Here is a 119,282-nt window from a genome sequence, read left to right on the forward strand (position 1 = left end):
TCAGTTTGCCAGAGAGGGAAAGTTTTGTTTTGTTTTGTTTTGTTGTGAATGAAGGTCCCTGAGCTTCCTCACCACCCTCCCCACTGCCCAGAAAGAAAAAAATCATATGTAAAGAGCAACTTAATTATACTTCATTTTTTGGAGAAGTAAACATAAAATGTTTCATGTACCCATTTAAACAATAAATACAGGGAACCAAAAACTCTACTCAGGAACTACAAGGAATAGTAAAAAACAAACTTCAGCTCCAGCTTTCTGGCCCATCAAGAGGGAGAAACTATGCCTGTATTTGATTTTAAGGTTCCCCTATATTCGTGAATCTCAAGGTGATGCCATTGCCTAAAATCCATATTCAACTTGCTATGAATGTTGGGTGATGAGTTACTGGCCTCACCTTTGCTCATGTTGCTTCAAGAAAGAACCAGCTGTTCCCTCTCTGGGTGGAGTGAGAAAAGCTGGCCTTTATGCAGCCAGCTGGGTCTAGTAGTATCAGGGCTGGGCCCAGACTGTTCCAGGATCGCAGAGCTCAGTCCTGAGAGCAGCGTGGCCTGGCTTTGCTCCACCCTGGCTGCACATTCCAATCACCTGGTGGGAGCTTTAGCAATGCCTGTGCTGGGCCCCACTCCAGACCCGCCCATTCAGAGTCTCTGAAGGTGCAGCCCAGCCCTCAGTAGTCTTAAAGCTTCTCCAGAATATTCTACTTTGCGCAGCAGGCCCTGGTTAAGAAGCCCTGGTCCAGGGGAAGATGCTACATGTTTGTGTTAATACCAGATTCACGTTCCTCCCTTTCCTGTGTCTGGGGTATGTTACTTACCCTCTTTGAGCCTTCCTTATCTGTAAAACGGAGGTGTAACAATATTAAAATCTCAAGGTTATTCAAAGTCAAGGGTCTAGCAAAAGCCCTCGTTCCCGAACAGTTAATGTTGGCCTTTCTTCCCTGCTGTCTCCGAAGGCACTTCCCTTTGATCCACATTTTCCATTCAGTCCCACAATAGCTTGTCAGTTTATTCTGCTGTCTGGTGTAAACATGTGTAACCATGTCAGGGTTATTTATTCCTAGGTTGTGAACGCTGAGTCCTTGTGAGGATTAAAGGAGAATGTCTGGCATACATTGAGTGCTTGGGAAAAAATTACACTACCAAGGGCGGCATCTCTGGTGCAGAAGAAAAGAGCTCAGGGCTTATGGGGATCAGAAGGCCTGGGCTGGAATCTCAGCCCCTATGATCTAAAACTGTGATTTGTCACATGACTCCTCTGAACCTCACTTTATTCTGCAAAACAGGTTGGTGATGCCCCGTCACAGGGTTTGTTGAGAGGATTAGACTGAAGTTACATAAGTGAAAACATGACCGTATTCTCCTTTCTTGTCCATTTTGTGTATTCAGAAGAGAAATGGTCCCCATCCATCAAGAATATTCTCTGAGTCAAGTACTTGGTGTAAGCCCTCTGCATGTACTGGCTTGCTCTGGCCTTATATGATTCTATGAGATGGGTGTTCTTAGCAGTGTTTTGGGGATGAGAAAACTCAGGGAAGATAACCAGGTTGCCTTAGATCACACGGCTGCTAAGAGATCGAATTAGGAAGCAAAGCCAGGAAGCCTGACTTCGAAATATATACTCTGACAATTCCACACAGCTCCAGCGCATGAGGGATGTTTGCTAGGTTTCTACTGAATGAAGTAAAGGGTGGAGGACTAAGAGGGCCAGTCTTGGGTTGATATGATTGCCTTGTTATAGAATACTGAGCAAGCTCTCTTCATTCAGGTCCCAACTGCTCCCCAGGGGCAATGTTATGGTAAAACAAAGAACTTTTTCACGATGGTGATAATAACTTGATCATAACAATAGAGATCTATATATTTTTTAGGGCTGCCATAACGAAGTAGCACAGAAAGTAATTTTCCCAGTTCCAGAGGCTGGGAAGCCCATAATCCAGGTGTCGGCAGGGTTGGTTTCTTCTGAGACGTCTCCTTAACTTGTAGACAGTCTTCTCACTGTGTCCTTACATGGTCCTCCCTCTGGATATGTACATCCCTGGTGTCTCTGTGTGTCCACTTTTCCTCTTATAACGATACCAGTCAGTTTGGATGAGGGCCCACCCTAACGGCCTCATTTTAACTTAATCACCCCTTTAAAGGCCCCACCTCCAATACTGTCACATTCTCAGGTACGGGGGTTAGGACTTCAGCATATGAATTTGGGGGCGAACACAGTTCAGCCCATAACAATATCACGAAGGCACAATGAGTTAATGCAAGATGCTTTGGCTGAAAGTAACAGAATATCTGCTGACACACCAAAGATGTGCATTTACCTCAGACATCAAGTCACCTAGGGCTCCTGGCGGGCTCAGAAGCTCATTTGGGTCATCTCACCAGGCTCCCACCTCCCACACTGTCATCCTCAGAGGGTTGGCTTCTCATTCTTGGGCTTGTTCAGTTTTGCTTATGAATGATTGCCTTCCCTCCAGGAATCATGTCCTTGCACAATAACTACAAAAGTAAGGAGATAAGATGGGGACGAAGCAGGCATTTTCTTTTTCCAGCTTTCTCTCTTTTTGTGCTAGAGACAACTCTTTCCCATAATCCCCTGAGCAGATTTTTCTCTTAGTCTCATTGGCTGAACTGTGTCACGTGACCCCCCCCCCCACAGGCCAATCCCTGGCAAGGAGGAACAGGAGTGCCCTGATTTCCTTAAACCCATCATGAGTCACCCCTGGGGAGCACGTTGCTACCTGAATCATATCAGGATATCATTAGCAAGGAAAAAGGAGGGAATGTCTTGGGATAGGCAACCTACAGTGTCGTCTGCAGGCAGTACAACGTTCATGCATCCTCACATTCATTCACGCAACATATATTTCCTCAGCACCTACTATGTGCTGGAAATACAGCTGTGAGCAAAACAGGAAAACAATTCTGTGCCTTCTCAGAAATTACACCAACTACATGCCAAATTCTGAGGATATAGTAGTGATTAATGAGAGTCAGTCCCTGCCTTCTTGGGCTCTCATGATGTTCTTTCTGTTTGGGGGGTGAGTCTGCATATCCTAAAATACATGCATTTCCCAAGGCAGTTAGAGGCAGTGCAGGGGTTCACAGGACTGCCTTCATGTCAAACCTCCATCCTCCCTCCTTATAAACAAAAATAACAAGCAGCAGCTGTTCTTTCCCAGGAAGCTCTGGCATCGCTCTGGAACCATGAAAGCCTGACCCCTGCTTTCCATGTCTTTGCTAATACGGGAAGAGTGACTTGTCGCCAGTAGGAGCTGTCTCCTGGCCTGTCCTCCAGCCTCTGATAAACACCATTCACTGGATGCTTGACACGTGCCAAGTAGCATGCTAAGTGTCTTATTAGCTGTCTTTTAGTTCATCTCTGTGAGGGAGTCATTAGCAATCTTATTTTTACAGCCTCAGAGACGTGGAGGAATTTGATCAAAGTCAACAGCTAGTCAGCGCATGTTCTCCCCCCACTAGCCAGTAATGCTGCCCACATTTTGAAGCTGATAGTTGAGAACAGAGGAGATATGGGAGCAAAAGTAGATGTTCCACAATTTCTAAAATGCATGTGCTGCCTTAAAATGGGACGAAAACTGGCCAGTGCACAAGAAAACAGGGCAACGGTAATGTGAAGGGAAGTAGCTCTTCATACACAAGAGTTTTGGTCATTTTTTGCTGTGTAACAAACCACTCTAAGACTTAGTGTCTTCAACATACAGATGGCCAAAAAGCACATGAAAAGATGCTTAACATCACTAATTATTAGAGAAATGCAAATGAAAACTACAGTGAGATATCACCTCACACTGGTCAGAATGGCCATCATCGAAAAGTCTACAAACAATAAATGCTGGAGGGGGTGTGGAGAAAGGGGAGCCCTCCTACACTATTGGTGGGAATGTAAAGTGGTACAGCCACTATTGAGAACAGTATGGAGGTTCCTTAAAAAACTAAAAATAGAGCTACCATATGATCCAGCAATCCCACTCCTGGGCATATATCTGGAGAAAACCATAATTCAAAAAGATGCATGCACCCCAATGTTCATTGCAGCACTATTCACAATAGCCAAGACATGGAAGCAACCTAAATACCCATCAATAGAGGAATGGATAAAGAAGATGTGATACATATATACAATGGAATATTACTCAGCCATAAAAAAGAATGAAATAATGCCATTTGCAGCAACATGGATGGACCCAGAGATTATCACACTAAGTGAAGTAAGTCAGACAAGACAAATATCATACAATATCACTTATATGTGGAATCTAAAAAAATGATACAAATGAACTTATTTACAAAACAGAAATAGACTCACAGACTTAGAAAACAAAGTTATGGTTACCAAAGGGGTAAGATGGGAGGGAGGGATAAATTAGGGGTTTGGGATTAACATATATACACTACTATATATAAAATAGATAATCAACAAGGACCTACTGTATAGCACAGGAAACTCTACTCAATATTCTGTAACAACCTATATGGGAAAAGAATCTGAAAAAGAATGGATACATGTATATGTATAACCGAACCAGTTTGCTGTACACCTGAAGCTAGCACAACATTGTGAAACAACTATACCCCAATATAAAATAAAAATTAAATTTAAAAAAACACTGTTAAACAAACAAACAGAAAGACTTACTGGCTTCAAACAACAACCATTTGATCACGGCTGTGGGTTCTGTGGGCTCAGCTCTGTGGGTTGACAGTGCTCTGTGGGCCAGTTCTTCTGCTTTCACAGTGTGGGGTTCCTGGCGTGGCTGTGAGTCAGCTGGCAGTTGACTGGGACACTAGGAGGGCGGGGCTTGGGCCTCTCTCCCTCTCCATGTGGTTTCAGGGCCTTCCTTGACCCTCTCCCTGAGATCTCTCTAACAGGATAGCCAGACTTCTTCCATGGCAGCAAAAGCCCCCAAAAGTGAGTATTTCAAGAGAGAGGAAGCAGAAGCTGCCAGGCTCCTTTAAGGCTGAACCTAGGACTGGCACAGTTTCATTTCCCCTGACTGGTTAGCATGAATCACGGGGCAAGGAGGGGCCACACCAGGGTGTGAATATGGGCCTGAGCTGTGTGGTCCCTTGGGGCCACCTTTGGAGACTCGCAACCTCAACAGACCCATTTCCATTAGAGCCTCAGCTCTTCCACCTGCTAGCTGAGTGCTGAGCTTTTGGCTTAAATCTCAGAACCTCAGTCTCCTGATCTCTAAAATAGGAATTATAATATCTGCCTCACAGGTGTCTGCAAAGTTTAAATTAAACATTGTAAACTCTAATCATGTGTGTCATGGTGCTTAGAATATGGTAGGAGCTCATAGCATGTTCCTTTCCTATCGTTTCTTGGAAAAGAGAGAAAATTTGGAAAGGTCAGCCAGTATGATAAGCAGAAATATTAATTTTTTGGAGCAGCTACAATGTATACAACTCTGGTCTGTCCCTGGAAGGAAAGTAGACCCTCATGACCCAGTACAGGATTTTCAGTTTCTTCTCGTTTGGCTGTGAAGACACGTACACAGTAAGTAATAGCTAGTTCCCTATTATACCTGCTCTAGAAGAGGCACAGATAAGAAATATCATGGGAGTTCTGAGGAGGGAAATCTTGCTCAGGCTGGGGAGGGTTAAGAAAGAAGGCTTCCTGGAGGACGAGGTGCACAGCCGAGCCCTTGAGGGTGGGAAGCAGTTGGATGGGCAAAGAGGAGGCAGGTGGGAGGGCCAGAGTGGACAATGGCGTGGAGCTGGACGATTCTAGCAGGCGGACAGGGAGGAAGCAGAGCCGGCGCCACCAGGGACTTAGTGACAGATAATGACAATTGTAGGTGCCATTTATTGAGAGCTTCCTACGTACTGGGCTTTCTTCTAAGCCTTTTGTACACGTGATCATGTACTCCTCACAATCACCCTAAGTACAGGTGTTTAGCCCCATTTTACAGACAAGGAGAGTGAGGCACAGAGGAGCTAAGTAACTTGCCCAACACCACAGAGCTAGGCTTCGAACCCAGGCAGCCTAGCTCCAGAGCTGTACTTGCAACCACTGTTCATTTCCACTGCCTCCGGGATGGAGGTAGTGGAAATGAACAGTGCACAATCTAATCCCTGTTTAGGGATTGGACTGTGCAGGATTGTAAGAATTTGGGCTTTACGCTGTAGGCAATGGTGTCCTAAGTCAAGAGGCCAGGTCCAGGAAGGCATTTCTGCGGGAATTTTGCTCTGCTGCCCAACACAGTAGCTGCTAGTAGCATGTGGCTATTTAAACTTAAATATAAATTAATTGCAATGAAACTAAATTCCTTATCCACACTAGCCACATTTCAAGGGCTCTGTAGACACATGTGGCTGGTGGCTGCCATCTTGGCCAGTGCAAATCCTCATGGAAAGTTCTATTGACAGTGCTGAGTTATCAGGAGAGCTGCCAAGATTTGTATGTGGCTCAGGTGGACAGAAGCAGTTATGACTGCACAACAAGCCAGTTTAGAGAGTACAATTGTCAGAGAAGCCCATGGTTGTCAATAGTAAAAATGTGAATAGCCCACACATTCATTCATTCATTCATTCAGCTGTTCCACAAATACGGAGGGCCACCCGTCCGGGGTGGGGTTGCAGTGGCACAGAAGAGGTGACAAAGAGGCATGAGTGAGAAATCCTCCAGGGCAGGGAGAGGGGTTTTCCAGAAGGCCTCCTGAAAGGGGCAATGCCGAGCCAAGAGCTGAAGGACGGCTGGGAGCTGGCCACATGGAGAAGCTGGGAAGAGCGGTCCAAAAGGGCAACAGCTTGTGCGGACATTCAGAGGCATCACAGCTTGGCCACACCACCTCATTCCAGATTTTTGAAGGGGTGGGTGTGCAGGAGAGGGGAGCAGGGGCCAGGGGAAATGGCAGGCAGGAGAGAGGGGGGCTGGGGGAAGAGGAAAATTGTTCAGACTTGAGGCACTGGAGGCTGGGTTGCTGAGAGGGAGGCAGGAAGAAGACTGGGGTTCGAGGAGGTGTTAACTGGCAAGGCCCTTCTCTGAGTTGGGTTGAGTATCCCCTGGGCCTCCTCCCAAGTCACATACGTTTGCACAAGTTGGCTATGTTGCTTCCAGCAGTGATCCAGAGACTGTGGAAGAGGACTCCCTTCCAGAGGGTGGAAGGCATGGTACAGAACCACACACAGTCTGCCCTCTGGAGGATCTGAGAGGCTCTCAGGGTGAGCAGGAAGGCTTGGTCTCCTCCCTTGGGGAGGGAGAAGGATGGGGGTTCCCAGATGTGTGCCCCTGCTCTGTAGTTTGGGTATCTTCTTATCGTGACACAGACCCAGCAGGTACTATTACTATTCCCTCTTCATGGAGGAAGCAATTGAAGCTTTTGAGGTGGTACCCCTGGACCAGAAATCACACAACACGTGGCAGGGGTGGGAGATTGAACGTGGAATCCTCTTACCTTGTAATCTGGGGAAGGATGCAGGAAGAGGAGGCTACCCTTCCCCAAGGCCACTTTTTCCATGGAATGTGCTACATCCATAAAGCAGTCTCGAGATGAAGAAGTAAAGCTGAATTCAAAAGGAAAAGTTTTTGGTGCTATAAAAACAACGGCCTTATTTTGCAATTCTGTATCTTCTACTAACGAAGTTATAGCCTAAAGTGAGTTAATATTTCCCTTTTGGAGATAATGTTATCATACCTAAATTACTTTGCGGTTTTCCCATTAAGTTAGCTTTTAAATGGTGCCTCTAATTAGCCAGTGTGATAAGCTGAGCAGGATAATGTGGAAATCTCGGATAGCAGGGTTCAAGGTAACAGGCAAAGTGCCAGCAAAGGTGGCAGCTGCCTCCCCGAGGGACAAGCATTGGTGGTGAGCTCCAGAACACAGGATGTAGGGAGTGGTGGGAGAGCCTCCCCAAGACTCCCGGAGTGAACACTTCACCACTAAACAAAGACCATAAATTATGCCATTAACATTTAAGAGGATTCGTAATTTCCTCAAAGTTCTACTAAACAGCAGAGACTGGTGTCATATAGGGTATTTCAGACAGAAAAATGGGAAATCATAGCTCCTGACCTCAATGAGCTCAGAGTCTAACAAGGGAGAAAGGAATGCAAATAATAATAATAATCATGCAGAGGTGCTGTGTATTATCATTTATATAATACTAATTTGCCACACTTGGGAGAATTGACAAGACTGAAATACAGCGGACATCACTGGTAGAAAAAGAAGGGCCTTCTAACGCCTGAGTTGGAACGGTTCAATTTTTTTTTTCCACCATGTACTTCAGGGCCCAGTCAGTGAGGCTGGACAAAAATTCAATTTAAATAATAACCACTGAGTTATAGTCTGGACGATGTCTGACATTTCTACCTCCTAAATAATCTTTCACACTGCACCTCTCACCTCCAGCCCCCCAGCTACTATCCTCACTATTTTTGACCTCTTAGGCGCAGCTTCCTCATGGGCCCCAGTCCCACCCCCTCCAATCTACCTTCCCTGCTGCCACCAGGTGACCTGGCTGAAATTCAAAGCTGACCACATCACTCTCCTATTTAAAATCCGGAGATTAGCACAGTGCCCGGCACATAGTAGGTCTCAAGAGATACTGAATGAATGAATGGCACGTGGCCTCATTGGGCTACATCGTCATTGTACTAGTTTGCTAGGGCTGTCATGACAAAATGCCACAAACTTGGTGGCTTAAACAACAGAAATTTATTCTCTCATGGTTTTAGAGGCCAGGCATCTGAAGCCAAGGTGACAGTAGAGCCATGATCCTTCTGAAGTCTTGAGGGCAGACTCTTCCAGCTTCCGGTATTGCTAACAATCTGTGATGTCCCTTAACTTGTGGCTACGTCACTTCAACCTCTGCCTCGGTTGTCATATGGCCTTCTTGCCTCTGTGTCTGTGTGTCTCTCTGTTCAGAGCTCCCTCTGCTTATAAGGACACCAGTCATTGCGTTAGGGCTCCCCTTAGCCAGCACGACCTCTTCTTAACTTGACCACATCTTCAAAGGCCTTGTTTCCAAATAAGGTCACATTCACAGGTACCAAGGGTTAGAATTTCAATGTATCTTTTTGGAAGTTACAACTGAACCCACAATAGTCATTAAGCAAAACAACTCAAAAGTGGAAACTACAAAGGCTGTAAGTGGATTTATTTTTACACCTAAGTTCTTGTAGTTTCTCTCTTGTTCTCTTTTATAAATACATATATATATTTTTTTTCTTGTTCTCCTTTTTTTTTTTTAATTTTATTTATTTATTTATTTTTGGCTGTGCTGGGTCTTCGTTTCTGTGTGAGGGCTTTCTCTAGTTGCGGCAAGTGGGGCCACTCTTCATCGCGGTGCGCGGGCCTCTCGTTATCGCGGCCTCTTGTCGCGGAGAACGGGCTGCAGACGCGCAGGCTCAGTAATTGTGGCTCACGGGCCTAGTTGCTCCGTGGCATGTGGGATCTTCCCAGACCAGCGCTCGAACCCGTGTCCCCTGCATTGGCAGGCAGACTCTCAACCACTGCGCCACCAGGGAAGCCCCTCTTGTTCTTTTTAAGGCTGAAAACTTAAGCAATGCTAAAATGGAAGTAGATTAAACTGCTACAAGGGCATGGATTAAGCGGCAATTAACTCGTGCAGAGGCTGAGAAGGCTTCAAAGAAAAGGTTTATAGTTGAGTTATTCTTGAAAAAGGGTGTAAGTGTGCAAGCGTATAAGAGAAGACATTCTCAGTGGAGAAACCGCATGTGCAAACATGTGGAGGTGTGGCCTGCCGTGGCAGACCACCCAGGGGAGATAATGTAGGGTTTTGTGGTTTATGTTGGTTCTGGGGTACTGACACGAAATAGGGACTTAACATTCTGGGGCCTCTCTCTGAGAACCCCTTTCTACTAGCTTTGCCCCCACCCCTACCTCCACCTCACCCCTCTCTTCCTGACTAGTCCTTTAAGATCCAGGTTACCAGGCACCCTATAGAAGCAAACAACAAGGCATACATGAGCAAACTTGGAAGCCTCACCTACATACATGTTTAAAAAACCAAGAGAACACAACCCACCATTCTAATGACTCAGGTCGTTATCAGTTGCTCAGAGCTGGTCCCCAGGTATAGAACTGAAACCATCAGAAAAATGTGCAGGACATGACTCAGCTGTGTGAGTGTGTTTCCCAGAATTTGATCTGGCAGCCTGAGCCTTCAAGTGGGATCAGCAACATGAACAACAGAGAGATTGTTAATTTGGTTTAAACAGCGCTGAGTCCATAGCAAGAATCACAAAGATGTTCATGCCCTGTGGGCAGGCATCCCAGTCCCAAGGATAGACTTGTCTGAGCTTGGCTCTCCCAGAAGCAGACCCAAAAACAAAGATCCCCGTGCAAATGGTTTATTTGGGAGGTGAACCCAGGAGTGGAGAAGTGAAACAGGGAGGGTAGACATTAACAGTACATTATCAAGGTCATTACCATCTCAGGAAACTGAGGCTCAGTCTGGTGGGAGACTCTGCAGATGGTGTGAACATGCCTTAGAGTAATCTTTAGAGAGCTGGTGGATTGACCCAGCAACTTTGGTCAGTAGGGTGAGAGTTTCTTCCGAGAGGCTCTAACTCCCAGGCATTTCCATTCTGTTCCTTGTGTGCAGAGGGAGGCAAAGAGCCATGGGTGCCTGCATTTAGAAGCCTTACATGGTAAGTGTGGGGTTAAGGCGGGGCATTGACAGTGTCTGCTATAACCCTCAAGAGATAACTCAGCCCAGGCTAAAGGGTAAGTGCAAGAAGATGTTCATAGAAGTGTTGACTAGGATAGCAAAAGTGAACAGATCACAAACAGGTGACGAAAACCACAGAAAACATGTAGCAAAATGGGAATGGTGTAGTCAGTGTCCATTCATTGAAAGGAGACTCAGCCACCGCCATGCGGATTTCAAAGCCCTTTAGCAACATGGAAAAGGCTTGCTATCTAATGCTAAGTGGGAAATGCAGGATGTAATATGAGCTAGTTATACGTACACTACGACTGTGCCTGGGTAAACATCTATCTTCAAGAAAAGAAGCATTTGAAGAAACCACAAAGAAATGAGAATGTATTAGGGTGACGGGACCACGCAAATTCTTTTGTCATGTTGTCGTTTTGATCGAATGGAAGGCAAAGATTCAATATGACTAACAAAAACACCAGTTCATATAGAATTACACCCCCTCCCAAATAAGTGGCTTGCACTTGAATTCTTGTCTCAGCTTCTGAGGGGACCCAAACTAAAATGGGTCTATTCCCAGGACTGGGATGTCTGGGCCACAGGGCGTGAATAGCTTTATGGTTCTTTTTATGAACTCAGTGCCCTATTTAAACCAAACTTGCTCTCTTTCTGTTTTCATTTGCTGATCCTGCAATGCAGGATTTGGAGGCTTAGGCAGCTGGATGGGATCCTTGGAATCAGGCTCACATGGGTCCAGCCATGTCCTGCTTCCTTTCTTCACATACACAGAGGTTAAGGCACATTGGGAGCTGGCATCACCAAGATGAATTCTGTGCCCAGGAGTCTGCAATTTATCAGAATATAAAGAATGTGGAAATGGAATTCAGCCTGCAGATTTGTGTTCCTTATCGAATGTCTCCAAGCATGTTCCATGAGGGACATAAATTAAGCCTTTATCCAGGAGATAAATTATCTCTGCGTGTGGCCTTCCACATAGTTTTCTAATGAAAGTCATTAGATGCTTGGCCCCTGGAGATAAGAGACCGGTTCTGCCCAGCCAGTGTTCCAGCCTGTGAGTCAGCGATGACATCAAATTCTACCCAGGGCTCTGCCTGGCACGGCTACACCAGGGGTCTTGGAAGGGTTTCTGGGAAAGGGAGGGGGGGTTAAGTGTCAGCCCCAGGGACCTGGGAGATGGGGCCAGGCTGGCAAATGCTCATTGAGTCCTACTGTGTGCCAGCCAAGGGATAGACAGAGGTTAAGAGACATTATTCCTTCCCCCCAAGAAATTCACAGAATAAAATAATCCAGATGTCCATCAACAGAAAAAAGAATAAGCAAAATGTGGTCTGTCTGTACAATGGGATATTATTCCTCAATAAAAGGAATGAAGTACGGATACATGCTCCAATATGGATGAAACTTGAAAAAATATGCTAGGCACAAAGGTACACATATTGTATGATTCCATTTGTATGAAATGTTCAGAACAGTTAAGTCCATAGAGATAGAAAGTCGTGGTTGCCAGGGGCTGGGGGAGAGAGGGGTGGAAGCGAAAAACAAAATAATGGTAACTTAGGTCAGAGCAAGCTAACAGCTTAAAACCAGACATTAGACAACTGTGTTCTCTAAAGCCTTTGTCCACCCTGCCACAAGGAATGGTTTATCTGACACCTTTTTTGAATGTTCCAGAGTCCCACCACATTGCATGGCTCCCTTCTCCAACCTCAAATTACTAATTTCTTATGAAGACCGTCTCTTGTTGTAATGGTACAAACCAGGCCCTTGGTGTCATCCCTATCACAACCCAAATGGCCTAATAGGTATTTTTCTAAAGAAAAAGTTCCAAGAGGAACTCTGGCATTAGTAGTTAAAACAATTTTTCCCACCACTAAAGTATCATAGTAATTTTGGCAAATTTAATTAATCTTGAAAGTTATCATGAACAACAAACATTACTAAGGAAGGCAAACAAATAGCTAAGGTGGGGCTATATTAGTTCTGAAAAACCCTTCATTGAACATTTATTCTATAAACTTTTATGGAGTGCCAAAAAAAAAGGAATGAAGCATTAATACCTGCTGCAAGATGGATGAACTTTGAAGACACTCTGCTAAAGTGAAAAAAGCCAGTCACAAAAGGCCACAGAGTGTAGGATTATACGAAATTTCCAGAATAAGCAAATCCCTAGAGACAGAAAGTAAATTAGTGGTTGTCAGAGCTGGGGGAGGGAGGAACGGGGTGTGAATGCTAGTCAGAATATGGTTTCTTCGGGAGTGATGAAAATGTTCTAAAATTGATCGTGCTGATGGTTGCGTAACCTTGTGTATATACTAAAAACTGTTGATATATATTTTAAATGGATGAATTGTATGGAAAGTGAATTATATCTTAATAAAGCTTTTGTTATAAAAAAAGAAAAAAGAAACTCAGAGGAGAGAGGCATACTATTTGAGGCAAGTTCTACAAGGTTCATTAAGGAAGTGCTGTTTGAGCTAATCGGGGATCAGCGTGAGGGTGATCACAGACGGACTAAGGAGAAAGGGGTTCCTGCAAAAGGAAGAGCAGACAAATGCACAGAGACATGAAGGAAGGTCACCAGCAATGAATTATGATAGGATGATCTGTGACTTTGAGCTTCTGGGGGAATGATGGGCTCATGAGAATTTATAATTTTTGAACAGGTAATGCATTCACGTAGTACAAAATGGAAAAGTCTCAAAAAAGGCGGCCAATGAAACAAAATTCTCGCTCCTGTGCCTGTCTCCCACTCACCTAGTCCCCGCTCCCCGCACTGGGCAATCACTATTGCTAGTCTCTTGTATGTCCCTTATGAGATATATTACACATGTATACAAATAAGTATTCATATGGGTTTTGTGTAAATGGGATTGGAACCTCATCCATGTCTCATACTTTGCTTTTAATATTAGCCAAAATCTTAGAGATCCTCCCGAATTTGTATACAAAGAATATGTTCGTGTTTTAGTGGCTATTTAGGATGTACCACGTTTTATTAACCAGTTTTCTTTAGGACGTTTAGGTTGTTTCCCATCTTTCCTTCTTACAAAATTCTGCAATAAATAACCTTATATATATATATATATATATATATATATATATATATATATATGACATGTCACATATGTATGAATTCATCTGTAGGTAAAGTTCCTAGAAGTGGAATTGCTCCATTACAGAGCTTGTACTTTTTAAAATGTTGATAGGTATTTGATAGATATTGTCACACTACCCACAACAGAGGTTGTACCAATTTATACTTGCATCAGCAATTGGTGAGAGAGCATGTTTCCCCACATTCTGGGGGTGTGTTTGGAAACATTGTCAGAGATCATTTCATATAGGGCCTTGAATACAAAGCCAGGAGGTTTGAACTTGATCCATTGACCATGGACACCTGTTGGAGGGTTTAGGCAGTAGGTGAGGATGGGCAGGTTTGAAGTTTTAAAAGCTTATTTTCATGATGACATCGAATAAATTTTGTAGGAAATTTTTATTCTCAAACAGGCATGAGTGGTAATGTGATGAGTCAGAGAGCAGAAAAAATCTCCATTAGGATTGAAGCCATGTTGGGGAGAATGTGATTGTCATCTGGGCACAGTGGCCACTGCAGACAATGGGGTTGGATATGAGCACAACTTGGTTTCTTTACCATCCATAACTATAGCTTTCCTGCCAGTTTTCTTTTATCGCATACTTTCCACAAGCTGATGGCTCCTCGTGAAACATTTAGCCCTGAAGGGTAATGACATAAAAACCAATAACAAGGAATTTTTATCGGAAGCTAATGGTTGACCCAATGACAAGCAGACAAGTGATAAAGCAACTTTATCTTTCTCTACAAGACCTTTTTGCAAATTAATTGGATTTGGAACTGCATGGAACAAAGAGCTGGGGGAAGCAAAAATGCAGACACATTCATTCTGAGTCTTTTGTCTCTTAAACAAGAAGTTAGTCACGATTATGTGATACAACAAGAGAAGGAAAGATGGATGGCAGTCAGTTGTGAAGGCACGAGCATATGAAGGACCTGAGAGCCAGGCCCATCCAGATGCTCCAGCTGTGGTTCAAGGATGAACACCTTGGCCTTGGTACTCTTGGGGCTTGCTCTGGGGTTTAGGGCCATTACGGCTAAGCCAGAGGATGGTAGCTTTTGCCCTAAGACCCAAGTGGCTTTCAGAGATGCTTGTTATGAATTTGTGCCTCTCGGCCGCACCTTCTATGGTGCCCAGAGCTGGTGCGAGGAGCAAGGAGGCCATTTGGTTTTTATTCATGGAGAAGGCACCCAGCTATTTCTGCAGAAGCACCTCATCCAGGACAGGGAATGGTGGATTGGACTCACAGGGAACTTGGCTTGGAATGGAACTACAGAAGGTAGGTGCCGTGATAATTATGTTTTATGGGGAGCTTGTGGCTGTGATTCTCACCATAGCTTCTTACCCAGAACTCCATGGAACAAATTAGTATGTCCCAATTCTCATGGTAAGGAGACCCTCCTTTTTGGTTGTTTTGTGGATCAAATAAAATAATTCTTGTGCAGTACCTAGCACAGAATCCAGCTTGTAGCTGACATGCTAGAAATGTCCCTTTCTTTGCTTGTGTCTAAGACTAGCTATGGCTTCTTCAGTTCTTGCTAGAATAGTGCCTGGCACTGTCCTGAGTGCTTCACGTCCATTTTCACAGTGAATCCTTATCATAACCGATGAGACAGTTACGATTGTTGTCCCTATTTTACAGATGGGAAAACAGAGTCTCAGGAAATAATGACTAAGCTATTTTCAAAGCACTTCCACATGTCCTTCCCCGACTTGTTATGAGGCTGAAGTGGGTTAAGTGCTTAGCACAGCTCAATTCACATTAGACAGTCTCATGGTAACAGTCGTCCTGGAAACGCTACCTTATCCTTCTCTCGGTGAGGACCCCTTCCTCCACCCCCCGCACGTTCAGGTGAGTCCTCCTCTTTGCACCTGTAGGATCTTGTCCACACATTTAGGAGAGCACTTTTGGCATGACTTCAGTTTTTAGGTGTCTCCCCCCCCCAGACTATGAGCTCTTCAAGGGACGGAACCATTCTTCTGGCCGTTTTTGTTTTCCCAGTGCCCGTACACAACAAAAAATGGATGTCCGTATTTAAGCCTTACCCCTGCCCCATGAGGCAAGCACTGCTACTCTTATTTTATGAATGAGGAAAGTAAGTCCAGAGGGATGAAATGACTTGTTCAAGATGACAGCGTCCTGCTACCTCCCATTGCCCAGTAGAAGCTGCTGGGTTTTAGAAATGAGTAGCTTGGTCTGGGGTGAACACCTGTAGAAATGTACCAGCGTGGATGGAAATACTTTAATAAAGGAGGAGCCGGGGAAGCTCATTTTAGGAAACTCACAGCCAAGGGATTTGAATTCTAAAATGCATCTTCAGGCAACATCTGTTGAATGGTTTCTTGCTTTGTAGATGCAGAAATTGTGGATTTCTGTATATCGGACAGGCGCATTCACATTCAGTTAAAGGAGCGTGTCTATTTAAAATCTCCAAGGGATACTGCATGGCTGGTACAGAAAATGGGGTAGATCTGAGTAGGCTGATACGTCCTAACCTCCATCGCTCAGTGTTATTTAAGAAGCAAGGAACTGTCCTGGCTGTGTGCGATATGATGGCATTTGTGTAACTAGATTTCAGGCATTCATAAATGTTGATGTATGGATACAATTCATCCTGGAACAATTTTCAAGAAACATAACAATAATGGGAGTAGCCATAGGTTGAAAGAGGGAAGATGTTTTCACTTTATACCCTTTTGTGTTCTTTGAATTTTTTTAACCATATGTATGAATTTCTTTTCCTTAAAAAAATGATAAATGTATTTCTGAGTCTTCACAGTAAATAGTTTATATCCAGTGTTTTCTAGATCTCTGGTGCACCTCTGTATTACACATACACACACACACACACACACACACACACACACACTTATTCAGCAATCATGTTGGTGTATTCAAGGCTCTGAAGAGTACCAAAATCATGAAAATTGCTTCCACTTTAACTCAGTGCTGCCCAGGTATATTTGACAAGGGCCCCTGCTTCTCTCTGGAATATCTCTTGCCATCCCGAGGCACACTTCTGTGCTCTTTTTTATTTTATTTTTTAAATTAAAAAAAATTTTTTTAAACCTTAAAAAAATTATTTTAAATTTATTATTATTTTTTTGGCTGCATTGGGTCTTTGTTGCTGCGCATGGGCTTTCTCTAGTTGCGGTGAGCGGGGGCTACTCTTTGTTGCGGTGGGCGGGCTTCTCGTTGCAGTGGCTTCTCTTGTTATGGAGCACGGTCTCTAGGCGTGTGGGCTTCAGTAGTTGCAGCATGCGGGCTCAGTAGCTGAGGCACCTGGGCCCTAGAGCTCGTGGGCTTCAGCAGTTGTGGCTCACGGGCTTCAGTAGTAGAGGCTTGCGGGCTCTAGAGCACAGGCTCAGTAGTTGTGGTGCACGGGCTTAGTTGCTCCGCAGCATGTGGGATCTTCCCAGACCAGGGATCGAACCTGTGTCCCCTGCATTGGTAGGCAGATTCTTAACCACTGTGCCACCAAGGAAGTCCTGTGCTCTATTTTAAATTGTGGTTAGACATTATTGGAAGCATCATCTATTTAATCAAACCTCTTTGTATGGGCTCTTGGGCTCGGCACGCCGGTTTGTAGGCTGAGACCTTATCTTGGAAGAGAGTGGCTAGGTGATGCCCCTTCACTGGCATGGGACAGAGAGGCCTGCAGCCTGTCAGCACTGCCTGAGCACCCACTGCACACAAGGAGTGGAGCTGGGGCAAGCTCTGTACACACCAGGATCAGGAGGACCCTTCCAAGTCCTGGTGGTCATATTCCCATCCCAGGGCCCAGGACCTGGCTGGACACCTCAAATGTGAGCTACAGCCACTGGCGCCGAGGGTAGGATGCTTCTGTAACCAACCCCTGCGGCTACATTGGGAGAGACCCTTCCTTTGGGTGGTCGTCCTCGGAAAACTGCACGCAGGAGTTCGCCTTCATCTGCGAGTTTGCTGAGCTGGCCTGTGCTGTGGGGTCTCCCTCCTTCTTTCTTTTTCTGTCTCTCTCTCTTTGTCTCTATCTCTCTGCATCTCTTTCTGTCTTGCTCTGTCTCTCTTTTTCTGTCTCTCTCTGTCTCTGTCTCTCTGTCTCTATCTCTCTAAATGCCCACAACCTCCGGCTGTGTGATGCTCCGTGTCTCACTTCATCTCTCCAGCTCATGTCCCGCTCTCTCCCTGTCCACTCACCTGCCTACATGCCCTCTAGTCTCACTTGTCTGTCTTCTCCCTCATAACCCACATTAGAGGGAAATGCTCAGCCCTATTTCCTCTCCTTTTCCAGTCTTCCCATGAAGAGAGATGTGGTCCCAGGAGGCTGTTCTCACTCACCCTTGACTCCTGCTCCCTGGTCAGCCTGGCTTTGAGCCCCTCACCCCCGCACCCCACTCCCAACTCCCAAATCCCCCCACGCTCTGCTCTTGTGCCCTTTCCAGCTGCTGCCTGTGGTAGGCCCCTTTTGTGGGCCCTGGGAACCCCTTCCTGGGGACCGTGTGTGCGAGTCCCCGCAGGAGTGGCCCGAGACCCACACTGGGTCCTGCCTGACATGGGGGGCCTGGTCTTGGAGCTGAGCTACCTCGTGGTCCCCTGACCCTCAAGCCAGCCTTGACAGAAGGTTCTGGGCTTCCGGGCCCAGGCCCTTCCCTGGTTCTAAGCCCCTCATTGGAGACTCTGGCGTCCAGGCCCCAGTCTGGGTTCAGACACTTACTGGGACCCCTGCTCTATTTCCCCCATGCTCAGCTTTATAGATGCCATGCAAGCTTAACTTTCCTGCCTGGCCAATTCTGAAAACTCAAAAGCTTTGTGGACCTGTGGGTTATGCAACTTCCTCACTTCTTACCAAAGCTCCCACTCAAGCCCCATCCCCTTCCCCACCCCCACTGCAAGCCTGTCTCAGCACCGTCAGCCCCCAGGGTCTTGCAGCCCCTGGCACGAGGTCACACTAGGAAGTGCTAACATACATCCAGCAGGAGTTCCAGGCACTGAGCTGTACATGCCTCTGTGCACTTATTCATCACACAGTAGAAATACCTCTATCATTCTGTCGCAGGCCCATGGTAAAGCTAAGAAAAGTGATGCTCAGAAAGGGTAAGTTCCTTGCCCAAGGCCACACAGCTGGGAGGTTACAGGGATGAGACGTGAAGATCAGAGAGAGAGACTGGGAGACACTGTGCTGCTGGCTTTGAAGGTGAAGGAAGGGGCAGCCTCTAGAAGCTGGAAAAGGCAAGGGAATAGCTTCTCCCCTAGAGGCTCCAGAAGGAACCAGCCCTGCCCACACCTTGATATTAGCCCAGTAAAGCCCATTTTGAACTTCTGACCATAACTGTAAGAAGATAAATTTGTGCTGTTTAAGCCACTAAGTTTGTGGTCGTTTGTTACAGCAGCCATTAGGAAATGAACACAGATTCTGATCTCAACCCCTGCCCTGTGGCGGTCCCACCAGGCAGACGGGCCTGAGTCTGAAGCCAGTGTTTCCCACTTTCTGCTGTGCACATCTGAGCCAGGCCATTCTTTATCAACAAATGTTTACTGAGCATAGACCACATGCCAGGAGCTGGGCTGGAGTGGGGTCTCAGCACAGTGACCCCACAGAGCCCGATGTTACCACAGGGGAGGATAATAGTGCAGCTCACAGGACTGGTATGAAGACTCAATGAAATCACTCATGCATTCAACAATTGCTTGTTTAGCATCTATGATGTACCGGGCATTGTTTTCAGTTAAGTCTCAGGGAAGGCACTCGAAACAGGTGGAATGATAGTTGCCACCTTTACAGCCCTGACCCTACACGTACAGACTCATTTGATCCTCCTAACGACTCTATGGGGTGTGATATTGGCTCCCCCCCAATAAAGAGGAGGCACGGAGAAGCTGAATAACTTGCAGAAGACCACACAGTCCGAGTGTGGCTGGGCTGGCCCTGACCCTGGGCAGTCTGGGCCCAGAGCCATGCTCTTGCCCATCACATTGTTTCTCACCCCTGCTGAGTCAGCTCCCACTGTGTCCTTGCATCTCACAGTCCTGACCCCTGAGACCCCTCTGCTTCCCATCACCTGGCCACTTGCCCATCTGTGACCACGAGCCCTCCTAAGGTGTCACCTTACCTTTGCCACAGGTGTCGGCCAGAGTCTGGCCTGCGAGAGCCTCAATGCCACCATGCACCGTGGCTCAGGGGAGGTGATCCAGATCCAGGATGCTTTCTATGGGCGCCAGACTCCTCATTATTGCATCCAGGACGCCGGGGACCCCTCAGACCTGGAGGAGGAATGCAGCTGGGTCAGTGTCAAGGATGAAGTGGCAGGTAGGGCCCAAGGGCTCTGTAGCTCTGGCTGCAAGTGCAGGGCACTTCCTGGTGTCCTGTGCCCAGCAAAGGGGTCTGGAAGGATTGAACAATCTTCATATCTGACCTTGGGCCTCCATCATATAGCAAAACTGGCCAGTCTGCCCACAGCACCAAGCAGGGGAGTAAGGGGGCCGTGGCTCACCCTTCACCTGACATCAAACCCACCCGACGGGTCAGGTGGACATTTTGCTCCCCACCCCAACTGGGTGCAAAAATGTTGCTTTCTTTTTTTTTAATTTAAATTTTTAAAATTTCGAAATACTTCAAACGCACAGACAAGAATGAAAAAAATTTCAATGAAGTCCCCTGGACCCACTACCCAACTTTGTCAAATCTTAGCATTATGCCATATTTGCTTAAGATTCCTCATTACAGAAATGAATAAAACATTAGATTCGTATCATCTGTCTTGATACATGTTGTACTAGTTTGTTTCATTTATGATGTAACTATATCATAGTTTGTCTTTTCCTCTATTGAGAGATGTGCGGATTGTTGCTTAATCCTTGCTATTATGAATAGTCCTGAAACAAACAAACGTTCCAGGTGGTATCTCTCCTGTTCTGGATGGTATCTCTCCTTCACGTGGGAGAGTTTCTCTAGGGTCTTAGTTTTCTAAATCAGATTAAATCTGCCTCTGAGCCACGTTTGTCTGGTGACAAGGATTCTCCCTTGGAAAGAAACTTGCACCTCTCCCCGCCACGTCTGACCCACATCACCCCTGCTCCCCTCAGAGCAGGCATGGGGGAAAGAAATGCCGAAATCAGCCAGTTGGTTCTCTTCGGCTCGCCTTGTTGCCCCAGCATTCCTGAGGCTGTGGCCCCCCAAGGAGGAAAGGCCTGGGCTGGACGGGCCGATGGGTGTGCCTCCCTCACAGATGGAGCTCAGTGGGCTATTTCCTCAAAGGCCCAGATGCAAGCTTCCAAACCTTGTAGCCACACCCAGAAGGCACATTGGATGGGAGCCCTGCATCCTCTTGGGGAGGGTTGGAGGAGATCTGGGCAGAGCCCCAGGGGGTCTGTTTGTACCTAAGCGTCACCATCACTCATTCATTCAGTCAGTTTGCTGATAGACGTTTACTGAGCACCAAAATTGTGCCATGCACTATCTTGGGCTCTTTGGATGCAGGGATGAATCAAACACAATCTGTTCTTCGAAGAGGTCACAGTCTAATGGGGAGACAGATACAAATACAGGCAATTACCTAGCACTGTGCTCAATGTCACACAGAAGGGAGAAAAGGTGCTGTTTAGTTACTCATGCAAGACTCATTTTGTACCTGCTATGTATCAGGTACTGTTCTGTGTGCTGGAGATAGAGCAGTGAACAAAAACAAAGCAAAACAAAACATTCCCTCTCTCTTGGAGATTGTAGTCTAGTGCTGTGGATGCACCTAGTAGGGTACAGATCTCACACTGAGGGGTATAGCAAACTGGGTCCCAGCAGGAAAACAGAAATCATGCTAGGTCTTCCAACAGAGGGAATTTAATGCAGGGAATTGGTTACCCAAGTCATGGAAGTGCTGAGAAGCCAAATAGGGGATGATGATCCAACCCTGAGATTAGAGGAGCAGAAAGCCGCTACCACCCCAAAGGGCTGGAGGGACAACCACGGGGGAATGTCACACCAAAACCAGAAGTCAGGGCCACCCGGCAGGTGCTAGAACCATGATCTGCCCTGTGGGAGCAAGGACCACGGAGGGAGGGACTGGCCAGAGGGAGCTGGAGCTGTGGAGGAGATGTGGTGAGAGAGAGGGCAAAAAGCACCCTGCCCTGTACCTCTTCCCATCTGGCGCAGGCAGACTTTGAACCCCCAAATTCCCACCCTAATCCCTGGAACTGCGGGTATGATGAGATGCCATGCCCATGAATATGTTAACGTACGTGGCAAAAGGGTCTTTGTACATGTAATTATGGTTGATAATCTTAAAATAGGGAGATTATCCTGGATTATCCAAGTGGGTACAATCTAATCACCTGAGCCCCTCAAAGCAGAGAATTCTCTCTGGCTAGAAGCATACGAGAGGTGTGGCAGTTGGAGAAGTCAGTGAGATTCAAGTATGAGACAGATCTGATGCCTCACTGCCAGCTCTGAGAGACAGGGGGTCACATGGGAGGACTGGAGAGAGGCCTCTAAGAGCTTAGGATGGTCCCAGCTGATAGCCAGCAAGGAAATGGGACCTCAGTCCTACAGTCCCAAGAAACTGAATTCAGCCAACAAGAAGAATGAGACTGGGAGTAGATTCCTCCCCAGAGCCTCTGTGACACCTTGATTTCAGCCCTGTGATACCCTGAGCAGAGCCCAGCTGAGCCCACCCAGACCTCTGACCTCCAGAAAGGTGAGGTAATAAATGTGCTTTTATGCCACTACGTTTTTGTAGTTTGTTACAGCAGCCATTGGAAGTTAATACGTCATCTTCAGTCTTCCATCAGTTCCTGCCAGTGTACAGGGCAGTTTGGGAAATGTAGTTCCCTGCAATGTGGAACCAAGTGGGGTGAGGGTGGATCTGTGGGCCAACGGTCAAGGGGCTGGCCACCTTCCCAGAGGAGGTGAGACCTGAAGATATGATAGGAGTCACGCAGGAAAAGGACAGCTGGGTGAATGGGGACGAGTGTTCTGGGGAGAGGGAAGAACCCATGCAAGTCCAAGGAAGAGCACGGTAGGTGCAGAGAACTGCAAAGCACTCAGCACGGGGGGAGGTGGGGCACTAGTGCCTGAGGAACCCAGACCCTAGCCCCAGGATGTTGGGGAGGCACTGGAGGGCTTTGAGCAGGGGAAGATCACGGCCAGGTGTATTTTAAAGCTGCCCACAGGCTGCTGTGAGTCCAAACAAGGGAGGCTGATGCCAGAAACCCAGGTGAGAGAGGCTGGAGGCTGGAGGGCAATGCAGATGGAGAGAAATGGACAGATTCCAGAAACAGAAGTAAGTACTGACAAGACTTGTCAATGATGGGAGTCCAGGATGACCCTGGCATTGAGAGGAGAGGCTGGGGGAGGAGCAGCTGGTGGCAAAGGTGGAGGAGGCAGATTGTATTCATGTCCTAGGGCTGCCTTACCAAGTACCACAAACTGGGTGTCTTAAAACAACAGAAACACATTCTCTTGCAGTCTGGAGGCTGAGTCCAAAATCAAGGTGTCAGCTGGACTTCTCTACCTCCGAAACCTGCAGGGGAGAGCCCTTCCTTTCCTCTTCTAGCATCCGGTATATGTCGGCAATGCTTGGCCACAAACCCTTGTAGGTGCGTCTCTCTAGTCTCTGCTTCCAACTTCACATGCCCTGTCTCTGTGTCCAAAGGACAGCAGTCATACTGGATTAAGGGCTCACCCTAATGACCTCATCTTAACTTGATTATGTTTGCAAAGACCCTGTTTCCAAATAAGCTCACATTCACAGGTACCAAAGGTTAGGACTTCAAGACACCTTTTAGAGGGGACACACTTCAACCCAAATCAGAGATCAAGACCTCATTTCAGGATATGAGAAGCCTGGGGTGCCCTGTGACGTCCAAGTGGAGATGCTGTGTAGACAATTGGACATACAGGATAGGAACTCAAGAGAGAGCTAAACAAGAGACATAGATCAAGGAGTCATCGGCCCATGGCTAAAAACCGGGTGAGGGGGGCACAAAACCGTAACAGCTGGGGAGGAACCAGGGCCAGGAGAGCATCTGAGGAGGGGGTGGGGCTTGCCTGACTAAGCAACCGGACAGGAAAAGAGCATTTAAGTATGCCAAAGCCTGGAGCAAGCATGGGTCTCTAAGATGCGAAAGAGAACAAGGAAAGCGATGCAGTGCAGGGCAGAGCCATAGGATGCTCTCAAGCCAAGGAGGGAACCAGGGCCACAGCATCTGCCTGTCCCTTCTCCAGGCCTCTCTGTAGGCATCTATTACGTCTACATGGGCAGAGGGAACGGGTGTTGGGATGACCCTGAAGCTTCTGGCCTGGGGTCTCCACACTCCTCCCTCCTGTGGGCACCTGGTGCCCCTGGCAGACACAGGGTTCCTAATCTTGTGCCCTCTTTGCCAGTTCTCAGGGTGTAGGTTTCTACCTTAGACCATCTGAGTAGATGCCACTGGACCAGTGGTTCTCAAACTGGGGTCCCTGGGCCAGCAGCATCGACATCGCCTGGAAGCTTGTTAGAAAAGCAAATTCTCAAGCTGCCCTCCAAATCTACTGAATCAGAATCAGGGTCTGGAAATTTGTGTCTTCACAAGCCCTCCAGGGGATTCTGGTATTCCGAAGTTTGGGAACCATTGTGCTGGACCCTGAGATATCCTACTTGTTTCTCCCTCAGCACCAGGCTCAGTGCCCCGTCTTCGGTAGATACCAGCAGGTACCTGTTGGGGGGATGGTGGGTGAATGAACGAATGCGAGGTCACTCATATCTGTCTGACCCTATCCCTTAATGTCCTTCACACGGTTTCTGCTTCCACTGGGATGTGGGTGCCTCCCAGGCCAGTGCCAGGGGCTGCAGGCCTGCCAGGTGGCAGCAGATGGAACCTACTTTGGAGACCTGTGCCCCAGCCGGGGCAGTTACCTGTGGGTGCAGTACCAGTGCCGGGAAGGTGAGTCCCCAACTCGCCTGGGTGTAGGAATTCCCTGCTTGTCTCTAGCCCTCCTTGGAGCCGAGGGAGCAGCTATCCATGGGGGTGGATCTGCTCAGCACTAAGAGAGCTCCTCTCCCAAAACTGCTGCCCTGTGGCTTGCCCTCCCCACCTGGCTTAGCCGCAGGGTAAAGCATTGGAGGTTCAGTTGCAAAACAAGCCATCAAGCCAGAAGTTGAAAAAAAAAACTGTTTTAACCCCAGGACCCTTCAAATTAAATCTCATGGGGTGACCCAATAAACACAACAGACAAAACCAAGATTACTTGATTGGAAGGATTCCCACATGCCACACCCACTCAACCACCACCCTCCCTGTAGACTGCCATTTTAGAATGCACAGGGGCTTTTACAAATCTAAAAAACCATAAAAATAACCCATATTACCAGAATTTATAAAAGCTTTATAAATCAAGAAGGAAGAATCCCTCCCTTCAATTCTACAATTCTATTCCTCATAAAGAAACTACTCTTAATTGTTTAGAATAAATTCTTCCCTGCTTTTTAAAGTGTTTTCATAGACATGGCTGTGTGTGAATGTATAGATGTATATGTCTACAACTCAATTTTTTTCACTTAATAATATAACCTGGACATCTCTCCAAGTCACTACCTTATTCTTTTAATGACTGCATAGTATCCCATCATAAGATTATGTCAAAATTTATTTAACCCGTTCCCCTCTTGATGGACATTTTGGTTGCTTCTGAGTTTTTGTTGTTATGGATCACTCTGCAGTGCTCTCTTGTGCGTTCTTGTGCATATATCTTGACATGCGCCTGGGATTATTTTTAGAGGAGAGATCCCTAGTAGCAGAAATGCTGGGTCACAGAGTACGTGCATTTTAAATGTTAGTAGACATTGCCACATTACCCTCCAAGATGGCTGTATCGAGTTCATTCCTGTAACAGTGTGAGTGCAAATTTCCCCTCAAGCTGGGACACCACATTATGCCATTGTCCAACCAATTAATTGGTCAGAACGGCAAACTCTACCGAGTCCGTGAGTAATGGTTCAAGGAGCTCTGAAGGGGAAAGATGAGTCAGGGAAGGTTGGGGTCCCCAGGGGCCATCCAGGAGAGCGGGGTCCTTGGGGACAGGAGGAGGAGGGCTGCACGGAGGAGAGGGTGCAGGAAGGGGGGGTGGCACTAGTTTGCAGAACACACTTGGGTGGAATAAGAGTGAGCAGGGTGTCTTGTTCTATTTTCTGGGAAGAGAGGCCACATGGTTTGGCAGCTCTTTCCATTTGGTGGTTTTGCTCCTGGACAAAGGGTGCCCTTGGAGATCTGCCAGTTGCAGCCTTGCTGTCATCAGACAGACGGGTAGCTTAGGGCTATGGGGTGAGTTGGGTCTGGCTACCACATGGACCAGATTTTCTGTCCTGACTTTGATTTCAAATATCTTGTCCCTTGTGAATCAGTGTGTTCTGATCACCATCAGTTTCTGATTTCTGAAGGGAAGGACTTCATCCAGCAGTATCCCCTGCCCCCAACCTCCTGCCTCTGTGCCCAGAAGGGCCTGCTGCATCCTGAGTTTCCTCGGATGATCATGAATCAGTACCAATCAGAACCACAATGGCTTTCGGACTATCTCAAGAAAGTCCTTTTCATTTGCATTCAGCTTCTTACATATTTTCCCTTCTCATTTAAGTCAGAAACCAAAAGACTGTGCTGCACCAATCAGCCCATGGCTGGGTGAACCACCACAAATTCTACTCCTCACCCCATCCTCCAGGCCAACTTGTGAAGCTCAAATTTGTAAAATTTAATGTGCACTAAATTGCTAACAATGATTCATCAGCCACCCTAGCCAAGGAGATTTTCCTAAAGGTGCTTTGCCTTTTGCCTTTTTAAACATTATAAAATACATTTAGACAATCAATGGATCCTGGTTAAATAAATTAGGGTACACTGTGCAGCTATTGAAGAGTATAAGGCAGCTCTAACTGAATTCATATAGAACATCTCCAAAATATACTAAGTGAAAAAAATGGAAGGTGCCAAATAGTGAACAGAGCACCATTTGTATAAATAGAAAAGTATGTACATGCTTGTGAGTGTGTAGGTATCTCTGGAAGGAAACCCAGGAGACTGGTAACAATGGCTGCCTCTGGGGAGCAGAACTGGGGAACTGAGGGGTAGCAGTGGGGGAGGGCTTTCTTTTCACTGTAGACCCTTTTGTACATTTCAAATTCTGTATCTGGGTCATGTATTACCTAGGAATGAAAAATAAAATTCAAAGGAACTTTAAAAAGTAAAAATAAAATTTTTAAAACTTTAAAAGCCCCACTGAAGATAAAGGTCAGGTAGATAGAAGAGAGTAGGTTTTAAACAGAAACATCTGCTTTGCAACAGTAAATGGTATTTTGAGTTTTGATCTGCAGGCCTGAAGCTGACAGTGTCCAATGAGAGTTTCATCTTTGACAATGTCACCATCTCCCTTACATGGTTCCTCTCTCCCTACATTGGAAACCTGTCCTGTATAATTAATATGGGGGATGGCCACACTTTCTATCCCTACTACCCCACAAGGTAAGAGGAATTTCTGAGCCTTGAGTAAAAATGTATCAGTCAGTTTCTGCTGCATAACAAAACACCCCAAAACTTAGTGACTTACAATAATAGTTATAATTTTTCATGGTTCTTTGGATCAGCTAGGTGTCTTTTCTTGCCTGGACTAACTCAGCTGGATGGCCTAGGAAGGCCTCATTCTTTTGTCTGGCAGTTAGCTGGATGTCAGCTAGTGGCATGTGTCACTCATCACGCAACAGGCTAGCCTGGGCTCATCTGCATGGTGGCAGAAGAGTTTCCAGCAGGGAGTGAAAGCAAGGCCCAACGTGCAAGCATTTTTCAAATCACTACTTGTGTCACATTTTCTAACGTCCCATTGACCAAAGCAAGTTCCATGGCTAAGCCCAGATTGAACAGGTGGAGAAATAGTCTCCACCTGTTGGTGGAAGGAGAGGCAGAGTCACAGTACAAAGGGGCATACATACGGAAATGGGAGGAATGGTGCTCACAGGTTTTCTCAATGGAGAAGGTCACTCAAATAGTCATGGAGAGCTGGGTCCTTTTAGCTCGGCTCTGCGGAATCTCCCCTGAGTCACTGTCCAAGGAGTCAGTAACGGGGTGAAGAAGACTCTCACCTGGGTGTACGAATGTTTTTTGTTGATAAGGATAATAAAAATAATAGTAGCAATATTAATAACAGTCCAGCTAAGCAGCTTTCACACCCAATCTCACTTAATCCTCACAACAACCCCACGAGCAGGACCTATGCTGTCCTGAATAACAGCCACTCACCATGTGAGCTACTGGGCCCTTGGAATACAACTGCTCTCAACTGAGATGTGCTGTAAATGTAAATGCACGTGGGATATTGAAGATGTAGCTCCCTTCCCGTGAAAGAATGGAAAATATCTCACTAAGTGATGTTTTGATACTGATTATACATTGAAATGATAGTATTTTGGATCTATTGGGGTTAAGGAAATAATTTTTTTTAATTAATTTCACCTGCTCCTTCTCACTTTTTTCAGTGTGACCATTAGAAAGTTTACAATGACACACGTGGCTCACACAGTTTCTGCTGGACAGTGCTGAACTACATAATCATCTTGTTTTACGGACAAAGCTATTGAGGCGCAAAGAGGTCCAGTAGCGTTGCCCAAGCCATGCAGCTGGTGAGTGACAGCATAGCCAGGCAAGCCAGGACTGCCTGGAATCAAAGCTCAGGCTCTTAGGCTCTTAGGCCCTGGTGGAGAACACAGCACGCAGCAACGGGGCCCAAGGGCACCAGACGCTGCATCCTCTAGGGAAGAGTAGCTCCCCAAGCTGATGGCAGCTGAACACAATTCATAACATTTCAAAGTCCTACCTGGGCCTGGAGTAAGCTCCATTCTACCCTGCTGGGTGCCCCAGCTGAAGGGGTGCCCCATCAGTTCCAGATCCTCCTTGGCATCTGGCTCATTTCAGGGAAATCAAGGATCCCCAGGGAAATCAGGGAGGCCCATAAGCACCTCTCCTAACCCTGAAACACCTCTGGTTCTACTCTGTGTGGGCTACAGGTTCTGAATCCAGCCCTGTGGGTGCCTGCCATTCCCAGAAGGCCTGGGTGGGCTGGGGCAACCCGGGGGCCAACCCGGTCCACAGTCCAAATCTGATCCAGTGAGTGCGGGTCTCAAACTCAGAAGTCCTCTGGGGTCTCAGGCGTTGCGCTATGCCGCAAAATAAAATGTGTCCAGAGGCTGGGGTTCTTATCCCAGATATGATGTGAGACCCAGAGACAATCTCTGGGTTTCCATTTCCTTCCCTATCACATTTATATTGATGGCGATCTTAACTGTTTCACAGAATAAAATGAGAAATTATATATGAAGTTGCTTTGGAGAAAAAAAAGGTTTAAGTGATAGAAATACCCATGGCATTATTCTGCAGGTTTCTTCCCGTTTGCTACCATTTCATCAATAAAACAAGAAATGCTAAGTTACACAATCTTTCAGCCCCCAAATTTTATACAGATTGCATTTGGCATAAGTCAAAATTGACTGACTGTAGCCCTGCTAAGTTCTTTAGTTACACAAGGACATTTCAGTAATATACAAATGTAGTTAAAAACTGGAGCAAATGGGACAACATGCAAATATTTGTCCACTCTGGATGGTGAGTCCAAGGTTGTTTATCATATTACTCTCTGGAATTCTCTGTGTGATTAAATGTTTTCATAATCTAAGAGAAACAGCAATAAACAATGCTTTACATTTGCAAACCCTCTGGGCCATTTGCTGTAAGTGAAAGCTACTGCATTTTTTTTTCTCTTTCGAAAGAAATAGATGGTGATACCCTCCACCATCACTCCAAGCCAATAACCCAATTTTGTCTACTTTAAAGATCTGTTAGACCTTGAAACTACCCACTCACCTTCTGCTATCATTTTTATCCACATTGGGAGATATATTTCTGATGCTTTCTTATCAGCACTAGCGGCCTCAGAACTCAGTTTACAATGTGAGAAATGGCATGAATTTTAAGTATACAGAAGTCACATACTTCGTGCAAACGTCACTATGCTTTTTTAAAATGTGTTTGTATGGATGCCTACTTTTGCTTAACTCCTCATTAGGCTAAGAGGTGGATTTTTCAAATCAGACTCCGTCTCCATCCTAGATAAATCACATGAGCTAATGGATAGGATTCAATCTCAAATAGAAACAGCGTAAGAAGTCAAAGGATTTCTGGATTTTCTGGACAGAGCTGAGTCTGGGGGACCTCCCATTAAATTGTATCACATTCATGTCAAGTATCAAAGCAGTGTATACAAATCAGTAAGTGATGGAATTTTGAACTAATTTTTAAACTTTTTATTGAGGCATAAGATATGTATAGAAAACTGCACAAAAAGATACAGCTCAATTAATTTTTATACAATAAACACATCCATGTAACTGGCACCTACATCAAGAAACAAAACATGACCCAGTACCCAGAAATCCTCCACGGGCCGCACACCCACAAGGATACTGATTTCTAACATCATCGATTACTGTGACCTGTGTTTGAAAATTATATAAATAGAATCGTAAAGTATATTTTCTCTTGTGTCTTACTTCTGCTCAGTAAGCATGTTTTTGAGATTCATGCATATTGCTGTGTATAACTGTGATTTCTTTTTTCTCACTGCTGTATAACATTCTGTTGTATGAATATTCCTCAACTTATCCATTCTAGTGTTGATACGCATTGGGGTGGTTTCCCATTTGTACTATTACAACTTGTGCAGCTGTGAACATTCTAGTACATGTCTTTTCATGCACATATGTACACATTTCTGTTGGGTTTATACCCAGGAGTGGAATTCCTGGGTCATAGGATCATTAAATTTAAGTTGTTGTCTCCATTGCTTTCTACTCCAAGCACAGCTTCTCTTTGTTGGCAGCAGTTACTAAACCACTTTGCACTCTTCTCTCTTGGGTGAGATCACTGGGAGACAAATCAAGAAAAATCCATTTCTCTGCTTTTTAGTCCTGGGCAATTTCACTTGGCACCAGAGTTTAGAGAATGGAATAAATTGCTTCTTCCAGACAGATTGCTGAAAAACAGGTAGGATTCAAGGCCATCTTCACATTTCTACCGTTAGTTTTCTTGTTCTGAAATCTACATGGTTTGATATTAATAATGGCCACTCCAACATTCTTTTGATTAGCGTTTGCTGTTACATCTTTCTTCCATCCTTTTACTTTTTTGTTGTTGTTGTTAACTGCTATTGTTTTCTCAAAGTGATTATTTTTAAAAAATTTTTTATTGGAGTATAGTTGCTTTACAATGTTGTATTAGTTTCTACTGTACAGCAAAGTGAATCAGCTATACATATATGTATATCCCCTCTTTTTTGGGTTTCCTTCCCATTTAGGTCATCACAGAGCACTGAGTAGAGTCCCCTGTGCTATACAACCAACCTTTTACTTTTAACCTATCTATATTGTCATATTTAAAGTGGGCATCTTATAGACAGCATACAGTTGAGTCTTGGTTTTTTAAAATCTCATCTGGCATAATAATTGGTATGTTTAGACTGTTTACAATTAATGTAATTATTGATATAGTTAGATTTAGGTCTACTATTTTGTTGTGTTCTGTTTGCACCCTCTGTTTATTTTCCCCCTGTTCCTCTCCTTTCTTCTCCTCTTTTGGATTATTTGCATATTTTCAGCATTCTATTTTAGCTTATCTATTGCCTTTTTTGGTTATTTTTCTTTGTATTACTTTTGAAATAGTTGCCTTGGGGATTACAATATACATATCTAACTTTTCACAGTCTACTTAGAGTTAATATTTTCCACTTCAGGTAAAATGTTACGTGAACTTTTTTACCTAAAAAAAAAAATGTTACGGCCTTACCAGCATATAGTTTCCTTTGCCTGCCATCTTTTATGTTATAATTGTCAATTGTAGGACGTTTACATACATTGAAAAGCCCTTTCAACAGTCATACATTTATTAAAGAACTTAAGAGGAGAAAAATAGGCTACATTTACCAAGATATTTACCTTGTCTTGCACTCTCCCTTCATTCCTGAAGTTTCGAGTTTCCCTCTGATATCATTTCCCTTCAGCTGGAAAAACTTCCTTCAGATTTCCTTTTTCATTTTTTTAAAAAATAAATTTATTGGGCTTCCCTGGTGGCGCAGTGGTTAAGAATCTGCCTGCCAATGCAGGGGACACGGGTTCGAGCCCTGGTCTGGGAAGATCCCACATGCCACGGAGCAACTGAGCCCGTGAGCCACAGCTACTGAGCCTGCGCCTCTGGAGCCTGTGCTCCGCAACAAGAGAGGCCGCGATAGTGAGAGGCCCACGCACTGCGATGAAGAGTGGCCCCCACTTGCCACAACTAGAGAAAGCCCTTGCACAGAAACGAAGACCCAACGCAGCCAAAAATAAATAGATAAATATTTTAAAATTTTTATTTATTTACTTATTTATTTTTGGCTGCGTTGGGTCTTTGTAGCTGTGCACGGGCTTTCTCTAGTTGTGGCGAGCGGGGGCTACTCTTCGTTGCAGTGCACGGGCTTCTCATTGCGGTGGCTTCTCTTGTTGTGGAGCACGGGCTCTAGGCGCATGGGCTTCAGTAGTTGTGGCGTGCAGGCTCAGTAGTTGTGGCTCATGGGCTCTAGAGCACAGGCTCAGTAGTTGTGTCACACGGGCTTAGTTGCTCCACGGCATGTGGGATCTTCCTGGACCAGGGCTCGAACTGCATTGGCAGGCAGATTCTTAACCATTGAGCCACCGGGGAAGCCCAAGCATTTCTTTTAAAGTAGATTTTACAGCAACAAAGTCTCTTACAGAATTTCTTTATTCCTGAGAATGTCTTTATTTTGCTTTAATTCTTGGAAGATATTTTTGCTGGCTATAGAATTATGTGTTGACAGCTCTTTTCTTTCAACACTTTGAAGATGTCATTCACTGTCTCTGACCTCCAGTTTCCAAAGAAATCTACAGTCATTCATATCACTGTTTTCTCTACATGTAGTGTATCATTTTTTTTTCAGACTGATCCCAAGATTTTTTTAATCTTCAATTTTCAGCACTTCACTATATGTGTGGGCAAGGTTTTCTTTCAGGTTTTTTTTGTTTTGTTTTTGTTTGTTTGTTTTTTACATTTGGGGTTTCACAGAACTTCTTGAATCTTTAAATTTATGTGCTTTGTCAAATCTGGAAAGTTTTCAGCCATTATTTCTTCAAATATATTTTTCTACAGCAACCTCTTTCTTCTCTCTGGTGCTCCAATAACACAAATGTTTTACTTTTAGATATTGTTACACAGATTGCTGACATTCTGCTCATTTTTAAATTTTTAATATTTTTTTCTCTATGTTCTTTAGATTGGATAATTTCTCTTGCTCTGTATTCAAGCTCACTGACTTTTTCCTCTGCCATCTCAATTCTGCTATTGCATCCAACCAATGAATCTTTTATTTCAGACGTTGTGTTATTCATTTCTAAAATTTCCATTTGGCTCTTTTTAATAGTTTCTGTTTCTCTGCTGAGAATGTCTAGCTTTCCATTCATTTCAAGAGGGTTTCCTTTTACTTCATGGAGCATAGTTGTAATAGTTGGGTTAAAGTCTTTGATATTTTAATATCTGAGTCACCTCAGGGCTGACATCTACTGATTATGTTTTCCCTTGAAATTTGGCCACATTTTCCTGGTTCTTTGTGTATCAGGCAATTTTGGATTATATTCTGAACATTTTAGGTAGTAGGTTCTGACACTCTGTGTCCTTTTAAAAATACTCTGGAAAATGTTAATTTTTTCTTGTCTGTTTGTTTTGTTTTAGCAGGCAACCAACTGAGTTAGGTTCAGACCACACATTCAGACTTGCCTTCTGTGAGCAGTGGTTCCCATGCCAGTTCAGTTTCCAAAGCCGTCAGGGTCTGTTCCACTCATGTGCCACTCGGGGTGCTGGTTTATGTTGTACTTTAGTCCATGAGGCCTTTGCTATATTTCTTTGGGTCTGTTCTGCACATGCACAATTTCTGGGTGAACTCATGATTCGTGCTGGGCCATACACAGAATTAGGGAATCATCTTCTCTGCATCTCGCCTTTTCAGGACTTTCCCCACAATCTCCAGCTCCCACAGGTCCCTTTCCATGGATCCTCTGGATAGAAAGATCAGTTTTCTCTTAGGGATTTTGGGGTCTGTTTCACCCCACACAGTCTGTGAGGCTCCAAGAGACAGAACAGCCTGGGGTAGGTACACGAGAGAAAAAAAAAACCAACACAAAACAAAAATGGGTATTTCCTCTGTAGTCTCAGACTCACTGGGGCCCTTTTTCTGGTTCTCTGGCTAAACAGAGGTTGTTTCTCTTGGGGATTTTGTTTTCTTTTTCTTTTCTTTAAAAATTAATTAATTTATTTATTTTTGGCTGTGTTGGGTCTTTGTTCCTGTGCAAGGGCTTTCTCTAGTTGCAGCGAGCGGGGGCCACTCTTCATCGCGGTGCGCGGGCCTCTCACTATCGCGGCCTCTCTTGCTGCGGAGCACAGGCTCCAGACGCGCAGGCTCAGTAGTTGTGGCACACAGGCTTAGGTGCTCTGTGGCATGTGGTATCTTCCCGGACCAGGGCTCGAACCCATGTCCCCTGCATTGGCAGGCAGATTCTCAACCACTGTGCCACCAGGGAAGCCCCCGATTTTGTTTTCTTTACTCACTGTACAGTACCATGACCCAGACTACCCTCGGGACAAAGTCAAGAGATAAAGGAGATTAAACAAACAAACAAACAAAACCACACACACACAAAAAAACCCAGAAAGAAAACAGGAAACTCCCGTCTTTATGGATGATTCTTAAAGTTTTGACTTTCACCCGCAATCTGCCTACTGTTTTTTACTTTTCAGAGTCCTTGGTTAGTTTCTTTTTGTGTTCTGCCCAGGTTTCTAGTTGTAATTAATGGAAGAAATAGGCTATAGTGGGCTAACTCCATCTTGGCCGGCACCAAGAATCAGGTTACTGTTCTCCAAGCTTTTTCATGACTGTATCCATTGGTAAACTATTCCTTAATCCCTCACTATGTGCTAGGCTCTGTGCTAGATGCCAGGTATAAAGGGAGAACTAGACAGACACTGTCTGCGCTGACAGCCCCACATGGAAGAATGACAGTGAATAAGCGAGCACAAAAGGGGTGAGTGTCACCTAGGAGAAGCAGCAAAGCTATGGCGGTTATAAAGGGAATCTAAGAAGCTGCCCCTGAGGAGGTAAGGTTTAAGCTGAGAACTGAAGGGAGAGCGAGAGTATGAGCAAAGGGATGGGCAAGAGGCTTCCCTGTAAAGAGCGCACACTTACGGGCCTTGGGGTGGGGAAGGAGTGATATGTTCTATGGACTGGAGAGAGGTCTGAGCTACCGGTATGGTTACAGAAGGGGAGTGTGGCAGGAGCTGAGGAGGAGGACAGGAGGGGAGGTCACATGAATCTTTTGGGGCCATTTGAGAGATTTTAAATTAGTCCCCTCGGGAAAATGAGAAGCAAAACATACTCACAATTTTGATATGTTTGGACTCATCCCATTTTACAAATGGGGAAAACAAGGCTCAGAAAGGTAGGCTGGGGCATAGTATTTTACAGATGAAGCAAGAAGGCCCAGAGAGGGGGTGTATATGAGCCACAGAGGGAGAAAATGGCAGACAACGGACTTGCAGCCAAGTATTCGACTCCCTAGTTAGTCAGAGCTATTTCTTCCATTTCTCACCTGCTCCAGGAGTCTCAGTGTAACCTTCACAAACACGGAGAGCGTGGCTTGGTCGTGTACCATCTTTTTCTTCATTGTTTTTTACCTTTGCAGAGCGGGGGAGATGTGTGCACACATGTGAATGCGCGTGTGTGAGCCCAACACTGGTAACGTTTCTGACCGTTGTTGGCAGTTTGTCCAGCAGTGTTTTCCACCAGTTCACAGCCCCTGGGGAATTCACTGTGTTTGTCTAGTGTACAACCAGTGAGTGGAACGTGATAGCTCAGAAGCAAGTGACGATGTGGGACAAGATGGAGATGCTCTGTGAGACTGGGTGTTCTGGCCTCTCCACATCAGGAACCAGCCCCCTCTGCTGGGCAGTCTTCAGGGACCCTCTGCGGATTCAGGTGGAGCTTGATGGAGGTGAGTCTGCAGAAATGGTCAAGGTCAAGGCAACCTTGATTTGCCCCCGATCTATCCATCCAGCTCCCAGGCTTCAATAAATACTAACAGCAATCACTTACGGAGTTAGTTTCTTAGCCCTTCATTTATTTAGCACCTAGTGTATACCAGGAACTGGTCTAAGTGCTTTATATAGTAGCCCACCCAATACATTTTATGGAGGAAGAAATGGAAGGAAGGTTGAGAAATTTGGCCGAAGTCACAAGGCTAGTAAGCTAGTGAGAGCAACCAGCCTTCTGAAGACCATTTGCACGCCCCTAGTCCCATCACAAGACTTGGACTTCCAAGCCATTCCCTGCTGGGGGAATGTGAATCTCAGCACAGCCAGCACTGACCAGCTTGACACAATCACGTTGCCCCCAGTTAGGGCTGATAATCAACTGCAGCAGCTGCTATGGCTGGTGTCCATGCTGATTGCTCACAGTTTCTCTTCTGATTGGTCACAGAGGCCCTTCTGATTGGCCATCATGTCCATTTTGATTGGTCAAGGTATCCATTCTGCTTTGTCATGGCATCTATTCTGATTGGTCATAGCAATATTTCTCACTGGTCACAACGTCCATTCTAATTGGTCACAGCATCCATTCGGATTGGTCACAGTGTCCATTCTGATTTATCAGAACATCATTCTACTTAGCTGGTGCCCATGCAGTTTCAGTTGTTAAATATTTTGAATATCACCCCTTCTGTCAATAGAGACTCTCCCATCCTCACCGAAGGCAGTATCTTTCCTCAAGGCACAGGTCCAGTCTGAGATCTGGACAGAGGCCTGTTGATATAAACTGAGTGGCACAGAGCTGTGGAGGTGAGGACATGTCTCAGTCCAACCTCTTACCACCCGGAGCCTCTCTCAGAGTGGTAACTTCATGGATCTATAACGGGACTTTAAACACAGTGCTTGGGGCTCCTTTCTGTTCTGGTGTGCTTGTTGGCTGAAGATGGCTTGCTAGGTGCACCTGGAAAAACTTAAGATAATCTTTTTTCATTCTACAAATACAACTGAGTGACTACTCTTTGTCAGGTATGGGGGGAGGCAGCAATAAACGTGCAAGTCAGGGCTCCTGTTCTCAGAGGGCTTACATCAACACCATCAGCAGCAACAGGATCACTCAAACAGGAAATATACTAGCTTGGTTTCTATTGGAAAGAATCTTAATTTAGTGGTTTAAATCATATTTTTTAAGAGTCAACCACAATATTTAGCATCCAGTTAGGATAACCAGCCCCAGTCTGTAAGGGAGCCCCATCTTAATGTGAACAGGCTGAGCTCTCTCGTTGGGCAGGGTTTCAGGCAGTTAGCCGTGGAGATGGAAAGGGCTTCACTGCTTCGGCTTAAGACAAGACTGGAGGCTAATTCTCATGCATAAAAACCAGCCACACCCTTAAGAGATGCTACCTTTTGAGCCTTCCTTGCCACAAGGATATCTCTAGCAACAAAATGTTCTGATGTTTTTACTACAAACTTTTAAGTTTATGGTAACACATGCATAGTATAAATAATTAGAGGGACTTCCCTGGTGTCCAGTGGTTAAGACTCCGTGCTCCCTAGCAGGGGGCCCGGGTTTGATCCCTCATCAGGGAACTAGATCCTGCATGCTGCAACTAAGAACCCGCACGTGGCAATGAAGATCCTGTGTGCTGCAATTAAGACCCGGCGCAGCCAAATAAATAAAATTAAAATTAAATAAAATAATTAGAATATGCAGGTGAGCAGAGAGGGCCCTGAAAGAAAAATCACTCATGAACCCAATACTCAGAGATAATCCGTTTTAATATTTGGGTGGGGAGGATATATCCTTACATATGTCTTTATATCCATATCTATGTCTATACGTGGACTCTGACTTCACAACTGGAGTCTGAACTATCTCAGTATCATCTACTGCATGACTGACATTCTTAAATGCGTCTTACTCCACCTAGGAGCAGGGGTGACTTACACTGTGCTGTGAGGTAACACACGCCTGGCTGAGTTCACCACGCAGAGGGGCCCGCTCCCCTACAGGCTGACCCTGGATGGAGCAGCCCAGCAACGGATGGGCCCAGGGCTGCACCACTTGGAGATCCGAGCCACCAGCAACACCACCACCTCTGCCCCCTCCAGAAACATCACCATCCACTTCGTGGAGCTCCTGTCAGGCCTGCAGGCCTCCTGGGCTTCTGGCAACTTGGAGCTTGGACAGGACCTACTGGTCAATGTCTCGGCGGCTCACGGCATCCCAGAGAGGCTGACCTTTGAGGTGGCAGGACTCAATGCAACCTTCTCCCATGAGAAAGAGAGCCTTGGGGGGCCAATTTGGACTTACCACGTGGCAGTTCCGCTTGAAGGTACTTGGAGTTTGCGGCTCCCCTTCCAAACCTCCCTCCTCTTCCCTTCCTGACTTGGTGTCCAGGGTTCTGCCAGCCAGTTTTTCAGTGTGTCCTAGACAAAAAGATGGTTCACAGCATCCAGCCTGGGTCACAAAATAAGGAAGAGACAGATATTACCTGCAGTTATAGAACTTATGGTCATAGGGATTCTCAGCTTTGGCACTTCTGACATTTGGGACCAGATAACTCTTTGCTGCGGGGACCGTCCTGTCCTCTGTAGGATGTTTAGCAGCATCCCTGGCCTCGACCCGCTAGGTGCCAGTAGCCCCAGCCCCCACGTCATGACAACTACAGATGTCTCCAGACGTTGCCAACTGTGCCCTGGGGAGCAAAATCACCCCCACTGAGAATCACTGGAGGAGAGCAGGAGTACTTGGATTTCTTCCATCATTTCTAGAGGAGGATGTGTTTCGGGAAGCTGCAGTCCACGCCCTGCGGGGGAGAGGTAGGTAAAAACTAAGGGGTGGGAGAGAGAGGAACAAGAGAGGAGGTGTCAGGAGGCCGGCTGGAATAGAGACAGGGCAGCAGACTGGCTGGCACCAGCCAGGGCAGGAGGCCACAGCTGACGTGCATTTAATCTGGAAAGAACAGAGCGTCTCTGAGGGCAGTGGGGTGAGGTCAGCGGGCAGGAATGTGATGAAGGTGGCAGAGTCTCCAGCCCACCCAGGTCCGCTACCCTGGACCTCAGAGGTGTGTGAGAAAGGGGGTAATGATGTGCAGGTATGGGCTACCATGCCCTCAGCAAGGGATGTGGCAAAAGAGATGGCAGAAGGAACGACAGAGTCAAGAAGAGAAACACTGCAATTTTGCCAGGTACCAAAGGTACAGTTTGGAACAGGAAGAATCTGGAAATGAAATGGAATGACAATGGAAAATATAATACAGAGGCTGTAATTCAAATGCAAATTAATTTTTGTCTCCTATAAAAGCTACTTGGTAGGAGATAAGAGATAAAATCTCCATACACCCTGTGACTTTGGGGCTCACTCTTAGATGATAAGCAGTCTTCTCCTCCCCATGAGAAAAACAGACTGGATGCCTCCGGGGATGAAGGGAGTGAGGGGAGAAGGAACGGGATCCAGGTAGGACAGGAAGGTCCTCACTTGGTGGCGCTGGCCTTGCTCTCACCGCCCAGCAGACGTTTGCAGCCGCCTCTCGTAGGAGCTTCTATGGGCTCTTGAGGTTCCCTGCTGGGCCCCTGGGACCACAGCTCCTGGGGTGGGGGTGGTGCCTCTCCTTAGAGGCCACGTCGGCTCAGCTGGTGCTTCTCCTGTCACCAACAGGGTCCCTTTCTCTGTTCTCCTCATCCTTTCTACCCTCTGCAGCACCTCCCCTCTCCAAGGCTAACATCTGGTCCATAGAAAATTCTCACCCAGTCCTCGGCTGCTTCCGGCCGAATGTAGTCATTTCCCAAATGCAGAAATGCTGCCTTTCCTCTCTCCCCTTCCCTTTCCCTCCATCCGTCATAGATCATTCCTAGGGCATGAGGAAGGAACCTGTCCACGGGGGTTCCCAGAGAACACACACCCAGCTCACCAAGGGCCCTCTCTGAAGACCTTCCCTCCAGGCTGGAGAAGAGAAGAAGGTAGCACCCGCCACCTCTGCCCCATGGGGGAGGCAGGGGCGCGGGGATACTCACGTAGCAGCGGCTCTCTCCAAGTCTTCTGACAAACCCTCCTCTCCCCTCCCACTCTCTCAACCCTGTTAAAACCATGTCGTGGGCCTCCTCCTGCTGGAATCTCCTCTCTCATTGGGCAAATGAGCACCTGCTCATCCTCTGAACTTCAGCTCTAGCCCCTGCCCCACCTCATTAACCATTTCTTTCTCCCCCAGGGTAGAAGCAGACCCCCAACCCCATGCCCACACTGCCTCCCATGCCGATTCCCACCTTGCAGTGTCCCACACGCCTACTAGACCATAAGGCTTTGAGGACAAGGACCATGCTTCATTCATCTCTGTGTCCCCAGAGCCTTGCACCGTGCCTGGCACACATCAGGGATACATTACATTCTTCGATGATCAAAGAGTCAGATACTGCCATCAGAGGACTGGAGAAGCACAGCCTGGGAGAACTGTCTCAGAGCAAGTTAAACAATTTATTACAATGCCCATAGTTCTCCACCCTCTGCATTGCAGGCACCTTTCTGGTCACTGTGCTGGTGAGGAACACCTTCTCAAACTTGAGTTTGAAAATTGGAAGCATCACTGTCACAGGTAAGAATTTTCTGCAAGGGGGTATAAAACTTGTGACCAGGAGTTTAGGGCATTGCACTTCCTCGGGAATCTAGTGAGGGGCCCCTCAAAAGAGAGCTTTGAATACTTATTTTGTTCTACAGATATTAAGAATTCTCTGGTTACTCTAAATAGGCAATAATGTAAGCAGTATAACATCCAACCATTGATACAGAATTCTAAAACATTCGAATTTGTATTAGTTACACTGCTTTAGGCTTCAAATAATAGAAAGCCCAACATAAGTGGCTTTAAGTTCAAGTCTTATTATCTTATATAACTAAGAAGTTAGTTCCAGGGTTGGTTCAGTGGCTCAGTGTCACCAGCGAGGACCCAGGCTCAGTCTGTCATTCTGTTCTGCCATCCTCAGAGCTTTCGCTTGGTCCTTAGGCTTGTGTCTCATGCAATCAAGATGGCTGCCGCAGTTCCAGACATCACATGTCAACCCAGCATTATCCAGCAGCAGCAGAAACCCATTTCCCCCTGTGCATCTCTTTTTATTAGGGAAAAAAATCTTTCCCACTAGGCCCCAGCAATCTTCCCTTCAGATACCATTGGCCGAAGTAGGGTCAGGTGCCCAGCTGTAACGGATGCTTTTTAGGCTCTGTGGGAGAAGATGGATTCTGACAGCCAAGAGGAAGAGCAGGGTATTGGCTGTTGGTAGGCAGCCAATAGTAGATGTCACTGTCTTAAAATTCACCTTGACTGTGTTTGCCAGGACTTTTGAGTAGCAAGAGAAAGAAAAGCAGTTCAAAATGGCTCAAGCCAAAGGAAATTTTATCAACTCAGAAAATAAAAGTCCAGGGTTTAGGCACAGCAGGACCCAGCCACTCAATGTCTTCAGAAGTCTGCCTCTCTCCATCTCTTGGTTCTATGTTGGCTTCAGTCCGACTCCCTCTTCCCAAGTAGTAGCAAGATGGCCGCAGGCTTCAGTCCTTAACCCCAGAGGAGAAAGAGCATCTCTGGGTTGATATTTTCAGAACAAGTCCTGAGGCTGCCTCTCACTTGTCTAAGCTTGGTTCACGGTCCCTCCTAGACCTGTTGCTGAGACCAGAGGGAAGTGGTACTCAGGGCAGACCAGGATCACACGTCCACCCCGGAACATAATGTAGGATCAGATTCATCCAAAGGACTAAGGGTGGGGAGGGATGGTCCCCCAGGGAAAATATCATCTGTAAGTGCCATTAGCAAAAGAAGGGGACATGGATGCCCGGACGGGGGAAGAAAATATGAGATGTCCATTCTACTTACTGTCCACAGTCCTCCTAGGAGTTTCCACGTATAGAATTTGAGGTCCAGGGAGGTTAATTGACTTTGCAAAAGTCACTCAGCTAATTCATGGCAGGATCAGGGTAGCAACAATTTCTCTGGATTTCTTCATTCAGGGTTATTGGACCATCTTCCTTCTTACGGTTAAGAAAGATCTCTGTGTCTGGCATTTTAGCTTTGTTTTGTATAATGTTACAGACCTTCAAACTTATCATTGTGAGAATAAGAATTCACTGAGAGGGAATTTTTTAAAGATCAGTAATACCCTGATCTTAAAACACCCAAGTCACCAGGGCCTAGCGAATCACATGGAATGACCAACCCTAAGTGCTTAGCTTAATTACTACACTTTAATTAGACATAATCAAACTCACATTTCAATATCTTCAGAGCGTATCAGCTGAGAGTACCTTTTCCATGTTTTTTAACTTGACACACTAATATTCTTTACAGAGAATAGATGACAAAGCAATAATATATACAGCACAGCATTCAGTCCTCCTGGAGTTTTGAGAAATAAGGGTTGCCTTCAGCCTTCTTTACAGATGAGGCACCTAAGACTCAGAAAGAGTAACTAACCTGCTGAGGTTCGCACGGCCATTAAGAGGCCAATGAATGGATCCAGAAACACACCATGGTGTGCTGAGTCCAGCTCCTACCAGCCTGCCAGAGCTGGTTGTGCCCATCTCTTCCCACTATGCATTCAGTGAGGTCAACTTGGTATCCTGAAATCTGCCTTTATGGGAACAGTTGCACCACAGAAAATAGCATATGAGATGAGGGCTCCCCACCCTCACCCTTCGGCTGGCAGGTAAACATTAATGGCGAACAGCTGCAAGTCTGACCTTAATCTTGTTCTACCTGCCATTGGCAGCTGCCTGCCTCTTTCTTATCTGCCAAAGAAGTGTCTATAGCCCAGCGGTGAACATGACGGTTTTGCTTTTGACCCATTTCTTACAATCTGAATATTCTCTGTGTGTCCCTAAACAATTTCCAAAGACAGGCAGATACTCCCAGGGCAGCCTCAGCGTACCCTCTGACTCTGCCCTTTGGTGACCTTATAAACACCACCAACGTCTGACACCCATCCCCACTGTGTTCATAGCTCCTTCCAGCCTCCAAGAACCACCTGGAACAAAGGCTCAGGAAAAGAATGTATTTTTTTTTAAAACACTTAACCTCACAAGAAAAAGATGTCTAAATACTCTGTTTTAGCTTTGAATTTGGGCTTTTTGGTGCTAACAGCCAGAGCACTAGCAATCACTGAGGCTTCTTCTGTTTAAAAAGAAACCCAGGGCTTCCCTGGTGGCGCAGTGGTTGAGAATCTGCCTGCCAATGCAGGGGACACGGGTTCGAGCCCTGGTCTGGGAAGATCCCACATGCCGTGGAGCAACTAGGCCCGTGAGCCACAACTACTGAGCCCACGCGTCTGGAGCCTGTGCTCCGCAACAAGAGAGGCCGCAATAGTGAGAGGCCCACGCACCACGATGAAGAGTGGCCCCCGCTTGCCACAACTAGAGAAAGCCTTCTCATAGAAACGAAGACCCAACACAGCCATAAATAAATAAATAAATAAATAAATAAATAAATAAATAAATAAACTTAAAGTCCAAATTTATTAAAAAAAAAAAAAGAAACCCAGAAGGATTGAAATCAAATGAAGCATGCCCTCTAACCACAACAGCATCATGTTATAAATCAATAATAAGTTATCTAGGATATGTAGATATCTCTCAGACATCTCGGAACTTAAACAGCACACTTCTTAAAAAAAAGATCAATGGGTCAAAGGAAAAAAACACAAGGATATTTTAAAATATTTTAAGTGATAATGACAATACAACTTATCCAAATTTATGGGATACAGCTAAGGCAGTGCTCAGATGGAAATTCATGGCTTTTAATGCTTATATTAGAAAAAAGGCCCAGGTCTTTTGGTATTTATAGCAAGACCAAGTCTTTGACTCCTTGCTGTTGACATTGCTCATGCATGCATTTATTCAATAACAGGATTTATTGTGCCTCTACAATGTTCAAGGGTTGGTATTAGGGGCTGGGGAAACAATGGTGAATAAACAGATGTGGTCCCTGCCTTCATGAAGCTTAATGGGTGAGACTAACTAACAAATTAGCATATAATTAATAATTGTGATGCGTCTAACTAGAACCAATACAGCACAGAGACAGCAACTAACAGAGGGTGGACTAGCAAATGTGATCGGACACGGGCTCCTGAGAGGCAACATTCAAGTGGGGACCTGGAGATAGGACAGTCAGCCATCCTGGAAAGCAGAACCAGAGCTGTCTACGTATGTAGATGAGAAGGCCCTGAGGCCTGTTGTTGGAGGCCGGGAGGATGCAGGAGATTATAGAGATGGACAGAGGCCAAATCACACGGGGTCTCAGGTGCCAAGGCAAGGGGGTTGAGTTTTATTCTCAAACCGTAGAGACCCCTGGGGACTGAGTTCTGCCACAGCCTCCTGTTATTCCCAGGACAAGCCCTCTGGGCCTGAGCTGTTTAACAGGTCTAACCGGAACTGATCCTGGAACACACCACATGCCTGCCAACCCCTTTCCTTGAATCCATGTGCTCTCCATTGTTGCCCCAGCTCGCCCTCACTCCTCCTCCTTCCCCGTCTCGATGGCCCTGGGGTCCTGTCCTCTGGGAAGCTTGCCCTGACACCAGCTGTCTGCTGTGTAGAGGTAATAGCTCGGCGCTGTCCTCTGCTCCAGATGCAAGAGGAAGCGCGTCACTCGTTTTTCTCATCTGATCCACAGCAGCCCCAGGAGTCAGACACTGTCAAACCCTTAGGCGGAACAGATGTTCTTAACCTACTTCCTCCCTCATCTATTATCACCATCCCCTGAGCCCTCTCTACTGCAGCAGTTAGCACTCTGAGTTTTAATTGTTGGTTTCCTTGTCTGTCACACTAGATATAAGGGGTCGGGGTGGGGGGGCAGGGGGCTGGGTCTCTATTCCTGTATCTCCAGGCCTCAAGCACAGGGCCTGGCCCTGAGCAGGCTCTGTTAATGCAGCTGAACACGTGATGAACCCTGGGCACCCAGCCCGCACTCGGCCGAGTCACTTACCCAGTGATCCATCCCCTGCAGGCCAGGGGGATCAGACAGGCCTGTCTCCACTCCACGCCTCACGCTGTGGCCACCCCCGGCACAGACTGCTCTGGGGCACAAGGTGGGGTGCCAACTGTGGAGGGCGTCTCACCAGCCAGCTGCTTCTTCTGCAGAGAGATAGAGGGGACGTGGAGCTGTGCGTGGAAACTGCTCAGTACTTGGATCCTTTCACAACAGTGACTCTGGGCTGGCCAGACAGTAACAAGGACTTTCGCTTCCAGGGGGCATGTGGTAGGTGACCTTAGAACTCTGAACCGTGCTATCTCACCACGGAGTGATGGACAGCGGTCAGCTTTTGCTGCTCTTTTTCTTAACCTTCACACCAGGATTACTCATGCGTGACATTTTGTGTGCCTTGTATGTGCCAGCGATTGTGAATTCCATGGAAATGGGAGGTGGGGGGAAGCAGTGGCAAACCACGATGCGGGTGGCCCTGAAGGCAGGCAACCAGGAGAGGCGCTATCTGTAGAGAATTTAGGAACAACAGTTAAACCCTAAAACTCAGCCTGCTTTTTTATTATCACCACAAACAACGTTAGTGGTAAAATACTCCTCTCCTCTTGGACTGAACCCCTCTTTTAACCTCCACGCTCTTGGTATGCCCCTGAGAAGATAGTTTAGAAGGAGGAAGTGATGAGGCCTTTTCTGACAAACCAAGATGGTAGCACTAGCATTTATTTTTAAGAAATGGTTGCTCTGGGCTTCCCTGGTGGTGCAGTGGTTGAGAATCTGCCTGCCAATGCAGGGGACACGGGTTCGAGCCCTGGTTTGGGAAGATCCCACATGCCGCGGAGCGACTAGGCCCGTGAGCCACAAATGCTGAGCCTGCGCGTCTGGAGCCTGTGCTCCGCAACAAGAGAGGCCGCGATAGTGAGAAGCCCGCGCACCGCGATGAAGAGTGGCCCCCACTTGCCGCAACTACAGAAAGCCCTCGCACAGAAACGAAGACCCAACACAGCCATAAATAAATTAATTAATTAAATAAATAAATATTTAAAAAAAAAAAAAAAAGAAATGGTTGCTCTCCTTTTTATAGGGATATATCCTAGCTACGCACACACTCTTTTAGAAATAAAATGAATGCCATTCATACTGTACATATTGCTTTGGTTACCCTTTTTTTTCACTGAACAATATATCCCACATATTTTCATGTCTTGGTATCTTCTTCTCCATCTTGATTTTCATAATAACTGCATACAAGACTGTCAAGTTGCTGTATGATCATTTATTTACCAGTGCCCTCTTTTTAGACATTGAGGTTGTTTCAAATTATTTGCCCTTATAAACAACGCTGTAATGAACATCCTTACAGTTCAATCTTTATTTGCGACTGTGGTTACTTTCATAAACAAGTTCCCAGAAATGGAATAACTGGGTCAAAATCATGCAACATTTGAAGTCTTTTGATATTAATTGGTAAGTGCTCAGGACATCCTTCAGCATGTTAGTTCTTGTTATCTGAATTAATAGAGGATACAAATATAGGCTTTAGGTCACTGAGCTGATGACCTGCCCAGGCATATCCTGTGAATAACTACACATCAGGGGTAGTTGGGGTAGTGGATACACATTAATCAACAGAGTTGAAGGGCAAGGGACGCAGAGACTTACTGAGTTGGTACAAAGCAGGAGATGACATGCAGCCTCCCAGATAGAGATACAGCCTCCCAGGTCCCCAATGTACCGCACAGAGACAAACAGCTGTGGACAATCACTTACACCAGGGACAAGAAGGTGCCTTCTCCCAGGCAGGGCTGTATATCCTCTGGGCGCCTCTCCTGCTCTGTGCTGGCCTGCTCACCAGTGCAAGTCACTGATGCAAAACAAGCCAACATATCCTGCAGGTTTGCTCAGAGTCTGGGTGAAGCGGGGGTCATTTTCCCAGAAACATTCTTCCGTGGCACAATTCCTTCAACCTGAAAGTAAAATTAAAAAAAAAAAAATCTCGGGCTTCCCTGGTGGCGCAGTGGTTGAGAGTCTGCCTGCCAATGCAGGGGACACGGGTTCAAGCCCTGGTCTGGGAAGATCCCACGTGCCGCGGAGCAACTGGGTCCGTGAGCCACAATTACTGAGCCTGCGCATCTGGAGCCTGTGCTCCGAAACAAGAAAGGCCACGATAGTGAGAGGCCTGCGCACTGTGATGAAGAGTGGCCCCCACTTGCCACAACTAGAGAAAGACCTCGCACAGAAACGAAGACCCAACACAGCCATAAATAAGTAAATTAAAAAAAAACAAACAAACAAACCACCATTTCATTAAAAAAAAAAAAAAAATCTCTATTTGGAACCAATTTTCTTATCCATGACCCATTTCTTCTAAAAACCCCAAACCAGAAGGTAGCCACATGTGTCAAGTTCAAGGTTCCTGGATGGATCACAGTGTTGGCCCACCTCTCTCTCTCAGGGCACTGCTGGGCTCAGTGGAGAGACTGCGTTGAGAGGCAGCTGCTCCGCACAGACCAGAGGGAGCTGGGTGCCACCGTCCTGCCTGCCGACGCCTGACTCTGCTGTTACCCTGCGCCTGGCAGTCTGGAGAGGCCGGGGGCTGGAGAACCTGGAGGAGCAGTGCCTCTATGTGTCTGCCCCCCTGGAACTCAGGCTGCGAGTCAGGTGGGAGCACAAGAGCAAACTCCTGCAGGGCTGCCATTCGGCCAACACGTACTGAGTGCCAGCTCTGGCTACACTGACTAAGGGGCAGGGCGTACAGTGGTGGGTAAAACCAGACCTAGTCTCAGTTCTCACTGGGGTTACTTGGTGAGCAGCAGTGGTTCACACAAATGAATGGAAGGAGAGAGCGCGCCTCTATGACAACTTCCTCGACTCGGGGTCAGGGAAGGCTGCCCTCAGCAGAGATGTGAAGACAGAAGGGGAATTAACTTGGCCAGGAAAAGGGAGGGCGGGAGAGAGAACAGACAGTCAAGGGAGGGAGCATACAATAATCCGCAAGTGAAAGAGGCTGGTGTGGCTGGAGCATGGAGGAAGAGCAGGCAGGGCCTGGCTCCGGCAGGGCCTTGAGGGTTATGTCAGACACATGATTTCGGTCTTTATCCTAAGAGTTCTGGAAAGCCACCCAAGACTTTTAAGCAGGCTGGGAACATGATCACGTGTTGCTTCCAAACGCTCTGGTAGCAGGGTGGAGAAGTGGCTGGGGCGGGGTCGGGGGACAGCGAGAGAGGACTCAGGGAGGTTGCTTAGGCACTTGCAGGAATCAAGGTGAGAGTTCAAGGTAGCGCGGCTATCAGTTGGGTCCCTGAAGGAAGCAGATGGCTCACTCAAATTGGGAACGGAGGGGAGTTGGATAAAGGGTCTATTTACAGACAAGGGCAGGGATAAGGGGATCAACCAGGGATGACAATGCAGGACTACAACAGGAGGAAGCCTTTGTCCCTCGTAGGCCTGCAGGGGTAAGAGAAGGGGATGGCATCACTGGAACCCCCTTGGGAGCTGCAGCTGTGGGAGAGGTGCCCCTGGCATGAGCTGTGGCCTTGGCCAGAGGAACACGGCCTCTGCCAACTGCAGTCCATTTGGTAAGGAGCAGGGAAAGTGGTGAATAACTATCCCAAACCTCTCTCCTCTCAATGCTCCCCATTGGCTGGGCCCATTGGCTGGTGTGGAGACTTGGTGATGCAGTCTATGGAGATCAGTCCCTGGCGCACAGAGCCACAGAGCTGATGGCACGTGGGCTGCAGGGGCAAATGGAGAATGTCTGGCTCACTTGCACTAGGGTAGACGTGAAGACAGAAGTGGGGAGATTCGAGAGCTATTATAAAGCTAATACTGAAAGGACTGGGGATGGGTTGGACACAGCAGGAGTCAGTGATCTCTCACTGGCTCACGTGAGGGAATATGACATTACACAGAAGGCCCAGGACTCGGGTCCAGACGTGTGGGCCCATGTTCCATCCCCCACTCAGGAGTTGTGTCACTGGGACTAATCACACAGCTCTCTGAGCTCACTTTGTTCGTCTGTGATATGGGGATTCTGATAGGGTTGTGGTCAGCACTGGCTAAGCTGATAACAATGGGATGTGGCATGTGTGCTGTAAAATCACAGGATTCACTGATCATTATTAGCACTAGAAAGAATCATGGAAATTGACTGCTCTTATCCCCTCACTTTACAGGTGAGGAAACTGAGGCTCAGAGAGGTTAAGTGACTTGTGCGAAGCGGTCACTCACAAGTGGCAGGGGCAGGATTGGAGCCTAGGGTCCTCTCTCAGCCTCACGCACTCTCCGTGTCGTTCTCCTATGCAGTGAATGAAATGGGAATTCAGGTAGGAACGAATCGCTCCATCTTTGTGACCTGGTTTTGGTTGGGGCAGAAGTTGTTTTTATTCCATCTTTCTCTTGACAAAGCCATTTCCTACCTTCTCAAAGGACTTGAGAAGAACTGGACGAAAGACCAGGCGGGCGGCCACAACGTCTGAGGGAGCATCCCTGCACCATTCTCTGTCTCCCTTTCAGCTGTGAGGAGAACTGCAGGCCAGTGAATGCCAGCAGGGACGTTATGCTCAAGGTCACCATGGGGGACAAGTCTGCAGCAGCCGTGTTCAGCTGGTATTTAGATGACACCCCGCTGGAGAAGGTGAGGACACCGGCAGCCTCTCAAAAACAGAAACGTCTTCCCACTTTGATTGACCAGACCTGAGTCACATGCCCAGGACTGAGCTGGGGGTTGGTCAACTCCACTCAGAGCCCGAGCAGTAGGAGTCGGGGGCTGGGGAGCATTGGTCAGAAGACAGAACGGATGCAGCGGAGCAGAAACAATAGGGAAACGTCGCAGCAGATGCTGTGGGTGCCCCAGCCCATCCTTACCAGGCTGATGCAGGCATCCCCCAGCTGCAATGGGGCGGCTGCTGGCCAATAACTGTGGGGTCTAACAGCCCAGCCCCCTGGGCTCTGAGTGAGACAATTTCTGTGGTGCAGCTTATGCTCCAGAGCTCCCCATGGGATCAGGCTGAATGAAGCTGGATGCCTCCCGAAACCACTTCTTTGTCTTGTTCCATTCTCCACCCCATTTGGCTTCCCTCCCTGCTCTCCTGGTTTTGCCTGGGAGCCCTCCCTCGTAAATGCCCTGCACACAAATCCTCGTCTCAGGCTCTGCTTCCAGGGAACCTGGCCAAGGACAAACACCCTAACACGGCTGGAGATGGGCTATTTGGGCTGACCTCAGGAAAGCAGGTGATACTGCCGTCCATCCATTGGAGACAAATCCGAAAGGCCTCCCAGGGTCAGAAGCCACTGCCCTGCTGAGTCCTGTAGTCTGGCTGCAGCCTCAGGGGCCCTGGGCTGTGCTCTCTTTCAGGCCGAGCCCCTCCTGGTGGCCTGCAGACTCCAAGGATTCTGGCCGCATTCTTTAATCCTCCTTCAGAGCGACACCGCCACCCTGCTGCTGAACAGCTCCTTCCTGAGGACCCGCAGCCAGGCCACCGGAATCAGAGTCAGAGGTGGGAAGGCCTCCTTCAGTCTCTTGTCACGGATCCTGTCTCCTGCAGACGGTGAACAAGACAAACCCAGGAGCGCTGAAACAGGGGACATCAGTGCAGGGTGGGGGCCATACACAGGCTCCGGTGTCAATCCCACCACCGCCACCTTCTAACTGGAAGACTTCAGGCATCGGATTCAAGCTCTCTGTGCCTCAGTTTCCTCTCATGCAAACGGCACAACAGAAACACCCGCCTCTGAACTGTATGATGCAGGATAGATGACACACCACCAGTGGTAAAAGCAGATCGTCCTGGGGTGTGCAGCCTGTGCGTCCTGCCAGGCGATTCAGCGCTTCTCACTTAAAATAAGCCCAGAGCAGCAGGAAAAGCAGACTCTCAAAAAGATAAATAATGGGGTGATTATTCTTTTTCAGACGCATTCCTTTGATTCAGCATTTCTCAAAGTGGCCCATAGACCACCCGCCCAGGATGACCTGGGGTACTAGTTTAAAATGCACACTCCTGGGTTCACCCCAAACCTTCTGAATTAAGTGTAGGCCAGGGAATTCATTTTAATTGACTAAAATTCTCTATGCCCAGCTCTTCCAGGTGTGCACTCCTTTTGAAAAACCAGGTGATTACAACAGGTGGTGTGGGGTATTGGCGCAGGTTAGCTGGGGGCTCTTCATGGTGCTATGGGAGCCCATGGCTTTGGGTGAGTTCTGCATGTTTCCAGATCCTGGCTGTGGTCCGTCCTAACTCGGTCTCTTGAGCAAGTCTTGTTTCCCGATATACTCCCTCCTCACTAAAGCCCTGGGAGGAAGCTATTATTATTAGCCCCATTTTACAGGTGAGAAACTGATTCTTAAAAAGGTCAAAGCCAAGGTCACATGGATAGTAAATGGCAGGACTGGGACTCTATCTCTGCCCAGTTTCTCAGAGTGAGACCCTGGAGCGCCCTGCATCAAGGGGGTGAGGTGGTGGGTGTGGGAGTTGTTAGATATGCAGATTTCTGGGCCCCACCCCAGAATCTACAGAGGTCTGAGGCCCTGGAGAGAGGCCTGGGAACCTGCATGCTGAACAAGCTCCCAGGAGATCGTGAACCATGGTGGAGTTTGTGCGCCTCACACAGCCCCCCAAGCACCCTCTGTCTCCTCTCCCCAGCGGTGACCAGGCGCGCCTACGGGGAGGGCACCTACGTGATCAGCTCCCTGCCCCTCCCGGAGGTGCCCACCTGCACCACTGCCCCGGAGGAGGGCACTGTTCTGACGAGCTTTGCCATCTCCTGCAACGCTTCCGCCGCCCTGGGGCCCCTGGGGTACTGCTTCTGCCTGGAGTCAGGTACCGGCTCAGGACTAGCTCTCCGCTCAGCTCCCGGGCTCATCCTCTCCAAGAATAGGTGCCCGTCTCTCTCTGGGAGCTGCAAAGAATATGTTCCATGTGTGAGAGAGGTTTGCAGGATGACCCTGAAGCCCCGCCCCCAGGCACACGGATCCTGCCACACACCTCAGCGAGGTGAGAAGCAGTAACTCCCTATCTCCTCCGCAACTGTGGAGGCCAAAACGACCTCTATTGTGGCATGAGGGACGTGGAACGGGCTAAACGGAGGAGGATATGCAAAAGTGTGACCACGTGGGGCCGCTACCAGGATACCACTCCTCAGTGCACACTCAGAGTAGCCCCGACCCCTGGAGCTATTCAGGACAGGGATAGCCTGGTTCACAGAACCGTCCACGATGTTACTGACCCCACTTTGCGGGGGGCAGCCGGGAATGGGTGATGTCACAGAGCACGCTGAGCTGAGACGAGACCTGTTTGCACAGGTTTACAGAAGAGGACGGAGCATGCCGATGCCCGTCGGCACTGCAATGCCCCAGCTGGTGTCCTGTCACCACAACCCACACCCACGACAGCAGCAGGGCATCAGCAGGAGAGACGGGGCGAGCGCCCACATTGCCTCTGCTCTTCCGGTTTGGGGGTGATTGGTCCTTGGCGGGCCCATTTGAGTCCTTGTCTCCTCCCAATGGCCTTTGGCATCCTGTGACCCTCACAAGAGCTCTGAAAATGTGCCAGTCAGATTGGGACCTTCCTGCAAACCTAGGCTCCAGGAGTGTTGCAGGGGTGCTCCCCAGTGTCCGACATTAAACACCACAAGGACATAAACTGAACCCCTTGGCTAGGCAAAGGTGGAGGGGTCCCATCCTCAGACCCAAGGGAGTGTGGTTTTCATGGAGTGCCCGTCAGATGGACATGGAATGCAGGGCTGTTCAGAGGGCCGTGACTGGGTCTGAGCCTGGAAGGGACCAATTCAAGGATGGTAAGTAGATTTCATTTCAAACCTGCATCCCCCAAAATGGAGATGCCAGGCTAGCTGCTCCAGTAAGGGGCAGGGAAGTGTGACCATATAAAAATGAATTGTCAATTACAATTCAAGAACGTCATGATTGTCCGCACACTACAATGAAGTGATTCCAATGATAGGCAGGTCCCCTTTAAGGATACGAAGGATATTCATTCATTCATTCACTCTTACAGCAGACGTATTGAACGTCAGGCTCTGTTCTAGGTCCTAGATATACAGCAGTGAACAAAAGAGAGGAAGTCTCTGATCTCACTGTATTTATAATTAGTGGTAGAGATAGCTGGTAAACAAAGACACAGGACAGGGGCGCTGTTTTAGATAGAGCAGCCTGGGAAGGCCTTTGTACAGGAAGTGACATTTGAGGGAGTTTGGATACGTCTTGAACCAATTGTTAAGATCTTCTTTTCCTCCTCTTCCTCTTTCTCTTTCTTTTTGTAATTTGGTTTATTTTACCACCTTGAATTTTTCTAAAAAGCCTGTAAATGGGGGATTCTTTTTCTGAAAACTTTCATGGATTTTAGTAAAATTCTTCCAAAGTCACAGCAGCATGTGATTACTTAGAGAGGGCAGTGAATCGGCATAAATGGCCATCTTCTCCCAGGAAGTATGGAGTCCACGAGTGCCTGCCGTGACTTCACGAGCTGTGGCTTTTGTGTCCTTGTCATCAGGCTCTACCTTGGTGGGTTTACAGTCTCCTTGGGGCCTGGAGATGCCCCCCTAATTGTCCAATGTCCATTTGCCAGGTTCCTGTCTACACTGTGGCCCTCAACCTGCCCTCCCATCAGTTTACTTGCCACTTGGAACAGAAAACAATGACTTCATGCTGACAGTGGTCATTTCTGTCTGCAATCACGCGGGTGACAGACAGCAGACCCAGGCAGCAGTTAAGGTGGGTGGCAGCCACTGTTTCTCTACTGAGACAACTTCTTGACTTGTCTAAACCTCAACAAAAGGGTGGCCGGGTTGAAGGGAGCCGAGGGTATGACCGGATGTGTGGTTGATTCATTCATTCCTTCAATATGTATTTACAGAGCACCTACTATATGCCCAGTCCTGGGGATACAGCCATGGACAAAACAGATGTGGCCTCTACCTTTGTAGATTTTATGACTAGTGGCCAGTATAGGGGAAGGGCCTGGGGGACTTGGGGTGGGGGACCTGAGGGAGATGGGGGCAGAAGTATCCAGAGATGAGTTAGGCCAAGCGCCTTCAGAGTCCAGAGGAAGGAGGACCAAGATCAGCCAACAGGTCTATAAGGCAGAGGCTAGAGAAAATCTCAAGTGAATTTCAAGGGTCAGAGCGTGGTGGAGTGGAAGGGCCTGAGAGCACAATGAGGAGGGCAGTGAGGCGAGAAGTAGTGACCTGCCTGAGACTTGCTTTTCGTGGCCGCTGGCTGCTGGCACAAGTGGGTCCACTGCCCTCCAGCCTCGGGAGAGCCCCCATGCCAGGTGCCAAGCCGTCCAGCCCTGCTCTGCTTTACCACGTGCAGACCAGGAACTTCAGGCTCCAGGTTCTGGAACAAAAACCGATGGGCTGAGATCCTCCTGCTCTGAGCATGTCTCTGGTCTCCCGTTAGGAGGGACGTGGAGGCACCCGTGTGGAGGACGAGGCATTTCAGGCCGCAGTGTGGGACAATGTCACTGCCACTCTGCAGGGCGGGTATGGCCCTGAGCAGCTCTTCCAGCTGGTCAGGTCTGTGTCATCCGTGCTGGACCAGCAGTGCCAGGGGCCGGGCTCCGGGCAGCCGCTGAGAGTGGACTCCAGACAGAAGGTGCTCCCGATGGACTCCTCTGTCCCTTTGCTGGGGCCCTGGGGTCTGTAAGCAGCCATTCGGGGTGGGCAGTGGGGTCCACGGATCTGTGGAGAAGTCTTTGGTGCCTCCCGAGCTGTTGATGTCACCTCCCTCTTCTGGTCCTTCCGGTGAGTGACACAGGATGAAGGAAGCCTGCTTTCTCTGCTCAGCCTCACGGAGCCACAGGTTTCCAGGGCGGGAGCGAATTTAGAGGGTACCACTCCAGTCTCTTCCTACTAAAGAGGATGAAACCGAGGCCCAGAGGAGGAAAGGGACCCCATCTTGGTCATATGGTTAATGGTTTGATGTTGTCCCAGCTCTGTCATTTACCATCTCTATTGTCACAGGCCTGAATCTCTCTAAGCCTCAGTTTCCCCACCTGGAAAACAGGGACAATAATAGTATTTTCCTCATAAGGTTGTGGTGAATGTTAAGAATTATATTCACTGTAGCTGTGGGTCAAATTGCCAACATTCAACCAGTTTTAATCCACAAAAATGGCCATTCCATGTGTTACAACCTAGCACTAGAAACAACTCTGGCAAAAGGTATGATTACTTCCACTCCCAGTGTGTGCTCCCAGGCATGCTACCTGTGTCACCACACACAGCATCACACCTGCTGGGCACGGAGGACAGAAGACAGGCTCCTCTGGTTCCCGAAGGGTTTGCCTGAAAGTCCTCAGCACGGTGCAGAGAATGTGAGCAGCTTTCCCGGGTCCACATTTCCAGTAGGTGGTGAAGACAGGAGCAAACCCAGGTTCGCCCTTCCCCCGCCCACCTCCAGCCCTCTCACCGCAGCCCCTTCCTTCACCTAGTTCCCCCACTCCCATCCCCCGCCGCACACCCCACCTGGCTCTCATTCACCCCGAGCATAACTTACAGCAAACTTCCCTTTGGATGCCCTGGGGTCCTAAGCACACAGACTGCACAGCCTGACGCAAGGTCTTCTCATGAAACACCAGAGTCCTGTCGGGAGACAGATGTCAAGCTCTAACTGGGCAATGGAGAAGATTTTAAGAAGGGCTCTGTTGAGAAAACTGGGGGCAAGGTTTCAGAAACAAACGAGAGAGAACACAGGACCCCAGGGGCTCACCCTGAAGTGACCAGCATCCTCAAGGGGCAGCTACGCGTGGAGGGGGCTCCCTGGTAGGAGCGGTGGCTTTGAAGGATGAGGCAGGCAACCCCGGCAGGGAGGGCGCCGGGAGCAAAGCTTCCAGCTCTCTCTCCTCCTGCCCTCTCGTCTCCCGCTGAGTGAATCCATGGGCCAGAGGCTCAGCAGCCAGTGACATCTCCATGCAGGCAGCCTCCAGGACGGCGACCAAGGATGGGGAAGAGCTGCAGAGGCAAACATGAGATTATCCATTACCTGACTTTCCTTCCAGAACGTTCTGACAGGAGTGCCCTCATAGACAGGGCTATTCTTTCCTCCATCCAAGCCGCACCCTGAATGGAAGCCTGGCTGCACCCTGAGCTGCTGGCAGACATGCTCAAACTCTGCAGCTGCTGTGAACGACTGTTAGATGGTTAGAAGAGTTGTGAGTAGCAAGCAGGACGGGAGGGTAAGAGGGATTACTCACCTCTGTCTGTGTTCTTCCAGATTGTTGCCATGAGCCATGTCTGGCCATGTACATTTAAATTAAAATGAATTTTAATGAAATAAAGTTAAAAATTCAATTCTCTGGCTGCACTAGCCACATTTCAAGGGCTTAATATGTAGTCACATTTGGCAAGTGGCTATGTTACTGGACAAAACAGGGACAGAACATTTCTATAAACGCAGAAAGTTCGATGGGGTGGTGTTAAAATTATTTTCTTAGGTTTTTCTCTGCCTCAGCCAAAGCCAGCCCCTCTCATTAGGGCTTAGCGGCTTAGAAAGCATGTTCCCCGGAAGCCCCAGGAGGTCTGGCTTAAGGCTGGAGTTGGGGGATGGCTGGAGGGATCCTCGTCCCCATTGCCCCAAAGGCACACAGGGACCCAAGTCTGCAGCAAGACCTCCCATCCACACTGGGCCAACAAAGTAATCCAATTTTGGAATTTCATGCCATTTTAGTCACAGTGAGACCCTGAGACACCATTTGTTTTTAAATAATGCCAGATTTTACAGATTTTTTTTTTTTGGCCATGCCATGTGGCACATGGGATTTTAGTTCCCTGACCAGGGATCAAACTCAGGCCCTTGGCAGTGAGAGTGCGGAGTCCTAACCACTGGACCGCCAGGGAATTCCCCAGATATTACAGATTTGATTTTGAGATTTGGAGAAAGCTTGAGACATCCTGTATTAGTTTCCTCCTGCTGCTATAACAAATAACCATTAACTTTATGACTTAAAACAACACAAATTTATTATCTTACATTTCTGGAGGTCAGAAGTTTGCAATGAGTCTCACTGGGCTAAAACCGAAACGGTGGCGGGGCTGTGAACTGTCTGGAGGCTCTAGAGGAGAATCCACCCATTGGCTTTTCCAGCTTCTAGAAGCTGCTCACATTCCCTGCTCCATTTTCAACACCAGCATCTTCAAATCCCGACCCCTCTCCCTCTGTCCCTCTCTCCCCATCTCCATCTCCCTCTCCCTCTCCGCCACCTCTGCCTCCATCATCACATCTTCTCTGACTCTGACCCTCTTACCTCCCTCTAGTAAAGACCCCTGTGATTACATTGGTCCCAACTGGTTAATACAGGATACTCTCCCCATTTCAGAATCCTTAACTTAATCAAATCTCCAAAGCGATTCTGCCGCAGTGCCTTTTGCCATGTGAGTAACAAATCCATAGATTTCAGGGATTAGGATGTAGCTATCTTTGGGAGGCTATGATTCTGCCTATCACACATCCTAGGAGACAAGAAGAGGTCTACCGGCTTTGGAAAACCCCACATGAGCCTGGTCACTTTCTCAGACGCCAAATCTTTCTGAAACAGCTTCATCAAGCCACTGGAATTACATTTCCTCTCCCCACCTTCCTATGTCTATGCCAAGGTCAGAGAGCATATCCTCTCTGTCTGCGGGGTCACTGCCTGCGGTCAACGCCACCTTGGGGGACATGCAGAAGGTGCAGGAGCCGGCCGAGGTACTGACAGAGGTGACCCACCGCAGTGAGGAGCTCACGCCCTTGGCCCAGGTGAGTGGTTCCCACCCGCTGAGCCAGGCAATAGGATGTGCACCTCTGCGGTGGGTGGCTGACAACAGACCCCAACCCAGGTCACAGGTCCCTCAGTCACAGGGCCCCCAAGACTTCTGCCTTCTTGTTTCCAAGGCTCCCACATGGGCGATGCCAAGGGAGGGGAGGTGCCCCTCTCACAGCCCTGTGTCTCCCGCTGCTTGTGATGGCCTGTGTGCTCACACTCCTCACTCCCCGGCCAGCCGGTGCGCACCTGACTCTAACTAATCATTGGGTGGTCAAGGGTGTGTCCAGATGCTGCTGCTGACCCGACCATGGCCCCCACTTGAGTGCACTGTGATGTCCAGCTGCCAGCTCTTGCCTTTCTTTGCCTGGGGGCCTTCTCTGGCCTCCCCTCCAGAGTCCACTCTGCCTGCCCACATGGCAGGTTGGACATGTCAGGGGGTCAATGCAGTTCTCAGTGACTAATGGGCTGGGGTACAGATACCCCATCTCCCCCGTTCCTCTTGGTGGAGACCTCCCAAGTAGGACTGAGCCCCAGGTAAGTGGCTTGATCACACCCCCTGGACTGGCTTCCTACCCTTCCCTGTCTCACTTCCCCATTCTGCTTCCAGTGTTTCCTGGGATTATCTCCAAATAAATGACTGTTTGTCAAATTCTTGCCTTAGGGCCTGCTTCTTGGAGAACTCAAATTGAATCACCACGTTCCCAACGTTGTGGCAGCCAAATGTCAATAAAGAAGCCATAAGCAGTAAAGGGGAGAGCTGTCTTGGCTCTGCCCCACCCACTCTGTCAGGAGGTTGTCCCCCTCACATTCCTGGTCCTGGAGCCTGCTATGCTGACCTTTATTTCTGGGACCCTGATCACCCTAATATCATACTTCCCACTTACACATCCATTTGCTCATGCATCCCTTCTATGCACATACGTCTATACACGTACATATACATCCGTCTCTCCACCCTTCCACTCATTTATCCATGCATTACTTTTTTCATTCATTCAACAAGTGTTCCCCAGATGCCTAGTATGTGCAACTCATTGAAAATTCATCAGCAAATCACAGAGACATGGCCTCTGCCTTCATGGCACTTTTAGACAACTGGGCCCGCCAGTTACTAAACCATTTCACAAATACATATATAATTACAAAATCGGAATAAGTGCTATGTCCATCCAGCCAGCCAGCCAGCCGGCTATCTCCAGTCAGTGAATGTTTACTGAATGCCTACTATGTGCTGGGCATTGTGCAAGGCACTCTGGGAAAGATCCAGAGATGCATGAGGCTAGGGTCCTGAAGGAACTTAGCACGTGATAGGGAAGGAACACCTGGCCTCAAGTCAGCGACACAGGCAGCTTGTGTGACGGGCCCAGCCCAGATTTTCCCTGGCTTGAGCCCCCACCTTGCTCCCCTCCACTGCAGCGCTGGTCCCTGGAATGGCCCAGGGGCTGGTCTAACCCAGGCCGGGGCGCATGCTGTTCTTCCTCCTCCTCGGGGTGAGCCCAGCGGAAGGCCAGCAGGGCTCTGCAGCACGCCAGTGAGGCCCTGTTGGCAGTGAGTGCCGAGGCCCATCCTGAGGACCAGAGGCGCCAGGCGGCCACCGGGAACCTGTTCCAGGCTGTGGGCAGCGTGCTGGAAGCTTCCCCGAGGGACAGACCAGAAGAGCCTGCAGAGGCCAATGGCAGCCAGGTAGGTGTCCCAGCCCAGACGCAGACGTCACGCTTACCGCGTGCCCAGCTCACACCAGCACTTCTAGGTGGATCTTTCTCCACATCTTGCAGATGAGGAAACTGAGGGACTGAGGTTAAAGTCCTTTCTAGGAGCTGAAAGAAAGGCTCCAGAGACCAGAGCTTCTGGCAGGCAGTGTGGTGCAGCAGGCCAAGCGCAGCCTTCAAAAGAGGCGGCCTGAGTTTGAACCCTGACCTTGTCACTCACAAGCCTTGTGACTTGGGCCAGTGACACAACTTCCTGCAGCCTCATCTCCTCATCTGTAGTAGGTTGACAAGCTCTGCCTCACCCTGGAGAGGCCACCCGTTGGAGAGATCGTAGGTTCACCCTTGCAAGTTTGAATCCAACTCCTGGCTCACTTAGCCAAGGATACGGAACGTCTTTAGAAGAGAGGCAGCCCCCAGGGTAAGAAGAGCTGCAGCACAGCCTCACGCGGCCGCAGCACCCAGGACATCATCATGACGGAGCCACAGAACCCACTACCTGCTGCTCCACAGCCCTTTACCGTGCGGGGCCATCACTGCATTCAACAAGAACTCACACACGCATTCTCGCACGTGGCCACACAAACACACTCAAACACATATCCACACACACACATTCAATCACACACACTCACACATTCACGCACACTTCTAGGCACTCATTTATGCTCTCACATACATCGGGAAGCCCACACTCCAGCACACACTCACACAGATGCACATTTACACTCATATCTTCACACAGGGCCACAGAGTCACACAAACACACAGACTCTCATACATGGTTGCAGTCACACACAAAACCACATACGCACACTCATTCATGCTCAGATACTTATACTTCCACACCCTCAAACCACGTTCACTCAGACACACATTCACACACTTACACTCACACACACCCACTCACACACTCAAATACTTACATTCACACACAGTCCTCCTCAATACACACATAAACACTCACATTCACGCACGTACAGTCGCACACCCGTCAGACGTAACACATACACGCACGCACATCTGTGCACTGATAGGAACTCTGCACAAACGTCCAGCCCTCCTGCCCCTCACGCCTGCCTTGGCTTTAGCGAGGCCACATCTTCACCCAAGGGTTTGGGTTGCATGGGGAGTGGAGTCTGAGCCCGGGAGACCCCGTGCGATGGCTCTGCCTGTGACTTTCCATTTCCCCACGAATAAGACCTGGGCTGTGGGCAGATGTCAGGGTGCAACGGAGCAGCACGGACAGGCGCATAGTGAGCCCTGCCGTGACCCCGGCGCCTCCCCTTATCAGTGCGTGGCCTCCACAAGTCATCACTCTCTCTGCGCCTCTGTCTTCCCGTCTGCCAAACCGGGGTGGTAAAGCACCTGCTGGCAGAGGCTGGAGTCCTCTAAGTGCTTCCTCTTGGCTCCCTACAGCGCCTGGTGCCCAGTAAAGGGCCTTCCATCCTGGTCTCCGCCTTGCTCCTCTGCCCTCTCCCCGCCCCTGCCAAAGGGCACACTAGCCTGGCGGCAGTAACCAGAGGTGGTATACGGACACCAGTCCACAGCAGTGTCCCCTGCTTCCTTTTCCAGACAGCCATAGTGCCCCAGCTGCTGGGAGCTATGGGGCACATGCAGGCCGCCGTCCTGCCGGGGGGACTGCCCGGGGGCCTTCCAGCCACACTGGCCGCCCCCTCCATCTCCGTGTACACAAACAGGCAACCAGCTATACTCTGGCATCCCCTGACCTGGCTCATGCCACACCCACATCCCAAGACCCTGTGACAGGCAGAGCCCAGGAGACCTGCCTGGCAGTGGGGAAGTGATGGGACCTAAAGTGAAAGGGCTTTTCACCAAGAGAAGGTCCCCGTGTTGGGTGTCTGTGCAGCACAGGAAGGGAGGTGGTGAGTGCTATGCTAGTGTCAGAACCACGCATGCGTCCCGAGAGGCGGGTCATGGTGGGCTGTGCAGGCGAGGGGGCAGAATGAAGGGGACTAGCCCACTTTTAACCTCACCCGGAGTGTGTCTGGCAAGCCTGCTGCTCCGTGGACCTGTGGGGATTCCAGAGGCACTTGCCTTGGGAGTTTGTCCGTGGAGCTCCTGCCTACCTCTCACTGAGCCCTCCTGCAGTACCTGGGGATGGCCTCCCCCTTCCATCCCTCCCCCTGACAGTCGTGGGCTGGACGACGCTGCAGGCACGCTGAGAGCCCCGGCACTGAGCACCCTCCCTTGGTTCCTCCTGCCAGGGCTGCACTCCTGGATCCCAGGGGCAGTTTCCCAAAGCAGCATCCTGATCAGCACCAGGAACTGAAACCAGATCCCCAAGCTACTCAGATGCGACGAGGTCAAAGGCCAGTAAAGATGGTTTTATGGGAGCCCATGACATCAGAGGTCAAGTAGGTAGGGGAGGTAAGTCTGGAGAAATGTCTACAGCCAAGCTCATTTATTCATTCAACAAAATATGTACTGACCACCATCACGAGCCAGGCGCTGCTCTAGGCACTGGGGTGCCACAGTAGGCAAAGCTGGCCACAGCCCTGTCCTCTTGGAGCTGCCAGCCCAGAGTGGAAACATTGGCTGCCTTTTATGCTGCTCCTACTGATGCAAATATGCAGAACTATCTACAGGGATCACAAAAGAGCCGCCCACTCTGATGCTAAAGCCGGGATCCCTGTAGAGCAAGAGGTGGGCAGATCTTCCTCTGACTCTGACCTTCTCCCCTCTCTCCCGGCACCTCTGTTCTCACCTTGTGGAAAGAATACAGCCCCGGAGTTAGCGAGGCTCCCCTGTGCACGTTGCTGCTGCCAGCTCTGCGACCTTCACCCTGCCCGCTGCCCCCTCCCTTGGCTCCATGGAGGATGGTAGGGTGCCTGCGGACATAAGGGTAACAACGGAAGGAACCTCCTTGGGAACAGCCCTTTAGAGTTTGCAAAGCACCTGCACATATATTTGCTCATTTATGTTGATAACAACCCTGTCAATTATGGAATTATTATGCCCATTTTACAGGTGAGGTTCAGTGACTTGCCTGAGGCCACAAGCAAAGTGGCAGAGCTGGGGCTCAGACCCAGGCCTCTGACTCCCCAATCCATCCTCTTTCCACTGTGATGTGGAATTTCTCCAGCAGCCCTGGTTTAATTAGTCATTGGAAATTAAGCTCTTCAGACTTTGTTCCATAGCTAGGAAACAGTAAACTCAGGGCTCCTTCCATTCCCAAATTAGGGCACATCTGACTCTCTGCTCCTTGAGCCTCAGAGAAAGCAGACAAACTTCTTTCTCTTAGAGACTTGCTGGCTTTGCAGGAAGAAAGGCTCAGACTGTTTATAGCCCAGTAACTGCTCGGCTGTAACAAGTCCGATTGGGTCTCTAGGCCCAGCTTTCTGAAGCCACAACCCTGAAAGGGAGACACATACCAGGACAGACAGCAGCAGCTAAGGGCGGGGCCCTCCCAGTCACCCCACAGGGCAAGAGCCACTTGTCCATCCCATCTTAGGAAACCTCATCCTTCCCACAGGGACCTAGTCACCTTCCGGCCTTTGGGGCCCTTGGCTGACACTCTTTGCTCCTGGTTTCAGATGATGAGTTTCCCAGAGAACCCACTCCCAGCCCAAAGTCACTTCGATGTCAGCGGAACTGTTGGTGGCCTCTCTCTGCCAGCCCTGGTGGGCAGCTCATCCCTGTGAAGAATCTGTCGGAGAATATCGAGGTGGACTTGGGGCGCTCTCAGAAGTCAGGAAGTGCTTCTGTCTTCTTTTTCAACTTGGTCAGGACCAAAAGTTGGTCGGTTATGGAAAAAAAGAAAGATTAAAGAAGAGAATCATTAAAAATGATCTTCACCCTCCCTTAAGCATTGTATTTTAACGTAAAACTATAAATGTACGTCATTATCAATCTTAAGGTGTACAACTGAAAGTTTCTTTAAATCTGTTGATTGGTATTTTAATCATCTTCACTACATAAATCATCCCCTGAACATAGTTAGATTTTCTTTAAAGTGAATAAAAAATGTAGGCACGCTGGTACAATACGAGTTCAGATTCTTTTGAGATTTTAATGACTTTTTTTCTAATCTTCTACAGTTTTCTCATCAGTGACTAATTCAATAACAATTTTTCCCCACTCATCTTTATTGAGTCTTCTCAAAGCCTTCAACTTAAGTTTTTATGCAGATAGTTCTTTTACATTCCTACTTTGTCAACTTATCACTCTATGAGAGCTATCATCAAAACGGACCCTTACAATTACAAGTACAATGGACGTTAGCAGGTGTGGGATCAGACACAACTGTCTATTGTTGAGCATACAGCCTGACAGGTAGGAGGGGCTGCCAGGATTACTAAACAGGAGATGTCGTACGTTGTGTTCCCTGGAAGCCGGCACTGAGAAGGTGTTCGTGGTGCAAGGTGCTTGCTAGACATCAACGCCTGTGGAGAGTGAAGAACGAAAACAGGATTGGACAGAAGTCAGACTACAATCCAGACTCCACAAAGGCTCAGTCAACCCAGAGGGGGCTCTGCAGCAAGTAGCAGCCACCAGGGCTCTAGCAATCGTGTTTGCTATCTTCTGTATGTTATGATGTTTTGATATCTTAAAAATCTTGCTGGCGGGGAGAGACTGCCCCTCCCAGGGCCGGCCAGCTCTCAGGGAGAGCAAGGGCTCTGCCAGGGCACACCTTTCATGTGAAAACCAACCAGTCCTGAGTCTATACCCCAACCACTCCCTTTATCTCACTCACTCACCAGGCCAACATTCAAGCTCTGTCCCAAATCATCCCAGGGCCAGGTACCAACTAGAGACCAGCCCTATAGCCAAAGTCTGCTGGAATTATTCAGACTGGCCAATCCTAAGCTGTTTTCTATGCCCTGTCTTGCCTTTCCTGTGGAAACCCCAGTAAAGCTGTGGACTAGGCTTTCCCCCTTGCCTGCTTCTGCATCCTGACCGAGTGCTTCCCCTGTGGCCCTGCGTGGCATGGCAGGTCCTCCGCTCCTAGGAAATATAAGTAATAAATTCTTCAGGGCAGACCCTGAAGGAGCTGAGAGGTGGAGCCTGTCTGATGACCATACTCCCTGTGACTGGGTAGGAGGTCCTTCCTGGAAGGAAGATCTGGGTGGCATATTCCTGTGTCTACCGTAGAGGGCCACCAGGAGCAAATAAAAAGTGCATGGTGGGCATTAATCAGTCTTTTTAAAAGGGGATGGAGGGCATCAGTTAATCTGGAAAGCTGATTAAATGGAGAGTGGTTGTGAGAAATTCTAATGTAAGAGTAAAAGCAGAGGAATAGCAGCAACTAATTGTTGAGCGCTATCGTGTATCTGGCACTTGACTCACTATTTTGTATATGATAACATTTTGAATAATCACCGTGAGTCTATGTATTCTACTGATGACAAGAAACTGAGGCTCAGGAATTCCCTGGCGGTCCCGTGGTTAGGACTCTGTGTTTTCACTGCTGAGGGCTTGGGTTCGATCCCTGGTCGGGGAACTAAGATCCCGTAAGCCGCGCAGTGAGGCCAAAAAAAAAAAAAAAAAAGAAAAGAAACTGATGCTCAAAGTGGTCTGTTAATTGGTCAGAGGTCCCAGAGTTAATATAGGGCAGAGCCAAGATCAAAGAGAGATCTCTGTGCCTCTGCGGCCTGTGCTCCTAACTTAATCTTACTTGTTCCACTCTTTGATCAACACCACCACTAGTTCATATGCCACCTTTGTGCAAACTAGAAAGATGCACCCTTGTGCACTTTCTGTGCAGATGCAGCCCCAAGCTGGGGTGAACAGCTTGATGAGCACAGGCTGAATAAAGGTCCCCAAGCTATCCACATCCTCATCCCTGAGCCGTGGATATGTCACCTGACATAGCAAAAGGGGACTTTGCAGATGTGATTCAAGTTAAACATCCTGAAATATAGAGATGATCCTGGGTTATCTGGGTGAGCCCAGTGTCATCAAGAGGTCCTTATAAGAGGCAGGCGGAGGGGGAGTTGACTCCAGAAAAGAAAAAGGTAATTTGATGACAGAAGCAAGAGGTTGGGTGATGCAAGGAGGGGCCATGAGCCAAAGGACTGCAGGCACCTACCTCCAGAAGCTGGAATACGCAAAGAAGTGGATTCTGCCCTGGAGCCTCCAGAAGGAACTACCCCTGCCAACTGCAGGGCTGCAAAACCTGTGAGACTGGTTTTGGGCTTCTGGCATCCAGAACTGTAAGAGAATAAATTTGTGTTGTTTTAAGCCACCAGGTTTGTGGTCATTTGTCACGGCAGCCCCCGGAAACTAGTGGAAAGAGCAGAGCGCAGGGTGGATTTCAGGTCCCCAGGGGCTCACCCTGCCCAGCAGCCCTGACGCTCACTGGCATTCCCGTCCTGGCACACCCTTGATTTGACTGTTTCTGATGACAGATCCTGCTGCCTCGGCTTTCAGAAAGACACAGTGAGCCAACTGTGTTGAACCTGACCAGACCTGAAGCTCTGTGGGTGAACCTGGCTTCAGGGGGCGTGGCTTTGGGGATCCAGCTGCACTGCAGACCTGACATCCCACTCGTGCTCAGCCTGGGCTACGGCTAGCACCCCAACGAGACCAGCTACAACGCCCAAGCTCACCTCCTGCCAAAGGCTGCTCCAGGTAGTCCCAGCACTGAGCCAGTTTCTTGAGCTGCTTCCTGGCAGATGTGACCAGCTTAAAACTTGAGAATCAGGGCCATAGGGAAAAAGAAAAAAAAAGAGAAAAAACACTTGCTACATTCAGTGCGTATTTTTGTTGGTGGTATTATTACTATTATTAGGTGATATTAGGTGAACACTTATTATATGCCCTGAAGAAGCTGACAAGCACTCACAGAACTGAACTCATTACAATCCTCATAATAGCCCTTGGGGATGAAGATGAATGAAATTTCTACTTTTCAGATAAAAACAGAGAGGTTAAGTAACTGGTCCAAAGTCACACAGCCAAGAAGGGACAGAGTCAGAATTTGAGCCCTGGTCAGTCTGACTTGGCAGCTGTGCTCAGCACCCTGACTTGGGAGTGCCTCTTCTTCCATGCTCCTGGTCTCAGGAGGAGAGGGTACTCCTAGGACATCGGGGCGGCCATCAGGATCGGATTCCCTGCCAAGGCATCTTGGTGCCCCTCTCCCATCATGTTAGTCCAGTTTCCACGAAGCTTCAGACTGACCCGGATCCCCCCTTCCTGCAGATGGGCTGTCCACATGGATCCTGAGCCCAGAGGACCTGCATTTTGGAGAAGGCATCTACTACCTGACTGTGATCCCCCAGTCTGACCTGGAGCCGGCCCCCCGCAGGGACTTCACAGTTGGCATCACCACCTTCCTGTCCCATTGTGTGTTCTGGGATGGTATCCAGGGGACTTGGGACAACTCCGGGTGCCAGGTAAGGAAAGGGAAGCAAAGAAGAAGGTGGTAGAGCTGAGACTCAAACCCAGGTCTGTCCCCAGAGCACAAGCTCTAAGCGACGTGAGGCACTGCTTCTCCAGAGCTCACAGAGCCCTTGGAGGCATGTGGCCCTACTAATTGCAATCAAATCCCTGTCTCAGGGCAGCTCAGCTCTGCCTCCAAGGAGCCAAGCCCATGACACTGTCCTGGTGACAGACATTGGCTCTGAGGCCATCAGAAGCCATCTCTGAGGTATCAGTGTCCCCCTTCCCTCTTCCATGCCTTTGCATATGCTGCTGTCTCCCCCAGGACACCCTTCTTCCCTACCCCGCCTGGAAAACTCCCATTCACCCTTCGATCTCCCAATCCAATGCCACCTTCTTTGGGTGGCAGATGTTTGCAGTCTCCCTCTGTTGCACTTCCATACCCTCCCCAAGAACAGCCACCTCCACATCTAGTTGAAATTTGTCACACACCTGTCTCCATCCCCTACACCATATACCTTCTTTCATTCATTCTACAAATATTCACCAGGTGCCAGGCCAACTGATAGGGATACAATGATGAGAAAAACCAGTGAGCTTTCAGTCTAGCAGAGGACACAGACAAGAAGCAAATGGCACGTATGTCCAATGACAACAGTCATAAGTAGTGTAAGAAGCCAGGTCCCAGCAGAGCCACAGAAGGGGACTTAAAGCCAAGCTCCTTCTGGGTTTGTTTCTGCTGCATCTTTGGCTTCCTTGTCAACTCCTGCTTCCAGCTGCCACACAGAGGGAGCCCCCCCAAAGTGCCAAGAAGAGACAAAGGCACGTTGAGATGTCCAAGAGACAGTGGGTCCCCCACACCTGAAGCACAGGTCTTTGTACCTCGTGAACAAGACCTGGGTGTGTTGCACCCTTTTAGAGTCCTCGCTACCAAAAGCTTGTCCGATCCCCACGTTGCTGGCAGAATACCCGCTGCAGGCTGCCTTCCGAGGCCGGGGGCTCAGAACAGGATGGTGCAGGGGCTGGCGGCCCGGCTCTGCCATCAGACAGACTTGGGTCCAATCCCACGTCATCAGTACTTGCAAGGTGACCTTGGACAAGGCACCCCACCTCTCTGAACTTTCCCATCTGCAAATGGGGATAAAGGATGGCTGCCACTTACCACAGGGTGGGACCTAGACGAGGTTAGGGGTATAAAGTACTTAACGTGGTGCCTGGCACATAGTAGGTGCTCCACAGATTAAAGTGATTGCTGTGTTAGACACTCTGAGCATAGAGGAGACGAAACTATATAAAATGGAAATCAAGGAAAACAATGGACATAGGATTCTGCAGGTAGTTGGGTTGAGGGGGAGCATGGGGACAGATTGGGGGAGGACCACTTAGCTAAACGTAACTTATTGGAAAGTTCCTAGCTTTTGAGTAGAGTCCTGGGTTCCCAGGTGCTTATTATGTTATTAAGAATATACAGCTACTAATGCACACGTACACGAATGTGGGGTGTACAAAAGAATGTAGGAGTTGTGTTATAGTGCCAAAATTATATTAACCCAATATTGTGTACCTGATGCTCATTATAGATATAGATGTTGATACAGATATAGATGCTGATACAGATATACAGAGATCATTGAGGAGCCATAAATAAGTGAATGGGGAAAAAAAATAAGTAAATGGGATCACCAAGTTTGGATGGAAAACCACCACTGTATTCTCAAAATAACTAAAGAAATTCCAAATCTGTAAACTGCAGACCTTATCGGGGTGGGTAAATGCAGAATTATTGCAAGGGGTTTGAGAACTGCATTCTTATTTATACATTTTTCTTGAAGGATACTAAAGGTGAAACTACTGTCACAAGGGGATCTCATGAAAATTTTCTGGTCTTTCCAGATTAATTTATGGTTTTCAAAAGGACTCTCATGCTGGAAAAGACTGGGAAAGCCACTGTCCTCCAAGTCTTTGTGAAAACCCAGTAGGGCAAAGGTGTTAGGCATAAATCAGGTCTGGTGCCTGGGCTCCCAGCGCTGAGATGGTCTTGTCACTGGTACTTGCTTGGGGTTCTTCTTTTGAACCAACCCCACCCCTCCTGGGTGTGCCAAGGGTTCCCGTAAGGCCCACAGCTGTATGCCAAACGCTGACCGGGATTGGGAAACAGTGAGCAAACATGGAACTAAGACCCATGTGAAATCTGTCAATAAAGCAGTTGACGCCAAAGCTGTTGGAGGGGTCAGCCTCTCTCGGTGGCTCGTTAAAGGTAAAAGAATTACCTGCTGGGCATGTTTGGGCTGCTGCGGGCTCTTCCTCACCAGATGCTGGGCACAGAACTTTCCGCATGCCAGTATTTTCTGTTGCCTCCTACCTTACCACCTCGTTGTGGACCCTGGAATGAAAAGGTAGTGCTGGGTTGTGGGTTTGAATTAAATCTTTACCCACCAAATGGCCCTGGGTGGATTGCAAGCTGGCTGGGGGCTTTAGGGAAGGCCTGCCCCTAAGTGCAGAGTATGAATTAAGAGCCGGATGGGGGCCCTGCCCTGCCTCATCCCTGTCTCCTCCCTCCCCCAACCGCATTCCCCACACCGCCAGGGACCTCGTGCCCAAGTTCCATCTACACACCCCGTTTCTCCACATTTTGCCACCCTTGTGCCCAGGGATGGCCACAGCAGTAGCCAGTCCTCCACAGAAGGACGATCCTGAGGAATGGGTCTGGGCAGGCCCTGTAACAGGGAATTCTGAGGTCCAGGTCCCCAAACCACCGTCTAAAAGTCGGCGTCCCAGGGCCAGGACTAGGTAAGGCAAGTGAGGCATCTAGAGTGCAAAATTTAAGGGGGGGATCTTTCTCGGGGTCACCTAGGACCTCGCCCTAGTCCTGGCTGAGTGGTATGTGTTGTGGTGGGCATGCCCCGCCCCGCCCCCGACTCCTCATCCTGTGCAGAAGGGCGCAGCCTGAGGACGGCTAGACTGGGACTCTTCAAAGCAGGAGCCCAGGACGGGGGGCCGCAGGTGCCTCGATCTAAGGTGGGTAAAATTTAGAGAATTTTTTCCTGGTGCTGAGACACCAGCTTAGGATTTAAATATCTGTCCTTCCCTTTTTCTTGCATGGTTCCCCCAACCTCCGTCTTTTTTTGCTCTTCAGTGTAAGATGACCAACTGTCCCAGTTTGCCCAGGACTAAGGGGGCTTTCAGTTTGAGAAGCAGGAAAGTCTCTGGCAAACTGAGATGAGTTGGTCACCCTGAATGTCCTCTCAGCACCTTGCCCATTGCCTGGCCTGGAAGTAGCACCCAACAAACACCTGCCCAGTGAAGGAGCACCCGGTGGGGGAATGTAATGTAAGGATGCACACCAAATGTGTGATAACGGCTGCTTTTGGAGGCTGGCGGACAGAAGGGACTTCAATTTTACCCGTAATACTTCTTACCTAAAAAAGGCAAAGCAGACTGGCAAGATGGACACAGTTGCTCACTGAGAATGACAGGGGCAAAGATGCTTATTATAGACATTATTCTCTGCATTTTAAAATTAATTTTTAACTAAGTAAAAAAGCCCAAAGGAATCCTGGAGCTGGTTTCCCAGCAGTCTCCCCAGCCCCTCCCCAGGACAGTGGCCACCCCTCACAGTTCTCCTCCCTTGAGCTCGAGCGGGCGGGGATGTGGTCCCTGAATACTCCTGCCAGGGCCTCTTTGGGGCTGCAGGTGGGACCACGGACCACCCCCTCCCAGACACACGGCCTCTGCAACCACCTCACCTTCTTTGGAAGCACATTCCCGGTGATGCCCAATGCCGTGGACGTCCGCCAGACTGCTGAGCTCTTTGCCACCTTCGAGGACAACCCTGTGGTCGTGACCATCGTGGGCTGCCTCTGTGTGGCCTACGTGCTGGTGGTGATCTGCGCAAGGAGGAAAGACGCTCAGGATCAGGCCAAGGTGAGGTTGCACAGTCCCTGGGAGCAGGAGGGAGGAGCAGGAGTGTCCCCTTGCAGGGGCTCCAGGGGATGGATCCCAGGTGGGGAGCTGAGGGGCCAGCTGCAAATCCAGGCCTTGACCCCTGGAGTCATCTCAGGTAAGCTGGCCCTTCAGCCTCTTGACCAGTAAAATGTCCTTGTTCATCAAAGTATCAGGAGGAGTATGAAACTGACCTCTTATTGAGAATTTACTATGTGCCAGGTATTACCCCCATTTAATGCTCACGATAGCCCCAAGGGGAAGGTACTGTGTTGAGAGTCCCCAAGACCACCCTCGAATTCAGTGATTTGCTAGGACTCACAGAACTTAAAAAAGCCACTATCCTTACGATTATGGTTTATTATAGTGAAAATGGTGCAAATTAAAATCAGCAAAGGAAAGGGTCCAGGAGAGATCAGGCAAGAGCTTCTAATATTCCTCTCCCAGTGGAGTCCTACGGACAGATGAATTCTTCTGGCAATGACGTGTGATAGCACATGTGAAGTACGGCCAACCAGGAAAGTTCCCCTGAGCCTTGGTGCCCAGGGTTTTCTTGGGAGTAAGTCCCACAGGTATGGAGCTTGCATGACTGACTTTAGTTAGTCTCCAGCAACCACTGCTCCCCATCCCTGCCCAGGTCAGACTGATAGAGCGTGGCCCAAAGCCCTCACCATAGATCACATCGTTAGCACATACTGCCTGGGGTGGCCCAAGGCCCCATGTAGTCAGACACTCTTATCATGCCGGCTATTTCAAGGACTTAGAGGTTAGCTTCCACGAGCTGGCCAAAACCAGTCCATCCTTTGGAATGTGTGGGGTTTGGATAACCCAAGCCTGCTGAATTCACCCTTTACTGCACAGTACCTCTATCATTTTACAGAGGAGGCAAGTGAGGAGCAGAGAGGGCAATTAACTAGTCCAAAGCCACCTCCCTCCCAGGGGCCAGAATTCAAACCCAGATCTGCCTGACGATAAGTCAGGTCTGAGGATAGAAACGAGACCAAACAATAACCATTTGTGCAACCAATTGTGACAACAAAGTTCTGATTATTTTTCTGATAACATGCATCATATCTGACACATAGTAGCCTTCAATAAACATTCATGAGTGACTGAGCACACAAATGAATACAAGGATGCATTGTCACAAAGCTCTGAAACTTTCAACATTCCCTACCGTCCCTATACACAGCAATACTTCTCAGGGTGTTAGGATGGTATGAAACCTAGAAAGATAATAGTTGCCCCATTTATCCTGCTGTCTTTGATTTGCCCAAGGGATCTAACATTAATACGTTAAGTCCCTCAGCTTTAGGTTGATTCCTGGGAAGCAGACTCTGAGATGGAGTTAAGTATGCAGGGTGTTTATCAGGGAGTGCCTGGGATCAGCCCCTGGGCAGGGAGGGAAGGAGGCAGGATGGGCAGGGGGAGAAGTCAAGCTGGGATGCAGCCCACTGACAGCTGGGTGACCCCTTGGGGAGCTCTAGAACTGTCCTGAGTTGGGTTGAGAAGCCCAGGTCTTGATCTTGGGCAATGCATCAATCTGTTCTTAGATATCGGCCTCTCCAGGATGGGGCATGACTTTGACAGAGGAGACTCTTGCATCCCTGGCTACACCACCTCGGCAACTGGGAAAACAGCCCTCCATTGACAGGAGATCTGGGCAGCTCATCACAGAGCGCTCTGCAGCCTCTGACCAACTCCAGCTATTTATTTTCTGCTAAAACAACTTAACATTCATTCCTTCTAAATTCCCTTAGAGGCACAATCTGGTTACCAAGGTTATGAGGAATTATTTATGAACAGAGTTTGCATTCATCAGCTCAAGCATCAAACATTCTCAGCTTAATACCAAGTTCACTTCCAATTTGACTACTTTGGGTGATATTTAATACTGAATGTACTTTTTTATTTTAAAAGTTTGGTTTTCACTTAAAACCCTGCTGTTGTAAAGAACAGTTCTCACCTGATGGAATGAATCAATATCATACATAGTTTTGCTTTCCCCCTTTAATTGTCATGAATGCCCGACTCACTCTTGGCTGCTGTGCGGTGGATGAACCCACCAAGCAGAGCCCTCCTAATGCCATCCTTCTGTCCAGGTGAAGGTCACAGTGCTGGAGGACAATGACCCCTTTGCCCAGTACCACTACCTGGTGACAGTTTATACCGGACACCGGAGGGGGGCAGCCACTTCCTCAAAGGTACCTGACCTGCAAGACACCTCGGTTGATCCACACGTCCCACTCAGCAAAGCGCTTGCCAGTCCGTTGTTGAGTTACGTTAGCCCAGTGGATTTTGTTGTACGGTTTTTTCACTTTTGCTTTTTTTTTTGAGAAAAGTATCTTTTTTGCCAGACAAACTAACACCCTAAGCCCCAATATTTAAAAATATAAAGGAGGAGTGGATTAAGGGAGAGTTGGGGTCTGGTACTGTACTCACTGGTCTTCTCATTTAACCCTACTAAAAAATAATTCAGACAGCTGGTTACCTGCATGCAAATGTGCTCACATATGAAGAACAGTCAGTAGACTGTTATCAATGAATAAAGGGGAAAACAGAATTTCTAAGAGAAAGGGGAGAAAGGAAAGAAACAAACAATGGCAACCATTTGAAAATGAGCCTTGAATTACATTTTTTAGGAAAACTGATTAGCTGGCATCCATCTGTCCCTGAGAAGGCTGACTAGAGGTAATGAGGACACAATTCCATTTGTTTATGAATTCTCTGAAATCCTTAAGTTGAGCTGTGGAGCATACAGCAGGTTGTCTCTGTCACGTCTCAGCATCCTTAGTTAAGTCTGGCCTCACCCTATCACTCATCAGACTGTAGCATCCCCTGCAGCAGCCTCCAAGCTTCCTTCACTGAAACTGTGCTCCATGGAACACAGTTTGAGAACCACAGGCACTGTGTGTACTGTCCCGGAGAAATCTCCATTGTTTTTTTGTTTTTGTTTTTTATTAATTAATTTATTTTTTGGCTGCGTTGGGTCTTCGTTGCTGTGCATGGGCTTTCTCTAGTTGCGGCGAGTGGGGGCTACTCTCCGTTGCAGTGTGAGGGCTTCTCATTGCGGTGGCTTCTCTTGCTGCAGAGCACGGGGTCTAGGCACGCGGGCTCAGTAGTTGTGGCTCGAGGGCTCTAGAGCACAGGCTCAGTAGTTGTGGCACACAGGCTTAGTTGCTCTGTGGCATGTGGGATCTTCCTGGTCCAGTGCTTGAACCCGTGTCCCCTGCATTGGCAGGCGGATTCTTAACCACTGCACCACCAGGGAAGTCCCTGTTTTTTAAAAAATGACATTAGGCTCCATGAGAGCAGGACATGTGTCCACTTACATTTTACTTTTTATTTTAAAAATCTTATTATTTTAATCTTATTATTTTTATTTATGTATATATTTATTTTATTTTTATTTAAATTAAAAAAATTTTTATTGCTGCATCTTAGGGCCTCAACCAGCTAACACAGAGTAAGTGCTCAGTAAGTATTTGTTGAATAAATGCAGGAATCACTTTCATCCATCTAATGAAACATCCATCCCACTTCCATTTGACACTGAAGAGCTGACCTTACAGGGAAAGAAAGAATGAAAATCTGTGATCCACAGGCCATTTCTCTTCGTGGAGAGTTGCAGTCACATTTCAATTGATACTGTCTTAGTTCGGTTCTCCTGGCACAGTGGTTCTCAATTGGGTGGCCCCCAAGGACAGCTAGCAATGCTGCAAGTGGTTTTGGTTGTCACAACTTGGGACAGGAAGAGACGCTACTGGCGCCTAGCGAGGAGAGGCCAGGGATGGTGCTAAACATCCTGCAGCACACAGGACAGCCCCAGAGCAAGGAATTATCCGACTGAGAAAGTCTACAGTGGAGACTCTGCTGTAGAAGCCGACTCTGAAACAGGGATTCAAGCACAGGTAGTTGATTTGAGAGGGGATCCCAGGACACCACATACGGGAGTGGGAAGCCAGGTAGGGAAGGGAAGGAACAAATAAGGGGCGCATAATCAAACCCATTGCCCCTGTGGGCAACTGCAGCCCAATCCCAGTGGGGAACTCTGGAAAACAGTAAGGAATGTGGGCCTCAAAGTCATCCCAGCTGAGGACTAAGTGAACTGGGTTAGTTATCCACCAATCCCACCAGTCATTGGTGGAAAATGGCCTGCAGGGGCCATCAGTTCTCTGCTACCTTCAACCTGCTGCTCTGACAGCCAAAGAAACCCCCAGGGAAAGAGGCACAGCTGCTGGCAGTTGGACGTGGGAACCCCACAGTGGTGAGGCTGAGTGACGGATGTCAGTGGAGTGTGGGTGTCATCTGCTGTAGTTGGTTTCAGCACAGGAAATCAGGCATGGCCACCAGCCATCACCGGGATGGCTTCAGAAAAATACAGATTCCTGAGTCCTGTGCCCAGTATTCTTGGTAGGTCTGGAGTGGGGCCTGGGAATATGTATTTTCAAAGTAGTGGGCAGTCATTCATTCCTGTCTCAATGCCGGGAACTCTGGGAGGCACTGAGAATATAATCGCTAGGGAGAAAAACCAGTTCTTGCCCTACGGCCCTTTCAAATAAATATTCGAGAAGTTTGAAAAGGTCATCAGGAAGCATTTTATGAGTATAACTCATCTCAAAGATGTGAATGCAGATAGTGTCACCCCAAAATCTTCACACAACTGAAAAATAACTCTGGCAGGTCCAAGATGGGAGGAGAGGAGGTGAAAAGGCCATGCTTTGTTGGGTTTCATTGGTTTTTCAACACCTCCAGTGAAACACGGGGCTCTGTTACCACGTGGAGTTGGTCACTACTGGTCTCTAGATTTCAGGGGACTGTCTCCCTATATGGCCTGGATGGAGAGAGTGAGCCCCACCACCTGTCAGACCCCGACATCCCTTTTTGAGCAAGGAGGAGTGGATGTCTTCTTACTCTCCACCCTGTTTCCCCGGGGGAGCTGAGGAGCCTGCAGCTATGGCATGACAACTCAGGGGACCAGCCATCCTGGTGAGTCAGGGGTGGGTAAACCACAAGGACCTACCAAGTGCCAGGTCCAAGGCTGGGCATTGTGCATTTGCTGCTTTGCTGATCCTCACGAGCCTCTGTGAGATGCACAGAATGGATCCCCATTTCACAGATGAGGAAACCAAGGGTCAGAGAGGCCCACCAGTCCACAGGCCACACAATGCTAGTCCCTCCCTTGACACATCTGCAGCATCAACCTGTCATTTAGCCCTCCATTTCCCCATCTGTAAAATGGGATAGACGCCTATTGCAAAGACAAACCCTGCCCACTAGGAGGAAAGTAGATGAGACATTGGGCTGATTCTCCAGGAGAAGACCTAAGAAGAGCTCTTCTGCAGAGCACTAAGTTAAGTCTTCCTGTGCTTTTCTCACTGGATGCTCACAGTGACCCTCTGGGACAAGCGCTGTTATTATCCTTGTTTTATAGGTGGGAAAATCTAAGCTTGGGAAAGATAACTGACTTGCCCAGGTCACACAGCTGGCAAGCTCAGAGCCAAGACTCCTTCCCACTGTCTGAGGCCAAAACTAGTGACCCAGATGGGTTGTCTCCAGACTGAACACTCATCGGTGGCTGGCAGCTTTAGGAAAACACAGCATTTAGACCACTGTCTTTGACTCATCTAAGGCAAAAACACTAATACATTAATGCTTTAAGACCCTCAGCTGTAGGGTTGGTTCCTGGGAAGCGGCTCTGAGATGGAGTTGAATATGGAGGCTGTTTATCCAAGGAGTGCCTGGGATCAGCCCCTGGGCAGGGAGGGAAGGAGGCAGGATGGGCAGAAGGAGAAGAGCTTTGATGCAGCCCACAGACAGCTCAGCTGACCACACAGGGTGCTCTAGAGCTGTCCTGAGCTGGGCTGAGATGCCTGGGTTTTGATCACACCCAGGTTCTGTACCCAAAGGTCACTGGGGATGTCAGCTTCCCCAGGAGGCTGTGTGACCTCAACAGAGGTGGCTCTGCCATGCCTGATGGGACTACCCTTCCAGAAAGGAGAAAATGCATGTCAGGAGCTTCTTAGCACAGTCCCCATTGTGCAGTAAATGCTCAATAAAGAGTGCCTCTTGTTATCATTACTCTTATTTCCCTGTAAAGCAACTGCTGCTGGATCTGGCCTCCCAGCAGAGGCAAGATGATTTCATTTCTTCCCTGGGCCTCAAAGATCTAAATCAGGTTAGATGATCGCCATGAAGTGCTGAATGGATGGCAGGCTCATTCTCTGGATGGAAGCCCACAGGAGGACCGAGTTTCGTGTGCTCAAGCCTGCACCTCCCTGTACACACAACAACCTGGCCTTCCTCACTTGTAAAGCCCGGTGACCCTGGGCTGCTGCCCTGCATGAGGGTTCACAGTTTCAGAATGCACACTTTTGCAGCATATCTGTGAAAACCTGGCAACCTCCAAGCTGGCGGTCTACACTAGCTGAACTCCCCACATGAGGCCAAATTCACCCACTGATTGGGGCATTTTGATCAAGGCACCAAGAGCAATGAAGAAAAATACAAAGTCTCTTTCCAAGAGTTCTCGTTCTTGGGCTCAGGTTTGGACCTTCGTGGGGTCCAAAGAAGTCTCATCCCCCCACCACATTGTCCTCAAAAGTGTGGGTCCCTTCCAGGTACGTAAGCCGGGTGCTGGTGCATGACCTGGCAATGGACCGGAAGTGGTACTTCTTCTGCAACTCGTGGCTGTCCATCGATGTCGGAGACTGTCCTTGACAAAGTATTTCCAGTGGCCACAGAGCAGGACAGGAAACAATTCAGGTACTATATTTTTTCTTTTTAAGCAAATGCTCTTTACTTTGTTCTTTCATCTCTAGGGAAGTTGCGTTATAATTCAGTCACAGCCAAATAAAAGCACATTTCAGCTAGTGGGCCGGGGCAGCTCTGAGTGTGTGACATTAATAACCAGTTTTTCTTGTTGCAATTAAAGGGCCCTGAAGGGACATGGACCCTCCAAGACAGAATTATCTTCAGATGGTGATAACAGTTATGGAACACTTATCCATATTTACTTACGAATGTCACAGAATAATATTGTTTATATGAGTGAACAGACTGATCTGAATGGTGATTCAGCGTCTGGCCACCTGGAGCTTCTTCTTCATGTTGTTTTATCCTAGATGCATTTTTCAGCATGTTTCCCCTTGCTTTACTCACTCCCTCACCCCCTTTCCTGTTGCGCATCCTTCCACATCCGTCCCCAAACACAAATAAGCAGATACAAATGTACACACATGCACGTGCACACACACACAACACCACAGATCGTTATTTTATAACTTTTTAAATGGCATGCTACTCTAAATACGTTGCCTTTTTTCTTTAATAATATATCACGCACATCCTTCCAGGACGGTATGTTTGGGTCAAATTTTCCTCATTGGTTGCGTGATATTCCACAGAATGGATGTCCCACAGCCACTCTCCTATGGATGGGCATTCAGTCTACTAGTGCATTTACTGAAAGACGACTTTTCCTCCCAGCTGCCACCGTGAGCATCTCAGCCTCCAAGGGGGAAAAAGTCTGAATCAGAGAGACTTGGACCCCAACACAGGTATAACACAGACGTGGGCACGGATCACAAAGTCCCACACGCCTGCTGTTGACTTGCCGCTTGACCTTGGCTACGTCACCGCACCTCTCCAGGTCTCAGCTTCTGCATCTGAAAAATGACGAGTTCAATGTGCCTGCCCCATAGGGGGTCCCAGGTCCCATGAAACGATGTAGTAACGTGCTTGGCACACTATGCGGCTCACACTGAGTACTCAATTCCAGAAGCAGATATTATCTCCGAGTGCATCAGCACATGTGATGCCTAGAAACTCGGCAAGGAGCTCTCTGAAGGCAAAAGCTCCTCATCCCTCCTGTGAATCCCTGGTGCCCAGCAGAGAGCCTGGGACACAGCACCAGGGGCATCAGATATTTGTTGAATAAGACGAATAACATGGACAATCACTGTTGTTGGCAACTGACCTCTCTCTTTCTGCACCTTTACTCTGAGTCCAGGCCACCGGCACACGCCCGAGTGACAAAGTATCGTACAACCCTGGAGGGTTCTGGCATCGACCAATCAGGACAGGCGGCAGCTGGGAATCTCTACTCTGGACACTCTTAGCAGAATCTGGGCCTTTGAATAGCTCCTGTGGTTAAACTACATTCTACTCATAGGGAAATAATACAGGTTCTTTAGGAGAATGTGGCGCCATTTTCAGAAACCCTGTCTCACCGTTTTTATTCTCTCAAACCAAGTCTGAACCCAAAGCCTGGGATTTCTAACCACTATTCTCTAATGCCCTAACTATAACAAAACAAATAACATTAGAGTCATATATTATTATATAAAAATTATAGGGCTTCCCTGGTGGCACAGTGGTTGAGAACCTGCCTGCCAATGCGGGGGACACGGGTTTGAGCCCTGGTCTGGGAAGATCCCACATGCCGCGGAGCAACTGGGCCCGTGAGCCACAACTACTGAGCCTGCGCGTCTGGAGCCTGTGCTCCGCAACAAGAGAGGCCGTGATAGGGAGAGGCCCGCGCACCGCGATGAAGAGTGGCCCCCGCTTGCCGCAACTAGAGAAAGCCCTCGCACAGAAACGAAGACCCAACACAGCCAAAAATAAATAAATAAATAAATAAATATTTCCCATTAAAAAAAAAAAAAAAGTCATGTTCCTTGCTTTAAAAAAAAAATTATAACAAAAATTATTGCTAACACTGATGAACACTCACCTATATGCCAGCTACTTTGCCAAATGCTTTACAAAAATTTTCATTTTTAATCCTTTCAACAATCCAGTGAGGCAGGTTCTGTTATTACCCCCATTTTACAGATGAGTAAACTGAGGTACAAAGAGTAAAGTAACTTACCTGAGGTCACACAGTAGTAAGAGGGCTGTCTAGGGTTCCAACCACTCTGTCCAGAGTCCCCATCATTAACTTGAAGTGATGCTATTATGATGCTGTATTTCTTCTATAAAAGAAAAAAACAGATGATGAATTTTAGAAACAAATCCCTCCCTCTCATCCCAGGATTGCTCCAAAGAGACTAGGCTTCTCCCCATTCCTGTCTCCCTAAATGCCTGTCCCTCTCCCCTGGCCTGTCCACAGCCACCTGTTTTTCATGAAGACCTCCACAGGCTTCCAGGATGGCCACATTTGGTACTCCATCTTTAGCAGCTCAGCTTGGAGCAACTTCACCCATGTCCACCAGGTGTCCTGCTGCTTCTCACTGCTCCTCTGCACCATACTGACCACCATCATGTTCCGGGGTGTCCCCAAGGACCCAGATGAGCAAAAGATGGACTTGGGTAACTCCCACTGTCATGGCGATCAGGGCTAGTGACTGGTGGACATGAACTGTCACTGCTCCAGAAATGCTTTGCAATTCCAGAGGTCCCAAGACCACCCTCAGGTTCAATAATTCATTAGAAGGATTTACAGTAGTCAGAAATGCCATTATACTCATAATTATTAGAGAAAGGATACAGATCAAAATCAGGAAAGGGAAGAGGCACGTGGGGCAGGGTCCATGGGAGACCAAGCATGGAGCTTCCAGTTACGTTCTCCCAGTGGAGTCTGGACAGCGCTCACTCCTCCTGACAATGACGTGTGACAACACACATGGAGTAATGCCAACCAGGGATGCTCACCCGAGCCTTGGTGTCCAAAGTTTTTATTGGGGCATGCTCACATAGACATGGCTGACCCCAGTATGGCCGACCTTAGCCTCCAGCCCCTCCAGAGGTTGAGGTGATACGGTGCAACCAAGGCCCCCACCATAAATCACACTGTTAGCATAGACTATATGGAGTGGCCCAAGACCCCAGGTAAACAAAGGCATACCCACCAGGCAGGACAGCCCAAGGGCTCAGTGGTCACCTCCCAGGAGCCACTCAAGGGGCAGACCTCTCTTTGGGCAAGGTTAACCCTTACTGCACAGCCACCTTCTGGAAGGGGGGAGGGGACTCTCCCCTTGACCCCTTCCCTCCATCTGCCCCAGGTAAAATCGAATTCACTTGGCAGGAAGTGATATTGGGCTGGAAAGCTCACTCCTCATGTTTCCCATCAACCTCCTGATCGTTCAGATTTTTTGGAACACCCGTCCTTGGGTAACCAAGGAGCAGAACGCTGGGAAATGGGATGGGGGGCCCCCTCAGCCTGGCCCCCTCACCACAGCCTGTGGGGGATGGTCTTCTGACACCTGAAGCAGTGACCAAGGCGGGTCCTCAACCTCGGCAGTGTGGGGAGCTCTAGCCTGGGCAGAAGGGGGTGGGGACTGGGGTTTGAAGCCTAAAACCCATGTTGTCGGACAGCATCAGTCACTGAGATTCGTCAATTGCGTACACATGCACATACACATATGTGCACACAGTACACACATATACCTACACATGCATGCATACACACATGCCACATGTGCACACATTCACATACATCACACACACACCTACAAACATGTACACATGTGCACGTGTACACACATATACACACACACATATATCTGCACAGTGCACACATGTACACATACACACACACCTACACATGAATGCATACACACATGCCACGTGTACACACCCACAGACATACACCCCACACCTACATGTACATGCATGCACATGTACACACATATGCATGCCTGCAAACACACCTGCACACATACATGTACACACAAGTGCACACATACCACATACATATGTTTACATGCATGTACACACAGGCACATATAAATATTCACGCAAACACCTACAACATATACACACACATGCACACACATTTTTGCGTACCTACTATGTACAAAATATTATACTTTCAAACAGATTGCAGGCTGGAAGCACACAGAAAGAATTCCATCTGCATTCATGCACACGTTAAGCATTTATTGAGCACCTACTTTGTGCCACACTTCAAGGAATACAGCCTGGAATGTATCAGTTGAAATCCTAGAAAAGGGATTTTTATGGAGGACAAAACAGAAGCTCAGGGTGGTCCAATGTCATGTCTCAGTAGGCAGAGCTGGGATTCAGACCCAGATTGTCCAGCCCCAGGGCAAGTGCTCTTGACCACTCTGCTGCCCCCTCACCTGTAGCTCACGTCCCCTTCCCCCTGGGTGACTTGCAGGATTTGTGGAGCCTCGTCAGCTCCTTGTTCAAAGCTCTGAAGGTGCCACCCCCTTGCTCGGGCTGGGACTTCGCGAACTCAGTGGACATCAACCAACTGCTGGCCTTGGTGGAAGACGTCGTCTGTCAGCAGAACGAAGCAGGGCAGGTGTTCTGGAAGGAAGCCAGCCAGACAGGGGGCCCTTTAACACTCACTCTTGGGTCTGTACAAGTGAAAGGTGAGTCCTAACATTTCTGGGCCGAGAGGGGGCATGTTGGAGCCAGGTGGATGCAGGACCGAGGGCCACGTCTGTATCACTATCACTAGGGAGTCAAGAAGTCCTACCGGGGGTCTCCCTCACCAGCCTCCACTCCAACCACTCGCCACCGCCTCCCTCGCAGTACCACAGGCATCCTGCTCTCCACACAATGCCAAGCTGCCTTCCCACTAAGGCCTGCACACATGCTTGTCCTCTGATCTAGAATGTTCTTTCTCCTCTCTTCACTTGGCCAATGCCTACTCAGACTTTATTCTTGGCTGATGTATCCCTTCCTCAGAGGAGCAACCCAAACCCCGAGCCCACAACAGGGTCTCCAACCATGTGCTCTTTAGCTCTTAAGCATCTCTTGCACTGCTTTCACATTGCTTGTTGCCAAATCATGAATTGTGTGAAGAGCTGCACATATGTATTGCACATTATTCTGGTTTGAACTAGTCTCTCTGACTCTGCTCTTGCCCCTTTCTTGCCCATCTTCCACCCAGATCGCTGCTTCCAGTGTTTAGATCAGGTTGTCCAATAGAACTTCCCACAGTGACAGAAATGGTCTATATCTGCACTGACCAATATGGCAGCCACTGGCCACATGTAGCTATTGACACTTGAAATGTCGCTCGTGTGACTAGGGAACTAAATTTTTTATTTTAATTTTAAATTTTATTAAAAAAAACTAAACCATATATATCTTCCCATAAAAACCTGTTCCTCTTCCTTGTTATTCCTATGAAATCTTTATTCCTATGAAATACTAAAAATTCAGAATCACCTTCTCTTTCTCCTGCAACCCTCACTTGCAATTGATACACACCTTTGAAAATGTCTTTTGAGGGACTTCCCTGGTGGCACAGTGGATAAGACTCTGCACTCCCAACTCAGGGGGCCGGGGTTCAATCTCTGGTCAGGGAACTAGAAAAAAAAATTTTTTTTAATTTTAAAAAGTCACATGTGGCAAGTGGCTGCCATATTGGATGGTGTGGGTTAAGAATGCTGCCATTTTTAAAACACAAGGCTGGTCACAGTCTAAACCTTGTTTAGAATATAAAAATGGGGTCTATAGATTGGGGAGTTTGAATTCATAACTCTTGGCTCCACCTCTGATACAGTGAATTAAATTTTCTAAGGTGAGGCCAGGAATCTGCACTTTTTACCAGTCACTTTTGTGACTATTATGCACACTGAATGTTGAGAGCCACTGTCCTCAAGACCAGGTCCCAAGTCCTTACTGTAGCACTCCCTCCTGGCCAGGCCTATGCGGACCCCATGGTCAGCCCTACTTTGACCCCCGTGTTCCAGCCACTCTGGAGGATTAGCCCTGGAGAGCTGGGCTTGGGCTGCCCATGAAGGTCGTCCCTGCAGTAGCTCTGCTGATGCCCACGCTGGACTCTTGGCCCTGTTTGGGGTCTTTGGGGTTTGGGGGACTTTGGCATTCACAGCATGGGCCTTAGAACAAGGACTCTGGAGTTGGCCAGACCTGGGGCTCTCCCAGATGCAAAAGCAGCTGTGCAACTTTGGACAGTTGTTTAACCTCACTGAGACTATTTCCTCTCCCTATAAAATGGAAGCGCTGATCCACCCAGCTCCTTGGCTTGTTCTGAGGACTGAATGAGATCATACGACACATGAAGCGCTTAGATCCGAGTCTGACACAAAGCAAGGATTCAGTAAGTGTTTATGATTGAAAATGATGGTATCTTCCGGAAACATTGCCAGAACGCTTACAACACGAAGGCTGTTGATGCTGGAACCATTAGCTGTGGCTTCAGTGAGGGAGGCCCAGGAGGGAGGGGGAGGTAGGAGGCCTGAGTCAGAGGGAGTCAGAGTCAATGTTGCCAGGTCTTTACCAACATCAGGTCTGAGCCATAGCTTTCTCCACATCACTTGTTATTTTCTCATTCACTTCTCACTAGTGAGTGGGGAGGGGTCCTGGGGTCAGGGTGCTCCATTTTGCCATGTTCTATATCCAATCTCACGCACCCCTTGTGAAGATGCACACTGGCCAGACCTGGGCCCTTTCTGTCCCAGGAGAATGTGCCCCTGGGCACCGGCCTCCCAGCTCAGGCTCCAGGGACCCAGGCCTGGTTCCACCTGGAGAGTCCAAGCTTCCCTTAGAACACTCGGGGAATAATGAAAAGGTTCAAATTAGTCTTTTTCTTGCAATGAACATGCATTACCTCTGTAATTTAAAACAAAAAAAACCTTTTTTTTTTGTTTTTTTTTGGGTTTTTTTAAATATCATTTTTTTTCACACACACACTGTATTAAATATCAATTTTTAAAAAAATAAATTTATTTATTTATTTTTGGCTGCGTTGGGTCTTTGTTGCTGCACGTGGGCTTTCTCTAGATGCAGCAAGCGGGGGCTACTCTTCGTTGCGGTGCACGGGTTTCTCATTGCGGTGGCTTCTCTTGTTGCAGAGCATGGGCTCTAGGTGCATGGGCTTCAGTAGTTGTGGCACGTGGGCTCAGTAGTTGTGGCTCACGGGCTCTAGAGCACAGGCTCAGTAGTTGTGGCGCACGGGCTTAGCTGCTCCACGGCATGTGGGATCTTCCCAGACCAGGGCTCAAACCTGTGTCCCCTGCACTGGCAGGTGGATTCGTAACCACTGCGCCACCAGGGAAGCCCAACACCTTTGTTTTTTTTAAAAAAAAAAAACTTAAGGAAACTGAAATTTGAACAAACTGTAGAAAAACATCAGAGATAACGGGGGGAAACTTCTCCACTGACTGGTTGCTTCACGCTATTAAGGGACTATCATTATTGTTTTAAAAATTGATAATGACACATTGTGGTCTTGTTTTTAGAAGGAGTCCTTTTCTTCCATAGAAGCATATTAAAATATTTAGTCTCAGGACGTGGGGCTTGGAATTTACTTCAAAATAATCCACATGGAGAAGGTGGGTGGGGTGCAGGCAAAACAGGATTGGTGATAATTTTGAGCAATGGGTATAGGTTCATCTCATCATTCTCCTTACTTTTGTAATTTAAATTTTTTCATAATAAAAAGTTAAAAACAAAAGATTAAGACTTATACCATCTTTGGCAACAGGCAAACTTGGGTTCAAATTCAAATCTTGTACGTATTAAAATATTTGCTGATGAGAGAACATTATGTCTCGGATTTACTTAAGGTACTGCAGGAAAAAAAAAATTGGAGGGCTGAGACAAGACAAGATTGGCAAAATGTGGGTAATTGTTGCAGGAGGGCAATGGGTGTACTATTCTTGTCTATTCTATGTGTAAGGAAATTTTGAAAATGCCCTTGATAAAAGACTAAAAGAGGAACATTCAAATCCTAACTGACCATATGAGCTAAGTATCCCATCTTTCTGAACCTCAGATTCCTCATGGTTTGGCACACAGTAAGCGCTCGATACAAGAAAGCCGTTACTAACACTCCTGTTTCTACTGCACGAGGTCTGCTCTGTCACTCAGCACCAGCTGATGCTCTTTCTCTCCCTTGCCCTCCAGAAAAAAATGCAGTGCCCCAGGCCCGAGGTGGGCCCAAGAGACGCTTGGAAGGACAGTGCCTACAGGCAGTGTCTCTACCTTCAGCTGGAGCACCTAGAGCAAGAGCTGCTGCTGTGGGAGCCCCAGGGCTTTTCCCGGTGCCAGAGCCACACCCAGGCACTGGGGCAGCTGCAGACCCTGAAGGGCTGCCTGGGGGGACAGCCCGGAACCCCGCCCCCAGCACACTCCAGGTAATACACTCCCTTGGGTGCTCCCAGCCTGGGGCCTGCAGGGAGAGCGCATCCCGGTCAACCTCGGAAGGTTATTCATCCAGATCTCCCCAAGAAGCAGCGATTATGGACCGCACAAATTCAGGGAAGAGGACTTTGAACAGGGTGATTTTGCCAGATGACGGTTAGAGCCCTTTGTACAGCACTTTACAGTTTATAACCATTTTCACGTGCGTGTTTCCTAGCTGCACACCCTTGGACAAGCCCCTCATCCTCTCTGAGCCATAGTTTCCTTATCTGTAATATGGGAATGATAATGCCTATCTCCTGGTTCAAACCTAAGAAGAATTTAAAAGGGCCTGGTCCATGAAGAGCAGCATGTGGGCTAAGCGTGGAAGGGCCTGGAGACCAAAGTCTTCTCCAGGGTCCCATTGTCACTGCCGGCATAGCAAACATTTGTTTACCAAACATTTGCTTTCATCTCCATATGAACTGCCTTCCTCCCCTTTGAGGTCCCAAACCCCTACCCACCTTTCCTCTGAGATGCCACATAACCCTCAGTTGCCTAACTTGTCCTTGAGCCTTATATTCTTCTGGAGCCCCTATACATATGTAATTAAATTTCTTTTTCTCCTGTTAATCTGTCTCGTGTTAATTTAGACCAGCCAGAAGAATCTAGAAAGGGTAGAGGGAAATTTTTTTTCTTCCCCAACAACAGCACCATAATTCAGTGAAAAAATGACCATTTTTTTGAGATGTATTCTAAAATAATTGGTGATGATTTTATATTATGTATGAAATTTATTTTTAAATATTCCAGAAAAAAAAGAAAGCATGTGGGGATAGATGATACACGTTTGACAAGGAGGTGATGGTTGTTGAATGTAGTTGATGAGGGTTCACTGTACTCACTGATTCCCGTAAAATGGGGAATTTTCATAATAAAAACTTAAGTACCAGCCTTCTAGCCTTGCCATGAGGAATAACAGAGAAAACCCGTATAAAGCAGTTTGCATGGGGACTGGCTCCTAGTAAGCACCGAATAAAGGTGACCTCAATAGAATATATGTATGTGTACCGGATAGAATACAGAATAGGATAGAGGAGAATAGTGAGGGTCTGAGGGGTCAAGGAGCTTGGCCAAGGTCACGCAGCTGGTAGGGTTGGGGCAGGGTTTGAACTGGAGCCCAAATGGTGCCCCCGTGATTACACCCATCCTCTCTTGCAGCTCCCTGCAGGCGAGCAAGCCCCCTGGAGGCCTCCCCTGGTGGTGTGTCCTGGTGGGCTGGCTCCTGGTGGCAGCCTTCTTCACCATGCTCTACGGCCTGCACTACGGGCGGGCCAGCCCCCTCAAGTGGCTCATCTCCATGGCCGTCTCCTTCGTGGAGAGTGTGTTTGTCACCCAGCCCCTGAAGGTCAGGACCCCTAAGTGGCTGCCCTCCTGCCCTCCTTCCCTCCGCCCATGATTTCCCTCCTGCCAGCTGCCCAGTTCTTAGGCTTCAGCAACTCCTTCATCTGTTCAATCTATTCATTCAACAAACCCACGTGGAGCACCACTTCTGGGTGGACCTGGGGCAGGAAGGTAATTACCAGGATAACCCACGCTCCCTCAGGGCCAGATGCGGACATTTCATCATCACAGTCACCCTTAGGAGGGGCCTCACCTCCATTTTACAGACGAGAAAACCTGAGGTTAAGAGGATAAGGTCACAAAAATATCTTGCCCTTAGGCCACATGTATAAATAGGAATGATATCTTACTTCCTCAGGTCTAGGATGCTTTTGATTGTGAGATGGGCCAGCAACTTACACAAACTTTACCTTCAGAAAAAAGAACACCAAGCCATTAAATGTGTGCATGAACTGGAAATACGCTCCTATTTCTGAAAATGTAAAATTATGCAAGAGAGCAGTGAGAGTCAAAGAGACCCTGAGCCCCGCCTGGAAGGAGGCAGGCAGTAGCAATACTGTGTCGGGGGAGCTGCAGAAGTGAGGGAATATTTAGAGAAAATCCTTCCACCTACGAGGCATCACGGAATCCCCCACCCTTATTCTGCCCTGAACAGCCTTCATCAGAGACTTAAACAGCTCCTGACACCTCCCCCAATCTAGTCTGAGAATATTAAGAACAGTCCTGAACCTTTTTGTTCCGCAATCAAACCACAGAATCCTACTGTGCTTGTGCACTGAAGGCGCAGAGACAGTGTAATGGAAGGAATTACTTAACACAGAAAGAAAGGGAGGGAGGGAAGGAGGGAGGAGGCAGGTTTAACCCGCTATGCTAGTAAGTCACCAGGCTGAGAGGTAAGAGAGAGGCCGAGCAGCAGGAGACCAGCAGGTGGGAGGGCTCAGAGAATGCCGGAAGCAGGGTGAGTTCAAGGATTTGCGTGTCTCTGCCTGGTTGGTGGCCAGGCACGCAAGCCCTGCGCCTGACCCTTTATGACCACATCCCCTCTCTGCAGAGGATGGTTTCCCCAGAGCATGGCTCCTGCGCCCAGGACACAAGTGTGGCTCCCATTCCACCCCAGCTCAGACCAGGAATTGATAGGGCGTTTCCAACCCAGGCTTGGGGTTCACAGTGGGTGTTTTCCAGGTGCTGGGGTTCGCTGCTTTCTTTGCGCTGGTGTTGAAGAGAGTGGAGGACGAAGAGGAGCCTGTGGTCCCCCTCCTGGGACGTCTCTCTGGCCCAGGTAATGGTACCCGGGTGCAGGCAGGGGCCTGGAACCTGATGAGGCTGAGAAAGCCCCGTGGAGCCCAGCCACTGGGTGGTCCTGGCCTCAGACCTTCGCTCCCCATCAGCCTTCACCCTGACTGTTGAAACACCCCCAATCCATCCAGGGACAAGTGACTCTTCCTCTGTCTCTTGGGCAACCTGTTCCTCCCCTATCCGAGCCCTTCTCTCTGACACCTAAGCATGAAGAGGCACTATGGGGTCCACGTTCTTCAAGGGCCATCATCCTCTGTGTAATCCCAAGCAAGCAGCTTTCTTCTCCAGGGCTCAGGTCATTAGACAACCAAAAAACGACAAGCTTGTGTGGGTGGGGTGTGTGAATGGGGGGTGAGGGAGCTATAATTAGGGTTCTAAAACAAAGGTCTGCCAACAACAGCCAGGGGGCCAAATCTAGCCCAGCGCCTGTTTTTGTAAAGAGTTTTAGTGGAACGCAGCCATGCTGACTGGTCAGAGGAGCCCATGACCAGCCCTCTTCCCCCCAACCCGATTGCTCACTTCCCAGCCAAAACTCCTGAGCGTGCCCCCAAGAAGAGAATTACAAAAAACAAACAAGCAAACAGAACAGATTCAACACTCTAATAGTCTATACAGAGATTTTGACTTTCAGGGAAAGTAAAACAGGAACAAACGAAAGCCCATATCCCTACATCATCATGCAGTGTGGTGACCTCCTCATGGGACTGTATTCTTCTGCCCTACAATAGGGATTTGGCTTTGTAGATCCAAAAAGTCCATTAAAACCATCTTCCCAAGTCAAAAGAATAATTATTCTCCAAAGAGACGACAGCCTCCTGACTGATCAAATATTCATTCAGTAATTCCTTTGGCAATTATCCAGGGAGTACTTTCTGTGTGCCAGGCAGTACAATGGCTTGGGAACATGATTTACATAAAATCCAGTCATTGTAAGTGTATAATTACTGATTTTAGTAAATTTATAGAGTCGTGCAACTATCACCACAATTCAGATTTAGAACAGCTTTTTGGAACTTACCCCCAAAAGTTCCCTCTTGCCCATTTGAAGTCAATCCCCACTCTCAGCCTCAGCCCTGGCAACACAGCACTGACTGGATGGAACAGGTTGCTGCTCTTGGAATGAACAGCCCATCTGGGGAGACACATTAAACAAGTAAATGCACAAAACGACTTGTAAGAGAGAATGAGGGAGTAGAATAAGAGGGTGGCTCCTAGAGGATGGGAGAGGGAGGGTCTGAACACTGGGCATGTGCAAAGGCCCTGAGGTGGGACAAGAGCTTGTCATTTTATAGCAATTACTGACAGGGTGGCCAGAGCATGGGGAGCTGTGTGTGCATGGAAGGAATGCTTCAAGATGAGGGCAGAGAGGTGGATGGGGAGCAGGTCATGCAGGGCCCTGTAGGGCCTGGGGCAATGCCGGGGTTTTGGAGTGTTTTAAATAGGAGAGCAGCATGATTGGATTTGCGATTTTGTGACTGCTCTTGGAGACCAGAGGTATTGGGTCAAAAGTAGAAGTGCGGAGGCCAGTAGGAAGACTACTGAAATGGTCCAGACTAGAGATGGCATGCATTAGCAGTGGGGGTGGACAGAGGGGCATGGATCCAAAGGATAGTTGGGTCAATATACCCCTATCAGACTGGCTAAAAATAGCGACAACACCAAATGCTGACAAGGATGCAGAGAAACTGGAGCATTCTTACGTTGCTGGTGGGAATGTAAAATGGTACAGCCACTCTGGAAAACAGTTTGGCAGTTCCTTTCAAAACTAAAAATGGGCTTACCATACGCCCCAGAAATTACACTCTTGGGCATTTATCCCAGAGAAATGAAGAATTATTTTCATACAGGAACTTGTACACAAATGTTCACAGAAGCTTCATTTGTAACAGTCAAAAGATATTTAGCCACTCCTAGGAATCTACCCAGGAGAAATGAAAATATATGTCCGCACAACACATTCATAGCAACATTATTCTTAATAGCCCAAACTAGGAGTAATCCAAATGGCCATCAGCAGGTGAATGGATAAACAAAAGGTAGTATGTCCGCTCAACGGAATATTACTCAACAATAAAAAGAAACTAACTACAGGGAATTCTCTGGCGGTCCACTGGTTAGGACTCTGAGCTTCCACTGCAGGGGGCCCAGGTCTGATCCCTGGTCAGGGAACTAAGGTCCTGCAAGCCACGTGGCGCGGGAGAAAAAAAAAAAAAAAGAAAGAAAAAGAAAAAGAAACTAACTAATATACACAACATGGACGAACACCAAACCATTATGCTAAGTGAAAGATGCCAGATACAAGAAACTATGTACATATGATTCCGTTTATATGAAAAGTCCAGAAAAAAAAATCATGAAGACGGAAAGAAAATTAATGGGGCTAAGGGTGGGGATAGAGTGGGAGTAGAGACCAATTTTAGGGACATGACGAAACCTTTAGGGGTGACAGAAATGTTCTAAAACTAGGTTGTGGTGATGGTGGCACAACTCTACAAATTTACTAAAATCACTGAATTGCAGGCTTCCAACGGGTGAAATTATGAAAATTATAGGTCAATAAGGTGGTTTGAAAAAGAAGATACTTGGAATTAGATATAACAGGACTTTGAGATATTAGTTACCTTCATCCTTCCAAGTTTTGGAAGCATTGGGATCCATCTTAGAGTTCAGGAACACAGAAAGACAGCATCCAGGAATCAGTAAGACTTCAGGTGAGGAAGGCATGTGTGCTTTCAGTATGAGAATTCTCCAGCTGGAGAAGAAGGGACGGAATTCTGAGCACTGGGATAGCACGGGCAGAGGCATGGAGGGTAGCGCAGGGAAATGGCTCCAAAGGAGGAGGAACAGTGGATCCCGTTGTACCTGGTGAGGGGAGTCTCTTGGTTGCAAACGTACGAGCTGGTTCCGCTGCCCATTTGGGGGACTGTCCTTGTGCCCTTGCTTTCACAGACCCCTCTGCCTTGTTCCGAGCACAAAGAAACAGCAGAAGGGACATCTACCAGAAGCCTCGGGCCTCTGACGTTGAGAAGACGAAAACCACCCACCTCAAGGAACAGAAAGCATTTGCCGTAATCAGAGAAATCTTGGGTAGGCAGCCAAGATTACTTACGAGCAACCTTCCCACTCGCTGGTTCTCAACACAGATTTGAGCAGATGTGGTACAATCTCTGACAGGCCCACACTGCTTCTGGGCCCATCGCCCCAGATATCAACTTGCCCCAGCTTCTCCCCTAAACTTAAAATCCTTCCGTGGCTCTTCCAGGCCCCTGGATAACGTCCAAACTCCCTGCTGTGCTCCACCCACCCAGGTCACCTCTCTCGGCCCCTTGTGCCCTAAGCTCCAGTGACACTGCGTCCTGCAGCTCCTGACCCAGGCCCTGTGGCATCTAGTCTGCCAGGAATGTGCGCACCCTCCTCCCTGCCTTTTCCTCTGGTTAATTCCTTTTATTCTTCAATTCTCAGCCCAAAGGCTGTGTCGTCAGAGAGGCTCCTCTGGCCCGCTGACCAGAGGCTTTCAAACCTCACTGTGTGTCTTAGTCTGGGTTCCCCCACAGGCAGATCTGGGCACAAGTAGTTGGTTTGGGAGGCGATCCTGAGAAGCACTGGTAGGAAAAAGTGCAGGGAAAGAGAAGGAAGCCGATGGAAGGTGGTTGATGAGTGGGTTCCACGTGGGCAACTGGGGCTCAGTCCTGCTGAGACCGTGCGAGGGGCGAACGTAGTACATACCCCCTAGTTGCCACCCACCAGGTCACTGGTGAGGGCTGCTTCCGAGGAGGGCGCTGACCCTGCCGCAGCCCTGGCCTGCCCTCCCATGGGGAGCCTATGTGGCCAAACCACAGAGCGGCGGAGCTTGTGTAGGAGCTGCATGTACAGAATGAAGAACAAGACGGATGTGGGCAGAACCCCAACAAGTCATCTTGGAGCAGGGGTGCCAGAATGCATATTCCCAGGCCCTAGGCCCAGAGATTCTGGTTCAGTAACTTTCTGCATCCCCCAACATGATTCTGATGTCGGGCCTCCTAAACTAAATCTTTGTACCTAATGGGCCCTTAGGTCACACTCACCTGTCTACAGGTGAGCTCCATGAGGGCAGGGAACACGTCTGTCATCTTTATTGCTCTGTGCTCAGCACTGCAACATGGCAGAGCACCCCGCCCCCTTTTTTTTTTTTTGGCCACACCATGCAGCATGTGGGATCTTAGTTCTCCGACCAGGGATTGAACCCCTGCCTCCTGCAGTGGATGCTCTGAGACCTAACCACTGGACCACCAGGGAACTCCCCAGAGCCCCATTTAAAAAAAATTCTATTTAAGAAACATTCACACAGCACGAAGTCCGTTCAGGCCCTATTTTAAGTGCTTTATAGATATTAATTTGTTGACTCCCTCATCACAACCCTGTGTGACAGAATTATCCCCACCTCACAGACGAGGAGAGTGAGGCACAGAGAGGTGAAGTCACTTGCGAAGGGCACATGGATAGGAAGTGGAGAGCTGGGATTTGAACCCAGGCAGGAGGCTCATGGCCTGTGAACTTTAATCCTTTCTGCTGTCCCTATAAGGACTGATTCCTTTGTCACCAGAGGGGCGAGTGGCTGGTCTACAAGACCTCAACTGTTCTGAGCCACGTGCCTTTCCAGTTCCTGCCCTGGACTTGGTAGGAGTTGGGGCCTCTGCCTGACCAGGGGCTGTGCCTCCCTTCCCAGCACACCTGGGCTCCCTGTGGATGCCGCTGCTGGTGGCCTACGGGCAGGGGGACCCCAGCGCCGACCACTTCAACAGACACCTTGGGCACAGCTTCATCCGAAGCTTTTCAGCCATGCTGGGCTTTCAGGACTTCTTCACGTGGGCCAGCACCACCCTTGTGAGCAACCTGGACAGTCATCACCCAGGTACTGTCCACCCACCCCAGGACGTGTGTCAGCTCCTTTCCGGGAACAGCTGTGGGTCACTGTCAACTTCAGCCTCACAGAGAACCAATAACCACAGAGCCATATGCTTTGAAGGAGAGACCCTCTGAGGGTCCCTAACCCTCCCTGGATGCAGAGTAGAGAACCTCCTTCTTAGATAACTGAGCAGGAATTGGCCAGGCAGAAATGGCGTGACAGGCAGAAGGGACAACATGAGAAAAGGCAAGCCTGAAACACCGAGGCACTATACTTCCTGGAACTACAGAGCGTTGAGTGCGACTTCAGTGTAGGGTAGGAGTTGAGGACCCACGAAAAGCAGAGCAGGAGAGAGGAACAGGGGCCAGATCATGAAGGCTCTGGAAGCTCATAGTTTATGCTTAAGGAAATGAGGAGCCATTGACAGCTTCTCGGTGAGGCAGTAACATAATCAAATCTGCGGTATAAGCTGCATGTGGAAGTTGGAGTTGAGGGTAGGTAAGTTAGGATGCTGGGCAAAAATGATGCGGCTGATGTAGGGATGAGGGGCAGAGGTGATGGAGAGACAGGGGTGGGTGCAGACAACACTGAAGAGGTACTATTTGTGGGCCTCGCTGACCCTTAAGATGTGGGCATCGAGGGAAAGGACATAAATGGTCTCCAAGTCGATGACTGGGTAGGAGTTGCCATTCCCCAGGAGAAGTTATGCAAGAAGTAGACCAGGTTCAAGGTGGGGAGATGGTGATGAATGGTTGAATGTAGTCTGTGGTTGGCCATGAACTTCTCTTGGCTAATTCTACAACGGGTACACTGAAATTCACGCTAGCATCCAGGCCAGAAAGCTTGGGATGTGTTAAGATGACGTTGATGGCTAGATTTACCCACTTGTTTCTCATCTCCAGGCTTTGTCACTGATGGGAACTCCAAGCTGGTTGGCAGTGCCCAGATTCGCCAAGTGAGGGTCCAGGAAAGCTCTTGCGCTCTTGCCCTGCAGCTGCAGGCTTCTCTTGATGGATGCCATGCGCCATATTCCCTGGATATTGAAGACCTGTCAGACTATGGGGAAGGCTGGAATGCCTCTGTCCTCAATAACAGCAATGACTTTTCCCAGGCTTGGCAGTACCAGAGCCAGAGCCAGCGCCGAGGGTATCCCATCTGGGGCAAACTCACTGTGTACCGGGGAGGAGATTATGTGGTCCCCTTGGGGACTAATCGCCAAAGTGCATCAAGGTAAGGCTCACTTGATTCACATGCAGCAGAGGAAAGACATTTGCTCAAGTCTGGATCTGATTGGAGGGTGCAGCTTTCAAAACAGGGCCGAGCCAAGCTCATTGTATCATTGTGGGGAGGGGCTGGGGATTCAGAGGCATTCAGGTCATATTTTCAGGCCCCTGGAAACCGTGCAATCTCAGAGTTGGAAGGGAAATCCTGCTTCCAGCATTCTCAGCCTGCTGCACCAAGCCTGGTGGCCTCTGCTAGAGCCAATACAGGGATGCGGAACTTAGTACGACACAAAGCGTCCACCACCAGGCAAGTAGGAAGTGGTTAAGGCTCTTAACCTTAACCAAGAATTATGCAGGGTCTGAGGTCTTACCCTACTCATAAGCTAACACACTAGCCTGTTTCATGGAGGCTGGCAGAAGACACAAGACTCCTAGGTCAGAGACAAAGGATTTCATTACTCACAGCAAAAGCAGTAGCAGAGCTTCATGGTGGTTGAAGTCAGTTCCCCAGGAAGAGCCACGACAGATGCTTGCCCATGCAGTGAGTTACAGTACCAAGGAGGAACACTGAGCTTGGAGCATTCACTGTTTCTACAGTGGCAGAAGCAAGCCTGCTCTTTGTCTGAAGGAGGACGTCACCTCATCCCTTGAGGTTGCTCACTGCAAACTCAGCCCTGAGACGACGCCTCGGTAAAGCCCAGCCAGAGCCTTGCATTTGTGGAATACTCAGCACGAATGTGCAGGGACACTCAAGGTCCACACACACTGCGTCTCCCAGCACGCTCTAGAGTCAGAGAGCCCTAGGTTTGAAACCCTGGCACCATTCCTGTTAGCTGTGTAGTCCCAGGTGAGTTAGTGAACCCAGGTGAACCTCCATCTCCTCCATGGCACTATTACAGCACCAAGGAACACAGGTAACAAGCCCCAAAGGAAGACACCTGGCAGGGGTCCCCTGGGATTAAGGACAGGCCAGGAATAGCTTATTTCCACATAATAGGTGTTTTCCTGCCACTCAGAACAACTGATACTCTCTCTCCGCTTCTATGTACCAAAGCAGGACGCAGACCCACCAGGGACAGGGCATGTTTTAAAACAGGCCCATCATTACTGCTGTAAGTAATAACAGCTATTATTACTACATGTGCACACACACACACACACACACACACACACACACACATTCTATTTCCTCTTCACAATGATCCTGAGGCACCGGTGTTAACACTATTGCAGATGAGGAAACTGAGGCCTGAAGACATTATCAGCTTGCCCACAAGGCAGGCAAGATTTGAACCCAGGTCCCTCTGGCACATGCTCTTTCCACGGCACCTGTGAGCAGATCTCCAGGAACTGGTCTTGTGAACTGCCAGCCCAAGAGGGGCTGTGACAGTTGCAGCTGCTGCCTGCCTAAGCCCCTGATGTTCTCTGTGGTTGCTCCAACACCATGGTCCTCAAACTTTAAAGTGCACCATATACGAAGTACTATGTATAAAATTGGGACTTCCCTGGTGGTCCAGTGGTTAAGACTCTGTGCTTCCACTGCAGGGGGCATGGGTTTGATTCCTGGTCGGGGAACTAAGATGCTACATGCTGTGCAGCATGGCCAAAAAAATAAAAAATAAAATAGACACGCAACAAGGATATATTATATATATATATATATGTGTATATATATATATATATATATATATATATATTACATAATTCCCAAGGGAATTATAGCCCTTATTCTGTAATAACTTTTAATTAATTAAATTAATTAATTAATTAGGCTGCACCAGGTCTTAGTTGTGGCACATGGGATCTTCGCTGTGGCATGCGGGATCTTTTTCGTTGTGGTGCGCAGGCTTCTCTAGTTGTGGCACACGGGCTCAGTAGTTGCGGAGAGTGGGCTTAGTTGCCCCGCGGCATGTGGGATCTTAGTTCCCTGACCAGGGAGCGAACCCACGTCCTCTGCATTGGCAGGCAGATTTTTAACCACTGGACCACCAGGGAAGTCTCTGCAATAACTTTTAATGGAGTAAAACCTATAAAGATACTGAATCACTATGCTGTACACCTGAAACTAACATTGTAAATCAACTATACTTACAGATAGATAGATAGATAGATAGATAGATAGATAGATAGATAGATAGACAGACAGATATAATGTTTAAAATAAACCAAAAAACCACCAATCATAATCCCGCGGATGGCTCATCAAAACACAAATTCCCAGGTCCCACCCCCAGAGTTTCTGACTGGGTAGATCTGGGGTGGAGCTTGAGAATCTGCAATTTTAACAAGTTTCCAGATGATGTGATGCTACCAGTCTGGGGACTGCATTTTCAGAACCTCTGCTCTGACGGTCAGGGGACCTTTGCACATGGGATGGGAAACTGAGGCCCAGAAGGAGAAAATTAATTCCCCAAGATCATGGCAAATGAAGGGCAGACTAGAATGACGTCTCCTGATTCGTGGGACTCTGTTCATTACATCAGTGATTCCCAGCCCTGACTGTACATTAGAAACACCTGGGGGCTTTTGGCAATGCCTGCCACTGCACCTGAGACCAATAAAAACAGAATTCCTGGGAGAAGGATCCAAGCACTGGTATCTTGAAATCTCCCGTGTGGTTTGCATACACAGCCAAGATTGAGAACCCATTGGAAAAATGACTAAAGAAAACAATTTAGGTGATGACAAACAAACTTTAACTTTTCATGAAGTGGACTGTCTCCATTCGGAGACCTGCAAAATGGAGTGGAAGGCAGGAAGCTTTTGTAGGGTAAAGAATACGAACAAGGAAGGGGAAAACAGAAAGTATCTGATTGGCCAGGGCCACAGAGTCAAGCTCGTTTGGGATGAGAAGGAAGAGGAAATAAGTATAGAGCCTGGAGTTTGCCTGGTGTTTGGGGATTAGCTGACTGGATATACTGCACTTCTGGTCAAGGGGAGCCGTTACAGAGACACAAAAATTATCCAAGTTTCAGTTTGCTGACATGGCACCCTGCACAGGAGCAGCTCCATCTTGGGCGCAGAAATTTATTTCAAGATGTTCATATGGTTACTTTGGTTTAAATTTTGAGAAACCACCAAACTGTTTTCCATTTCACATTCCCAGCAGCAATGAGGGTCTTTGTACACAAATTCCTAATAGCCTTTGTTGGGGGCGGTGGGGGGGGGGCGCTGGCGGCTGGAGGGCATCTTGTCATTCTCAATGGAGGGGAAGAAGGAACCCGCTGGGTATAAAGAAGGAACCCTGTGGGGATAAAGGCAGGAGTGAACACCCTTGGGATTCCCAGAAGGAGGTCAATTCCAACACAAAAGCAACACTAAACAGTGAAGTGACTTTGGCAGGGACCAAATTGGACGATAAAACCATGGTTTCCCCTTAGAAAGAAAAGCCCTCAAAGAGAATGGTCCTACCTAAGTTGCATGGTTCTTTCTCCCTCTGCAGCTGTCGGAGGAAGGAGAGATTGTCAATTTGCTACTGATGAAGATACTCAGTTTCCTGGGCATTAAATGTAAAAGACAGGAACCTGGAAGCAGCAGTGAGCAGCCTGAGTTGCTGTCAGAGGCCTGGGCCCCTCAACCTGTATCAGCTGTGCCCCAAATTTAAGCTGTTGGTCTAGGCACAATCATCTGTAGAGTAGGGGAGGGCCAGCATCTTAGGCTGACACTTACCAGTGATTCTATAATCTCTCCAGGTCAATATTTTTCTGTGTCCATAGAAGAGTTACCAAACCTGGCAAGCAAAAAAAAAAGGAAAAATACATACATACCTCCATACAGTTGCCACCACTGTCATAGACTGTTTGTTCAAATATATTTTCTCCTAGAAATAAAACAAATATTGTCTGGAGTTCGGGGAGGGGGTGGGGGTGGGAAATCCCCTCTACAGACTAATTATTTCATCTTCTTGGTCAGTCAGGAGTTGCCTTTGAATGATTCTAGTTCAGGGTTTCCCAAACTGTGTCCAGGAGATGCTAATGGGTGTCATATTAGTTTGCTAAGGCTGCCAGAACAAAGTACCACAAACCGGGTAGCTTAAAACAACAGAAATTTATTGCTCCACAGTTCTGGAAGATAGAAGTCCAAAATCAAGGTGTCAACAGGGCTGTGTTCCCTTGGAAGGCTCTCTTTTAGCTTCTAGCGTGTGCCAGCAATCCTTGGCGTTCCTTGGCTTGTAGATGCATCATTCTAACCTCTGCCTCTGTTGCCACATGGCCTTCTTCCCAGTATGGGGGCTGGGACTTCAACCTATCTCTTTAGGGGCCACAATTCAACTCATGACAGGTGTCATCCTCCCCCAAATGTTTCTAGATCAAATGTGGGAAACACTGGATACACAAGTTCTTTAGCATGGGAATTGTTAGAGCTTTTAATATGCTAAATGTGCACTGTGAATCTTCTGGGAGGAGATGAATGTGAGCAATAAAGTGTGTAATGATTCCCAAACCCCTATGACCATGGCTTCTAGTATTGAAGCACTTCAATCAGGGTTAGTGTTCCTTAGGCAATACTCTGGGAATCATTGATCTACACCAGTGGTTCTCAATATTGGCTACACGCTAGAAACCCCAGACTTCATCCCAATTGATCAGAATCTATGGGTCCCAGGCATAAATATTTTTTAAGCCCCCCCAGATGATTCCAATGTGCAGTCAGACTTGATAAACATGCTTTAAATTCTAAGAACCACAGACCTAGATAATAAAAGTCTTCCAGGTGACTGTGTGGATAAGTGCACATTTCCCCTCTCCTATGCAGGAGAAGCACCTCACGAATCCTCTCCAATTCACCCTGTCTTTTCTCTCCTCCTCACACACCCATTGTAGCAGATACTCTAGGTAGCCTGCCCCAAATCCATTCCATGCTTCCCTCCTTGCTATCAGAATCCCAATTTGTTCAGGTAGCCCCTACCCCTACCCCACATGACTCATAGTAAGGTGACCCTGTGGCCACCTCAAAGTAAATCTTGATTTGTCTTAGCAATAGCCCTTGACAATGAGCTGTTTAGGGTGGCCACATGACCCAGTCTGGCCAATGAAAAATGAAAAGAGGTCTCTAGGACACTTCAGGGAAAGGTCAGTTTGCTAATCAAAAGAGATGGGCTCTAGTGCTGGACATTGTCTGGTCTAAGACTGCTGGAACTCTGACAGCTACCTTGAGACCATGGGGAACAATCTGAAGATGGCAGAGCAGAAAGATGAGAGGAACATGCACACTTGATGAGGTCCTTAAACAGCTAGTTTATCCGTGAAGCTGAACTACTGCCAGCCTTCTATCTGGATGAGAGCTTAAATATCATTTTAAGGATAGAGCTCCTTTTAAAGATCTAGAGAAGTTATAAATTCTTCACTTCTCTTTCCCATCTTTCCCATCCACTCTCCACTTTTCTGTTGACTATAAATATCAAATTAGAAATTTCTTGTTGTGAGAGAGAAAAATATATCTGCTCAAAGAGATGAGCAGGCCCCCCTGAGATACCTGAAAGAAATGACCACCTGCATTTTCAGGTGCCTGTACCAACTGTGCAATGAGATGACCTTTCACATTTCAAGCCATGGATGTTACAAAGATAATCAGATGAAAAAAAAAATTTTTTTTAATCCACAATGCTTGTTACATAAAAAAAAAAAAAAAAGACACACTTCCTATTGCTTTGGTGTAAGGGCCCATGACATAGCCCACACATTGATCTGTGTTCTTGTTCTTCATACCAAATGAGTTAGTGAAGCTAGAAATAAATATTTTAGGGCATGGCTTGCATTATGCTGCAGTGGCTTGTAACAAAACAATGAAAACAGAACATTGACATTATGGAAACCAGCCAAGATCTGGAGTTTAGAGTAGACCACAGACCACTGAGCCAGTCAGCATCCCAAACAGTGGCAAGTAGAACAGAGCTTAAGAGCAGTTAATTGTGACTCAGACTAGAGGGCAAGTTCTGCTACTGCCACCTAGTAACTGCTTAAGCCATAAAATGCCTTCCTCATTCCACTCCTGGGAAAGTTAGTTAAACTTTCTGAGTCTCCAGCTCTTCATCTACAAAATGAGTATAATACCTACCAGAAGGGGTTTGGAGAAGATTACAAAGATAATATTTGCACAGTCCCAGCACATAACAAGGGCTCAGTAAGTGGCTATGATTTACTCGGAGGAAAACGGAGCACAACAGCCCTTGCAAGCCACCACACACACGTGCCCACATCCCCAATTTTATAAATGAGGCAGAAACTCACTGCAACATTTGGGTCTCCCAAACACAAACACTCACACACACACACACACTTCAAGGTACTCATCCTGTAATACTGAAGGTGTAGAGATTGAAGTGTTTTTCACTCCCGCGTTTCTTTGCTGATTCATGCCCACTCCATAAAATCCATGTTAAAGGTGAGATCTTTCCTCGAACCTAATTATTTTGCCTCCTTGGATTGGGTGGGACATGTCTCCTGCTTAAGTAAGGACCTGATCATGCTGGGTCTCAACTCTCTGCCTTTTGATTGCTCCTGCAGTCCAGACTCCACCAAGAAGCCACTCCTACACCTTGAACAAGTCCTTGCCCCTCTATGAGTTTCATGATTCTGTCTGTCCCCTCTTTGGGGACCGTGGGCCTTTTGGGATCTGTAAAGTAATAAAGTGGGTTCCTGGACTGTTTTCAATATTTCAAAAAGTCAAAGAGAAACTGCATTTGTGTCACCGAGACTTTGACCAATGCCCAATAACCATCTTTGGCTGGCATGATTGTTTGGACCTACTATGAATCCTGCTCTGGGTGACCTTGATCCTCGTAGAAGGGTGGGACCTAATCTTTTAACAGAACTGGGAGCACCCTGCCTTCCCCAAGGCACAAGGGCACTGGAATGCGCTGGCCCAGCAGTACCACCCCTGCCTGGAGCCCATTTCACCGCCCGGCTGGGTCGCGGAGGCAAGAAGGCCTGACCTAGCGCTTTCACTCGCCCAGAAGCAACGCCTGAAGGCATGGCTCCACCCCTCCCGGGAGGCCCCGCCCCTGACGGGCGGCCCGGTACACCCCCGTACTAGTCCCCGCCCTTCGCCGCAGCCCCTTCCGGGCCACAGGGCGTTCCGAGTGTCACGCCCCTCCCGCGTGCCACCCCATCAGGCCCCGCCCCTCCCGGGGCCCCGCCCCTGCGCGCCGGTCCAGCCAGCTCGCTCCGGCTCGCTCCGGCCCGGGGCCGCCCTCTCCCCGCCCCGCCCCCTCCGGCCAGGGGTGCTCTAGATGCTGTGCGGAGACCCTTTGCACCCCTGCGAACATGGCGCTGCAAGTGGCGCGCAGCGTGCGGGCCGCGATCTGCAGCCTGCGCGCCATCTCTGCGCCCAACGCGCCCTGCCCGCCGCGGCCCTGGGGACTGCGGGCGGGCGCCGTCCGGGCGCTGCGCACCGGCCCCGCTCTGCTGTCCGGTAAGTGCGGGTGGGCACGTGGGGCGAGCCAAGCTGACTCGGGGTAAGGGGCTGGGGCCTCGATCCTTACCTCGGGTCCCCGCCGCTGGTCGCCCCGGTCAAGGGAGGCGACCCCTGCGCACGCTTAGTTGCTGGGATCCCGTGTGGCGAGGCCGCTACTCCCTGAGTGACTTGGACGACCCCGCAGTCTTTGTCCTGCGGGTTCGGAGGCGGGGGGAGGGGGGCGGGGAGGCCTGGAGAACACGCGCGGCCGCCGTGTCCCGGCTGCTTCCGGCAGGAGCGTCGGCCGCTCGCTGCTGGAGACCCGGGCTAGCGTCGCTGAGCTCCTTCCTGACCTTAGGTTTCTAGCATTTGTGAGCATCGTGGACCCTAAGAGTGAAGACAAATAATAGGCTTTACTTTGCCACACGGATCGTCACTGAATTCTGAAGTAAAAGTAAAGCAAGAGCATGTATTGAAATTTAAAGCACTGGGTCTAGATTTTTACCAGCTAAGGCTGGCATAACTTTGGAGACAGCTATTTCCTAAAGCAGTGAGATAAACTCTACTGGACTCCACAGAAGACGTTCTACTACAGTCTATATCGAGTCGTGAATGTGTGTTGGGCTGAAACGAGGCCTTACTTACATGGACTTGAAGTAACAGGGAGACCTGCCCGTAAATGTCTTGGCCACCTGTCCTACTTTAGCACACGTTACCGCAGAGGAAAAACCGTTTTACTTCATGCACCAATACCTGAGACACTAACTGCACCTCCGAGAACTCAGGCTTCTTGCTGACAGAGCGCAGGTCTGCGGTGGCTGTTGTCTCATTAAGTTCGTTGTTTTAGAAACCTGTTTGGGACTAGAAAAATTGATAGGTTTAGTCCTCCAAAGTCAAACATAATGAAGCTTACCTCCTCCCCACCCCACCCACCCATTATAATCTCTCAGCTCTGTGCCACATTTCAAGGGAAGAGCATTTCTCAGATAAGAACTGAATTTCAAACCTATGTATTTTGGTTATTCATTGTTACACTATCACTAGCTTTTTGCATTTTCCTGTTATCTAGTTAAATATTGCCCAAGATATCAATACCCATGATGTGGTTGAACACCTAGGTTTTTAATACTAAAGAGACCGATTTCCAAATTTTCACTCCACCTCTTAGGAGCTGTGACATCTTGGGTAGTCACTTAACTTCTCTGAGTCTGTTTCCCTAATCAGAAAAATGGAAATGATAATCCCTACCTTACAGATTTGTTGGATGAAATGAAATAATGTAACTGCTGTACATATAGCTTGACGCATACTAAGTACTTGATAAATGTTACTTCTTATTTAGTGTATAGAATCAAATAAATAGCAGAAAATTGATCAAATGTTAATATATTTTATTTGACTCAGTGATTTTGAAGGGAGGAGAATGCAAACTTCTCATAAGTTACTCAACACACCTGATTTTGGGGGGGCCAAAACCCATGTTTTACAAGACTCAGAAGAAAAGTAATTATTTACCTAATCTCCTGTTCCCTTTTTTCCTGTTGGGCCAAGGGTTAAAGGAGAATTGTACGAATCATCGTCTTTTGCCTAAATTGCGTGGCCTAGACAAAGACTTATGGCCTTTGAAGTCTAGTGGACCTAGGTGCATTTAGCTTAGCAATGTCTCTGCCTTTTCCTCTAAACTTGTGGTTGCTCAGTTGCTAGATTGAATGTGAGAGCACTTTTACTCCTGAGATTATCTTTACAGTTAGGTAAGATGGCAAGACCAAAGTCAGGACAGTAATTTCAGAAAAGTCATATGTTTATGGTTGTCCAGTCCTTAACTTTTAAAAGGTATATTAGATTTAAACTGCCAGTTTTAGAGTTGTGACAGAATGTTAGGGAGAATTGAGTCCTGTAGACAAATAACTATATATTAGATGTTTTGCTGAGCATCCTCTTAAACTTAAAAAAAAAAAAAAAATTACTTCACTCCAGCTTTTGAGTGCTTATTATATGCCAAGCACTGTGTTTTTAACTGGGAATACAGATGAGATAAAGCCTGCTCTTGCTTGCTTTGTACTTGATCTACTGCCTGGGGGAAACTGTAGCTTGTTAAGTGCTGTGAGTGTGTGGGGGGAACGGGGTGGGAGAGTGGTGCAGAGTGCTGTGGGAGCAGGTTGGACGGCCCAGGAACCCAGGCTTGGAGGGCTGCATAAGGCATCTGGCAGGCAGAGCTTCTAAATTGAGATCTGAAAGTCAAGAAAAGGCGGTGGGGAGAATGGGTTGCAGTCAGAACACTAAGTACAAACATGCTTTCTTAGGGAAACACACGTTGACCTGAAGCATTTAGTAATTTGAAGTGGAGTGAAGCAAAGCAAGTTACTTTGTGGCAGATTTTGCAACCTCTTCCACTGAGGAGTATGATATTAAAGGTTTTTAATGATTGGGAGGAAAAGAAAGAAATACTCTTTATTTACACTCTGCTGTGTATCAGAGCTGTGTAATCAAGGCAGTTTAATGTTGTTTTAAGTACAGTTATCTTTTGGGTAAGGGGTAAGAGTGAACCAGCAATGCTTATTGTAAAACAGTATTGAAATTAACGAGCCATTTTCTTATTAACTTCCGATGTAGTATTTTTGGAAAAATACTACTTCACTTCAGAATGTGATATATATTTAAGAAGGTAAGTTTTAAAAAAAAAAATGTTTATTTTAAGCAAGTACTTTTGACATTAAATCGTAAGTAATTTTTTTCACATCACTCAACCTTTGGTAGGTCTTTCTTCCAAGAATCCTTGAGTATTTTGGCCATCCGTGTATTTGAAGAGAAGCAGCTCATAAAGCCAAGGGCTAACCTGTCCAGTGAATGTCGAGCAGAGGCTGCCTTTCTACCAGTTAATGTCTTAGCTCTGAGGTGACTATTGAGTTCTGATCGTATAGTTTGCTTCTTTAAATGATGGTAGCCACTTTCCTCAAGGGCAGACTTGAATTCATTTAAGGTGGAATCAAGAACTTAGTCAAGTTATAATTGTTCCGGGTCAGTTTTATTCCTGTTAAGATTCCACACAGCTCTCCCTAAAGAGGCACATAATTTTTTAGGTTAAATCATTTATGAGCAGTCTTTATGCGCCTCCCAAAACCTCATCACTCTTTTCTTCAGAGGGACAGACTTCCTTTGTGTGACAGACCAGTAATAGATAAATATTTATTTGAAATGTGCTCCAAAATTTGTGTGTGTGTGTGTGATTTAGACTGAGTAATGTGAAGGGCAAATAATCAAATCTCCAAAAGATGCAAAGGTGTTCACATCAAGCCATCTTTGCCTAAATGATACCACTGTTGAGATGTGTCTTCTCACATGATCTGTTTTGTCCTGGGCAGTATACTGTTGAATGGCAATACCGATAAGGCAAACACAAATACTGGGAAGGTCTTGCCTTTTGACAGCATTGTTATGTAAAAAAATGCTTTTTAAGAAGTGATGCCACTGCTTTTCTGAAATATTGGTTTTCTATTTTAGGTCGTAAATTCACAGACAAACATGAATGGGTAACAACAGAAAACGGTGTTGGAACAGTGGGAATCAGCAATTTTGCACAGGTATCGGATTGTCTTGAAATATTTAATTCAGTCTGCTCTTGCCTAAATTGGATTGCTTTACCTTTTAAAAATTGTTTATTCTGCGCCTTAGTATTATTTTGGGCCCTTAGAAGAACATCAGTCATAGATGGAAAAAGTAAAACATTGTTTAGTTAGGGCAGTGTATAGTGTTTTTAGAGATATTGAAAGGTTAACACTTAAAATTAAAAATTAAAGTCAAGAGAGAAATGTTTGTTTCATATTGGGGCAGTTAAGGAAAAAGCAGAGCAAGCAAAAGGGCTGGAGTGTTCACAGTGTTTTGTGGATAACAATGATATACACATGATCTTGGGACTTGAAGAGGGAACACCTAGATTGGCACAGATTACACAAAGATAAACCTTTTATTTAGAGTTTGTCTCTACTAATTCCCTTATTGCCACTGATCCCATATTGAGATATTGTGTAAAAGAAAACTTGAAAAGTCAAATAGCAGCATGCATCACTGATTTTCAACTGGATCTCTGGGTGGGGTGGGGAGAAGGGGCGGGGGATATTAACTGATGGAAGTATACAGTATTCTTCAGAAATGTTGCGATCTCAGGTACTGAGAATCAATGACAACTATATCTTCATTGGCATATCTGTGTACCTACTGGGGCCCAGTACAGAATACTTTGTGAAATATTGCATAAGTATTGTCCTCTCCTCCTGGAGTTTATGAGGGGGAATCAGCTACACGGAAAATGACATATCTTCATTGGCATATCTGTGTACCTACTGGGGCCCAGTACAGAATACTTTGTGAAATATTGCATAAGTATTGTCCTCTCCTCCTGGAGTTTATGAGGGGGAATCAGCTACACGGAAAATGACATACAAAACATTACGTGATGGATGACTTGAGTAGTACAAGGCATTGTAACCCACTCACCTGATGGCGAGATCACTACTTATTAGTCAGCAGATGCAGTAAGGGAAATGGCCTCAGTAAAATTGCATAGGTGGAAAAGCACAAAGTGTGTTTGTTCTTAGAGGAGCTAGTAATCTTTTAGGGGGCATATGGTTTGTGACGGGGTCACTGCCACCTCTGGGAAATCCAGCTAGTGGCCTGTTTTCTTGCAGATCATGAGGTAAGAATAATTTTGCATTTTTAAAGGGTTATAAGAAAAACCAAAGAATTTGGCCCCTCAAGTGTGAAGTATGTACTGTCTGAATTAAAGGGATTCAGTGTTTGGCTTGTTCCTATGTACTAGGTTTAATTTGATTTCTTAGAGGTTTGGTGTTTTGTTTTTGTTTTTTAAAGGAAGCTTTGGGAGATGTTGTTTACTGTAGTCTGCCTGAAGTTGGGACAAAATTGAACAAACAAGGTGAGTGTTTTTCTCATCTTGGTATGTCATGATTCATGCCATGAATTTTCTTTATCTTGCATAATAACTTGTTTGTACCCAGGATCATTTAGAGTGCTTTTTCCTCAAGTAACAGAAAACTTAAATAAGAGTAGATCAACCAACAGGGGTTTATTACATCTCACACAAGCAATCTTGGAAATAGATGGATACAGGATTGACTCAGTGACTCAGTGAAGATTATCAAGGACACAACCTCTCTGGTACTTTTTCTGCCTCAGCATGTCAGAGGTCACAGAATGGCAGCAGAACCTTCAAGCATCATGTTCTCAATGACAATACCCAAAAGTAGGAAGAGAAGGACAGGCTCTCTTTCTCTTTGTCTCTTTATCGGGAACAAATATCTCAACCAGAAATCTCTCAGATCACCTTTTCTTTTATCAATTTAGCCAAGTCTGGGTCGCATTGCCATGCCTAACTGTAAGGAATGATGGTGAGGAGAATAATGAGCATTTTCAGACCTTACAATGGAAGGCAGGAAGTAGAGGGAAATGGCTGTTAGCACCCTCCCCGCCACACGTTGATACAGTATAATATAGCTGAAGTCTCTGAAGTTTAAAAAATAAAATCTGTCTTTCTTTGGAGGCAGTAAAGAATATCAGGATAGAACATGGGTTTATGAGTCAGAAGCTGGTTTTAAATCCTGGCCTCTCAACATATCAGCTGTGTGATTTGGGAGAGGTTACTTAATGTAGGTCTCATCTGTAAGTTGGGATAATAATACTTACCTCATAGAGTAGTTGTAAGGATTAAATGAAATTAGCATAATATCCAGCATAAGATTAGTGCTTCATAAACGGCAGTCAGTGGAACCACGTATATTATTATTCATGGGTTCCTTGACATATATAGGATAGCCCTACAGAATTTAAGTATCTGTTTTCTTTAATCATGTTTTATTTACTGTGTATGCACTCTGCTGCTCTCAAGCAGATCAGAAATTTCTGAACATCTCTTTATAGCAGGTGAGGAGCATGAACCTACTTTTTGTGCTTCTATTATAGAAAAAATTCTGTTAATCTAAATATGTTGAGTAATACCCTTAAACTAATGAATGCTTTCTTTATACTTTCTGCTAAAGGTGTTTTTTAAAGTGATATAAAATTTACATACAGTGAAAATGCATGGATCTTAATTGTATAAGCCAAAGAGTTTTGACAACTGTGTAAACCTTGCCAATCAAAACTCTTCTCAATATACAACCACTTCTCTGATTTCTGTCACCATAGATTAGTTTTGCCTATTCTTTAACTTCATTTAAAAGGAATCAGACAATATGTATTATGTCTGGCTTCATTTGTCTAATATCATAATTTTGAGATTCATTCATATTGAGTGATCAGTATTTTGCTTTTTTATGCTGCTAAGTCCCATCGTGTTTGCCAAAGAGGTTATACCATTTTACACTCTCACCAACAGTATGAAAGAGTTCCAGGTGCTGCATATTTCATTGTGGTTTTAACTTGCATTTCCCTAGGACAGATTATTGTTCACCTTTCCATGTGCTTTTTGCCACTCACATCTTTTTTTGTGAAGTGTCTAGTCTTTTACTTGGGTTATCTTTTTACCATTGATTCTTAGGCATCATTTTAAATTCTAGATACAAATCCTTTTTCAGAAATGTATTTTATGAATATTTTGTCATATTTATGTATGGAACATTGTCTTCTCTAAGAAATCTTTGTCCATCTTCATAGTTCCCAGACTATATACCCCAGTGCCATGAGGTGCTGTAGGGTATTTTTAATTTTTAACATCTGTTGGACACAGCACAAACTAATAAACAATGGAGGTAACAATTTCAATGTTGGATTTTACTGTATTACTTTGGGTAATGTGTCTTTGAAGCAAGTACTGCACAATTGGCATGGAACATCAGGTACGGCAATGATTGATGTGACCTGATTCCCTGATGGAGAACTTAATACAGTATGCAACAGACATAATTTATATCTGTAAATTGTAATTATAAATGAAATTTCTTTTTTGTTCAATTTATGTGTGTTAATTTTTCCAAACCGCTAGTCAGTTGTTAGGATATAAAAACTTACTAAGTAGTTTGGACCTGACCTCTTAATAAATTGAAGTGTTAGGTATTTGTTTTGGTCTAGAGATTACCACAAAACCTTACTGAGACACTAAGGGCATTGTGAACTGAGAAAGTGAGCAACTCTGGCCCATACCAAGGTTCGCAGAGATAACAGTAGTTCATCATTAGGTATGATATTTAGCTGTGGAGTTTTTCATAGATGCCCATTATCAGATGAAGCAGTTCCTTTCTATATCTAGTTTGCTGAGAATTATCATTTGTGGATGTTGAATTTTTGTCAGATTCATTTTCTCCATCTATTGACATGATCAAAGGGTTTTTCTTGTTAATGTGATGAATGGTGAATCACTTTTGAATGTTTAACCAACCTTGCATTCCTGGTAGTCATGATACAAAAATTAAAAATTTTCTCTAAAAAACATACTGCTGGATTTGATTTGCTAATTTGTACATTATGTTCATGAGAGATATTGGTCATTTCTTATAATGGCTTTGTCAAATTTTGGAATCTGTTATATTGACCTCATAGAATAAGTTTAGAAATATTACCACCTCTTTTCTTTTTCTGAAAGAATGTGCAAGATTAGTGTTGTTTCTTCTTTAATTGTTTGATAGAATTAACTGGTGGAATATGAGCCAGATTTCTTTGTAGGAAGGTTTTTGATACAAATTTCTTTAATATATATTCAGATTTTCTATATTACATTGGTTTTGAGAAATTTTTCCATTTCATGTTGTTATATTCAGCATAAAGATGTTCATATTTTTCATTTATTATCCTTTTATACCCATACGATCTGTAGTAAGGACTCCTTTTTCATTCCTTCATATTGGTGGTAATTTTCTCTTCTCAATCAGTCTGCTGGCTCTTTATCAAATTTATCAATCTTTTGAAAGAACCAAATTTCTACTATGTTAAATTTTCTCATATTTTCCATTTCATTTGTTCTTTCATATCTTTATTTTCTTCCTCCAACTTACTTAGATTTAATTTGCTTTTTCTAGCTTCTGGAAACTTGTGGTTTTGTTGGTTTTCAGGTTTTTTTACTGGACTTTTTTTATCCATACTGTAAAATGCTGTCTCCCTTGTGGTGAGTGGCAGCTAAAATCTTAGTCTGATCCTTCTAGCCTTATCTAGGACACTTGGAGTCTGCCCCGTGCACATATGATTCAGGGATCATTCAGAGACCTGGACAGAATTCATAGACAGAATTTGGGGCTCTCCTTTTCATCTCTATCCTTAATGAGATTTCCCAGCTCACTTTCCAGTAGCTATGGTGGCCCCAAACTCTTGTCTCCTAGTCCTTTAAACCAGTAAGACTGAGATTTTCTTTCAGAATTTTGGCTGCTCCACCTGGCACAGATCAGTGTCCTTTCTTCAAGGCTAAAAGTCATTTTAAAAAAATCACCAGTGTCATACCTTCTTTCTAATGTTGCCTCCTTTCCATAAACTGACTGCTTTTGTTCATTTTCTAGTGTCTTTAGAAGCCAGGTCATTGATTTTAAGATGTTCTTTCTAAATAACGCCTAAAGATATTATTTCCTTCTAAGCACTATTTTAGCTCTATCCCCACAAACTTTGGTGTATTGTATTCATCACATTCAGTTCAGATCACTTGATTTTGTCCTGTAGGTGAGCAGGGCTCTGTTTTTTTTTGTTTTGGTTTGGTTTTTAAATTAATTAATTAATTAATTTTTATTTTTGGCTGGTTGGGTCTTCGTTGCTGCATGCAAGCTTTCTCTAGTTGTGGCGACCGGGGGCTACTCTTCGTTGCAGTGCGCAGGCTTCTCATTGCGGTGGCTTCTGTTGTTGCCGAGCACGGGCTCTAGGCACGCGGGCTTCAGTAGTTGTGGCACATAGGCTCAGTAGTTGTGGCTCGCAGGCTCTAGAGTGCAGGCTCGGTAGTTGTGGCCTATGGGCTTAGTTGCTCCGTGGCATGTGGGATCTTCCCAGACCAGGGCTCAAACCCATGTCCCCTGCATTGGCAGGCGGATCTTAACCACTGCGCCACCAGGGAAATCCCAGGGCTCTGTTAATTTTTCAGTCTTTTTTTTTTCTTTTCAAACTCTTCTTCAGATTGGTTAGTTTCAGATGATCTTCATGTTCACTGACCCTTCTGCACAGTATCCAGTCTACTGTTAATGCCATCTAGTGAATGTTTTATTTTAGATATTATACTTTCCAGTTCTAGAATGTCCATTTTAAAAATTATAATTTCTTTGCAAGTATTTCCCCATATACTCACTCACTAGTTTTTTGTTTTTGTTTTTCTTGGTCTTTGAACATACTTACAGTAGCTATTTTAAGGTTCTCTGCTAATTCCAACATGTGGGTCTGTGGATCATTTTGAGATCTTTATACTGACTACTTTTTCTCTAAACTATGGCTCCCTTCTTTCTAGAATTTCAGCCCTCAATTTCCAGCCACCTTGGGGGTCCACACTCCATCCTCTGACCCCTTTACCAAATCAGACTGTGGTTTTCTACTTGTGTTCTAGTTACATTGTGCTCTTTGGATGGGGCCATGTTGTCAGGCTACAGACGGTATAAATGAAGATCTTGCATGACAAAACCTATGGTTTTATTTTAATTAAAGATATTTAGGACTTTCTATCATTACTGTATTAGAGGTGATCACTTCTCCATATTTTGTATTTTGGGGTCACTAACTCGACATTTAATATTTTCTTTAATTTTCTCAATTTAGAGGAATTTGGTGCTTTGGAAAGTGTGAAAGCTGCTAGTGAACTCTATTCTCCTCTATCAGGAGAAGTAACTGAAATTAATGAAGCTCTAGCAGAAAATCCAGGACTTGTCAACAAATCTTGTTATGAAGATGGTAAGTTGTTGCTAGAAATTTTTTTAAGGATTTAAAGCAATCTTTAGCTGATGGTGACTTCTTTTTGCACTTCTAGGTACTAAATAGAGATATTCTGCTTTAAAAAGGGAAAACAGTTTAGCTGAATATATAAAGTTATGTTTAAAATCTCTGTCAATAAAAGCATTGCCTTATTTTATAGGGTTCTTAGTATCATAGTTGTAGACACATTATAAACACTTCAAAGTGTTTACCTCTTCAGTCATAAAGCATCTAATCACATTGTGTGATGTAGGTGGTAACAGAATAACATTTATTACATTAATTTTCAGTTTTCTCACATTTTCATCTTCATAATAATGTAGTAAGGTAAGCTAGTAGCAATTTTTTCCATTTTGTAGATGAATTGAGGCCCCAAAGGATTTCTCTGCTAAGGTCACACAGCCAACAAGATGCAAAATTAGCATTAGGTCGTAGTTCTGTTTCCTATCACCTACTTCTCTCTACTAAAGCTTCCTAATGCCATTAATCTAAGTAGTTACAGTGTTGGTGTTCCTTTTGTTAAAGGTATACCTGGCCTTGTGTATTTGGATCCGTATGTAAAGTTGTTGATGCTTATTACAACCTAGAAGTTCTTAATCCATTATGGTAGAATTTCTTCTGGTTCTTTTCAGTTATGATATGTAAGGAATATTAATTTAATTCTTAAGGCTAAAATTTAAAGCTCTTTGAACAAATAATGAGTGATTTATGTAAAGAATACTAGGTTAATTTTGAGGCACTCAGAATTTACATTTTGAATGAATTTGACTTTCTCTTTAAAAAGGTGATTTGGAATATATTTTTTTTTTGGTTCCAGGTTGGCTGATCAAGATGACACTCAGTAACCCTTCAGAACTAGATGAACTAATGAGTGAAGAAGCATATGAGAAATACATAAAATCTATTGAGGAGTGAAAATGGAACCCCTAAATAAACTAGTTTGAAACAACTTAATCTAGCATAGTTGTCTTAAATTAGTGGTGGATAGATTTTTAAAAAGCAACTTTTAGCAAAAGAAACTACTTGAAACAATGTTGCCTGAAGAAAATACCCCTTAACTTCCTAATGATTTCAGATAAACACTATGCATCTTTTTCACAACACCCTGTGATTTTTAGGGTAGTCTCCAGTTATAATACTCAGAATTCCTGAAATTATCTGTGGTAAAACTAGTTATAAAAATTATGTAATTCAAGGATAACATTGCTATCTTAACCTTATATAATATTGTAACTTGCTTATTACAGCCATCCCTGGATTTGGGTCAAAATACTCAATGAACTTGCCACTGGAAATAAATGACAGTGGAGAAAAGTTTGTTAGTTGTATAGTGTCCAGTGAAGAACATTACTATCTTAATTTTGCAATATACTGTGTTTGCTGGTGCTATTTTTATACAGTGAAGCAACAGCCTTGCAGGAAAATAAGAAACAGTTTAATAATAAAATATTCAACTTCTTAATTAATCGTGTTTTTTGTTTTGCCGTTAATATTTCATTTAGTGACTCCGCTAGTGTTTGTAAAGATGCTAATTTTAACTTACGGAAAGTTATTTTTTAAAAAGGAATTTTAAGCCCTAGCGATGAAAGGTTCCAAGAAAATGTTTCCTTTTTGTCACAAATCTTGCTTTTCTTAAGCAAAGATCTAATTGCCTGATAGCATCAAGTACTATTTTTTGGTTATCTTTAACATAAAAGAAATCATTGACTTTGGTTTTCTATCATGCCAATTAGAAGAGAGTAAAAACAAGGAGAGGTGAAATTTTGATCAGCATAGCACATGACATCCTTAAGAAAGCTAAACCACATTCACGTAAGGTTTCTACTTAAGTAATGGGGATAGAAGTGGACACAGTGGCCAACATAGCATACTTTCTAATTAAGCCAATGGTAGTACTGTAGTATGCTGATATTTGGGGCAGGGGATAGAACATACATAAGTATACACACACACACATATATATACTTATACATACACACAGCAAGAACAAACTTCTACCATTTTCCCAGTTACTAGAGGAAAAGGGAAGTATGTAGACACTACTATCTTCTGGTAAATAAAGAGCAAATAACATAAGAGTACGTAGGTAGGTAAATAACATACAAGTCTTTCCTGTTCCTCTGCAGAAAGAATGCATTCTTTCCAGGACTGTGCCAGTGGCCATTATCACTGCTGAGCTGTGTCTATTATTAATCAGTTTAATTAATTTGACTGTCTGCTTTGGAAATAGGGATGAGTAATAATTGCTCATTTAAATCTAAATAAATCTTGTTTTAAAGGTACTCTCATATATTACCTTCTTTCATCTTTACCACAATAGCCAGAGCTAGGTAGGGCATATCCATAACTACCACCATTTCACAGATAAGGTGATGGAGAGGATAAGAGGATATGGTTAGGATTTTCACATTTCCTGGCTCACTCTTCAAAAGTTCCTTAGCAAATGTAAGTTACTATGATAATACTTAAGGGAATTCCCTGGTGGTCCGGTGGTTAGGTGCTTTCATTGCCAGGGCCCAGGTTCAATCCCTAGTCAGGGAACTAATATCCCACAAGACGCGTTAACGTGGCCAAAAATATATTTAAATGGGAATCTGGCAGGCAGGAGGATCAAAGAACAAAACTTTATGACAACTTGCTCTTTTTCATTGTTTAGAATACAGAGCCAATTCAACCTTCGTTTCTATTTTAGTGCTGCTGAAAATCATAGGTGTTGAATGGCCCTCCAAATGGACTAAATCAGAGAATTCAATTTCTCAGACCTCATATTCCTTTGAATGGTTTTGGTCTTAATAGAGGAGCTTAATATAGGTTTTGAATAATGCTATCTAATAATTTAAAATTCAAGAAATGGAACAGGTAACCCTGGAAGTGTTTAAAAAAACACTAAGTTTTAAGTTTTAATAAAGAAACCACTAGAGGGCTCTCTGTACAGGCATGCTAGTATGAAAATGAGACTGGTATTTCAGATCAACTCTCAAGCAAATCAATTTCTGAATTTTTCTGAATTTCTGCAACTTTTCTGGGGCTGCGAAAATGTCCGAGTACCACCCACCTTCAGTTTTTAAAATTACACTAACTATAACTGCCTTCATTACTTCTCAACAATCACTGTATTATTTCAGACCTAATCATGCATCTTTCTCAGTGATTAAATTCTTTTTTCTCAGCAACATGGCTTTACTATTAACTATCCCATCAGTCTTTTTTTTTTTTTCTTTCCTTTTAGAGAGTAGATTTAGGTTCAAAATTGAGCGGAAAGTAGTTTCTGTATACCTCCTGCCCCCATCTTGGGGTTTTTAAAACACCCCTTTGCCAACTCTGAGATCTTTTTCTACTAGAGCTTTTGTATCTTGATTCCATCTCTACTTTGGCTTTTTATAAACATGACTAGCCAAACACCCGTCCCTTTAAGTTTCTGCTCAGTCATGTTATCAGGCTTTTTTTTTTTTTTTAACATCTTTATTGGAGTATAATTGCTTTACAATGGTGTGTTAGTTTCTGCTGTATAACAAAGTGAATCAGCTGTATGTATACATATATTCCCACATCCCCTCCCTCTTGTGTCTCCCTCCCACCCTCCCTATCCCACCCCTCTAGGTGGTCACAAAGCACTGAGCTGATCTCCCTGTGCTATGCAGCTGCTTCCCACTAGCTATCTATTTTCCATTTGGTAGTGTATATATGTCCGTGCCACTCTCTCACTTCATCCCAGCTTACCCCTGCTATCAGGCTTTTACCTGCTAAGCTTCAACAGTGATTAGAAGCCCGTTTAAAACGGGTTTGCAGGCAAAATTAGTGTGAAGCAAATCATTTGCCACATCTTCCACTTCCACGTGTACTTGGGAGAATGTGCTTTCAGTCAAGAAGTTTACCAGTTATTTAGTAAATCTTAGTTAAGACTTTCGGTATACTTCCCAGAAACTGAGAACACAGCTTTAATGACTTGGCTAACAAATCCTGCTAGTCAGGTGGTTTCAAATTTTCTATTTTCAACAGAACTGAAGGAGGTTCTTCCTAACCAAACTGTCAGGTGATAATTTAAAAAATTTTTGTTGCTTACTAGGTGATTTCTAGTGTGGAAAGGAGTTTAAAAAGTTAAGAGACACTGCAATGACAAAACCTCTTCGTGTGCATCTTCCTATGAACAAGGTATCTCACTCAGCTTACATCTATGAAAAAAACCATAAAATTGGGACTGAATCTGTCTTATTCTAGCAATATGTAATATTTACCCATAGATACATGAATTGGCATGAGGGGAGGGACAGCCCCATCTCTTTCATTCTATACACTTTCAGTAACATTCTTTTGTTTACTATTTATGAACGCATGGAATATATTCCTTTATGTGCCAAGTGAGTAGAAATAAAGGTAATTCTAAATCTGGAAACAAATGTAGACTTACAGTATTATGAATAATTTTTAAATTTCATTTTCAAATTATATTTTTGTGTTGCACAGAAACAGGATAGATTACTCAAAAGTTTTTGATCATATATATATTTTAGAATGAAATTCTGTGGAGAAAGTAGAATAGAAATATAATTATGAATTTAGGGAGAAAAAGCAAAAGAAAATTTTCAATTTTTTAGTGTATGCATGTATTTTTAAATAGATGTTTATGGGTCTCAAACTGCTATTAAATTTAGATTTCCTTCAGTACTTTTAAGAGTGATGTGCATTTTAAAATGCCAACATTTATGATCATCTAGATGGTACATCCTTTAAAGTTTGTGATTGGGAATTTCCTGGTGGCCCAGTGGTTAGGATTCTGGGCTTTCACTGCTGGGGCCCAGGTTCAATCCCTGGTCAGGGAACTGAGATCACACAAGTCGCGTGGCACAGCCAAAAAAAATTATGATAGAAAATTTTGTGTTTTAACACACAAAAAAAGTGGAATGAGATATGCAGTTTATGTACAATTCTTTTTAGAAGTATGCAGGCATACTGTTAATTCCAGGTTGTGAAATACAAACAATCCCAAAGTGTGTATTTTTAGGCAAAGAATACCTTAAAAAGTAGTCATATTCTAGAAAAGTACTTCATTCTAACGTCTTAGAATAATGTAATCTATATATCATTAAAAAAGGTCTTTCCATAGTATTGATAGGCTTTCTAATTAATACTGTACCTTCTGTAAAAAAACAGTGATACATATCTATCTTTCCAAATGGCCTTTTTTTTTTTTTTTTTAGATTTTTTTTTACGGGGACCCTTTTTAAAGTCTTCATTGAATTTGTTACAATACTGCTTCTGTTTTATGTTTTGGTTTTTTGGCCTGGAGGCAGGTGGGATCTTAGCTCCCCAACCAGGTATCGAACCCACACCCCCTACATTGGAAGGCAAAGTCTTAAACATTGGAACGCCAGGGAAGTCCCTCCAAATGGCTTTTAATCACAGGGGTATAAAAGACTTACGATATTTTTCTCCAGCAGAAATATTCACACTTTTAAAACCAGAAAGCACAAGGGCTTTGGAACCAGACCTGAGCTGGGTTCTACTACGAATGCCTGACTCCGGGCACAGGTTCGCACCCCTGGCTGCACCTTGGGATGCTCGAAAATACCAGCACAAAAGCTGGGAGGGTAGGAGAGGGTGACATTTCACTGTCTTCAACGAGTTCCTCAGCTGATTTAGCAACGTGGGGCTACTTTTCTACATTTGTATAAAAGATGCCAATGCCCACTTCACAGGCTGCGCTGCTACACGACAGGGGATGGCGCCTTAAAGACCTACTGGCCTGCACCACCCTGGCACAGTCCTTATGGGGGAGGGGCGATTGGGGGACAGTGGGCAAAGTCTGGGGACATTTTCGGTCGCCTGGCATCTAGCGGGTAGAGGCCAGGGACGCTGCTAGCCACCCCCCATCACAGAACCATCCGCGCCAAGGGCAGCAGTGCGGAGGGAGAGGTCCTGGGTCTCTGAGGGGAAGCTGGTCCCAAAGCCCTCACTTTCTAACTCCAGGGTCCGACGGGCACCCAACCCCTCGGTGGGTTTCCCTGACCGGCACTTAAGGCTACACGGTACCTCGCGAGGCGACCTCCCGCGCTCTCAGCGGCGGTGAGCTCCTCACGCGCGGGGGGAAGATTCACGGCCGCGCACAGCCTGCTGAGAGCACGCGCACAGCCTGCCGGGAGCACGCGCCCGCCGCGGTCAGTCGGCGTCGCTTCCCGCGCTCAGCTTTGTTGAGCGTGGCGCGTATACGTCACTTCCACTGCGAATCCCCCGCAGGCCCGCCTACCGCCCCGCCCCCAGCGCGTCCGTAACCCAGGGCAACTGTCGCTGTCGCCCGCCGGCGGGGACTAAGCTGCCCGGGGGCCTTGGACTCCGCTGGCCCCCACAGGAGGGTGTGAGCGGCGGCGGCCGCTTCCCCGCCTCCGGGGCAAGTCCCCAGACCACTCCACGGGCGGCAGAGCGAGACCCCCTGCCCAGTTCGGAAGGAAGCTACCTTCTGAGGCGGGGAGGCAAAAAGAAGAGGTAGGGCGGGCCCGGGCTGGAATAGGAGTGGGCAGGGCCTGGGGAGGAGGGCACGGAATGGGTGGGGCAGTGGGAGGAGCCATTGAAAGGGCGGAGCCCTGTGAAGGAGGAGCCAATGGAGGAAGGGGTGGGGCTTGTGGGGAAGCGGGGGCGCCTTGTTGGAGGGCATAACTATTGAAAGAAGGGGATTGGGAAATTGGGATTGACATATATACACTAATATGTATAAAGTAGATAACTAATAAGAACCTGCTGTATAAAAAATAAAATAAAATTCAAAAATTCAAAAAAAAAAGGAGGGGAGCACCTTTTGCGGCAAGGTAGGAACTGCTGGAGGAAGGGGAGGAGCTGGATGAGGAAGAAAGAAGGATCGTGGAAGAAGGGGAGGGGCCTGTGAGGGAGGGGGCGGGCTGCTAGAGGAAAGAGAGGAGCCAGGTGTCAACTGCCTGGGCTTCAGGAGTCACAGGTGGAGTGAGTGTGTGTTTCAAGACTTGAACCTTCCTGTACATTGTATGCTGTATGAGAGCTGGGAAGACGGGCGTTGCTTTACCATTTCACTACCAGTGCTAGGCATCTAATAGGCACTTAGTGAGTAATGAATGTGACTGGAAAAAGCAGAAGAGTTGGAGACTGGGATTGGAGTAGAAATGTTCCGATAGGGAGCGATGGTTGTAGAAACTGCTGTCCTAGGAATCATTCTGTGAATAATCAAAGCTGCTGTGCTTTGTAGGTGTATAAGAAGCATAAAGCACAGATAATGAACATGGGGAGATAAAATTTATACTCTTGAAAATGTGAACAAATTGTTCGACTGGGGTGGTGCAACCTTTGAGGCGAAGTTTCAACTGCCAAGTTGTGTTCCCAGACGGTAAGTTAGGTCGGAGTCCCAGTGTCATTTTCCTTTAGAAGCTATATTGCCAGTGATCAGCATGCCCAGGCCAATCTTCAAGACCTATCTAACCAGTTCATATGCATAAAACTTAGCTCTGCAGTAAGAAACTTAACTTCCATCATGGCTAAGAGTGTTTGTATTCTTTGATTTCTTCATTCAACACATCTTGATAAGGATCCACAGGA

The 119,282-nt window shown here is 46.9% G+C and overlaps 2 protein-coding genes and 1 long non-coding RNA gene across 3 annotated transcripts; 2 read left to right on the plus strand and 1 right to left on the minus strand.

Moving 5' to 3' along the window:
- The first annotated feature begins 14,740 nt into the window (after positions 1–14,740).
- On the plus strand, positions 14,741–98,055 carry LOC103011454 (polycystic kidney disease protein 1-like 2). Its single transcript, XM_007198604.2, is given in 46 exon segments — positions 14,741–15,041; positions 17,541–17,717; positions 19,864–20,049; positions 24,546–24,656; positions 27,077–27,224; positions 35,607–35,836; positions 37,799–38,203; positions 40,382–40,459; positions 42,852–42,901; positions 44,992–45,109; positions 47,286–47,352; positions 47,354–47,491; positions 49,346–49,466; positions 50,187–50,328; positions 51,472–51,648; positions 53,413–53,558; positions 54,246–54,440; positions 57,440–57,457; positions 57,459–57,581; positions 59,089–59,275; positions 60,874–60,994; positions 62,034–62,160; positions 62,852–62,927; positions 62,930–62,982; positions 65,666–65,888; positions 66,459–66,652; positions 70,332–70,562; positions 72,683–72,784; positions 75,394–75,461; positions 75,463–75,509; positions 75,512–75,569; positions 77,201–77,293; positions 77,295–77,345; positions 79,693–79,892; positions 80,585–80,611; positions 80,614–80,738; positions 80,740–80,802; positions 81,703–81,919; positions 85,429–85,657; positions 86,865–87,051; positions 88,230–88,326; positions 91,293–91,430; positions 93,049–93,234; positions 94,131–94,458; positions 94,708–94,762; positions 97,894–98,055. Coding segments are annotated over 46 exon segments (6,576 nt in total).
- Positions 98,056–101,584: 3,529 nt separating this feature from the next.
- GCSH (glycine cleavage system protein H) lies at positions 101,585–112,679 on the plus strand. Its single transcript, XM_007182593.3, has 5 exons — positions 101,585–101,864; positions 105,348–105,427; positions 106,713–106,776; positions 111,573–111,704; positions 112,543–112,679. Exons 1-5 carry the CDS (start codon positions 101,717–101,719, stop codon positions 112,638–112,640), a joined length of 522 nt encoding a protein of 173 aa, XP_007182655.1. The 5' UTR covers positions 101,585–101,716; the 3' UTR covers positions 112,641–112,679.
- On the minus strand, positions 102,158–117,843 carry LOC103015669 (uncharacterized). Its single transcript, XR_451021.1, has 3 exons — positions 117,756–117,843; positions 102,600–102,707; positions 102,158–102,233 (listed from the first exon to the last, which is right to left on the minus strand). It is a non-coding gene; the product is annotated as an uncharacterized LOC103015669 (long non-coding RNA).
- Between the last annotated feature and the right edge of the window lie 1,439 nt (positions 117,844–119,282).

The sequence above is a fragment of the Balaenoptera acutorostrata genome, chromosome 19, assembly GCF_949987535.1.
Source record: "Balaenoptera acutorostrata chromosome 19, mBalAcu1.1, whole genome shotgun sequence".
In the NCBI taxonomy this organism is placed as follows: Eukaryota; Metazoa; Chordata; class Mammalia; order Artiodactyla; family Balaenopteridae; genus Balaenoptera; species Balaenoptera acutorostrata.

Excerpts from the sequence above, each read along its gene's own strand:
- GCSH (XM_007182593.3), top strand. The coding sequence starts at position 101,717 with ATGGCGCTGCAAGTGGCGCGCAGCGTGCGGGCCGCGATCTGCAGCCTG. Across the intron at positions 101,865-105,347 it reads CGGCCCCGCTCTGCTGTCCG|GTCGTAAATTCACAGACAAA; the intron begins GTAAGTGCGGGT and ends TTTCTATTTTAG. Across the intron at positions 106,777-111,572 it reads GACAAAATTGAACAAACAAG|AGGAATTTGGTGCTTTGGAA; the intron begins GTGAGTGTTTTT and ends TTCTCAATTTAG.